Genomic DNA, 133,292 nt, shown 5'->3' with positions numbered 1-133,292 from the left:
ACTACACAGACAGGACTATAAATACACAGGTAACTTAACAGACACGGCTGGATTCGAATAAACTACTAATGACATGAGACAAGGACAGGAAACAAACCAAATATGGCACAAGAGGCAGGAACACATGACACACACACAACAGTTCCCTTACACTTTCCACCACTGCTGAAAGCTCATTTTTCTGAGGTATTAACCTCAAAAACACAATTTGTTCAGATTTATGGCTTTGATTTTCTAGCAGTTTTTGAGTTCTATGTGCCCCCTCCCCACCACACACACTTTTTTGTTTCATTTAAAAAAAAAACATTTTTCAATGATAATCTGTCAAAGGTCTTCTTTAAAATGAGACCAAACATAAGTCTGTGTACCAAAGCTTCTATTTTCTTTTTTTTTTTTGCCACGGTCATTTTTTTTCCTCTACAGACCTCAGTAAAAAGAGTAACTATTTAATTACACACAAGGGTTAAATTAGTGCAGTCAATAAGTCTGTGGATGCCATACTTATTTCACAAAAGGGAAACCTGGATGGCAGGATCTGATGATTTTACTATACAATACAATCATGAGTAATTTCTATGAGTGCAATACAATCCCTTGTGCAATCACTTCTTCTCATTTCTCATAGCATATCGAATATAATATCCATTTTACAACAATGCACCTGCTGAAATGATGCTGCCCTCCCCAGCTCCACGGTCCACAAGCACATCACATTCATGCTGCTGATTTCTGCCTATGAAGAGTGTTTGCTGAGAAGAGATTTCCAGTGGAGCAGTATTATTTCAGCAATATTAATCTGCCAAAATTATACACAGACATTTCTTGCAGTGAAGTGTGTTTGATGAGAAGATTGTGACTTAAGCTTCAAAGTGAGAAATCTCTTATGGTCACCAAAGCTGCCTTGATTTGATAAAAAGATATTTACAAAATATTCAATACTGCAAAATATAATTACAATACAAAATAAATGCTTTATATGTATTAAAATAATTAGTTTTTATATTGAAGGAGTGGATTGGTCCTCATAATAATGTTAATTATAATATTTCTTGAATAATTATTTATCAACGTTACATTTATGTATGTTAGAAAATCATTTGAATATGGCTCTCTAAGAAGCTGATCTCATTGTGAGTGTGTAGTTCACCATATTTGATCATATTCAGGGCAGAGCCCAGCAACCTTAGTACAGATAAGTGCTCTCTGCGTATGTGTGTGATGTCTATCTTTGCAGCTAGATGCAGAGAGAGAGAGAGCTCTAGGAGGAAATCGTCATTTGCCGTCACCCTGATGGATGTCCAGGGGAACAGATATACGTCTCTGGAGAGACCTACTGCGTCTGACCTCTGATCAGGTGTCTTCAAAATAATCACTAGAAGATTTGAGTTTTACGTCCATGTGTGGAGATTTTCTATGTTTATCTAGCAAGCAGAATCTTGCTTATTGACGTAATTAGTGACCTCTGTTACAGTATAACTATTGGTGTTTAGAACACGTACGCAGAGCGACCAACGGACTCCATCACGAGTGTTGAAGCTGGCTTCTGCAAACTATGTTCTTCAGGAAAGTTTTCTTTCATTTATCACAACTCCTGGTCTTTGTTCATCATACCTGGTGCTTAGGTTTTACCTGTAATTCCCCAACAATATAATATATATAATGTATTTCTGTGATCTGCAGCTGTATTTTCAGCATCATTGCTCCAGTCTTCAGTGTCACATGATCTTCAGAAATCATAATAATATACTCAAGAAACATTTCTGATTATTATCAATGTTGAAGACAGCTGAACAGCTTATTTGTGTGGAAATCGTGATACATTTGACCTCCATGATTCTTTGAACAAAATAGAAAATTGTATTTTTAAAGAATTCTAATGTAACAATGTAATAGCCTTTACTGTCATGTATTATCAATTCAATGTATCAAATACATTTTAATGTAGCTATTTAAACAAACATTTCTCAAGAAATACAGCATTTCTTGTCAGTAATGAAATGTTACTTCATTATAAGACCCATTACTCAACAGGTTTAGAGCTGACTTCACTGAGCTCAGTATATTTAGCATATAGGCCACACATGGATCCTGTGATTTGCTGCCAGTAATAGATTACAAGACTTATGGCTCATACCCAGTGGTTTTTAAAAAATAACCTTGAACATCCAGTGATGTCGTGGTGTAACTTGGGTGAAAAACACTGGTTTCAAAAAGCTTTCAAGAGTAAACACTGCGCAGAACATTTTTTAGGCTATTTATTTATTTTATTCTTATAAAAAAAGAATAAGAAAATAAAAAAATAAATTATTCAGTATTCTCAATACATTTAACAAATAACGTTTACCCACATAAAGATGCAATAACTACATAAAATAAAACAATTACGTGCAAATGAAAGGGCAACAGTCATTTTTATTATTGCATATGAAATATGAATTTATTATTGCATATGAAGATATATGAACAGCAATAGAAATACAACGTTGTGTATAAATACCATCAGTACACAAGATTACAAGTAAAATAAAAATTAGCCAGAGGAAGAAAGAAAACATAAACCAAATAAGAAAATAAAACAAATAAAATAATGAAGACGGTACAGTTTACTTGTCTATGTCAAATTTGCAGATAATATTAGAAGTCCTGAGAGCTTTTTTTGTTTTACATTTATATGCCATATTACAGTATTGTTTAAATTTGTTGACAAAATTTTAAAAATGTGGTTTACCACCCGACCACTGAAACTTCCCGATTACAAGCAGTAATTGAATAATATACGCTTTTTCCTTTTCTATCCCATAATCATCAACATATATCATTACATCAGACCCACCCAGCTGCATTAAGTTTTCTTTTAATGAAATTCTCGACATCAACCCAAAATATATTTGTATAAATACAATGAAAAAAAATAATGAAAAATTGTTTCTTTTTCATTATTACCAAAGTCAATATTCAGTTTAAAACGTTCCGATACATGTTTCACTGGATAAATTCTATATATGAAACTTACTTTACTTGGTTATTTATCAACCATTCTCCAAGCCTTACGCCAATTTAAGTCTCCAAATATTGATGACCAGAAAAATCTAGCTGGAGGATATGTAACATCATTTACAAAATTTCTAATGTATTTATTTGGTATGCTGTTTTTTTAAAATATTAATATTTCCAATAAAAATTTAATTGGATATATAATCCAGATTAGGGTTTTCATTGCAGTCATTTTTAAAGGGCCGCACCGATGTCAACAAATGACGTTATGCGTGGGCACGAGGCGGGGGGTTTAGTCGGACTTTGGCAGGAACACCTGGAGGCTCCATAAATCACAGGTGCGGCTCCTGTAATGAAGGGACTGAAAGATATTGCTTCGTTTCTGTACTTTTATATATCTAAGTGTTAAACACACGTTTTTATGAAATTTTCCTCAATCAACAGCTGTTCATTATGTGAATTAGCTCATATCTAGTTGCGTCTGTTTAGATATCCATTAGGGCATCTTAAAAAAATCTTTACAACTACGACACAGAAAAAAACGAGCATCAAAGTGTTTAATAGAAGCGTTTATATACACAGGGATTTCTGTTATGGTGTTAAAGCTGGAGGATTTGAGAATCATGTAAAAGTTTGGTCAAGGTGAGTGTTCATGACTTCGTCTTATTGGACACTTTAAGTGATTGTCAATAGTCAGCTTTATTTATATAGCACTTTTAACAATACAGATTGTGTCAAAGCACTTAACAGTATCAAATTGGAGGATAGAGTGTCAGTAATGTATAATAATAAGATTAAACACTCAATTTTCAGTTAAAGGCATTTCATTATTGAATTCAGTGATGTCATCATCTAGCTCAGTTTAGTTTAAACTGTATCTGTGAAATCAAACTGACGATAATCACTAGAAATCAAGTGTCCCCAACTGATATATTTGTTTGATATAAAAACAAACAAACAATAAATACAATGTAATATAGAGTTTCTTTCACCTTGACTCGAGGTTTCTTGTATGTTTGGTGATGTCTGTGATTCTTCAGACGTTTAACAGTATATGTGTATACGTATGACTGAGCTTGTGTTAATACATTCACATGATCCTTTTTCTCCCACACTCGAGATATGTGCCGGTAAATTATGAAGGTATTAAATCAATTTAATCATTTAATTTTGTGTCTGACTGTATTTTTTATTTTCATTCAGAGTCAGTGGACGAGATCAAGCTCCTGAGATTCACATATGCAGCTTCATCATCATGGGTGATTCACAAGGATCAAGAGATGGAGATTTTTCTCCAGGATGCAGGTACTTTAAACAAACACTGTTAAATATTGTATTACATCGCAGAAAAAGATCTCACTCGTTATAGAAACAGTGTAAAAATGTGTAGACTTATTTTGTCTGTTTTTGTTTGAAAACTAACATGAAATAATTAATAAAAAGATCGCAAAATGTCCTCAAAGTACTTTTTGATGAAAGTTGAATGTGTTTATATTAAAAATGGTTCCTATCATAAAGAATGAACACAGTAATCTAAAAGATGAACCTGAATCTGTTCTCTGTTACAGTTCAGTCCAGCAGAACAGCTCAAACCCAGAGTCTAGCTGTGTGTCGATCAAGAGTAACTGCTCTATGACTGTGCCGATATATTTGAAGACTGAAGACACACAGCCTGATCTCAGGTACTCAGAATAACAGTTCCATAAGATGTGCTTTATAGTATTATATTTTTGTTTTATTATAAGGAAAGTTTAGTTAAAAGGGTTAGTTGGTATTAGGGCTGTCGATGTTAATACGTTAAATTAAAATCCTTTAGCAAGTTCAAATAATTTAATGCAAATAACAAATAAATTGCTAAAGCACATGGAATTGTGCCATTAATTTAATTTACATCACACAGTTAGATGATCTCAGAAGCTGGGAGTTTATCATATTGTTTGATTTGATGTGTATGTTGCTGTGTTTAGTAATTCTGAATGGATCTAGTCAGTATATGCAGCCAGATCAAGTCAGGTTTAGGGTTTTTTGCCATCTCCATGTGGTCCTGATCTGTATCACAATTTGACTTGTTTAAAATATAAACAAGCTCTTAGCTGTTGCACTACACAGACACTATACTCTGTAGTGTTTCTTTTTATCGGGGGTTTGATGTATGTTATGGTATGTGGTTGTAGTATAAAGCGCACGATGAGGAATAGGAGAAAAGGAGGTTTTTAATGATCATCAACACACATTTACAAACTCAGGACTTTTAAAGAACAGGGAACAAAGGAGCAAACAAGATCATTAATACAACACATGTGAACAGGATGAACGATGATTAACTAATGACAGGAAACTAGAACAGGAAAAAACAAATAAGGGCAAAAGGGAAACTAAACAGAAACCAAACCGTGACAATGTGCATACAATAGGTTTTTGGAAATTTATGAATTATATATGCCATGATTTGGTTATTTGGACCCATACATTTATGTTGCAGCGCCCGGGGAGCAGTTGGGGGTTCGGTGTCTTGCTCAAGGGCACCTCAGTCGGGGTATTGAGGGTGGAGAGAGCGCTGGACATTCACTCCCCCCACCTACAATCCCTGCCGGCCCGAGACTCGAACCCGCAACCTTTGGATTACGAGTCCGACTCTAATCATTAGGCATATATATATATATATATATATATATATATATATATACAGTCAGGTCCATAAATATTGGGACATCGACACAATTCTAACATTTTTGGCTCTATACACCACCACAATGGATTTCAAATGAAACAAACAAGATGTGCTTTAAGTGAAATGCATACTCAATCGGATTCAGGTCAGGTGATTGATGTCATTTGGGAAACTCTAATCTGGCCTTCCTGTTTTTGAGGCTCACCAATGGTTTACATCTTGTGGTGAACCCTCTGTATTCACTCTGGTGAAGTCTTCTCTTGATTGTTGACTTTGACACACATACACCTACCTCCTGGAGAGTGTTCTTGATCTGGCCAACTGTTGTGAAGGGTGTTTTCTTCACCAGGGAAAGAATTCTTCGGTCATCCACCACAGTTGTTTTCCGTGGTCTTCCGGGTCTTTTGGTGTTGCTGAGCTCACCGGTGCGTTCCTTCTTTTTAAGAATGTTCCAAACAGTTGTTTTGGCCACGCCTAATGTTTTTGCTATCTCTCTGATGGGTTTGTTTTGTTTTTTCAGCCTAATGATGGCTTGCTTCACTGATAGTGACAGCTCTTTGGATCTCATCTTGACAGTTGACAGCAACAGATTCCAAATGCAAATAGCACACTTGAAATGAACTCTGGACCTTTTATCTGCTCATTGTAATTGGGATAATGAGGGAATAACACACACCTGGCCATGGAACAGCTGAGAAGCCAATTGTCCCATTACTTTTGGTCCCTTAACAAGTGGGAGGCACATATGCAAACTGTTGTAATTCCTACACCGTTCACCTGATTTGGATGTAAATACCCTCAAATTAAAGCTGACAGTCTGCAGTTAAAGCACATCTTGTTCGTTTCATTTGAAATCCATTGTGGTGGTGTATAGAGCCAAAAATGTTAGAATTGTGTCAATGTCCCAATATTTATGGACCTGACAGTACATACATACAGTATATAGATATATACACTCACCTAAAGGATTATTAGGAACACCATACTAATACTGTGTTTGACCCCCTTTCGCCTTCAGAACTGCCTTAATTCTACATGGCATTGATTCAACAAGGTGCTGAAAGCATTCTTTAGAAATGTTGGCATCTTCTGAGGATCTCTCCTGGACCCTCAATACCTCCACCTTGATCAAAAAGGCACGACAGCGCCTTTACTTCCTTAGGAAACTAAGGGAAGCTCACCTGTCCCCCCACATCCTGCTGAACTTTTACCGTTGCACTATTGAAAGCATACTCACAAACTGCATCACAGTGTGGTACGGCAACTGCACTGTTTCAGACCAGAAAGCCCTCCAGGTGGTAAAAACTGCCCAATACACCACTGGTGTTGTGCTACTCTCCATCAAAGACATTTACCACAAACGCTGCCTAAGGAGAGTGAAAAGTATCATTAAAGACTCCTCTCACCCCAGTCACAAACTGTTCACTCCTCTCCCATCTGGGAGACGCTATAGGAGTCCCTCAGCTTCTTTCCCTCAGCTGTCAGCCTACTGAACTCCAATCTCAGGCGCTGAACACTATACCCAAGATGGACCACCTAATGGTTATATAAAAAATAAAAAAAAATAAAAAAAAAACTGCACTGTTCAATAACCTGTCTGCACTCCTCACTCACAATGTTCTTTTATTCCTGCTGTTTTGCACATTCTGACATTTTGCACATTCCCTTGCACATTTCTACCTCCGGATGCCGTGAAGGTCATTGGCCATATACAAACATACATACCTCTCTTTATAATGCACCTTCTGTTTATATTTCCTTGCCACCTAAGTTGTATGTACAGTCATTTGCACTGAGCTAGTCTCTCCCCATCTACCTCATAACTTGCATTATATGTCATAAAAACTGAATGTATATACACATTTTTATATCTATTTATATACTTTGTTATTTGCACTTCTGGTTAGATGCTAACTGCATTTCATTGGCTCTGTACTTGTACTCTGCACAGTGACAATAAAGTTGAATCTAATCTAATCGAATAAGGCACATGGCAGATAGAGTGCAAACCAGGTAAATAAAACTAAACTGTGCAGATATATGTGTATATGTATAGAGTGTATATATATATAGTGCAAGAGGAGCTTATCAGTCTGAGGACATTGTAGAAAAATAAAAAAAAGAGATAAATAAAGTGGCATATGGTACATGGCAGAATAGATAGAGTGCAAACCAGTTAAATAAAACAAAACTGTGCAGATATATGTGTATATGTATAGAGTGTATATATATATAGTGCAAGAATGGGATGTCGTGGCCTAATGGTTAGAGAGTCGGACTCGTAATCCAAAGGTTGCGGGTTCGAGTCTCGGGCCGGCAGGGATTGTAGGTGGGGGGAGTGAATGCGCTCTCTCCACCCTCAATACCACGACCGAGGTGCCCTTGAGCAAGACACTGAACCCCCAACTGCTCCCCGGGCGCTGCAGCATAAATGGCTGCCCACTGCTCCGGGTGTGTGTTCACGGTGTGTGTGTGTTCACGGTGTGTGTGTGTTCACTGCTGTGTGTGTGCACGTTGGATGGGTTAAATGCAGAGCACGAATTCCGAGTATGGGTCACCATACTTGGCAGTATGTCACTTCACTTCACTTCACTTCACTTCAAGAAGAGCTTATCAGTCTGTTAAAGTGACAAGAGAACAGTCTTTTTATCAGACTATCCGAAGAGGTAGTTTGCAGTCAATGCTGGATGAGGTAGTGATCAGTCCAATGCTGCACAAGTGAGAGGTGCTGGTCACAGTTTTTAAGTGGGTGGGGGTGGGGGATGGAAGGGTCCTGGGGATGTGGGGAGCTGGGGGGGGGGGGGGGGGGGGGGGTCGTAGTATCAGTGTTCTGTGTTGCATGGGGTAAAAGAGGTGAGGGGGGGGGGGGGAGGACGGGAGGGAGTTCAGCTTCCTGACAGCCTGATGTATGAAGCTGTCCTTCAGTCTGCTGGTCCTCGCCTGGAGACTCCGCAGTCTCCTCCCTGATGGCAGCAGACTGAAGAAGCTGTGTGTCGGGTGGGTGGGATCACCTGCAATGCGGAGGGCTTTGCGGGTGAGATGGTGAGAGGTTAATATAACGTAAATGATGTCTCTTATTTAAATATGTAATAGAAAACCCATGAAAATGTATGTTATTTTAAAAAATCTACATCGCTTTTGGACTATGGGGGGCGCCATTATTTTATGTGTACAGTACATTCTGCATCGATGACGTCAAATGATTGCACTCGGTGAGCTACTTGCGCTTATTTCTATGGTCTTTGGCTTTTCACCGCAACACAACTCAGAAAATAAAATACTGATACGATACCACATTGTGTGGCTTTTGGTTGTCATTTTCATTCAAAGGGCAACAAGAGAAGCAATATAAGACTGCTTTCCTAGCAATAATAGGAGGAGATAAGCATGGGAAGATGCCTGTGGATGAATAAAACTTCATAAAAACCCACTTCTTTTTCTCTCCACTTTAGCCCTGATGCCTTTGAGTCTTTTAGTAGACCACAGCTACTAAAAGAGCTTACAAAAGGCTGAGACAAGAAACGCTAGATGCCATCTGTTAGGATGTAAACATGTCGACGCTAATCATGACGCGCGGCCGCTAGAGGAGTTCCTCAGCGCGGATTTCCCTCGATATCCGGGGCGTTTAGACTCCTTGTGCGGAAAAATCAATGGTACAGCATTTGGTTTAAACCTATACTTATATCCATCGCCACCTGTAAGCTCTTTCAGTAGCTGTGGTCATCATATCAGTATTTTATTATCCGAGTTGTCTATTCCAAGTTGTGTTGCGGTAAAAATAGCAACAGGTAGCGCTAGTAGCTCACCTAGTGCAACCAATTTACATCATCAGAATAATGGTGCCCCCCATAGTTCAAAATATTTTTTAAAAATCACATCGTTTTATACATAACATAAATTTTTGATGGGTTTTCTACTACAGATTTCAGTAAGAGACATAATTTACGTTATATTAAGCAATACAAGTCTTAATACCCAGGGATCCCTTTAAAAAAATTGTCAACCAGCACCTACATCACCACATGTTGTTTGGGAGGGTTTCAAGAAAAATTCTCCAAGCTCATCCAAAAACAAACTCCAGCATATTCAGTTATCAGACACGACTGGAACTTGGGGAATGGGACTGGCTTCTATGGTCAGATGAAAAAAACAAAATTAGTTTTTTAGCAGCAAACACTCAAGATGGGTTTGGTGAACACTGGGATAAAAAGTACATGAAATATATTGCTGTATTTCTGATGTTGTGGGCCTATATTTCTGCTGGAGGTCCTGGACATCTTGTTTAGACACATGGCATCATGGATTCTATCAAATATCAACAGATACAAAAATCAACAAGTGACTGACTCTGTGATTCAAGTGATCTTATAATGGGACAAGTTTGGATCTTCCAACCGGACAATAATCCAAACACAAACCTCAAAAACAACACAAAAATGGGTCACTGAGCACAAAACCAAGCTTCTGCTGGCCATTCCAGTCTTCTGACCTGGACCCTGTAGAAAATGAGTGAGGTGAACTGAAGAGAAGAAGCACCGTCATGGAGCTGTGAATCTGAAGGATCTGGAGTGATTCTGGATGAAGGAATGGTCTCTGATCTCTTGTCAGGTGATCTCTAAACTCATCAGGTATTATAGGAGAAATTTAGAGCTGTTAAACTGGCAAATGGAGGTTCCAAAAAGCATTGAATAAAAGGGTGCCGTTAATTGTGGCCAATGTGTATTAGAGAAAAACAGTTATTTCATAATGACATTTCCCCGCCATTTTAAATTCTTATTATCCAATGAAAGGTTAGATTTTTGTGAATTTTTTTAATAAAATATCAAAAGGATATACAATGCAGATTAATTTTCACAGCCTTCTTTGATCATATTTACCAAGGGTGCCAATAATTCTGACCTCGACTGTACAGCATGAAACCTATTAGAAATTTAAAAAAATCCTTATATTAACATATTGCCAGCAAACAGGAGGAGACAACACAGGTAATTCAAAGTAGCGCTAAGCTTTATTTTAGAGGCTTCAGAAGAGGAGTAAGTGATGATCACAGGTGAGATGATAAAGTTCTTAAACTGAGCTGAGACTTAGCTGAACAGTCACAGTGTTCTTCCCCCACAGTGTTAGTAGGAGATCCATAATGCTGAGCTAACGACAGAAGAAGATGGGACCGATGAACAGGTGAGTGGATCAGGTAAGGAGTCAGGTAAGTTGATGCACGACATAACAACAAGACCAGACACTGAGGTGGTGACGGGAAGGTGGCTTTATACCGTGGCTGATTGGTGCAGTAAGGTGAAGTGAATCAAAACCCTAGTGATTGTGGACGACTGGCAAGTATCAGCCTGAATTTTGTGTCAACCGAACTGCTTGTTTTAGGTGGATGTGTGCTGAGTCCCAGACCCTCTCGCTCTTCTGGAACCAATGATTCACAGGTGGAATGTCTGATGGTTCATCTAACCAGGGAAATAGGGGTGATTGGAAGCCGAATGTGCACTGGAAAGGTGTTAGGCTGGTGGTACATTGCCGTAGGGAGTTCTGTGCATACTCAGCCCAGGGCCATGGCAGTAGGAACGCAGGAATGTCCCAATTTCCTGGATCTTACGCTCAGTCTGGCCATTAGTTGGGGGATGATATCCAGATGATAAACTGACAGAAACCCAGAATCTCGCCAGATCCGGGAGATGAACTCCCCTGTCTGATACAATATCCTCGGGAGGTCCAAAGTTTCAAAAGACAGGTTGAAAGAGGAGTTTGACGGTCTTGTAGGTGGTGGTTAGTCCTTTCAGAGGTATGAGTTTGCAGGCCTTTGAGAATCTGTCTACGACCACCAGGATGCAGGTATCTGAGTTGGAAGGAGGGAGATCAGTCACAAAATCCACACCGAGGTGGGACCTGGGGCCTTATGTATAAAACTTTACGTAGATTTCATCCTAAATGTGTACGTGTGCAGAAAAGATAGATTTTGCGGATTTTTCAGATTTATAAAACCATGCGTATGCCAGAATCCCTTTATACTGTGCAAAAATCCCTTTATAAATCCCAGTCAAGGGAAGATAGTGTGTACGTGCATCTCCACCCTGTCTCCTCCCAGAAATCACCATATATGGAGCTTACAACGCCTAGTTTTACGATGCATAACCTCATCTACATATCATTTCCATGCATATTCCCATCCACGTGACAACGTTTAACACCGTATTTCAATGGTTTTAAACAATTTAAATCAAATTAAATTTCAGCAGTTTTCTGAAAAGGTGGACATCTTTTTAGCTATTTTTAGTGGAAACAGATAAGCCTATATTTCAGTGAAAATACAGTTGTCTGATTCGGTGCGTCACTGACAATGTATTTTAAAAAGGAAACGCAAATCTTAGCATTTTTTTTTCAAGTTGTATCCTTCAAATACAGTGGTATTTTTGTTGTGAAGATGCCTTGACACGCCATCAACACCTCTGTGCAGCTGCAGTTGTACAGTAAGCTTTTATTGGACCTATTTAAACCAGACAATGGACCGTTCGACCACCGAATCCAGCAGTGTCCGCCATAATATCGAAATAAGTGCACATCATTGATCATTGCTCTCACCAAAAAAAATTCTCATAACATGAGATCTGCAGTTTAGTTTAAATATCAATTAAAGCACTCCTCGCTGTCATTAAAACATTGCATGCCACAGGAAAAGTGATCAAGCACATTGACTACAAATATGTCTAAATTCATAACATTTTTGTTTAACTTCTGTGTAATGTCTTAATGTTGGATAATTTCAGTGCTTATGTCCATTAATGAGAGTGGAATATCTAATGTAAATGTGTATATATCGAATTGAAAACAGAGTTTAAACTCTTTGTTTACTTCATTACATGATGGGTAGTCGTGGCCTAATGGATAGAGAGTCAGATTTATAACCTGAAAGTCGTGAGTTCGAGTCTCAGGTCTGGCAGGGATCGTAGGTGGGGGAGTGAATAATCAACACGCACTCCACCCTCAATACCACGACTGAGGTGAGACCCTTGAGCAAGGCACCAAACCCCCAACTGCTTCCCGGGCGCCACAGCATTGGCTGCCCACTGCTCCAGGTGTATGTTCACTACTGTGTGTACACTTGAATGGGTTAAATGCAGAGCACAAATTCAGAGTATGGGTCACCCTACTTGGCCATACACCACTTCCCTTTCCTTACATTTCTCACTCCAGAAAAAAGAGTGCGTACGCACCGTCAAGAGCATCTGTATGGTGCGCACATATTTACGCCAAGTTTTATTTTTTTATAAATCCAGATACGTGCATTGAAAACAGTGTACACATATTTCTATGCCCATTTTGTGTGTACGCAGCATTTATACATGAGGTCCCAGGGCCAGCGAGGAATGGGCAGAATACCCTTGCGGTAGGTGTCGGGAAGTCTTGGAGATGACACCGACTGAGCAGCGTGAATTGGGAGACTTCCCAGGATATGTTGGGCCACCAGTAGCAATTTTGGAGGAGTGAGAGGGTTTGCTGGCTTCCTGGGTGTCCAGAGCCTGGAGCTGAATGTCCAGAAGAGTAAACCGTAGGATGGTACATAAGTCCTCCCTTCTGGACCTCCTGGGAGAACAGGTTCAGAGCGAGTGGCTTCTGTGACCTGGTCATCAAGAGACCACTGGATGGGACTCACAATCAAGGCTGGAGGGAGTATGGGTTCTGGAGGAGAGTTATTGTCGTCTGAGTGATGGATTCGGGAGAGTGCATCTGCTTTTTCGTTATGGGAGTCGGGACGGTAAGTGACTTACTGCTCGATTGCTAGTCTCTGCCGTTCTGCTGAGAGTGTTTGCTGAGATGTTTGCGATTGTAGCTCCATGTAGCTTCGCTTTTCTGCTGAAACTCTATCTTACTATCACTCTCGGTTATTTAAAGTGATAAAATATAACTTAATTCCCTCCATATTTCTGATATTATCTATCAAACTAATCTGACTAATTTGATCGTTCGCTTTTAATCTAAAACAACGAGTGTGCCATGCATTAGCATTCGTTAGCCGGTTAGCTTGTCATTCGTGTTTCTATTCGCGCCTATTATTGTTTTCTTTTTTCTCGCTCCGTTTGAACTCACGAGTTCATCAAACAACAGTGGTAAGTGAATCATTCATCAATCACGGCGAGTAATGGCTTCTCCTTCTCTTGTTATTTGCACTTCATGTCACATGTACAGTTTATCTCTCTCTGTCGGCGATGAGGGATTCACATGTGATAAATGCAGGGATATAGTTAGGCTGACAGAGAAGATTTTAGAACTAGATACATGCATCCAAACTTTAACTGAGGACTGTAAGAATGTGAGAGCTGTAGATATGGCTTTGGATGCGACTAGCTCAGGGAGTCCTGAGCATTGTTTGGTTCCGGTATTAGAGCCCGTGCAGCAGGGCAACTGGGTGACTGTTATGCGGTATAGTCACGGGTCAAAACACCTCTCTTCCGTTCCAATCAGAACATAAAACAGGTTCTCCCCACTCAGTGACACACCCACTGAGAAACCTGATGAAAGTGCTCTAGTAATTGGTGATTCTATTGTACGGAACGTGAAAATAGAGACACCAGCCACCATAATCCAATATTTACCGGGAGCCAGAGCGCCTGAAACCTTGGCAGACAGACAGACAGACAGACAGACTAAAAAATGTTTACAATACAGAGAAACAATTGATAAAACTTGGCTTACTGAATATCAGGTCCCTTTCTAAAAAAAACACTTTTTGTAAATGATTTGATCAATGATCATAACCTAGATTTGCTCTGTTTGACAAACTTGGCTAAAACCAGATGAATATATTACTTTAAATGAGTCTACCCCCCAAGATTACTGCTATAAACATGAGCCACGTCCAAAAGGTAAAGGGGGAGGTGTTGCTACAATTTATAGCAATATTCTCAGTATTTCCCAGAGGGCAGGCTTTAAGTATAACTCGTTTGAAGTTATGGTGCTGTGTATAACATTATCTAGAGAAACCCGTGTTAGTGATAAATCCCCCGTGATGTTTGTACTGGCTACTGTATACAGGCCACCAGGGCACCACTCAGACTTTATTAAAGAATTTGCTGATTTTCTATCTGAGTTAAGATAGAAACTATCTGAGTTTCTATCTATCGCTCACACTGTGCGATTTTTAATAGTCTTTTGCGATTGTTGCTTGTCACACTGTACGAACATGATCCCCATGTCAGACTGTAGGATCTCAGTTGTCTTAATGTCAGACTGTACGACAGTCAAGACGCGATAAAAATGGACGTACTAAAGAAGACTTGTCCGGAGTTTTACGTCATCAATACGTGACCCACGTTCTCTCGCTATAATGGTAGCTAGCAAACAACAGCAACGTGTAGCGTTAGTTTTATTAATTACATGCCTTGATGTTAAAAAAAAAATAAAAAAAACAAAAAGACGACGTGTGTGGAGCAAGTCATGGCTGGGCAAAAGAGGACTTTATGGACTTCCAGTTCTACAGAGCGAACTTGAGGTAATTTTGTTATTCGAGTTTAAACATCCTGCCCCTTAATAAATAAACTTTAAGTAAACTTTGTATGTACTTTGTTTTTTACAAATAATGAATGGTTTGAAGTTGTCGCACTAATTGCGTCATCAAGTTCAGTGCTCCTATTGGTTCTTGACGGTCGTCATAGGAGATGTCACACTGCAGGAAAGTGTCTGAAATCTTCTGACACTGCCAGAATTTAATCAGAGGAAAAAATTTATCGCAACGGCCATTAATCGGCTGTCGGTGAACATGTCAAACCAGCGATCTAGACAACCGATTTTAGCCTAGGATTATAGGAATCTTTTAGGATTTTAGGATTTTCAAAATTTGTCTCAGACGAACAAATCGTGGCCAAAATCGCACAGTGTGAGCAGGGCTTTAGTACTGGCTGCAGATAAAGTCTTAATTGTTGGCGATTTTAATATCCATGTCGATAATGAAAAAGATGCATTTGGATCAGCATTCATAGACATTCTCAACTCTATTGGGGTTAGACAACACGTTTCAGGACCTACTCATTGTCGAAATCATACGCTAGATTTAATACTGTCACATGGAATTGATGTTAGTGGTGTTGAAATGCTGCAGCAAAGCGATGATATCTCGGATCCTTATCTAGTCTTGTGTAAACTCCATATAGCTAAAACTTTATATTCTACTCCTTGTTACAAGTATGGTAGAATTATAAAATATGATTTCTCCTGCAGGTTTAACTGCTTTGAGTAAAGGATTGTCTTTTGTTCCCACAACCAACACATATGATGAATTCAACACCTATGTGGACCTTCAAAAGTTTTTTAGGACTTTACGTGTTAGAGAATTCTTTGGTAATAGATCTATTGTGGAAACTTTGAATACTCCCTCTAGTGTTGAAGATACTACTTTTTCTGTTCAGCCTTCCCCTTCTGAAACAATGAGAATTTCTACAAAGTTCCGAAGTAAATCATCATTTGTTCCTTTTAAGAACAGAAATGCCTCATTAGAAACTTTCTGTCGTCTTGTAGAGGGGGATGTACGGGAGGTGTTTTCTAACAAGCGTGAGTACAAAGTTTTTAATAATTTAATTAAGGACGAACAAAGTGCTCTGTTGGATCTAAGAAAAGATAAGACTATTATAGTCAAACCAGCAGATTAGGGTGGTCCCATTGTAGAAATGAACTTTGCTAGCTATGACCTAGAAGTAGAAAGACAACTAAGTGACAATGTCTTTTATAAAAAATTGAGTACTGACCCCACCGATGTTTTTAAGAACGAAATTCAGGAAATCCTTCAAGAGTTTGCAAATGCTGGTGAGATGACAAAACAGGAGTTTGATTTCATGAAGGTTGATTACCCAGTTACACCAGTCATTTATGTACTTCCCAAAATACATAAAGACCTTACTAATCCTCAAGGAACACCGATTATATCTGGAATTAGGTCTCTTACTGAGAAAATTTCAACTTTTGTGGATTTTTTTCTTAAAGCCTGTTGTATTTACATTACCCTCCTTTGTAAAAGACTCTATCGATATGATACAAATTTTAAAAACTATTTACCTGATGAAACATTGTTTGTAACATTCGATATTGAGTCTTTATACATTAATATTCCACATGGAGGGATTGAGGCAATGGAATTCTTTCTTAGTGTCACGAATCCGGTTCATGGTCTTCCGCCCCTTACAAAAAATTACTGCAGTTTTTGTTACATGTAGAAAAATGCAGTTTTTTGGACATGAAAAAAAAACTGCATTATTGCCGTTTTACTGCAATACAATTGAAGTACTATTGAAATACAACTGCTGTAGAGTTGTAGTATTACTGCAATACAGCTGAAGTATTACTACAGTTATACTGCAATAAAACTGCTGTAGTACTGCAATATACTGTATAATACAACTGAAGTACAATTCAATACTACCGAAGTGCAATACTAATAAAATGCTGTACAGTAACACTGAAAGGCAACCAGAATATTCAGAATAACAAGTTTTATTTTCACACATCTGCAATATAACCAGAGGTGGAAAGTAATGAATTACATTTACTCGCGTTATTCTTATTCTTATTATTAGTTGCATTTATATAGCGCTTTTCTAGGCACTCAAAGCGCTTTACATAGTAAGGGAGGTATCTCCTCGTCCACCACCAGGGTGCAGCATCCACCTGGATGATGTGACGGCAGCCATAGTGCACCAGAACGCCCACCACACACACCAACTTACTGGTGGAGAGGAGACAGAGTGATGAAGCCAATCAGTGTAAGGGGATGATTAGGAGGCCATGATGGTCAGAGGCCAATGGGCAAAGTTGGCCAGGATGCCGGGGTTACACCCTACTCTTTTTCGAAGGACATCCTGGGATTTTTAATGACCACAGAGAGTCAGGACCTCGGTTTAACGTCTCATCCAAAGGACGGTGCTTTTTACAGTATAGTGTCCCCATCACTATACTGGGGCGTTAGGACCCACACAGACTGCAGGGTGAGCACCCCCTGCTGGCCTCACTAACACCTCTTCCAGCAGCAACCTAGTTTTCCCAGGAGGTCTCCCATCCAGGTACTGACCAGCTCAACCCTGCTTAGCTTCAGTGGGCAACCAGTCTTGGGCTGCAGGGTGATATGGCTGCGTTACTGTAACTGAGTAGCTTTTTTGTGTACTTCTACTTTTTAAAGTAATTTTTCAAATATGTAATTTTACTTTTACTTAAGTACATTTTGTTTGAAGTATTGTACTTCGCTACATATTAAAACGCATTAATTACTGAGTAAAAAAAATAAAAATCGCTCCTTGGAAACTGCTGCAGTAAATAATGGGCAGGAGAACAAACTGGCGCTAAGATCACAAGAAAGATGCAGATGGACAGACAGGCGTTAATGGTGCAGACCCAGCTGAAAACCAAACCCCGTCGTTTTCTGCTGAAGTTGAACTCAAAGGAAATTAAGTGAACTCTTGGCCATATTTATGCTCTATTATTCAGTCTAAGCTCTGTTTGTCTAGGGAGACCAAACTAGCAGATTATAAAATCTTGACATTACCCCTTCGCAAGCATGTAGAGGTAAGCTAAATACTTGCATCGTTGCATTGGTGGTTAAAATGAAGCTTTGGCAGTTTAGCAAAAGGTTTTACACAAATTAGCCAAAAAGACAGTGGTGCACGGTGTGCGATATATATCGTCTGCGATAATATCGTAATTGTTGTTTTAACAATGTGCGATTTGACATTATCAGTATTTAGCCAAAAACCAAACAAAACACTCCTACAGAGTGTCGTGAAGTCTAGATTAGACTAGTGTGCGCGCGCATTTAGAGTGTGTTCTTTCGTGATTCAGTCTGTTAAAATGCATTTAAAATGATCACAAAACTGAAGATATAGGGGCAGAAAATGTATATTTATATCATTTCATATAGTAAATCAATATCACACGAAGAGTGTCGTTTTTCTCCAAAAATCTGCATGATTACGTATGTATATATGTATATATATATTTTAACAACAGTTCAATAAACAAGGAGTTAATTAAGAGACTTGCATTTTAGACACCATATTGCCTGTTTTTGCTCTATTTCGACAACAAAATTAATCCCAAACACAACCACAGCACTGTTTTGCGTCTCTGAGCAGCATGAGGGTGTTTCGTTCCTGAATGAATCAACTGTTTAAATGATTCGGTTCAATCGCAATGACTCACATATTAACAGTGACTTGATGACACCTACTGGCGGTTTTAATTTCACATTTTTTTTTTTTTTAATGTCTTATTATTCCAAATAACTGATTCCTTTAATTAAAAACAACTAGTTTGAGATTTATAGGCCTATCCCAGTGGTGTCAACTAAGTACCTGGAGAGCTGCAGCCCTGCAGAGTTTAGTCCCAACCCTGCTCCAACACACATACCATGTAGTTTTCAAATAAGCCTAAATGATTAGATTAGTATAGATATAACCCTAATTAAACACAGCTGATCCAGCTGATATTTATACTGTGTAGGGCTGTGGCCCTCCAGGAGCTGAGTTTGACACCCTTGGCTTATCCCATTTTTGCGTAAATTTTAAATGAGCTACTTTTTACTTTTACTTGTGTAGATTTTTAGACTGGTACTTTTACTTGTACTTAAGTAAAATTTCATTAAGGTAATGGTACTTTTACTTGAGTAGAATATTTTCGTACTCTTTCCACCTCTGAATATAACGAATTAAGGTACAAAACAACAGTGAATGTCTCAAACAGCAATGCAACAATAAATTATTTTACTTTTCTTTTAATTTAAATTAACAGGCTGAGAGTTATTTAATGTATAACTCTCAATGTATTTAATGTTTATTTACACATCACACAATCATGCACATTTATTCCCTCGTTATTCAGGCAGGTTTCATTTTTTGAACAGCTTGTCCTCATCATTCTGCTTGGTTCTTATGCCTGCCTTTATCTCAGATGTGGAAACACTAATTTGGATGTAGTCTGGAAAAACAAACAAACAAAAACTATCAGAAATTTCACGTTTCAGTTACACTTTTCACTACAGGCATATTTAGTATGCTTAAAATAAATCTTGAGTTGTGATGTCACCACGTGTTTGTGAAAAGTATTCATACTACTCCCAGTTCATTTCTTATGACATATTGGTCAGCATTAACAATGTCTTTGAACACTTCAGGTAAAAGAAGTTAAAATGTTGGTTCACCCAGAAATGAAAATTCTGTCATCAATTACTCACCCTTGCATCGTTCCAAACCCGCAAGTCTTTTGTTCATCTTCAGAACACAAATGAAGATCTTTATAACGAAATCTCAGAGCTTTCTGTTCCTCCACTGATAGTCCATGCAACTACCCCTTGCACAATAACATGCATTTCTGGAAAAAAAGCATAGACACAATCATGTTTAAATATAAGTCCTACACAATTATTTGCCCTCTTTATCATTTAGTTTTTTTGTTCAAAATTCTAACCTTAAATTGAAATAAATTAATCATTGAAAAAAATATATATAATTTACAAATATATGTAAATATACTATTAGAATACAGTATATAGAATATATGTTTTCTACAGTTATTGTGCCCCCTTCATTTAATACTTTGTGTAACCTATAACCTTCTTCACACATAAGGGCTAATGCATGGCTACACTGTAAAATAAATAAAATACCAGCAGCTGTGGTTGCCAGAATTTTACCGTGAAAAATACTGTAGAAACATTTTAGGATTTACAGAACTGTTTAAATTTAGTGAAAAAACGTATTTCATTAACTGATACCATGTTAATATACAAACCTTTCAGTTAACTTTATTTTTTAATTTTTTTCAATTAACAAACATTTTATTTGCAGAAACCGACTGCATTTAAATTGTCCAACTGCTATTTGTTTATAAACTAATATGTATAATGTTTAAGTAAAGTGAGCATAAAGGTATTGAGAACTATTTTGCTTAAATACATGAAAAAAACCTACTGATTTATGCAAAGCCATTAAAAGCATCTGTTCAAGTCTAATCTCTTGCAGATAACAGCAGCACACATACGTGATTAAAATTAGCAAAGAGATCCTCACTGCATCAATAACTACACGGTTACTGCCTTTAAATAAAACACCATACAGCATATCATCAGTATTTTTCTGTCCGTCCTTGACTTAAACACAGGCTCTACTCTCCAGCACAATGGTGACCCACAAAACACAAAAGGAAGTTGACTGCTAGGTTTTACAGTATTTTGCTGGGGTTTTTTCTTGATTTTACGGTAAAATACCGGCAGCTGTGGTTGCCAGTAATCTACTGTTTTCTTTATTTACGGTGTATTTCTGTTATAATTACGTTTGTGTATTTGTTTTCATCTCACACATTTAACCCCTTTAATCCCACAGCAAAATCCTCGGTTTTAAAGAGCACTTATATGTCCACACTACAGAGTGTACAAGTAACACTGAAGTTAATGAGAGGATGAAGTGACTAATTAAATGAGGATTGAGCTTTAGTGATGAACACCTGCTGTTAACAAGCAGAATCACCGAAGGAAAGAGAAACAAGAGCAGAGACATAAAACTTACAGCCAAAGATGAAATCAACTGAAATAAAACACATTAAATCTCTCAAGATCTCAGAAGAGGGCGCTTAAACAACTCCACAAACAGCATCACCAGCTTCTTATTACAAAACACTTTGACTTTATTTCTGTCATACGTGTACAAAACCTCTTTTAGGTGTTGTGCGTTCATTTGAAGTCACCATATTGGTGATCAGTGGCTCTTTAACCTTGACTTTTTAAAGTTAGCTTTTATTTGGTTGTTGTAATTAACTGTGTTTATTAAGTACAGTTTTTAAAGCAAGAAAAGCCAAAATAATCTATGATCAGATGAGACTGATGTTTGTGATGTCAAAACCATCATGATCTAGTCTAATTCACTGATCATACCTAAAGTTCAATCTGTTGTTAAATATGTGATGTGTTAATACTCTTAAACTGCACCGTTGATGCTACAGCAGTCAAATGTTGTGAAATGAGTCTAAGCACAACATGCACAAATAAATGTATTGAGCTCCAGCAGAACTTAAACACGCACAAACATCAACAATCAGCGTATGAATCTCCAAACTGGTGACAATCAAAAATGATTTAAAAAAAATTATAACAAATAAAAAAATCAGTTCAACTCTGAACATCACAAAACAGTTTACTGAAAAGCCACAACCAAAACAACACCAAGATAAAAGCAAATAAAGAAAATAGCAAGAACTTTCAGCTGCATTATTTGTTCATGCTGCAATGCATGCTGGGAGTTTTGTACTAGTACCCAGCATGCTTTGCAGCATGAATTGTTTTTTATTATTGATAGTAACCATTGTTGAGGTTCATGTGCTGATTCCTGATGTCTGTGTTTGTCTATTGTGCACAAAACATTTTTAAATTCCTTCATAATAGTTTGTCAGCTTATGTTGTAGAGTACTCTACAACATAACTACAATTAATTACTCTACAACATAAGCTGACAAACTATTATGAAGGAATTTAAAAATGTTTTGTGCACAATAGACAAACACAGACATCAGGAACCTCAACAATGGATATTACCATAAATAATTTAGTTCCAAATCATGCTTATTGTTTGATACTGACTGACATCAGTAAATCAGGTCATTAATTGATGATCAACAACAGTTAATCAGAACTACTTAAGAGTAATTTATCTTGGCTTTTCTTGTCATAATAAATATGCTTCATAAACACAGTTATAACAGCCAAAGAAACACTAACATTGAAGAGTCACGGGTCAAGAGCATAACTAAAGCAAACACTGGTCACCAAAATGGTGAGATCAAACAAACCATTTGAAATCAAACTTAAACCTCTTTTAATTCATAGATATATGACAGAAATGAAGTCAAACTAGTTCGTAATAAGTGGAGCTGGTGATGCTGTTTGTGGAGTTGTTGAATCATCCTCTGCTGTTTTATTTCAGTTGATTTGATTTAAGGCTGTGGCTGTATGTCAGTTATAGTCTTGTTTCTTGTTCTTTCCTTCAGTGATTGTGTTTGTTAACAGCAGGTGTTCATCAGTGTCTGAATTCACTCATATGTTCTCAATCACTCTGTCTAGTGGACTATATAGTGAACTAATGTAGGAACAAGTGAATGATGGTGTAGGGTGTGGTTTCAGACACAGTCTATGAGAGTCAACTCTGAGGCTACTTTCTCAAAAATAAAGGTTAGATCTGTTACAGTTATTCACTGTATATAGTAAGGGAACTTACTGTTAATCATTTAACAGGTTTTTACTGTGGCATTTTTACAGTCTTTTACCGTTAAAATCACGATCATTTTTTACAGTGTACATGATTTTAATGCATGGGGTGGAGGCAAAGAACCACCCGACATGAAACAGGTCGCCTCCTCCATTGAAGTCAATTTAAATAGTGTAATACACACCTGTTAAAAAGTTCAGTTAAAGCTGCCCTCAAAGAGACAGCTAACCCACAAATTAAAAAAATCTGTCATTAATTAGTCACCCTTGTGTGGTTTCACACCCATAAGACCTTCATTCCTTTCTGGAACACAAACACGTTGACTCCGTTACACTTAGAGACCCACACCAAAACAAGAATCCTAGTGCTAATTGTATTAAAACACTAGCTAAGTTGGTGCTGGCAAGTTTTTTTCAGATACAAAGATGATTTCTTTCTACAGATTAAGGGTACCACCATGGCCCCAAATTATGCAAATTTGTATGTGGGCCTCTTTGAACAGAATTTTATTTTCAATGGTCTACAAAATTCCTTTCTCCCAAACTTCGTACTTTGGCAAAGGTATATTGATATTTTTTGGTCAGGTACTGAAAATCATTTGCTACAATTTTACAGTTTCCTTAACACTAGTGATGAACACTTACATTTCACAGTTAATTATGATGATTCATGTGTTAGTTTTTTGGACATTCGCATTATTAGAGATGGTAAGAAAATAATCACAGAACTGTATAGAAAACCTACTGACCGAAACACACTTCTGCATGGAGAGCTACCATCCTACAACGTTAAAACGTAGCTTACCTATCAGTCAATTTAATCGGATATGTCAAATTTGTAGTACTGAACAATCATACGCACAACAAAGTACTGACTTGATTAACAGATTTAGGGAGAGAGGTCACAATGAAGACTGGATACAGTCTTCAGTTAGGAGATTTGAAAATGAAAATTAAGAGACATCTCTACATAAAAAAACGGTTAAAATCAGAAAACAAAACCACTGTATGCATTGTTCAATATTCTCCTATTTGTTCAGATATAAAAAAGATCATAGACAAACATTGGTATATCTTAAAATCTGACCCTCTTCTCAATTATATCTTTGACAAAACAAATAAAATCAAGTCACCTTTATTTATATAGCGCTTTTAACAATACAGATTGTGTCAAAGCACTTAACAGTATCAAATTGTGTAGCTCAGTTTAGTTAAGTAGTATCTGTGAAATCAAATTGATGATAATCACTAGAAATCAAGTGTCCCCAACTGAGCAAGCCAGAGGCAACAGCGGCAAGGAACCAAAACTCCCTCTGAGACAGAATGGAGAGAGAAAAAAAAACACTCTTGTATAAACACTCTTCTAATATACATGATCTCCTTGAAGGAAGCCTATTACATTTACACTCTAAATGCTCTTTCTCCTAAGGGTTTGAATGTAGAACTTGATTTTAACTCATGTTTCTAATTGATATTCTTTGTATTGGAAGGTGAATGTTGTTGATACAGCCTCATGTGTACCCTAATATAACTATTTTATGGCCATGCATTGTCTTTTTAGGACAAGCAATTGTAAATTACAAAAAGGATGTGGGATAGTTTGGGTGTTGTTCTGTTATGGTTTGGATATGTCCTGATATTGTGTTTGTATTCAGATTTTTTCCTCAATGTGGTTGTCTTGGTTTAACTGTGATATAGCTGCTCACATGATTGGCCTTGATTACCAACAGGTGCAATCAATTGGAACTCTACTTGAATCTTAGTACTTATTGAGCTGTTGCTTTTGCTTGTATGTGTTTGCCTGACGAATGTCTTTGGACTGAAACGTTGTTATTTTAAAAATCTTTGAATAAAGGGAATAACAGTGTGCAGATCTTTTTCCCAATTTTTTTTTTTTTTACAAATATGGCAGAACCATCGCTTCTACCACAAAAGACTGCTTTGTAACTAATCTTCCTGATTCATCTCAATTCCTCAGCATATCCAATAGCTCAGAACACCTTGATGATGTAACAGAAACTATGAACTCTCTCTTTTCTAGCACTTTAGATACAGTTGCTCCTTTACGCTTAAGGAAGATCAAAGAAAACAGTCTGACTCCGTGGTATAATGAGCACACTCGCAGCCTAAAGAGAGCAGCCCGGAAAATGGAGCGCATCTGGAGGAAAACAAAACTAGAGGTGTTTTGTATAGCTTGGCGGGAAAGTACCCTATCCTACAGAAAAACATTAAAAACTGCTAGATCTGATTACTTTTTGTCTCTTCTAGAAGAAAACAAACATAACCCTCTGTATTTATTCAATACAGTCACTAAATTAAAGTAAAATAAAGCATAAACAGGTGTTGGCATTTCCCAAGAGCACAGCAGTAATGACTGAACTACTTTACTTCCAAGATCGATGCTATATAAAATTGTAAAATTGTAACCATGCAGCCGTCAGCTACAGTATTGCATCAGATAGTGCACTATAGATCCCCTGAGGAACAATTCCACTCATTCTCTACTATAGGAGAGGAAGAATTGTATAAACTTGTTAAATGTTAGAGTCTATTCCATCTAAACTACTAAAAGAGCTGCTTCCAGAAGTCATAGATCCTCTTTTGGCTATTATTAATTCATCATTGTCATTAGCATATGTCCCCAAAACCTTCAAATTGGCTGTTATTAAGCCTCTCATTAAAAAACCCCAACTTGACCCCAAAGATCTAGTTAGTTACAGACCGATCTCAAATCTCCCTTTTCTGTCAAAGATACCAGAAAAGGTAGTGTCCTCAGAATTATATTCCTTCTTAGAGAAATATGGTATCTGTGACGAATTCCATTCAGGATTTAAACCGTATCATAGTACTGTGGCTGCTCTTATTAGTTACAAATGACCTGCTTCTATCATCTGATCATGGTTGTATCCCTTTATTAGTTCTACTGGATCTTAGCGCTGCGTTCGACACTATCGACCACAACATTCTTTTGAATAGACTAGAACACTTTGGTGGCATTAGTGGAAGTGCCTTAGCATGGTACAAATCGTACTTATCTGACCACCATCACTTCGTAGCAGTGAATGAAGAGGTATCATATCGATCACAAGTGCAGTATGGAGTACCTCAAGACTCAGTACCAGGGCCGTTATTTTTCATGATTTACATGTTACCCTTGGGAGCTATTATCAGGAAACATGGTGTCAGCTTTCACTGTTCTGCTGATGATACTCAGCTCTATATTTATTCGCACCCCGGTGAAACACACCAAATTGAGAAACTAACGGAATGCATAGTCGATATAAAAAACTGGATGATGAGTAATTTATTACTGCTAAATTCTGAAAAAAAGGAGGTGTTAATTATCAGATCTAAAAACCCCACATATAATAACCTAGAACACTATCTAACACTTGACGGCTGCTCTGTCAATTCTTCTTTATCAGTTAGGAACCTAGGTGTGCTGTTTGATAACAATCCTTCATTTGAAAGCCATGTTTCTAGCATCTGTAAAACTGTGTTTTTCCATTTCAAAAACATATCTAAATTGTGACCTATGCTCTCAACGTCAAATGCAGGAATACTAATTCATGCGTTTATGACCTCAAGTTTAGACTATTGTAATGCTTTATTGGGTGATTGTTTTGCACGCTTGGTCAACAAACTACAGTTGGTCCAAAATGCAGCAGCTTGGAGTCCTTACTAGAACCAGGAAGTATGACCATATTAGCCCAGTTCTGTCAACACTGCACTGGCTCCCTATCAAACATTGGATAGATTTTAAAATCTTGTTAATTACTTATAAAGCCCTGAATGGCTTAGCTCCTCAGTACTTGATCGAGCTCTTATTACATTATAGTCCTCCACGTCCGCTGTGTTCTCAAAACTCTGGCCGTTTGATAATATCTAGAATATCAAAAACGACTAGGGGCAGCAGATCCTTTTCCTATTTAGCACCCAAACTCTGGAACAATCTACCTGACACTGTTCAGGAGGCAGACACACTCTGTCAGTTTAAATCTAGATTAAAGAGACATTTCTTTAACCTGGCTTACACATAACACACTAATACGCTTCTATTATTAAAATCCGTTAAAGAATTGTTAGACTGCATTAATTAGATCATCCAGAACCGGGAACACTCCCTATAACACACAATGTACTCATTACATCATAAGAAGAATGGCATCTACGCTAATATTTGTCTGTTTCTTTCATATTCTGTTTCTCAGTCCATATCCAGAACAGATGGTGGATCAGCACCAAGAGATGATGTCTATCATGGGTTGCAACTGAAGGGTACTCACCGATGGGTGTGGTGGATGGACTGGACAGGCAGACATCAGATGCCATGCTGTTCTGCAGTAAAAACCAAGGCTGTTGTTAATTCTCCATTGATGCTGTGCACAAGTGAGGTGGTATGAGTCGATCTTTATTGGTTCTGGTGCTGGAGGTGTGGCAGCTGGTGAGGCGGGTGGAGGAGATGCAGCAGGTAGGTCCACGTTGCAGGCTATTCAGTGGCAGGGGTGAGATGCAAATGGCTTTCTGAAGGAAATTGTCCAGCCCCACAACATCATCGTAAATGGCCATTTGCTGACGAATGTTGCAATTGAGCCCTTGTCTGAACACAGTGCAATGCTTCATTCCAGCCACTGGTCGCCGCAAGAGTATGGAGCTGCAGTGCATAGTCACTCACAGTGAATTGGCCTTGGCGTAGCCAGAAGAGTTGATCATTGACTGACAGCTCGCTAGTTGTCTGGCCAAAAACCTCCTTGAAGTGGGATACAAAAGCAGTGAGTAGGAATCTGCTGCATTCCTCTGCCTCACAGGACGGGCCGTGCGACTGGCAAATGGCTTTTACAAGCTCAGCAAATGGGTCCGGGCTCCGCTCACCCCTTGTCTCAGTGTTGCGTTGCATGTTAGGGGTCTGGTCTTGTCAGCAAACAGAAGGAGACAACACAGATAAACCACAGTAATGCTGAGCTTTATTTTAAAGCCTTCAGAAGAGGAGTGAGTGATGATCACAGGTGAGATGATAAAATTCTTAAAGGGGACATCAGATGCCCATTTTCCACAGCTTGGTATGATTATTTAGGGTCTTCATGAAAAGTCTATAATATACTTAAAAATTTGTATCTTTGTCATTTTTAAAAATAATATTTTCTCAATCGTAGTGTAAAACAACACCCTTTACCTTGTCATAAACAGCTCTGTTCACAACGAGCCGTTTCGGTGCATGTCCCTTTAAATGCTAATGAGCTCTGCTGACACCACCCCTCTCTTCTGTGGGGTGAGCAGTTCTCTGAGACTGTAAACTTTAGCTGCATTCATCATGGAACTTGCTAACTAGCACATTATTTGGAAAGGCGATTTTGCAAAGATTCATAAAAAAACCTTATACTCTCTTCTTCTGGAGATGAAGCTGGATCACGAATGATTGGTGCAAACATAAATACATTTATGTAGATCGGGGACGCATTTGCTACAAAAACAAAAGTAATCCATTGCGTCTTCAGCGGCTCAGATGTTGTGAGTAAATGACGACTGCTATGTTAAGATAAGATAAGATAAACTTTATTGTCCCGAAGGAAATTTGGGTTGGACACATACAATGCAATATCTGCTGTTTTACACAAATAACATACTACGTACATTTAATACCTACAGCAACCCCTCTCTTCCCTCCCCATGATATACAGTGAACCACTAAACTGCACCCTACCTATTGTGCTGCACACCTATGTCTTTATATATTCGCACACACCAGATAAAGGAAAAAAAAAAATAATAATTATAATTGTTGACCTCTAGCTAACTTATCATTTAATGCTTTAATGGACAGTGGGACAAAGGAGTTCTTAAAACGATTAAGCCTACACTTAGGAACTCTGAAGCGCCTTCCCGAGGGAAGAAGTTGGTACTCAGAGTGAAGGACATGAGTGGGATCTGAAATAATTTTTTGAGCCAGTATAGAAACTGTTTCTTCAAAAAGAGCCTGAAGTGTGGGATACTGCTTAACTCCCATAATTTTCATGGCTCTCTGTATTAGCCGCGTAATCTGGGCTTTCCAATGTACACTAAGGTTGCCAAACCAGGCTGAGATGCCGTATCGCAAAATGCTCTCGATTACAGCATGATAAAAGAGAAGCAGCACTTTCTGGTTATGCCAAAGACCCTCAACCTGCGAAGAAAATACAATCGCTGTTGGACCCTAATGCAGACATTTTCAACCTGGACACTCCATGCCAGTTTATTATCAATGTGAATGCCCAGATATCTGCAAGAGTCCACCTGGGCTATATTCTGACCATTAATGACCACTGGTAAGTGGTCACCAATGGATTTGGGGTCAAACATCATCTCCACTGTTTTTTTTTGTGTTAATACTAAGAAAATGTTTATCACACCACTGAACAAAGTTCTGAACTTCCTGTTTGTAAACAGTAACATCTGATGTTTCAGATATGAGACCTAAAATAACTGTATCGTCAGAGAACTTAATCATATAATTATTAAAAGTACTACATGTACATTCATTAGTATATAATGTGAACAGGACTGGGGAACTGACACACCCCTGTGGGGCGCCAGTGCTGATAATCGTAGATTCACCCTAACCTGCTGGCTACGATTGATCAGAAATGAGTAGAACCACTTAATAATAAAGGGACTGACATTCATCCGCTGCATTGTTTTCAGAAGAATATGAGGCTGCAAGGTGTTAAAGGCCGAACTAAAATCTACAAACAATGTTCATTATTATAACCAAAAATCATAATGTATCGTCTTCCATGAAAACATATATGACAACACTAATCAGGATATAAGGACATATAATGTCATATAATACATTTCTGTATGGGGAGTCTCCAAGTGTTTTTTTTTTCTCCTTTGGATAGACACTTAAATATATCTTGAAGAAAGAAAAAAATAAAAATAAAACTTGCAGAAAATACAGTTTTGTGTGAATCACCCTTTGTTGGATATTGCAAATGATGACAAAAGGAACATGATAAACAAGATAAATGGTTTATGCTTAATTTCACACTGTTTGCAATTTATTGCAGTTAAAAAAATTTCATGTATTGACAGACATAAGTTTGAAATTATTTGAGTCGTATTTGTTCATTGACCAGTCATTCTCATTGGCCAGTCTGTTCTGTTACAGTCCAGCCCAGAAGAAGAGATCAAAACCAGAGTCCAGCTTTGTGTCTATGAAGAGTAACCAATCTATGATTCAGCCAGAAAATGTGAAAAGTGCAGACAAACAGCCTGCTCTCAGGTAAATAATAATAAAAAAAAAAACAAAAAAATGTATGCTTATAGTTTTAGATTTTTATGAAATTGTTATTATTATACTACAGTATAATGACCTGTATTTGTACCAAAAACTTCTAAGTTCAGATCCTGCAAGTTGCAGTCTATTAATTATTACCATTGCATACTTGTACTGACAAAACAATTCATAGAGCTTTGCACATTCACACACTGTAAAAGCTGTTGGTCTGTTACTCAGTTAATTATTATTCAATTGCATCTATATCAATGTTGCCTGTTTCACACATACTTCGTTTGCAGTGTGTATGCAGTCCTTGTGTGTAACGTATGCGGTGCAGAAGCAGCACAGACTCATATTGCTTTCACAATGAACAAGTTTGCAGTCTGCTCCTGATATGCGGCTGTTTACCACAAACACTACGTTTATCCATTATTTTGATTTCAAATCCAAATGTTGTTACTAAAAACTTTTCAGCTATGTGATCCTCTTTTATCACAGTACAGTATTACGATCTTTCATAGACATAGCCTATTCACCTGTAAACTCAATAAATATAAACACATTATTCAATGGATTTGACTTCTAGGTTTGTATTAAGTTGTTAAAGCAAGTGGCAACACATTTAAACACAGCATATAGCCTATATAGGCTATCACAAATATTTTAGATTAAAATTGACATTGACAGAAACACAGTCGACTCTCGTGCCTTTTTTTTTTTTTTTTTGCATTTAAATCTTTATTACAAGCAATCCTGCAGGTCTTGAAGAACTTTTCTAGGTTTATCTACCACCACAATGGTAGATAATAATGTTGCCTTGTTTATCTAAAAGTGCACTTTTCCATGTTTTAAACCTAGCCAGAAAGCCACGTGTTCACTCTGAAAGACATGTATTGTGAAATGACTACATTCATTCATGAAATGACTACATACAGTCAATCCATCTTTATTTTTAATGCAATCATTGCGCTGTCACTGTAATTCAGCGCGTCCAGCACAGCAAAAATAAAGTTGATCGCTGCAGTGCTGCAGACGCACCGCTCCTGGGCCTTCATTTATCAACATATGCAGAGATGTGTGCGTAATGAGAGCGTAATAATAGTTTCACACAAAGTGTGGGATCTACCAAATTGTTCTTATAAGTAGGAATGTGTGTAAATATCAGCACAACTCTGAGCTTGCTTACACAGAGAATCTAGTGGTAGAATGGAAGTACTACAAAAAGGAAGTGCCACCATGTGTTTCTGTGTACTTTAATTGCAAATACTCAATTAATAATTTCATAGTTCAAGTTACACATTTGCATAATTGGTGTGAAAAGCTATAAAACACATTAGAGCCATTAGAAATGTAGCAATTGTGTTATGGCTGATCTCGCTTTAATGGAAGATTCAGCAAATAATGTGCTACGCAGAGAACACAGTTTCAAAGACTGCGCCGATCTGTTTAGTGTGAGCACAAAATGGCTTCTCAGTTCGTATCGCTTTTTTTGCCATGATTTCGGTGAAGACATGCATTCATGTGATTTATAAAGGAAGGTGCTGTCATTTGTGGGATCCCATATGTGGGATTTATCAACAACTGGTGAGCATAAGAACCACGTGCGCACCTTTTAATAAATTTGGATTTTTTTTGTACTTGCACACATTCTAAATTTCATTTGTAGGACAATAAATATTAACTTTTCTACACACTGTTGATAAATGAGGGCCCTGGAACACACTGCCGGACTGCAACTGCATGCAGTCTGAATGCTCTAATCCGTTAACATGGGTGCACAAAAAAATATCCACTGCATACGCACTGCAGATAGAGCATGTGAGAAACAGTCGTGTATCTGATTCTTTACCCTCTTCATTCTGATTTAACACTTCTATCTAGTCCGGCGCCTGTCACTCAACCGCAAGACTTCAATGAAATCAAGTATCCTGGTTTCAGGTAAAATGTAGGACTTTTTTGTTGTTGCTTAATTTTAAGTGCTGCAGTGCCCATCACACATCACTCAAACATATGATTAATAATTGAAACATTTCAGAAACCTAATAATGTTCTTTGACCCATAATACAGCAAACAAATAATCAATTTTGTCATTTATAGCTATTACCTTTTCGGTAACACTTTAGAATACAGTTTCTTTCTTACTGCATAACTAATAAGTAATTATTGAAGAACTAACAGGTAATTATTCATTAACACTTAATACACTACTGTTAACTACTAAGGACGATTTGTTAGCCAATCAGTATACAATACAATTTTATGATTGTGTTAAGTAACAGTTAGCTAATCAATAACTAATGTATTCTGTCATACCTCTTGAAGAACTACTATTAATTATCTACTAATTAAGGTTCAAGAAAAATAATTATGAAGCAACTACTAATGAACAGTCATACACAATTACACTGAGTTGTGACCCTTTCACATAAATGTTATTAGCAGCAGTAGTAGTAGTATGAAAATGCAATATTAATAAATGCAATACATTTTATAGAGGTTTTGCCTGTGTAGTGAATTGTTTTGTGAGTATGTTCAGCTTCTATCAGCTTCCGATAGGAACCCCACCACCTCTCCAGTGCCATGCGATAACTTACCTTAGTTTTTATATTTTATATACAGTACTGTATGTGTGCCTCCTCAGCATATACCATATTACCATTAATTCAATTCCTGTATGTAAGGCAAGGACTGAGGGAAAGTGAAAATATAGGTAACCAATTAGTAATTAAAAAAAATTATTATCAAATAATTCTGCAGGACTTATTTTGAACCTGAAACAGTAGGCCTATTCTAAAGTGAAAATATTGGAAACCCATTAGTAATTAATAAAGAATTATTCCGCATTAATTACTTAAACAGTAAAGTGAACCTATTAGTAAATAATAATTACTACATCATTTTGACTCAAATCAAGCTAACACTTGATAAAAAAACTATAAAAGTAATCAAACTTTGTAAAACACATGGCACAAATTTTTACGATCTTTATTTCAGATGAGTTAACACAACACAAAAACTACCCAAGACTAAAAAAATAAAAAATAACCAACAGCTTCTTCCCAGTGTTTCGGTAAATAAATAAATAAACAAACCACCATTTTACAGAGATTATCTGTAGTAAGTTGGATATTTATGGCAAGATAGTGGAGTTGGGGTTCTTTTCCGAGGCAGATTCCTACAGAAATTGTGCACAAAGCAATTATTTACCATACAAGCAAAAACTTATGCACAATTATAGTAGAGTCCTTTTGGGTGTGCAGCAAACAAAATGCATATTTCATTTCCATTATAGGCTAATAAATCCAAAATGGTGCCGCTGTGTTCGGACGCCGTACAGGTGTAACGGTTGGTGGTTGTAGAAATAGGAGCGCTCGACAAAGAATAACAAAAGAGATTTTATTTAGCATCAACTCACATAAACCATTGATAACTTAAGATCCGACAAACATAAAGGCAGAACTGAGGACTTATAAAGGGAGAGGAACAAACAAGGAAACAAGGTAATTAATCGAACACAGGTGATGCATATAACTAATTAACAGAACTAGGTCAGAAACTAAAACAGGAAGAACCAAATAAGGACAAAAAGGAAACTAAACAAACAGTTCTGTTACAGATATCGCCCCCCTCCCGGAAGGTGCGTCCCGCACCGTAACAGTAACATCGGGGAGGGGGGGCGGGCGTCCTGGAGGCTGGAGCAGGACCAGGATAGGACAGGGAAGCCTCCAGGACGGATCAGGAGCCTTGGGAGACCATGGCAGGACTGGAGACTCGGGAGTCCATGGTGGATCCGGAGCCTTGGGAGGCCGTGGCAGGACTGGAGATTCGGGAGGCCATGGCGGATCTGGAGACTCGGGAGTCCATGGTGGATCCGGAGCCTTGGGAGGCCATGGCAGGACTGGAGATTCGGGAGGCCATGGCGGATCTGGAGACTCGGGAGTCCATGGTGGATCAGGGCCCTTGGGAGGCCATGATGGATCTGGGTCCTTGGACGACCATGGCGGATCGGGGTCCTCGGGCGGCCTTGGCGGATCGGGGTGCTCGGGCGGCCTCGGAGGATCGGGATCCTTTGTGGCATTGGCCTTTGGCCTGGCCACACAAACTGAGGCTATATGCCCCCCCCCCCCCCAAAATTTCTTTGGGAACGTTCCCCTCAGGCGGCCATATTGGAGGAGAGGGCTCTTGGGGGCGCTCTGGAGGAGCGGGCACATGAGGGCGCTCTGGAGGAGCGGGCACTTGAGGGCGCTCTGGAGGAGCGGGCACTTGAGGGCGCTCTGGAGGAGCGGGCACTTGAGGGCGCTCTGGAGGCGCGGAGCTGGATAGAACCAGCGGAGACGCAGGAGGGCGCTCTTGTAGCGCGGAGCTGGGCGGAACCAGCGGAGATGAAGAAGGGCTGGACGGGACCAGCTTAGACGCAGGAGGGCGCTCTTGCAGCGCGGACACTTGAGGGCGCTCTTGCAGCGCGGACACTTGAGGGCGCTCTTGCAGCGTGGACACTTGAGGGCGCTCTTGCAGCGCGGACACTTGGGGGCGCTCTTGCAGCCCCGGATTCAAAGGGGTGCTCTTGTAGCGCGGACATTAGAGGGCGCACGGGAGGTGCGGGGCTGGACGGGACCAGCGGGAACTCAGGTGGGCTGGACGGGACCAGCGGGAACTTAGGTGGGCTGGACGGGACCAGCGGGAACTCAGGTGGGCTGGACGGGACCAGCGGGAACTCAGGTGGGCTGGACGGGACCAGCGGGAACTCAGGTGGGCTGGACGGGACCAGCGGGAACCCAGGTGGGCTGGACGGGACCAGCGGGAACTCAGGTGGGTTGGCCGGGACCATCATCGCCACAAACGGCGCAACGTTCATCGCCTATTGCGGCGGTTTCCACATCGCCGTGGGCGGAACATTCTTCGCCGTGGATAAGGCTCCGGCTCGGGGTCGGAGGCTCTCCAGACACCGGATGATGGCTTCTCTCCAAGTGAGGTCGGAGGTGTCTGGGAGCTCTCGCTGCTGGTGGTGCGTGAGCCCGAGCCGGAGCAGCATCTTGAGGGTTCCCTCATTGAGTGAGCTGGCGAGGGCAAGAGGCGCAAAAGCCAACAAAAAACTCACTGGGTCCTGGATAGCGTGGGCTAAATCAAAAAACTGTGCGAGCTCGCCCATCTTCTGTGTCGGTCGGATCTTCTGTAACGGTTGGTGGTTGTAGAAATCAGAGCGCTCGACAAAGAATAACAAAAGAGATTTTATTTAGCATCAACTCACATAAACCATTGATAACTTAAGATCCGACAACCATAAAGGCAGAACTGAGGACTTATAAAGGGAGAGGAACAAACAAGGAAACAAGGTAATTAATCGAACACAGGTGATGCATATAACTAAATAACAGAACTAGGTCAGAAACTAAAACAGGAAGAACCAAATAAGGACAAAAAGGAAACTAAACAAACAGTTCTGTTACAACAGGCCGCTCTGCATAGATTTTGCTTGAATTTACTTTTTTACTTACTTTTACTTTCTCTTTTTACACATTTCACGTCGGCACTGATCACCTATAACATAGAAACACTTTTGGACATTGGGAACCGCTACACTAACCTGTTCCAGGACACTTTAGCCACGAATCCAGCATGGCCTCTGGAGATTCTTCGGAACGCAGAGATAAACAACAACCCCCCGAGGCGACGGATCAAGAAACACCGCGGGAAACGCGCTGGGATTCGAGATAGACTCAGGAAAAGGGCTCACAGTCCTCCTCTTCCGAGCATTCTGCTCGCAAATGTCCAATCCTTGGAGAATAAGATGGACATTCTTAGAGCCAAGATTAGTTTCCAACAGGACATTAGGGACTGTAACATCCTTTGTTTGTCCGAAACATGGCTTTCGTCCTTGGTCCCCGGACACTGCTGTAATGCCGAGTGATAACTTCTCTGTTTTTTGGATGGACAGAAAAGCAGAGGCCGGTAAATCCAGGGGTGAAGGAGTGTGTTTCATGATCAACAAGAAATGGTGTGACCCCAGGAATATCTCCATTCTGACGCGTTCCTGCTCGCCTCATCTGGAACATCTTTCCATTATTTGCCGCCCATTTTATCTGCCCCGGGAGTTTTCATCGATCATTGTTACTGCTGTGTACATTCCACCACAGGCAGACACCGGCTTGGCTTTGTCTAAGCTTCACGATGTGCTCAGCGGCTGCATTAACAAACATCCTGATGCTGTCTTTATCATCGCGGGAGACTTTAACATAGCCAACCTCAGGTCAGGTCATGCCGAATGTTTATCAACATGTATCCTGTCCGACTAGAGGACCAAACACACTGGATCATTGCTACACTCAGTTCAAGAATGCCTACAAAGCCCGCTCACTACCGGCTTTTAGCAAATCGGACCATGCCGCCATTTTCCTCACATCGGAATATAAACAAAGGCTCGTTCAGGAACCTCCGGTGCAGAGAGTAGTGATGCGCTGGTCCTCCCACTCAGAGGCTATGCTGCAGGCGGCTCTTGATGACGTTGATTGGGACATGTTCTGGGCGAGTTCTTCTGACGTTAGCGAGTTCACGGATGTAGCATTGAGCTTTGTAAACACGCTAACCGAGCAAGCTACAGAAACAATAATTGTAATGACCTTCTCTAATCAGAAACCGTGGGTGGACAGAACAATCCGTGCTGCGGTTAACACACGCACTGCCGCTTACAATGAGGCTCTTCTGACTGGAAATATGAGCGAGTACAAAGCATCGTGCTATGTTCTCCGATGCGCAGTAAGAGCCGCTAAACACAGATACAGAGAGAGAATTGAGTCTCATTTCCAGCTCAATGACTCTCGACGGATGTGGCAGGGACTGAGGACCATCTGTGCCTTTGGAAACAAATCCTCCGTGGAGGTGAGAGCAGATCCGTTGCTGGCCGACAAGTTAAACATCTTCTACGGCCGCTTCAATTGCAACGGCGGCGGTGCGTCTCTGCCGTCCAGCGCGTCAGGAAGCAGCAGGCAGAGCAGCGATGGTCCTGTAATCACTGTGTCGGAGGATGAGGTTCGGAGGGCGTTAAAGAAAGTGAACGTCAGGAAAGCAGCCGGACCTGATGGGATAACCGGCCGTGTTCTGAGGTCCTGCGCTGATCAGCTCGCTGGTTTGTTCACTTCTATCTTTAATGAGTCCCTTGCTACCTCTGTGGTTCCCACCTCATTCAAAAAATCCATCATTATCCCTGTGCCTAAGAACAATAAACCCTGTTGCCTGAATGACTATCGCCCAGTTGCCCTCACATCTATAGTCATGAAGGTTTTTGAGAGACTTGTAAAGAGCCACATCTGCTCCTCCATCCCTGATACTTTGGACCCTCTTCAGTTTGCCTATCACCCAAATAGATCTACGGACGATGCCATCGCTCACGTCCTCCACTCTTCCCTCACACACTTGGACAGCAACAATGGGAATTATGTAAGGCTGCTATTCATTGACTATAGCTTAGCTTTCAACACTATAGTCCCCATCTCCGAGAACCTGACTTGGACTACACACATCCAAACACAGGTTAAGAAATCCAGGCAAAGACTGTACCATCTGCGTCAGCTGAGGAAATTCAGGGGTCTCACCAGCAATCCTGAAAACTTTCTATTCAGGGACCATAGAAAGTGTATTGACTCAGTGCATCTCAGTGTGGTATGGAAACAGCTCCAATCAGGACTGCAAAGCACTACAGAGAGTTGTGCGCTTAGCTGAGCGCATCTCAGGGTCTGCTCTCCCCTCTCTGCAGGGCATCTACCTCAAACGCTGCAAAAATAGAGCTGTCAAAATAATCAAGGACTCAAATCACCCTGGTAACCGTCTATTCACTTTGCTTCCATCTGGTAAGCGCTTCCGTAGCCTGATGGCAAAAACTGAGAGACTTAGGAGGAGCTTCTTCCCCCAGGCTATCAGGCTCCTAAACTCTAACTCTGTGTCATAACAGCACTTGACTCCATGTAAATATCACCATATCAATAAGCTATTCATATTTTTTTCTCTTCCTCATATTGCTGATATTGCTGCTATTAATGTGTACAACTTTTTTACACATTTTTTGCACATTCCTCTTTAGTACTATTTAAGTCAACAACATACTGACCTGCACATATATATTTATATTTTTTATCTTATCTTATCTTTTATTTTATTTTATTCTTTTATTTTTTTCTACTTTTCTTTTTCTTAATATTTGTATACTATATAATTGCATTGTCCTTGGAGCGGACCTGACCTACATTTCACTGCTGGTTATACTCTGTATAATTGTGTATGTGACAAATAAAAAATCTTGAATCTTAATAATAGTAGTAGTGTACTGTAACAAAGTTGCTACTGAAGTATTACTTGTCCTTTTACTCAAGTAATTTTGAAAATGAATAGGCCTACTTATTTTTTATTTTTTTATTGGGGTATCTGTACTTTTACTCAAGTACTTGATTTGTGGGCCACAGCCTGATTATTATTGTGACTATTTGCATATAACTGTTCAGTAGTATTTATTTCATAGTTATTTTTCTTGAACCTTTACTAGATTATTAATAGTGGTTCTTCAGGGGGTATGACAGAATACATTAGTTATTGATTAGCTAACTGTTACTTAACACAATCATAAAATTGTATAACATACTGATTAGTTAACACATCTTCCTTAGTAGTTAACAGTAGTGAGTTAAGTGTTAATGAATAATTACCTGTTAGTTCTTCAATAATTCCTTATTAGTTATGCAGTAAGTAAGAAACTGTATTCTAAAGTGTTGCCAACTTTTCTTATTTATGTAATAACCTGGCATTTTAATCTTACAGCCATGACTCTAAACTTTCTGAAGGCCCCAAAACATTAAGATTAAATCTGAGAAAGAAGTTTGAGTGTTTGTATGAGGGAATATCAAAGCATGTAAGCCCAACACTGCTGAATGAGATCTACACAGAGCTCTACATCACAGAGAGTGAGAGTGGAGAGATCAGTAATGAGCATGAGGTGAGACAGATTGAGACACAATCCAGGAGAGCAGCAACAGAGGACACAGCCATCAAATGCAATGACATCTTTAGACCTTTACCTGGACAAGACAAAGCCATCAGAACTGTGCTGACAAAGGGAGTTGCTGGCATTGGAAAAACAGTCTCTGTGCAGAAGTTCATCCTAGACTGGGCTGAAGGGAAAGAGAATCGGGACGTCCAGCTCATATTTCCACTTCCATTCAGAGAAATCAATCTGATGAAGGACAAAACACTCAGTCTTTCAGATCTTCTTCATGTGTTTTTCCCTGAAACTAAAGAAATGGATATATCCAGTGATGAATATAAAGTGTTGTTCATCTTTGATGGTCTGGACGAGTGTCGTCTGTCTCTGGATTTTCAGAGCAATGTGAGGTTGAGTAATATATCTAAATCAGCCTCAGTGAATGTGCTGCTGATGAACCTCATTGTGGGGAATTTGCTTCCCTCTGCTCTCATCTGGATCACCTCCAGACCAGCATCAGCTGATCTCATCCCCTCTGAGTGTGTCCATCGAGTGACAGAGGTACGAGGCTTCAATGAGCCTCAGAAGGAGGAATACTTCAGGAAGAGAATCAGTGATCAGAGTCTGGCCAATGCAATCCTCTCACACCTGAAGTCATCAAGGAGCCTCTACATCATGTGCCACATACCAGTGTTCTGCTGGATCTCAGCCGCTGTTCTGGAGAAGATTTTGAGTCGAGCAGAGAGTGGAGAGATTCCCAAGACTCTCACTCAAATGTACACACACTTCCTGATCCTTCAGACCAACATCAAACGTGAGAAGGACTATGAGAAGAAGGTGACAGATGAAGACATGATCCTCAAACTGGGGAAAGTGGCTTTTCAGCAGCTTGTGAAAGGCAACCTGATCTTCTATGAGGAAGACCTGAGAGAGTGTGGCATTGATGTGAAAGAAGCATCAGTGTACTCAGGATTGTGCACTCAGATCTTCAGAGAGGAGTTTGGCTTGCATCAAGGGAAAGTATTCAGCTTTGTTCATCTGAGCATTCAGGAACATCTAGCAGCTCTATATGTGCATCTCTCCTTTATAAACCACAACATCAGTGTGTTTGACCAGATTGCCAAAAAAACAAATGTTTCACTATCTGATCTCCATCAGAGAGCTGTGGATGAGGCTTTAGGCAGTAAAAATGGGCATCTGGACCTTTTCCTTCGTTTCCTTCTGGGTCTGTCAGTGGAGTCTAATCAGAATCTCTTACAAGAACTAATGACACAGACAGGAAACACCTCTTACAACAATGAGAAAACAGTTCACTATATTAAAGAAAAGATCAATGAGAATCTCCCTCCAGATAAATACATCAATCTGTTTCACTGTCTGAATGAACTGGGTGATCTTTCACTAATGAACGAAGCTGAACCTCGTATGAATCGTGGAGGATTACGCCATGTGAAACTCTCTTCATCTCAATGGTCAGCTTTAGTTTTTGTGTTGTTGACCTCAGAGCAGACAATGCAGGAGTTTAGGCTGAAAAGCTTAACTGGAGCAGAACATGATAGGTAAGTAAACTAACACAGAGAACAATCATGTAAAACATTATGTACAAAGAGAAAAAAAGAGATCAGAGGTTTTTAAATTGTGGGACAATTTTTTTCCTGGGATACATTTACATTTAATCATTTGGCAGACGCTTTTATCCAAAGCAACTTACAATTGGGGAATACAAGAAGCGATTAATCTTGACGAGGCATTCAGACAGAGGAAGTGCTCGTAACACCAAGTCTCAGACATTGTTCAAATAAGTAAAAGCTAGCAAGGGAAGGAGAGAAAGATTTAGGGAAAGATTAAGCTTCGAGATTTGAGCCTCTCTGTGATGGTACCACAAGGCGTCGCTCACTAGCAGATCTCAAACTTCTGGAGGGGATGTAGATTCATAATAGTGAGTGGAAGTAGGAGGGTGCTGAGCCTGTGGTGGTTCTGTATGCAAGCATCAGTGTCTTGAACTTGATGCGAGCTGCCACTGGTAGCCAGTGCAAGGAGATGAAGAGAGGTGTAACATGGGCTCTTTTGGGCTCGTTGAAGACCAGTCATGCCACTGCATTCTGAATCATTTGTAGAGGTTTGATTATGTTTGATGGCAGTCCAGCCAGAAGAGCATTGCAGTAGTCCAGCCTGGAAACGACAAAGGCCTGGACAAGAAGTTTTGCAGCATGCTCTGTCAGAAAGGGCCTGATCTTTCTGATGTTGTGTAGTGCAAACCTGCAGGATCGAGCAGTCTTTGCAATGTGCTCTTTGAAGGTCAGCTGGTCATAAAAGATTACACCAAGATATTGTACATAATTTGCAGGTGCTCCTCAAATAGAAGGCTGCATATCTTGGCTGCCACGTCATCACGTGCCGCAGAAGGCCATCTCAATTTGAAGGAACCTTTGAAAGCGGCCATCGTTTCATTTAGCATTTAGCTTATTTTGAAGGGAGCATAAAGTGTATCTGAATTCACTATGAAATGTAAGACAAAAATAATGATTTCGGAGATGAAGGCATACATGTTATCTTTTGTTTTACCAATAATGTAAGCCACTGGGAGACCACAGACGCTTGTAATTTACTGTATTACTTTAAAGGGGTCATATGATGCGATTTCAAGTTTCCCTTTCTCTTTGGAGTGTTACAAGCTGTTCGTGCATAGATAAGATCCCTAAAGTTGCAAAGACAAAATTCTCAAACCCAAAGAGATATTCTTTATAAAAGTTAAGACTCGTCCACGCCCTAGTAAAACGGCTCATTTAAACACGCCCCCACATTTCTACGTTAGAGTGTGTGCAGCACATTTTAGGGAGGACTATTTCCTGAACCTGGGAGAGTAGCCTGCCAGCTTTGCTCAAAGGCTGCTTCTATAAAGTGTGGCAATTCCAGTTTTGCAAGGACAGTTTGGTGCTTCCGACTCACAGCCTGCAAGTACGTTTTCATATTTAAAGAATTTGCCACTGACGATTCAAATGCGAATCAGTGTAGAGTAGCTCTTGTTGTTTGTCGTTTCTGTGATCACAAATGCAGACATGGTAATGTTTACGCGGCACGATGCAACGCAACACCTAAAAAGACAGTATAAGTATAAGTTCAAGTTAATTTTATTTGTATAGCACATTTACAACAGCCACCAGGCTGACCAAAATGCTTTACAGAAAAGCAAGATTATACCACATACACAGAAAACCGACCAGACAAAAAATTTTAATAAAAAAATTAATAAATAAAAATACTACCCATTTAAAAATGGCCATATCACAGTAGTCAATACACTAAGGAAAACAAATAAGTTTTTAGCAGGGACTTAAAAACAGACAGAGATGGGGCCATTCTAATCTCTAAAGACAGGGTATTCCAAAGTCGAGGCCCACAAATGCACGCTCACCTCTATGCTTAAGCCTAACGTGAGGGACTACCAACAAAGCCTGGTCACAGGATCGTAGGCTTCTGGATAGAGTGTAGAGATGAAGTTCAGAGAGGTAGACAGGGGCTAGGTTGTGTAGGGATTTATATACAAAGAGGAGAATTTTAAAGTTTATTCTCTGACAAACCAGCAATCAGTGTCACCTTTATTTATATAGCGCTTTTAACAATACAGATTGTGTCAAAGCACTTAACAGTATCAAATTGGAGGATAGAGTGTCAGTAATGTATAATAATAAGATTTAACACTCAATTTTCAGTTAAAGGCATTTCATTATTGAATTCAGAAATGTCATTGTCTAGCTCAGTTTAGTTTAAATAGTATCTGTGAAATCAAATTAACGCTAATCGCTAGAAATTAAGTGTCCCCAACTGAGCAAACCAGAGGCGACAGCGGCAAGGAACCAAAACTCCCTCTGTGACAGAATGGAGAAAAAACCTTGGGAGAAACCAGGCTCAGTCGGGGGGGCAGTTCTCCTCTGGCCAGGATATTATTGTTTATTTATTGTTTACTTATTGTTTTAATTAAAATGTTAAATGTATTATATTTCTATTTTTATATTGTTGCAATTTCTAACAATAGTAGTATTATGTGTAAGTGTAAGGATCTAAGAACTGGAGTGATGTGCTCCTGTTTACGACACTTTAAAAGAAGTCTGGCCGCAGCATTTTGAACATGAAGTCAAGTTTGAAGTCATTATAACCAGTAATTATGTCCCCACTGGATACAACAAATGCCTCGTTTGTAATGGATTTTATTGTTTTAGTCTTGTCGTGCCAGGACACACCATCACAATACGGTAAGGGGCATAACATTTCCATCACACGCTTGAGGTATTCGGCCAATTTCAATGCACTGGATAGCTGGCCAATCAGCGCACGCCTCACTTCTCACGTGTTTCAGAAAGACGGAGCATAAAGGAGCAACAATAATGTGCAGTATGTGGAAAACAATGTGAAATAATGAAAGAAATAATGTTCTTTTTAGCAACATCATATGACCCCTTTAAAGAAAAAGGCATTTAATATAAAGATTTGTGGTTGTACTTTATTTTACAGTACATGTACTTATGTGCACTTACAGCGTACTTACCTAAGAAAGTACTGGTTAATATAAAGTAACTACATGGGTTAAGGTTAGGTTTAGGGGTAGGTTCTAGGTTATCTACAATAGTTATTACCCAGTCGTGGTATTAACTATAATAAATGCATAGTATGTACATGGGGAACAGGACTGTAAATTAAAGTGCTATCAGATCTCATTATGGGAGCGAATCTGCTATTGTTCTGTGAGTCACGCTTGAAAATGCCATGGTTGACATAATGATAAGCATACTCCAGGCAGGACCACTTTGGCAAGTTACTTTGAGTTATGGAACACAAGTTATCTTTGGTGGTATGGTTCCCTATGGGGATTCCTGCTCCATAATTATTTGAACACACAAGAGCTGTAGCATTAACTCCCCAGAATCATCAGCTGGAATGATATGCAAATGACTAAGACATATAAGTAATATCTTTAAAAGCAAAACAGTGGTAACATGTAGACGTTGCAGTGAATCCTGGGACTGCTATGCTGTTCCTTGCTATGAGAATGAATGTCTCTCAGCAGTGAGATCCATGACCGCTAGGATTTGAAAGCCTGAAATCTGAACAAAATGAAGACAACAGCCAGAAGGTGCACAGTAATATGCTTGATACTTATAAGTGAGGGAGGGTTGCGAGCAGTTTGAGCATACTTCCAAAGCAGTAATTCCACGTAGTGTATACCCCCGGTCTAATAGAAGAATGGTAGTGGTTGGAGCGATTTGTCAGCTGACCGCAGCACTATGTCTATGTGGCCTGACTGAACTATCGCTATGCTCGATAATGAGGAACAAAAAGTTGACCTCTCACATTCAACTTTTTTTAAGTTAACTCATCTAGTCCACTTCAGTTAAACAGGTAGTCTTTTTAACATAAAGCTTCTTGTCAAGGCAGCTAAAGCATGTTTAGCATTTAGCAATGAAAGCAACTACAATTCATGTTTGGAGATTTAAAAATAAATAAAAATAAAAAAAATGTGAAAAAGGGATTGTTACTACTTGTATTGCTTAACTTTCTTTAGTTCAAAAACGACCTGTTGCTCGTTTATTAACAAAAGTGTTTATTTTGACTTTAACTGGAGCAAATTCATTGAGTTAAAAAAATTGGCCCAAGTTGTTTATTTTTAGTTGCCTTGACAATAATTTTTAAGTTAAAAAGACTACTTTGTACTCAGATTAACAAAAGTATTTAAGTTGATTTTAACTGTAGCAAACTGTTTGCGTTAACTTTAAATTAGACTGTAATAGGTTGCCTTATTTATTTAAAGTTAGCACAACTTTTTTTTAAGGATGGACATCTGGTTTGTTAAAATAGATCTCTTGAGTGTTGTAATTTAAATGCAGACTAATAGACCTGCCACAGCAACACTGGCATGAAGAAGAAAACAAAAAACAAATCTGTTCTGGCTAAACGTTTAGCAGCCTCTACAGTTAGAATAAAAAATAAACACTTTTTCACTTGTTGCTTTTAAAGCAGTGTATTTTTTATTTAAATTATTTGTGGGTATTTAAGGAATGTATTTAATGTATTATTAAAGTATTGGTTTAATGTATTATTAATGTATTATGTTTTATTATTGTTATTATTATTAATTTGTAGCTTTATTAGCATTAATAATTAACTTGATTTCTTTTTTATTTTCAAATAGTGATGCATTTGTCACCCAGAAAGCACAAAATACAGCAGATGAAGTTCTTCAGAAACTGCTGCCTGTGGTTACAGCAACTAGATCAGCTGAGTAAGTAACACTGAGAACAATCATCACTGTTAAAATATAACATTTCTTACTTAAAAATTATATACTAATGGCTTAAAAAATGATGAGTGTCACACTTCATCTTTTAAACTCTCTCCCTTTCTGACCTGCTAGGCTTCTGTTTTAAGAGCATTGTTGTAAATGTGTTTCTGTTCATTTTTACGAACTGAGACATGATTAAAATGACTTTCTGGGTAATGTTTTAACCAATGTTTTAGCTGATATAAATATATGTTCTCTGCTGTGAGTTGAAGCAATTGATTGATCCTAATATTCATTCAAGATTGTTTCACGCTTTTGAAGAAACATCATATTATCGTGTTACAATGGATTCTATCAGATTTCAGCAGAAAATCAATGAAAATGTCATTGAATCAGTGTTATAAGGGCGGTTCAACCGGGTATACGGCACTTTGTTCAATAGATTGCTTAAAGAGGTCATGAACTGAGAAACCAAAATTCCCTTGATCTTTTGACATATAAAAGGTCATTGTACTATAAAACAACCTGTAAGTTTCAGAACTCAAAACTTTCTTGTTAGTCTAAAAACAGCTTATTCTGAAGCCAGTCTGCCAAAACCACAGGTTGTGGAATGTACGTACTCTTACAAGAACCATGAACCGTGCCTTATACACAGAGGCACTATCATGTTAGAATAGAAAATGGTCCTGCCCTAACTGTTGCTACAATAGAATATCATTATATGTTTTAACATTAAGATTTGTACTCACAGAACTTACTAAAGTAGTCAAACATGTTCATTAGAAGGGGTGACCCAATACTTTTGGCAATATAGTGTATAATAGTGTGGATAAGCACCGCCTCTGCAGAGGAAGATCAATGCCTGCTTGTACATTGCTCCCTGTTTACCCCCATCCACCGTTTCATGCATGTAGTGTAAAAAACGAGAGAGGTGAACGCAGGCCTACGCAGAAACCAAATGATAAAGATGGCTCCGAAAACAACAAGATTCTGTGCAGTGCCGACTTGTGGAACAACAGTCTCTGCATTGCCTTCCTTCTGATCCCAGTGTTAGGAGAGAGTGGATTAACTTTATTTTTTGAGCATGCCATCGTGATGCAGCTGTGTCTGCAGAGCGCTGTCGCCTGGTGGGATAATCCGTGTCTCCCATCCAGGACCTGTAATGCTCCACAGGGGAGTTCCTATCATGGCGAACCCTGTTTGGAATTCTACCAGCACCATTGGCAGTCAGACATGGCAGAGTGCCAGATTCCAGGTCTAGTACTCCTGTGCATGCACCAGGTCAGCCCCTGTGCTAGGCTAGGTGCATGTGTGCTACAGTTGCCCCTATGGGTGTTCCCACATGTGTATTCTTCCATGGTCCTGCTTCCCTCACGGTGAGCCCTTGTCTGTCCCTGGCAGAGTTGCTCTGCCGTCTCTGCTCAGTAGTGATTTCACCCATGTTAGGCTGACTCTACCACTGAGACTTTCCATATGTAGCACTATCCTGATTGGTCGGTCCATGTGTGTAATTTCCACATTACAGGGTACGTTTTGACAGTGTTTTCCAAAAATCTCACTGTTGTTGTTGTTCGTTCATCGTTTTCGAGAAGGATCTTGACATCTAACTAGTTGTAGGCTGTCCATGGTGTGTCCGCAGGTGGCTGATAAGGCCAATACAGGCACGGAATGTTCTGCCACATGTCGGGCAGATATGTGTGGACACCATTTTTGCAGCTCTGGCTTTACGGAGTGCTCGTTTCTCTTGTGCTATGATTGTCCTTCTAGCTTTAAATGTCTGGCAGCCTTGGTGGATCAGCGTACGCCATGTCGATCGGTCTTGTGCCAGGATTTCCCAGGAGGTGCTGTCGATATCTAGGGACTTAAGAGAGGCTTTCAGCATGTCTTTATATCGCTTTTTTTGTTCCCCGTGCGATCGCTTTCCAGAAGGACTGGAACAGCTGAGTGAGTTTTTCGACAAGCACTGCCCCACCAGCCTTATAGACTTTCGCTGGGATCGCTTCAGATCCTGGGGCCTTGCCACTGGACAGCTGGCTGATAGCCTGTGAGGTTTCAGTCTCTGATGGTGGAACGTTCAGGGTGTGGTTGATATCCGCCTGAGGCATTCTATCAATCACCTCATTATTGATGGAAGATGGGTGGTTCAATATGGATTGAAAGTGCTCAGCCCAACGCTGTAGAATCAGAATCTTCTCAGTAATGAGAGTTGCACCATCTAAGTCCAGTATAGGGGGGCTCCCTGAGGGCTGAGGAGTTTGGCATCGTTTCTATCACCAAACTTCTGGATTTCATCTGCTTTGGCACTCAACTAGGAGTCCTGCATCTTGTGAGGCTTGCTCTGTACAGTCCTGTGAATGTTATTGAAAGCATTTTTCTTAGTTGTTGACGACGGGTCATTCTGATGAGCACGGTGAAGGTGGTGCTTTTCAGCAAGTAGGGCCTTGATCTCTTTTCATCAAACCAGTCCTGCTGTTTCCTGTGTGAGGGTCCAAGAACCTTTAGTGCAAAAGAGTGCATAATATATCCCAGAAGCGTCCCCAGTCCTGCTCAGCAGATCCCTCTAATTGAAGCTCTGAAAGATGGTAGTCAAGATCTTCTGCTAGTGAAGCTGCTGTATTGGGGTTCCTCAATTTGCTGACATTGATCTTTTTCATCACAGTTTTTTTTCCCTGCGGACGTCTCTTTGGCTTGATGTGAAGGCTTAATTTGGAGATGATGAGTCTATGGTCAGTCCAGCAGTCAGGACTCAGCATGGCCTTAGTCACCCTTACATCCTGTCTGTTTTTCCTCCGCAAAATGACATAATCAATATGATGCCAGTGCTTGGAGCGTGGGTGCATCCAGGATGTCCTTTTGCTAGTGGGCAGGCGGAAGATGTATTAGTGATAATCAGATCATGAGCCGCACATGTCTTCAAAAGTAGTAGGCCATTGCTGTTACATTTGCCAATTCCATTTTTTCCAATGACGCCATCCCAGGCTGAGTAATCGGACCCTACTCTCACGTTGAAGTCGCCAAGTCGAATTAGCCTGTCAGTGCACTTCACGGATGAGAGTAGGGCATCAAGATCTTCATAAAACTTGTCCTTTACTTCATCCAAATTCGTCATTGTGGGTGTGTAGGCACTGATCAGTGTGGCTTGCTTTCCACTCGGTAGTGGGAGATGCAGTGTCATGAGTCGGTCGTTCACGCCCTTAGGAAGTTTGCGGACAAGATAATTCTTAACCACAAAACCAACTCCAGATTCACAACGTTCGTCATTGCTGCGTTCACACCAGAAGAATGTATAACCGCCTCCTGTTTCTGCAAGCTGACCTTCATTGGCTAGACGAGTTTCACACAGGGCCGTAATATCGGCTGTTCTTCTTTCTGGTCGATCTGCTGAGGGGTTGTCCTGAAGCGTGTGTACATTCCATGTGCCAATAGTGTCACCTTGCATTTTGTTTGAAGTTTTGTTATGAGATGGGATCCCTCCAGCCGCGATAAGTTGGCCAGGGTTCTATGAAAGCAAACAATGTTTAGGGCACCTTTTCTAGCCCCTTCCTCTTACTATGGAGGTGAGCAGTGCAGTCCTAAAGAGGACTGCTCAGTCACTCAGGTAGACGCCAAATCCAGCTGTTGCTTCGGGCAGCGAGAAGACGACCATTAGACCTGAGCCGCCTGTGTGCAGGACCGTGGCTACAGCTCCCAGTGAATCCACACCTGCTGCTTCATCGCTCGCCTATCACCACAGGACTTTGAGGTTTACGGGAGTAAGGAGTACGGGAGTGTCAAGATTTCAAGACTGGCACCTGGACTGGATTAAAGTGAGGGAGAGGTGCATGTAGTAAGCCTCACTCTCTCTTCCCAGATTCTATCTTGCTCCAATGACAGGACATAAGTCGAGACAGTTGTAGATGGGCTGGGCGCAGTGGTTGACCAGGGCATCTTTCGTGTCTTGCCATACTCTTAGCATACCACGTCGATTGCAGAGACCGCCTTCATGACTGTTGGTCCTATTTTAGTAGGCCTCATCCGCTCAATCCGCTGGAGTCAGTCTTTACATGCTCGGGACAGACAGGTCCCTGTCTCACCGAAGGTCTATTACCCCAAGGCTACCCTCAACCAGGTTTGGCCAGCCTGTCGAAGCTGTTGCCCGGAGTGTGGCCGCTGTGCATGCTACAGCTACTAGGAGCCACAGGTGAGAGCTGAGTGACAAGTGGGGACCAAAGGTGGGAGAGCTGCCCTGAAAGGACACGATATGCCCCCACACCAGAGGTGCTACCCCTCCCTGAACACCCCATCTCACTGTACAGAACAGCGGACACCGTTGGCTGACACCATTTTGGTAGAGATCCCAATTCATCAGTCATTCTGATGTAACGTTGAACGTGACTGTCTCAGTTACATATGTAACCCTCGTTCCCTGAAGGAGGGAATGGAGATGTTACCTCCCATTGCCACAATTGCTGTACTACCACTGAATGGCCAGGACACACTGTCTCAGCTCCTCAGCGAAAAACTGAATGTGCGATTGCATTGGCTCGTTTTGTTACACTCGAAGGTGATAGGGCTCTCAGGCGAGGTCCCAATTCGTCAGTCGTTCTGATGTAACATCTACATTCCCTCCTTCAGGGAACAAGGTTTACATACATGTTATACAGTGTTCTGCCTTGGTTTCTACTGGGCTTTTGGAAGTCAGTGTTAACACAACCCATTATTTTTAAATTGACTCAAGATACTTATCCAGATGATGAAGGATGTTTTGAATGTCCCAAAAATATGAAAAAACTCATTTTCGACCAAAAACGAAGTTACAGTCTTTTGCCTTTGCATGGCAGAAAATCAAACGCTTATTGTTGCCACTCGAATGAATCTTTAAATTGTGTGGCAGTGAAATATTCAAAAAATTATAAAAGCACATATTTCAATATATATTTGTACCAATTTTCAGGAATGGTTGTTGAATAAAAAAATAACTTAAAACGCTTGAAAATTTGAACCGGGACACCAAGATATTTTATTTATTTTGCATATCATGGTGATTTAAAAGCAAAGTAAAAGTAAAAAAAAAAAAAAAAAAAAAAAGCGTCACCATGTTATAATTAGAATAAATTAAATGTTGATCAGCATAACAAACAAGTAGCCTTTTAGATTATTTTATTCCTTGAGGTAGCCCTATCTCACAAAAAGGTTGATTTATATTTATGATGCTTTTTGGAAATGTGCCCTGTATGTTTTGATCTGAGAGAGTGAAGAGTTGTGTCATTGTTCCCTACAGGCTGAGTAATTGTGGTGTCACAGATGAAGGTTGTGCTGCTCTGGCTTTAGCTCTGAGATCAAACTCTTCACACCTGAGAGAAATGGATCTATCTGAGAATAAACTAGATTCAGGAGTGAAGCTGCTCTCTGCTGTACTGGAGATTCCTCACTGTAAACTGGAGATTTTGAGGTAATATCATCTCTCTGATAGTCACATGATCTGATGCTCAGAGAGACATATTTTTAAATTGTTGATAGTCAGACTATAAGTAGACTAATTTAAAAAAAAGCATATTTTCTCAGTGGCTATGTTTACATGCATCCAAATAATCTGTTAGTATTGACAGCTCAATTGAACTGAAAAGACTGCATGTAAAAATCTTAATCGATCAGATTGAGCTTGATCAAAAGGAAATTTTGATTGGATTGAAAGGGGTGGTATATTCCTTTTCTAATACGATTGAGAGTGCATGTAAACACTTAATTGGACTGAAAACCATATCTGTAAGGACTGGGCCTGGCCAAAACAACAAACAAAAAAGTTTCTAATTGCTAAGAGGGAAACTAAACGTCATATACATGTAAAAGAAAATAAATAAACAACGTAGGCTTCCCTCTACTCCCTAACTAACAAAAAACAAGGATACATATTTAGTATTTAAAAAGAAAATGGCACCCTCACCCTACAGCTTCCAATAAAACTAAAATAATTAACATGATAGACAGATACAAGACATTCAAATACCTAACAACAGTCAAACAAAATATTCTTATACTTGAATGAGAACGCTACAACACTCTTTAATCACCAGCGCATATGGATCCACAATGTGTGCACACCTACTGTAATTCATTGAGACAATATGCAGGTTTTTAGACTCAACAGCTTTATATAAGTCTGGTGCAGGGGAGAAGTGAACCTCTCTGAAGCAGTCTTCTTTCATCCCTCTTATAAGTTTTGTCCCAATTCATAGACAGCATTCTTTGAAGGACTTAGACTGTCAAGGCCACGCCTTTTGAAGGCTGTGAAGGTCAGACCGAGGCTTGTTAAATGTTATGGTCTAGCTGATGGGAGGATTGTGCTTGTCGCTGACAACTGTGACAGCTTTTGTTGACGATCGGCAGTAATGTTTGTTCTGGACTTTTTTTTAAAGTTATATTCAACTGTTTGAAAACAAAACAGGATATTTTCTAAATATTTTCACCTTGGTCCATTTATGTACATAGTAAAAAGGTATAAACTATTTATTAAATTGCTTCTTAGTAAGAATCAGTGGTTCTCAATGCCAGTCCTTGGGACTTAACACACCTGATTCAGATCATCAGCTTGTTAGGAGAGAGCTCCATTAAATGAACAGATCAGATGCTGCTAATTATGCTACTAAATATTCTTTCACATGCTATCAGAAATTTCCAATTTCCCACTTATGAAGTTGTGATTACGAGCTTGTAGTATTCACATGATTTGTTGTCGGAAATAGTCAAATGTAGCATCTCATTGGTTGACAATTCATCTCGCTAGATAGTCAGCTTGCTGAAAATTCTGGAATTTCATTCAAATACATGCTTATTTCAGTGTTTAAAAAACATTCAATATGCTTCAAATGTTCGTTCATGTATAGCCTATAAATACACTACTTTAGCGACAAGATAACGTGAAGTAGTTGTTGTAAGAATTGCATTGACAGAAGCAATGGTTGTCACCGCCACCATGCTTAAAGTTTATGGCCCACCCAACACAAAAACTCTGTATCAAAATTATTTCCGAATTTCCCAGTGTTAAATATAACTTGAGAAGCATTCACATCTAATTTCCGATTAGGAAACTCGTATTTACGATAATTCCGATAGCATGTTAAGGCAGCATTAACTGCAATGCATGCAATGTGAGAGAGAGGAAAAGCACATGGCAAAAACACACCCACAAAGGGTAAAATACACACCCCAAACCATACATGCATATTATACATCCTCAGGATGTAACAACATGATCACATGATTATCAGCTACATTATATCATACAGAGATACTTTATTAGTAATCTTTAAAATATAGTAGTCAACATTTGAAGTGGATCAAAATTCTTCATCAACACTTCAAATGTTGACTACTGTATATATGGGCTACTGAGAGAGTGAAGAGTGTGTCATTGTTCTCTACAGGTTGAGCAAGTGTGATGTCAGCGATGAAGGTTGTGCTACTCTGGCTTCAGCTCTGAGATCAAACCCCTCACACCTGAGAGAACTGGATCTGTCTGACAATAATCTAGGAAACTCAGGAGTGAAGCTGTTCTCTGCTGTACTGGAGAATCCTCTATGTAAACTGGAGAATTTGAGGTAAGATCATCTCGATATTCACATGATCTGGTGCGAATTAAAAGTGTTACAGTGTATTTATTTTTAATTAATTATTTTTCTTTATTGTTTTTATATTTTATAAAACATTAAAGAAAATCCTGGCATCCTGAGACATTTAGATGTAATGAAATTACATATTTCAAAATGTTTAATTTGATTTCATACATGTGGAATCATGGTTTGGGAAAAATCTATCTAGTAAAACGTGTACAAGTTATGCAAAGACAACTAATGCAAGTAATACAATATGCCTTACTCATCAGAAATGATCTCCTCTGACTCAAGCCACGTGTCACATCGCGTTCTTCTTCTGAAGTAAATTCTGGCTTCTTCTTCTAAGCGCGTCTTCTTCCAGAAACGAAAAGTAGCCAAGATGAATTTGATGAATCTTCATGCTTTGTTTACGGAGGTGATGATTATCTTATGAATAGTGTGCACTGCTCATGGAAGAAAGATGACGGAGCCCGAGAGAGCAGAGAGTGCACCCTGTTTGTTTTAATTTTACAAAAGTATATAATTTTGGTGTTACTATGACTATACACAAATCAAGGGTCAACTGCAAAGTTGACCCTTTGCAGTTTCAAATAATACCTTACTTTTATCTGTACAATCAAAAATGACTGAGTATTTTAAGTTCCCTTTCACAGTTATCAAGACAAAAATGTGACAAACCGCACCAGTACAGTCTTCGACCCCAGAGGGTTAATTCCCATTTATATTGATCTGATTCATCTTTTCTCAGTGTCTGTTCCCATCTATAACTCATGATTAGATGAATATCAGCTACTTTATATCATACAGAGATGCTTTACTAAGCCCGATTCGGACGGTAATTGTTTCTCATATGAACATCTGTAAAAATTAATTTACATATCACCTCAGTGATAAAACTCATGGATTCGGATGGCGATTTATTCACAGTGGAGGAGCGAGTTCTGTGCTGCTCACATGGCCAGTCACATGATTGTCTGCTGTAAATAAAATGAATTTTATTTACAAATTTATTCTTATTGTGTAAAATGTATTTAAAAATACTTATGTAAAATATATTCTTATTATTCCAAGCATAGCCTATTCTATAATATACACTGAACAAAATTATAAATGCAACACTTTTGTTTTTGCCCCCATTTTTCATGAGCTGAACTCAAAGACATTCTCTATGTACACAAAAGGCCTATTTATCTCAAATATTGTTCACAAATCTGTCTAGATTTGTGTTAGTGAGCACTTCTCCTTTTCCAAGATAATCCATCCACCTCACAGGTGTGGCATATCAAGATGCTGATTAGGCAGCGTGATTATTGCACAGGTGTGCTTTAGGCTGGCCACAATAAAAGGCCATTCTAAAATGTGCAGTTTTATCACACAGCAAATTCCACAGATGTCGCAAGTTTTGATCATCGTAACTAACTTGAATGGGCAAATGTTAGCCCTACAATAATATGTTAGCAGCATTTATGTACATGATTGTGTTTTTGAGAAAGCAACGTTTATGCGTGGTTAGTGAAAAACTACAATTTTGAAGTCACTGAAGTAAGACCATAAAACACATACAGAACAATTGTTCACAAGAACTTTGAGAACTGGATGTGGTTTTTTGGCTACAAATGCATGTAAGAGAGAATGTGAGAACCTTAAAAAAAATGGGGTTTTAAAATGATTTGTTTTATTTACAACACAGTATAATCAAAGCATACATAATGAAGGTCAAAAGACACATTATTGTGCACACTGATCTAACCACAGAGATGTGAACAGACTTTGAGTGATTCCTGCAACAGATTCTGTTCAACAAGTGAAACAAGTAAATCATACCTGATATATACAGGATTCAAGAAGAAAAAAAATTATCAATAGTCAATGATCTTGTTTTACCATAGAATATCAGTGTAATAGAACTTCTGATGTTGGTGCAGCTGTCTCAGAGGAAAACAGTTTGAAGAGACTGAAAGTCAGCAGGATTCATCATCTGTGGTGCAGGTATCTGATTCAATAAAATACAAACAACCAAAAAAAAAAGAAAAGAAAAAACATTTGTGAGCATGTTTCTATCAGGAGCATCTGTATTTATATATATATATAGGTTTTGTAGCCATAGACTCAAACATGCTTTGTATTATCGTAAAAAAAAAAGAAAAAAAAAATATTTTTGAGAAACTAATAATTATCGTTTAGCACGTTATTAAAATCTATTTTTGAACAGAGTAGGATATTAATAATAAATATGTTCTAAACATACTTAGACTCGTAGCATTCATCAGGTTTCAGTGTACACTCATTTTACTTCTATTGTTTTATAAAGAGCATGAAAACATCATAGCGCCGTGAGAAATTTAAATACAATGAATTGCCCATCATATTCAAAATGTTTTACTGGATTTCAAACATTTTAGTCAGGAATTATAGTTTGGGAAAAACCCAACTATGATTTTGTAGTCATATAGCCATCCTGAACATCATGTATGATTTTATAGTATAGAAGATAGGATTCTGCAGTCATAGACTCACACATGCTTTGTACTATAAAAGGATGTACTTTGGATGTATCTATGTGAACAGATTACTACTAATAAACATGGTCTAAACATTCTTAGATGCGTAGCATTCATCGTGTTGTAGTTTGGGAACAACCCAACTAGTAATGTGTTCAAATTTATGTCACAATAACACGTTAACTAATGCAAAAAAAGAAACATTGCTTACTCATCAGATCGATCTTCTCTACTAGATGAAATATTGTTCTTCTTTTGAGGGAAATCCAGCGCGTCTTCTGTTTCTCTCTATTGTTCCCCTTCCAGAAACGAACAGTAGAGAGTTCTCAGTCTTTGTTTATGTTGGGCGTCTCCACACGCACGCGGCTCACGTGGTTATTTACTTGTGAATGGCGCGTGCCGCGAGGGGGCGGGATTGCATTAGAGATAATGAGTTAGAAGGGAAAGACTGATCCTCGTGTTGGTTTCATACGGATTACTTCATCACAGCATATTTGTTTTCGATATGACTCATTTAAAAGTAGACACTTCAAGCTTTCTATAGATATAAATCCCATGTCTGTGTGTTCAGAATTCGCAGAGTTACAGTTCTAAAAGTAGTTTGCGGAGACGGATAAGGCAGAGAGCGCACCCTGTTTGTTTTCCTTATTCTTCAAAAGCACAAAGTTTAGTTGTTATTATGAGTGTATACAAATAAAAGTAGACCCCATACAGATTCGAATGATGTATTGCTCTTATCTGAACGATCAAAAAAATGGCAGAGTAATTCAAGCTCATTTCTACCTTATCAGGAAAATCTGCCACAAAACGCGTATACGCGTTTGTCGACCCCAGGGGGTTAAATTACCACATGACCTTGGTGTTTGTCAAAAAACAGTAGGTAATTCAGCCAGGGATTTTTATGGGGGTGGTGAGAGAAAAACACCGACATCCTGGATACGGATGGCAAATAAATTGACTACCCCCTGTAAATGGTGAAAATCACTTGCGTCCCCATGAGAAACAATTACCGTCCGAATAGGGGTTTAGTAATCTTTATAGCACTTAGGCTACAGAGAGACTAAATAGTGTGTCCTTGTTCTCTACAGGTTGAGTAATTGTGGTGTCAGAGATGGAGGTTGTACTGCTCTGGCTTCAGCTCTGAGATCAAACCCCTCACACCTGAGAAAACTGGATCTGTCTGGGAATAAACTTAGAGATTCAGGAGTGAAGCTGCTCTCTGCTGTACTAGAGAATCCTCACTGTAAACTTGAGAATTTGAGGTAAGATCATCTCTCTGATAGTCACATGATCTCAGCTCAGAGAGACATATTTTTCAATAGTTTATAGGGAGACCAAATCAGAGTCCTTGGGGTTGTATTTAACCCTGTGGGGTCTGAGGGTGTATTTGGGCCCTGGGAAAGTTTTGGCATGCCCTGATATTTGCGCTTTTTTTCAGTTCATATTAATTGTTAAAATCTGATTATACTGTATTCAGCAAGAACTGTGTAACAATAATATGTGAGCAGCATATATGTACAAGTTTGTATTTCTGAGAATATAACGTTTATGCGTGGTTAGTGAAATAATACAATTTCAAAAAGTCACCAAGATAAGGCCATAAAACTCATACAGAACATTTGTTCACCAGACCTTTGAGAACTGGATGTGGTAGACTAATTATTTGGCTATAAAATGATGTGAAAAGCAATCTGCCCACTCAATCACAGAAAACAACGTATTGATTTATCTTTTGTGAGACATGTTTTGTGTTAGAAAGGCTGTATGCGAGGGAGTGAAAATGGCCATGAATATTTAGTGATTCACACCTGAGAGACAAAGGGCATAATGGCCATCAGTGATTAATGTGACTATGAGGCAGGTAAGAAAGAGTGTGAATAGATAAAAATAATGGGGTTTTTGATTATTTGCATTATATTTACAACACGGTATAATCAACATATACATAATGAAGGTCAAAGACACATTAACCATACTATGTTTCCTGCTTCTTTCAATGAATTCAAGAAAAAAAAAAACATCATCAGTAGTCATGGAGCTTATATTACCTTATGCATGTAGAAGTTCAGCCCAGTGTAGTTGAAAATCTGATGTTGGTACAGCACTCCCAGACAGTGAGCAATTTGATATCAGATGCAACTATATTATTACATTAGTAATCACTAATATTGCCCAGTCATGACAAAAAACATAATTTTGTATTCATAGATGCACACATGCTTTGTATGTATTATCATACAGTACAAAAATTACATATTATATCTGAGAAACTGAATTATTATTGTTAAATGTCTACATTTGAGCAGATATTTGCAAACAGAGTATTTCACAGTAAACACTGGTCTAAACATTCTTAAATTGTTCCATTCATCATGTTACAGTGCAAACACTGCTTGTCTGTCTTGCCTGTCTTACTTCATATAAACTTACTTTTATATTGTATTATTTTATAGTATATAAAGTATAAAAACATCCTTACGTCGTACAACATTTAGGTGCAGTGAAAGGTTGCCTATCATATTTCATATATCAATGTTACACTCAATTTCAAACATTTTAGTCTTGAATTATAGTTTGGGAAAAGACCAACTAGTAAAATGTTGAGACGTTCATGTCACTATAACACTAATGTAAGTAAGGATTAATTACTTACTCGTCAGAAATGATCTCCTCCGCACATTGCATCATATTCTTCTTCTAAGGTAAGCACAAGGCTTATTTCTCACAGCACGTCTTCTTCCAAAACCTAGATGAATTTGATGATCTTCACACTTTGTTTACGGAGATGATCTGGGCGTTTACAGGTTTGTGCATCTCACGTTGATGATTATTGTATGAATAGTGCGCCCTGCTAACTCTACCCTTACTGCAATTAATATCATTCACCCTCTTCCTCTTCTGCCAGCCTCCTCTTCCAATCTTGAGGTAATTAGTTTATTATTTTTATTGTCATTATTTGTGTCATTATTTTTTCTACTATTGTTATATCTATTATATTTTCTAGGTATACTTTATTTATGCATTCTTTCATTTATTTGTTAAATAATTGTTATTGTTGTTGTTATTATTATTATTTACTGTTCTTACTATTGTTATATCTATTATACTTTCATAGAAACTCTTAGGTTGATATGCTTTCACCCCCACACCTGCTGTATACGGGGACTCTCCATTAGGGCTGTAGTATTCAAGTCTGGTCTCGGACTCGAGTCTGGACTCCAGACGCTTTTCTATCGTCTCGGACTTGTCTTGGACTCGTTGGTATGTGGATTCGGACTTGTCTCGGACTTGGTCATTGGACTCGCCAAATGTTCTAGTTGGTCTCAACTGAGTCCAGCTATATATGCTTTTTTTCTCTTTCAAAGCAAAACCATTAATCTGGCTCGCTTGTTCGGAGAATGGGTAATGTAATTGGTTTAATTTACAATCCATCTAGAATGGGCATTGCCATTGGTCGCCTGGTAAATGCACAGCTGCGTCATATGCCTGGCTCCAAGTGTGCGCGCTGCGCGGAGGCATAATTCATTTTTATTTTGGCCACAGACACAATCAGAATCAGAATCAGAATCAGAATGAGCTTTATTGGCCAAGTATGTTTACACATACAAGGAATTTGTTATAGTGACAGAAGCTCCACAGTGCAACAGAAAGACAGTAACAGGACAGGACACAGGTAATGAAACAAAATAACAGGAAATAGCCAATAACCAATGTACAAAGCAGCAAAAAAAATTAAAAATAAAAAAAATACACAATATATAATATATAATATAGGCGACTATGTATGTACAGGTCAAGTATGTGCAAATTAGAAATGAGAAAATAAAAATAAAATAAGTGAGTGTGGTGAATGGATAATGTATTAGTTGTGTGTTCCACGTTTATTTATTGAGTGTTCATGAGATGTATTGACTGAGGGAAGAAACTGTTCCTGTGTCTGGTCGTTCTGGTGCTCAGAACTCTGTAGCGTCGACCAGATGGTAACAGTTCAAAGAGGTTGTGTGCTGGATGTGAGGGGTCCAGAGTGATTTTACCAGCCTTTTTGCTCACTCTGGATAAGTACAGTTCTTGGAGAGTGGGGAGGGTTGTACCAATGATTCGCTCAGCAGTCCGGACTACCCTCCGTAGTCTTCTGAGGTCAGATTTGGTAGCTGAGCTGAACCAGACAGTTATTGAGGTGCAGAGGATGGATTCAATGATGGCAGAGTAGAACTGTTTCAGTAAGTCCTGTGGCAGGTTGTACTTCCTCAGCTGGCGAAGAAAGTACATCTGCTGGGCCTTCCTGACAATGGAGTCAATGTGAATATCCCACTTCAGGTCCTGAGAGATGGTGGTGCCCAGGAATCTGAATGACTCCACTGCAGTCACAGTGCTGTTCGTGGTGGTGAGTGGGGGGAGAGCAGGAGGGTTTCTCCTGAAGTCCACGATCATCTCCACAGTTTTGGGCGTGTTAAGCTCCAGGTTGTTGAGACTGCACCAGACAGCCAGCTCCTTAACCTCCTGTCTGTAAGCAGACTCGTCACCGTCCTGGATGAGGCCGATCAGTGTGGTGTCGTCTGCGAACTTCAGGAGCTTGACAGAGGGGTCTTTAGATGTGCAGTCGTTGGTGTAGAGGGAGAAGAGCAGTGGGGAGAGTACGCAGCCCTGAGGAGCTCCAGTGCTGATGGTTCGAGTGCTGGATGTGAATTTACCAAGCTTTACTAACTGCTGTCTGTCTGTCAGGAAGCTGTTGATCCACTGGCAGACGGAGGTGGGGACGGAGAGCTGAGTTAGTTTATTTTGAAGGGTTTCCGGGATAATGGTGTTAAAAGCAGAGCTGAAGTCCACAAACAGGATCCTCACATAAGTCCCTGGTCTGTCCAGATGCTGCAGGATGAAGTGCAGTCCCATGTTGACTGCATCATTCACAGACATGTTTGCTCTGTAGGCAAACTGCAGGGGGTCCAGTAAGGGTCCAGTGATGTCCTTCAGATGAGCCAGAACCAGTCTTTCGCATGATTTCATGGCTACAGACGTTAGGGCCACAGGTCTGTAGTCATTAAGTCCAGTAATTTTGTGTTTCTTTGGGACGGGGATGATGGTGGAGCGTTTGAAGCATGAGGGGACTTCACACAGCTCCAGTGATCTATTGAAGATCTGTGTGAAGATGGGGGCCAGCTGCTCAGCACAGATTTTTAGGCAGGCTGGTGACACACCATCTGGACCAGGTGCTTTCCTTCTTTTGTTCTTCCTGAAGACCTGGCACACATCATCTTCGCTGATTTGAATTGTAGGTGTGGGGGAGAGAGGGGTTGCTGGAGGTGTGAATGGTTGTGTGGAGGGTTGTTCTGGGCGGGTGTGGGGTGATCGTTCAAAACGACAAAAGAACTCGTTTAAGTCGTCTGCCAGGTGTTGATTCTCCAGAGTGCTGGGGGGTGGTGTTTTGTAACTGGTGATGTCCTTCAATCCTAACCACACTGAAGCCGGAGCACTGGAAGAGAATTTGTTCCTGAGCTTGTCAGAATAATTCCTCTTTGCCACTCTGATTTCCTTTTCCAGTGTGTATTTGGCCTGTTTGTACAATACTTTATCCCCCTTTCTGTGAGCATCTTCTTTGGCCTGACGGAGCTGTCTGAGTTTGGCAGTGAACCATGGTTTGTCATTGTTGTAGAATAGATGAGTCCTGGTAGGAATGCACATGTCCTCACAGAAACTGATATAAGATGTTACAGTCTCTGTGAGCTCGTCCAGGTCATTTGCCGCAGCTTCAAAAACAGTCCAATCAGTCAGGTCGAAACAGGCTTGTAAATCCCGCTCTGTTTCGTTAGTCCATCTTTTAACAGATCTTAATACAGGCTTCGCAGACTTAAGTTTCTGCCTGTAGGATGGAATAAGATGAACCAAACAGTGATCAGAGAGTCCTAAAGCTGCTCGTGGAACCGAGTGATATGCGTCCTTTATTGTTGTGTAACAGTGATCCAATATATTACTGTCTCTGGTGGGACATGTGATGTGCTGTCTGTATTTTGGCAGTTCACGGGAGAGATTTGCTTTATTAAAGTCCCCGAGAATGATTAAAACAGAGTCCGGGTGTTGTTGTTCACTCTCTGTGATCAGATCAGTGAGTTTCTGTAGAGCTGTGCTCACGTGCGCTTGCGGTGGAATGTAAACACTCACGAGAATGAACGAGCAGAACTCCCGCGGCGAATAGAACGGCTTGCAGTTAATGAAGAGCGTTTCTAGATCTGAACAGCACATCTTCTTTAACACAGTTACATCTGTACACCACCTCTCATTGATGTAAAAGCATGTCCCGCCGCCACGCGATTTCCCCGTTGATTCTGTGTCCCGATCTGCTCTGATCAGCTGGTAATTAGGCAGATGAATCGTGCTGTCCGGTATGTCGCCATTCAACCAGGTTTCCGTGAAACATAGAGCAGCAGAGTTAGAAAAGTCCTTGTTTGTCCGGGAGAGCAGAAGGAGTTCGTCCGTTTTGTTGGGTAGAGAGAGGAGATTCGCCAGATGGATGCTAGGTAACGCCGTTCTAAATCCGCGCTGACGAAGTTTCACGAGCGCGCCGGCTCTCTTTCCCCGTCTGCGCCTCCTGTAGTGTTTGACCAGAGCTACGGCTCCGCCAACTACAATGTCCAGCAAAACGTCCGAAAAATCAAAAACCGGTAGAAGATTTTGTGGTGTGTTCTGCCGAATGTTCAGCAGACCATCCCTGGTAAAGCTGATCTTATTTGAAAAACAAAAAACAGGAAAAACAAACAAAAACAATACAAACACCGAGGAGCAACGCACAATAGCTGCCATCAGCGGCGCCAATGTCGGTGAGTTGCATAATGCAGTTTGGTTTTACAAAGTTCGTTGGAGTTTTCCCTCTCTTCCAACTCACTTTTCTTCGCTTTTTTAAATAGCTAAGTGCCTGTGCGCATTTTACTTTCACTTTCAATAGCGCAATTCCGTGTCAATTGCTTATCCAGGACTTTTATTAACAAAACAAATAAAAATATACCATTACCATGCTATAAGCCTAATATAAAATAAAAAACTTACAAAATGTTTAAATGTAAACCCTGAAAATCAGCAAACGCTATGGAACCTAATTAATAAGAAACTGTCACGACCGTCAAAAGATCAGGAAGCAGTAGCGAGGGAAACGAGTGCTTTATTAAAAGCCAGACAGAAATACAGGTGGAAACACAGGATGATGGTGAGTGACGCAGGAACCTTGATGGACACATAGATGACCGAAGTGATTAGAGAGTCCGTGAGAGCTGAGTGATCCGGAACAGCGAACGCCAACAGGAACGGGAAACAGGTGACCACACGGGAAGACATGAACAACGATCTGGCAACGGATAGAAGAACTGGTGAGTATACAGGTCCTTCTAAAAAAATTAGCATATTGTGATAAAGTTCATTATTTTCTGTAATGTACTGATAAACATTAGACTTTCATATATTTTAGATTCATTACACACAACTGAAGTAGTTCAAGCCTTTTATTGTTTTAATATTCATGATTTTGGTATACAGCTCATGAAAACCCAAAATTCCTATCTCAAAAAATTAGCATATCATGCAAAGGTTCTCTAAACGAGCTATTAACCTAATCATCTGAATCAACTAATTAACTCTAAACACCTGCAAAAGATTCCTGAGGCTTTTAAAAACTCCCAGCCTGGTTCATTACTCAAAACCGCAATCATGGGTAAGACTGCCGACCTGACTGCTGTCTAGAAGGCCATCATTGACACCCTCAAGCAAGAGGGTAAGACACAGAAAGTTCCCAGAGTGCTGTATCAAGGCACCTCAGTGGGAAGTCTGTGGGAAGGAAAAAGTGTGGCAGAAAACGCAGCACAACGAGAAGAGGTGACCGGACCCGGAGGAAGATTGTGGAGTAGAAACATCCAGAGCCACCGTGTACAGGCGTGTGCAGGAAATGGGCTACAGGTGCCGCATTCCCCAGGTCAAGCCGCTTTTGAACCAGAAACAGCGGCAGAAGCGCCTGACCTGGGCTACAGAGAAGCAGCACTGGACTGTTGCTCAGTGGTTCAAAGTACTTTTTTCGGATGAAAGCAAATTTTGCATGTCATTCGGAAATCAAGGTGCCAGAGTCTAGAGGAAGACTGGGGAGAGGGAAATGCCAAAATGCCTGAAGTCCAGTGTCAAGTACCCACAGTCAGTGATGGTCTGGGGTGCCATGTCAGCTGCTGGTGTTGGTCCACTGTGTTTTATCAAGGGCAGGGTCAATGCAGCTAGCTATCAGGAGATTTTGGAGCACTTCATGCTTCCATCTGCTGAAAAGTTTTATGGAGATGAAGATTTCATTTTTCAGCACGACCTGGCACCTGCTCACAGTGCCAAAACCACTGGTAAATGTTTTACTGACCATGGTATTACTGTGCTCAATTGGCCTGCCAACTCTCCTAACCTGAACCCAATAGAGAATCTGTGGGATATTGTGAAGAGAAAGTTGAGAGACGCAAGACCCAACACTCTGGATGAGCTTAAGGCCGCTATCGAAGCATCCTGGGCCTCCATAACACCTCAGCAGTGCCACAGGCTGATTGCCTCCATGCCACGCCGCATTGAAGCAGTCATTTCTGCAAAAGGATTCCCGACCAAGTATTGAGTGCATAACTGAACATAATTATTTGAAGGTTGACTTTTTTTGTATTAAAAACACTTTTCTTTTATTGGTCGGATGAAATATGCTAATTTTTTGAGATAGGAATTTTGGGTTTTCATGAGCTATATGCCAAAATCATCAATATTAAAACAATAAAAGGCTTGAACTGCTTCAGTTGTGTGTAATGAATCTAAAATATATGAAAGTCTAATGTTTATCAGTACATTACAGAAAATAATGAACTTTATCACAATATGCTAATTTTTCGAGAAGGACCTGTATGTAGCTGAGATGATGAGCTGCAGCAGGTGCTGCAAACGAGACACAGCCGAGACAAATCAGCGGTGATGGGCAGGTCACGCCCACACGCACCTACACACAAACATGACAACACTGACACGAGACGAGGAGAAAGCAATGGATTAATGGACAGTACCCCTCCCCCTAGGAGCGCCTCCTAGCGCTCCCAGGTTCGCTTACCTGTCGATTGTAATCATCGATGAGAGAGTGATCCAGTATGTCTCTCGCAGGCACCCAACTTCTCTCCTCCGGACCGTAACCATCCCAGTCCACCAAGTACTGAAATCCGCGTCCCCTCCGTCTAGAGTCCAGAATACGGTTGACCGAAAATGTGGGTTCCCCGTCTACGAGTCGCGGCGGGGGGGGAACCGGGGCTGGCGGATTAATGGGGGAGTGAAACACGGGTTTAATTTTGGATACGTGAAAGACGGAATGAATCCTCCTGTACACCGGAGGGAGGTTGAGGCGGACTGCCACCGGACTAATGATCTTGGTGACAGTGAACGGGCCAATGAATTTGGGAGCAAGTTTATTAGAAACGGAGCAGAGAGGAATGTTCTTGGTAGAAAGCCACACTTTTTGACCAACGACGTAAACGGGAGGCTTAGACTGGTGGCGATCGGCTTTAGCCTTGGTGCACGCCCTCACTTGGAGTAGAGTCTCACGGGCTCCAAGTGCGGTGACACCTCTGGACAAAGGCGTGAGCGGAGGGGACCGCGACTTCGGATTCCGTACTGGGAAAAATGGGTGGCTGGTAACCTAAACTACATTCAAACGGAGATAGGCCCGTGGACGACACTGGTAATGCATTGTGGGCGTACTCCACCATTGACAGTTGTTGGCTCCAGGAGGAAGGATTCATGGAGACCAAACATCGCAACACCCTTTCCAAATCTTGGTTGGCTCTCTCGGTTTGGCCATTGCTCTGCGGATGAAACCCTGAGGACAGACTGACAGTCGCTCCCAGCAACTTACAGAATTCTTGCCAAAATTTGGACACAAACTGGGGTCCCCTGTCGGAAACCACGTCTATCGGGAGGCCATGTAAGCGAAAGACGTGGTTTACGACGGTCAACGCTGTCTCCTTGGCTGAGGGTAATTTGGCCAAGGGAATGAAATGGGCCGCCTTCGAGAACCGGTCCACCACGGTCAAAACGACCGTGTTGCCCTGGGAGGGCGGGAGGGCGGTAATAAAATCTAGCGCAATATGGGACCAGGGTCTCGAAGGGACAGGCAGCGGTTGAAGTAGCCCATCTGGGGGTCGATTGGAAGTCTTACCAGTGGCACAAACCGAGCAAAACAAAACTGCAAATGTCGCGAGCCATAAGTGGCCACCAGAATCGTTGCTTGACCAAAAAATTGGTCCCGAGCCACGTTGGAACAATGTCCCCACTGAATAACGCTGGACCGTAATCCCTCCGGCACGAATAACCGATTCGGTGGGCACCCGGACGGAGGCGTTACCCCTTCTAAGGCCGTTCTGACCTTCGATTCGATCTCCCATGTGAGTGTGGAGACAAAAAGGTTCTCGGGTAAAATGCACTCGGGAGTGGACGGGCGTTCGGAACGATCAAAAATACGCGATAAAGAGTCGGGTTTGATGTTCTTAGAACCCGGGCGGTACGAGAGGGAAAAATCAAAACGACCGAAAAAAAGTGCCCACCGAGCCTGCCTGGAGTTCAATCTTTTGGCAGTTCTGATATATTCCAGATTCTTGTGGTCGGTCCAGACGATAAAAGGTACCCCTGACTCTTCTAACCAGTGACGCCATTCCTCCAACGCTAACTTGACTGCCAACAACTCCCTGTTACCAATGTCGTAATTATGTTCGGCAGGTGATAAGCGATGGGAAAAAAACGCGCAGGGATGCATCTTGTCGTCTGCGGAAGAACGCTGGAAAAGCACTGCGCCTACCCCCACCTCCGATGCGTCGACCTCCACCACAAACTGACGTGAGGAATCAGGGGCTATGAGGATAGGGGCTGAAACAAAGCGGCCCTTCAGTTTGGTAAACACAGCCTCGGCTGTGTTAGACCACCTGAACGTAGTTCTGGGGGAGGTCAAGGCAGTCAGAGGCGCGGCTAGTTGGCTGAAATTGCGAATAAAACGCCGGTAGAAATTGGCAAACCCCAGAAACCTCTGTAGGGCCTTACGGGAATCTGGACTTGGCCAATCCACCACAGCCTTAACCTTTTCAGGATCCATGCGCACTCCCTCAGACGAGACAATGTACCCTAGAAAAGGAACGGACTGTGCATGAAAAGCGCATTTCTCCGCCTTGACAAAAAGCCCATTCTCTAGCAACCTCTGAAGCACTCGCCGGACGTGCTGCACATGTTCCTGGAGAGAAGAAGAAAAAATCAATATGTCATCCAGGTAGACATATATGAATTGATCGACCATATCTCGCAGCACGTCATTGACGAGTGCTTGGAAGACCGCCGGGGAGTTGGAAAGCCCGAAGGGCATGACCAAATATTCAAAGTGCCCCCTGGGGGTGTTAAAGGCAGTCTTCCACTCATCCCCCTTCCTTATGCGAACCAAATGATAGGCATTACGTAAATCCAGTTTTGTGAAAATAGACGCTCCCTGCAACCTCTCGAAGGCTGAAGACATCAACGGCAAAGGATAAGTATTCTTTACCGTGATGTTATTCAACCCCCGGTAGTCAATACAAGGACGCAGAGACCCGTCCTTCTTCCCCACAAAAAAGAATCCCGCCCCCGCTGGAGAAGAGGAAGGGCGGATGAACTTGGATGCTAGAGAATCAGAAATATATTTCTCCATAGACTCCCTCTCTGGTACAGAAAGCGAATATAACTTGCCTTTCGGCGGAGACGTACCTGGCAGTAAATCTATAGCACAGTCGTAAGGACGATGCGGAGGAAGAGAAGCTGCTCGAGACTTACTGAACACTTCCCTCAGGTCCTGGTACTCTGTGGGCACGTTAGACAAATCCACCGCTTCCTCCTGAAAAACAGAAACAGAAATCGACGGACAGGCAGACATAAGACAGGACTCATAACAATTAGTGCTCCAAGCTATAATGGATCTCTGCTGCCAGTCTATTCTCGGATTGTGACGGATGAGCCAGGGGTGACCGAGGACAACAGGTGCGAGGGGGGAGTCCATGATCAAAAATGAGATGGTTTCGGTGTGATTGCCTGACGTGATGAGGGTGACGGGTCCAGAGGTAAACGAAATGGTGGTTAATGCATGGCCGTTGAGGGCGTGAACGGAGATTTACATTTACATTTATTCATTTAGCTGACGCTTTTATCCAAAGCGACTTACAATTGCTATATATGTCAGAGGTCACACGCCTCTGGAGCAACTAGGGATTAAGTGTCTTGCTCAGGGACACATTGGTGTCTCACAGTGGATTCGAACCCAGGTCTCTCACATCAAAGGCATGTGTCTTATCCACTGCGCCATCACCACCCTTGTGAGATCTTGTGAGCGAGTGGTTTGATGGGGATCTGGAGTTCAAGTGCAAAAGTATGGTCCAAGAAATTACCCTCCGCCCCAGAGTCCAGTAGTGCCTGACACAATTATACAGAGTATAACCAGCAGTGAAATGTAGGTCAGGTCCGCTCCAAGGACAGTGCAATTATATAGAATACAAATATTAAGAAGGAGAAAAGTACAAAACATAAAATAAAATAAAAGAATAAAATAAAATAAAATAAAATAAATGATAAGATAAGATAAAAAAATATAAATGTGCAAGTCAGTATGTTGTTGACTTAAATAGTAATAAGAGGAATGTGCAAAAATAATGTGCAAAAAGTTGTACAGGGTATTTGAATAGCAGCAATATGAGGTTAGAGAAAAATTATGAATTTCTTATTGATGTATGATATTTACATGGAGAAAAATTACGAATAGCTTATTGATATAATGATATTTACATGGAGGGAAGTGATGTTATGACACAGAGTTAGAGTTTAGGAGCCTGATGGCCTGGGGGAAGAAGCTCCTCCTAAGTCTCTCAGTTTTTGCCATCAGGCTACGGAAGCGCTTACCAGATGGAAGCAAAGTGAATAGATGGTTACCAGGGTGATTTGAGTCCTTGATTATTTTGACAGCTCTACTTTTGCAGCGTTTGAGGTAGATGTCCTGCAGAGAGGGGAGAGCAGACCCTGAGATGCGCTCAGCTAAGCGCACAACTCTCTGTAGTGCTTTGCAGTCCTGATTGGAGCTGTTTCCATACCACACTGAGATGCACTGAGTCAATACACTTTCTATGGTCCCTGAATAGAAAGTTTTCAGGATTGCTGGTGAGACCCTGAATTTCCTCAGCTGTTGCAGATGGTACAGTCTTTGCCTGGCTTTCTTAACCTGTGTTTGGATGTGTGTAGTCCAAGTCAGGTTCTCGGAGATGTTTACACCGAGGTACTTGAAGCTACTCACCCTCTCCACAGGGGTCCCACTGATCATAAGAGGAGTGTAGGGCTGCTGCTGTCTCTTCCTAAAGTCCACGATCAGCTCTTTAGTTTTGCTCACATTCAGAGAGAGACAGTTGTCCTGGCACCACATATATATATATATATATATATATATATATATATATCCCCCTATCCCTGGGGATATATATATATATATATATATATATATATATATATATATATATATATATATATAATATAGCACCTATATTATATGGCCTAAGGCAAACAGCAAACAAATGCATGCGTGGCCACACACACAGACCCACAGAGCTGAAGACATTTATATGCTACACAGCCTTGCTTGGGAGGGTTAAATTGTACTATGGTTTCTTTAGGACAGGGATCTCGAAACTTTGTCCTGGAGGGCTGGTGTCCTGCAGAGTTCAACTCCAACCCTTATCAAACACACCTGAAACAGCTAATCTAAGCGTACTAGAAACTTTCAGACAGGTGTGTTGAGGAAAGTTGGAGCTAAACTCTTCAGGACAACGGCCCTCCAGGACTGAGTTTGGACACCCTGCTTTAGAACAAGTAACAAGTTCAAGAATGGGAACATGTTGATTTTTTTTTTTTAACACTTATGTTGCTTGTTATTTTTAATATTTTCCATTGGCAGCTCAGAATGTGGTTGTTACACTATAATAAAAATACTGAAAATGTGAAGTTGCACGTCAGATTATGTGACTTTAGTGAAACTGCTAAACCTAAAGTAAATAAAATAGCCTAATTTGATCCTACAGTGTTGCTGCACATGCTTTTAGATCATTACAAATAATAATGCAAAATTATTATCTTAAAATAGAAGATATGCTGTCTTTCATATCACATAAATTATCAATAGTTAAGTATGTGGTTTTGAAGAAGATGCTTTTTTTTCTTTCTCTGTTTTGACTGTCTCATTTGGACTTGGACTTGACTTGGACTCGAACCTCTATGGACTCGGTCTTGACTCGGACTCAATAGTTCTGGTCTTGGACTTGTCTTGGACTCGACAAAGGTGGACTTGACTACAGCCCTACTCTCCATAGGTGTAATGGTTTTTATACTGTACAAACTGTATTTTCTATCAACCTACACCTAAACCTACCCCTTACAGAAAACTTTGTGCATTTTTAGATATAAAAATAAAGCAGTTTCTGTGTTATGATTGGGCCTGAATCCTAAATGAAATTCTTCATTGATATCTTTTATTTATTTATTTATTTTGCAGGAAGGAGCACAATTTTCTAAAATTTTAGACAATGATTTGAAATGGTTCTGTAATTTACCACTTCACTAAGATTTAGTTGTGGTTTCTTAATGTTACAGAGGAGGCTCCCATACCGCCTCCTTCGCACCACCAGTGGGAACCATCACCTGAATATTAGCCCATTGCCATTCGGACTCCATTTCCCATCTTCCCTCATACCTGGGACTGACCACTCATCCACACCTGCACCTCATTTACACACACATATAAACCACATACACACACAGACTCTCTGCAAAGTCTTGATTTGCCCTGGCTGTCATTTCTGAGCGTTATACCCGTGCTTGCTTTCTTGAACCTGACCTTGGACTGTTTCTTGATTCTCTGATTGTTCTCTGCCTGCCTTGACTCAGATTGTTTCACCTGGACTGTGTTTGTTAGCTGCCTGCCCTGATCTCCCGCCTGGTTACTCGACTCTGTCTCTGTCTTGCCTCTGCTGTTCTGCCTTGCCGGTATCGGACCCTGTATTGCCTGACTATATTAAATAAAGCTGCAAATGGATCAAAACCCTTCTGATGTGTCACAACAGAAGGGGTTTGGGACATGACCTAGAAATAACGACAAGTTAATAATATTCAGAAGCAATTGTTCTGCTATAGGTAACAACTCTTTCAGTTATTTAGTGGGTACAGGATCTAATAAACATGTTGTTGGTTTAGATGCGTTGATAAGCTTATTTAGGTCTTCCTGTCCTATAGTTGTAAAGCACTGCAATTTTTCTTTGAGTGCAATTATTGAAACTGAATTAGATACTTTAGATTCTACATTTGTTATTGTATTTCTGATACTAGCTATTTTATCAGTGAAGAAATTCATAAAGTCATTATTACTAAACTGTGAGGGAATATTTTGTTCGAGTGATGTCTGATTATTTGTTAATCTACCCACTGTGCTAAATAAAAACCTTGGATTGTTTTTGGTTATTTTCTATGAGTTTGCAGATCTGCTTGGCCCTAACAGCTTTTAGAGCCTGTCTATAGCTGGGCATACTGTTTTTACATGCAAACTTCCAAGTTAGTTTTCTCAGTTTTCGCTCAAGATTACGAGTTTCTTTCTTGAGAGAATGGGTATTACTGTTGTACCATGGCACAGTTTTTATAGTTAATATTAGTAATACGCAGCATGCATGATACAAGTGGTCAGTAAAAAAAATGGAACAAACTTAGCTGAATGTTGATGAAGATGAAGATAATAATGATCACCAATGATGTCCGTTTATGTGACAAAGTTCCAGGTGAACAATGGTGTTGATGGCAGTCAAAGGAAACAATAATTGTAATCCAAAATGGTGATATCCACAAAACCTCCCTGAAGCACACATACATCTCCACACAATTTCTTTTTTTATGATCATAAAGAGTCTATCATTAATAACACATTAATAAAACTCCTGTCTGATTGCTTTCCATCATCTGTGGAGGTGAAGATGACAACTACCATGATTCCACACTCATTCATCAAGCTATGCCTACGTTGTTTTGAATAAGTGACTTCTTAGCTGAGAAACTTATATACTGGGCCTTTAGTTCACATTTATATTGATCAAATTATTTTTTTTTCCAGTGTCTGCCTCCATCTAAAACACTGTTAATGTGAACGTGGTTAAATTAATATTCGCAACATTAAACCAAACAGAGATGCTTTATTAGTAATCCTTAAAATACATAGGCTACAGAGAGACTAAAGAGTGTGTCATTATTCTCTACAGGTTGAGTAAGTGTGGTTTCACAGATGAAGGTTGTGCTGCTCTGGCTTCAGCTCTGAGATCAAACCCCTCACACCTGGGAGAACTGGATCTAAATGGGAATAAACTAGAAGACTCAGGAGTGAAGCTGCTCTTTGCTGTACTGGAAAATTCTTACTGTAACCTGGAGGGACTGTGGTAAGATCATACGTGACTCTAACCTGAAACTGAGTCACTGTAAATTTACAATTTTAAGATCAAAAGTAAACTTCAGGGAAAATTATTATTTCATTCATTACAAGCATAACTATTGAAACAACATGGTCAATTTATCCTTTCTCAATGTAAAATCACGTCTTCTCGTGATATAAGTAAATTAATATACTTTCTCCTGCTGCTGTGAGTTGATCATGTGAGTGTTCTGTAAATGATTGAACACATAAGCTGCTCCTCATTAAGGTGATACTGCAGTTCACATAGACGCTAAAAACACTTTTAATCATGATCAATATTTAACAGTCTTTACTTTAAACAAACTCAGTCTCAGCACAGTCATGATTAATCCTTTTAGGAGAAAACTGGATTTTTTTCCAACCTATATTGTGTCAGTGTCACAGATTATGACATGGCGTGAAACACTATAGTACAGCGATGACACAGTGTCATAAATATTAGTGAGATTGTGTGTTCTTATCCAATGAGAAGACATCTTCTCTTAATTATCTAGGAAAGGCATTAAAACATGGGTCGCAAGTGTTTGTGTCCATGGTGTAAGTTTGAGGGTGTTGCATGGCTTTCTCCTTGATGCTGTCAGAGCTAGACTCTCGGGTGGTCGGTTGGTTAGTCATTACTACAAACACAAATTATTTGTGTGTAGCAACCATTTTTGTGATGAGAACTACGAGAACTTCTATAATCTATGTCACTGTCCACCTTTATTTTCAGTGTCATGAAGGTACTTAGATTTGTTATTTACATAACCGGTTTTTAAGACATTTGTATGACATTTTTTTTTCTCCAATATATGCCTTTATAGTGTATGTACCCTAGTAAAGTAATATATTTAAAATAGTTATTTCATACTAAGTATAGTTCAAATCTATTAACATATTTATTGACATATCACTTAACTCTTTCCCCGCCATTGACGAGATATCTCGTCAGTTAAGAGACAACGCTTTCCCGCCATAGACAAGTTTTTACAGCAATCCGTTTTCTAGTTATATTACGGTAAGGAAAGCCCTAGTGCATGTCCTGAATGAGTTATGGGACTGGGTCTTACGGGTCCGAATACATTTACATTTAGTCATTTGGCAGACGCTTTTATCCAAAGCGACTTACAATTGGGGAATACAAGAAGCGATTCATCTTGAAGAGGCAAACAGACAGAGGAAGTGCTCGTAACACCAAGTCTCAGTCATTGTTCAAATAAGTATCAAGAGAAGGAGGGAAGGAGAGAAGGATAGAGGGAAAGATTAAGGTTTTTTTTTTTTTTTTTTTTTTTGAGTTTAGGATGAAGTCAAGTAGTGCCGAAAAAGATGAGTTTTCAGTTGTTGCTTGAAGATTGACAGGGATCCGGCATTCCGGATAGGGGTGGGAAGATTATTCCACCAGCCAGGAATGGTGAACGAGAATGTTGTGATGGTATATACACAGAAATATCTGTGATGGTACCACAACGCGTCGCTCACTAGCATATCTCAAACTTCTGGAGAATACAAGACAATCGGCATAAATGGGAGGAGATCAGAGAACATGTAAATCATATATGTAGATCATATATATGTAGATCATGTTTTGCCCATTTTGAATCTGATCGGGACGAGGTAGTCAGTGAGAGAGATGCCGACACAGAAACATCTCTAGTTGTGTATTGATCGATAACTCGTCAATCTGAATGTGTGTGTGTATGTGTGCGTGATGATCTATATATAGGTATGTGTGTGTGTATATATATATAGATCATCACGCACACGCAAATATACATACATACATACATACATACATACATATATATATATATATATATATATATATATATATATATATATATATATATATATATATATGCATATATATAGATTATCACGCATACACACACACACATCAAAATTTCACTATCAATCTAATTTGACTAATTTGATCGTTCGCTTTTAATCAAAAATGTGCCACGCGTTAGCATTTGTTAGCCGGTTAGCCTATTATTGTTTTCTTTTTTCTCGCTCCGTTTCATCTCTCTCTCGCTCCGTTTGAACTCATGAGTTCATCAAACAACAGTGGTAAGTAAATCATTCATCTATCACAGTGAGTAATGGCTTCTCCTTCTCTTGTTATTTGCACTTCATGTCACATGTACAGTTTATCTCTCTCTGTCGGCGATGAGGTATTAACATGTGATAAATGCAGGGATATAGTTAGGCTGACAGAGAAGATTTTACAACTAGAGACACGCATCCAAATTTTGCGTCTCTCTAGTTGTTTTAACTGAGGACAGTAAGAATGTGAGGGCTGTAGATACGGCTTTGGATGCGACTAGTTCAGCGAATCATTTATATTGTACATTTTTCGGTTCCGGTAGAGCCCGTCCAGCAGGGCAACTGCGGGACTGTGATGCAGTATAGTCGCGAGTCAAAACACTGCTCTTCCGTTATGATCAGAACATCAAACAGGTTCTCCCCACTCAGTGACGTACACACTGAGAAACCTGATGAAAGTGCTCTAGTAATTGGTGATTCTATTGTACGGAACGTAAAAATAGAGACACCAGCCAACACAGTCCAATGTTTACCGGGAGCCAGAGCACCTGTGCAAATATGATCATATCACTCCCATCCTTAAATCGCTCCATTGGCTCCCTGGCTCATACAGGATTGAGTATAAGGTGTCCTGCCTCACCCACCAGTGTATTCATGGTGAGGTGCCCCCCTACCTCAAAGAACGTCTCTCTCCACAATGCTCTACACGTACCCTCTGCTCTGTTTCAGCACATCTCCTGAAACCCCCTAGGACCAAGCTCTGTACTATGGGAGATCGGGCCTTCTGCTCAGCCGCTCCCAGTCTGTGGAATGCTCTCCCGGACCATCTGAGGTCACCACAGTCGGTGGATGCTTTTAAATGTGGCCTTAAAACCCACCTTTTTAGCAGTGCTTTTGCTTGATTTTTTTTTTTTTTTTGTAGCACTTTGGGATTTTGTTGAAATATAAAGTGTTACAAATAAAAATAATTTTTATTATTATTATTATTATTAATCCACTGTGTCTTGAGGAGTAAATGACTACTGCTATGTTCATTATTACATCCAACAACAAAACGCCTCAATCGCTTAGGAGACATTCGTGTCAACATCTGCAACGGCGTCAAAACAATGGCGGACTGATTACAGATCACTCAGGGCGGGTCTAAGGTAAAGCGCTTGTGTCAAGTCAAGTCACCTTTATTTATATAACGCTTTTAACAATACAGATTGTGTCAAAGCACTTAACAGTATCAAATTGGAGGATAGAGTGTCAGTAATGTATAATAATAAGATTAAACACTCAATTGTCAGTTAAAGGCATTTCATTATTGAATTCAGTGATGTCATTGTCTAGCTCATTTTAGTTTAAATAGTATCTGTGAAATCAAACTGACAATAATCGCTAGTGTCAACAAACTATCGTGGGAGGGGCCTGGGTATTTGTGACGTCACACTGGCAGGAATCTGAGAACGGCTTGATTTTTAGAAAGGGGTTTGGATTTATCAAGATTTTTTTTTAAAACACTGGGTGGATTTTTATCATTATAGGGTGGTTGTGTACACACACTGCCAACACACATTTCAGTTCAAACAACATGCAAAAGTGAATGGGTATACTTTAAGTATACCCATTTAGTATATAAACTGCAGGGTATTTTTAAGTACATAAATATGTAAACGTATTTGTAGAATGCTTAGCATGAAATAAATGTATTTCAAATACATTTTAGTATATTTATTTTTCACTAAGGTATGCAAACATTTAGACTTATAAATGGGGAAAAAAATATTATATTTAATTTATTTCATAGGAATTAAGCTTCACCAGCTATAAAAATCCTTTAGTTCAAGTCGGCATGTGCCACTGACAGATGACAGTTGCTCATGCTACTTTTTCTCCCCTTCTTCTCACAGCCATCCACACCCATTTAAGTTGATTTTTCAGAATGACTGTAAGGTAGACTTAAGCTGAAAGATTCTGTTACAATTTTTCTGTATTTTTATGTGATATACAGTTTTAACCCACTGACATATTGAATTGCACATATTGCACAAATTATGAACATACAAGGTAAAATCTATTTTCCTTCTTCAATTTGACTGCAGGTGTTATGAATATGTTTTGTGCTCTGTGACACAGACCAAAATCCATCTAGCATCATGATTTGAGCTTATGTTACTGGTTTCTCTTTGATAATAAAGTCTCAGTTGATTTGAGGGAGTTACGAGTGTCCTTGTTCTCTACAGGTTGTTGGATTGTGGTGTCACAGATGAAGGTTGTGCTGCTATGGCTTCAGCTCTGAGATCAAATCCCTCACACCTGAAAAAACTGGATCTGTCATATAACAATCTTGGAGACACAGGAGTAAAGCTTCTCTCTGCTGGATTGGAGTTTCCTCACTGTAAACTGGAGGAATTGAGGTAAGATCATCTCTCTGATAGTCACATGATCTCAGCTCAGAGAGACATATGTTTAAATAGTTTATAGGGAGACCAAATCAGAGTCCTTGGGGTTGTATTTAACCCTGTGGGGTTTGAGGGTGTATTTGGGCCCTGGGAAAGTTTTGGCATGCCCTAAAGAAGTGATTAAAGGTGACCTATTATACCCCTTTTTACAAGATGTAAAATAAGTCTCTGATATCCTTAGATTGTGTATGTGAAGTTTTAGCTCAAAATACCCAGCAGATAAGTTTTTGTAGCTTGTTAAAACTGCCGCTTTTAGGGTATGAGCCAAAACGCACCATTTTTGTGTTTGTCCCTTTGAATGCAAATAAGCTGGCGCTCCCAGCGCCCTTTTCAGTAGAGTGCGGAGCTTCAAGAGCCAGCAAAAACAAAACAGGACAATCTCACGCACTGAAAATGTCAGAAACTCTCAGTAGTGGTGTTCAGCCTTATATGTTCAAACAGAATCTGTTTAAAAGCCAGTCAGTCATCTGATTGTACTTTGCACAATAAATCCGTGTTTATGAATTACACAGACAGGGAGCATGGTGCAATAAAAATAACGACATAGCTGGTCTCAAGGTGCCATTGCGTGCTATCACAAACTTTATAATTCCCACTTGTGATTATAAGTTTGACAAATTCAAGCAGTTGACTTCACATTGCTTTCATTTGCAATTTTTAACTACCACATTCCTATTCATTTACATTTAGTCATTCAGCAGATGCTTTTATCCAAAGCGAATTACAAATAGCGTTGTAACAGTATGAGATTTTCACTGTATGATAATCGTCTCAGAAAATATCACGGTTTCACGGTATATATTAATTAATTATATTAATTAATTAATTCTTATCAGTAACAATGACTCTTAAAAGAATAAGAACAGGTTATTTGAGTGAACAAATTCTTTATTACAACAAACTTGAAACCATTTTAATGAAAGTATTGAAGTTTCCCTTCTGAAACAAAAAATAATTTTTTTTTATTTCATTTTAAAAAACAATTTAAAAAAAAGCTATACACACTGTGTATATCTATATCATACTTTAACATTTTAGTTAATGTTTTAAAATATTATCAAATTAAAATTTAAAAACTTTTATTTTTGGGAAAGTGCTGCACAACAGAGGTATACTAAGTTAAAACATGGACATCTGCGGTCTGTAATCTAAAGTGAAACCTTGTTACGCTCTTGTTACGTGTAGTTACTGTGTAAGTGTAACATTAAACAATTTTAATTATGCTACAATAGATGTGTAGTGCCTAGTAGACTAGGACACACACACAAATAATTTCAAGACAGCACCTTAGCAGGAGTTAAGACTTCCAATCCCAGCATCTGCATTTGACTGGCTGGCTGATTCCCTGCCCTAAATATCCTTATCTCAGGAGACCTCTAAAACCCAGGATAAATTTGAGGGAACATCTGAAATGGATTTAGAACAGAACCTTCAATGTTGTTCCTGACCGGTTTACCATAAATAAAAGTCGCATAAACAACAATACAAAGCACGTGGCATCTGGAAAGGCTCCAGCACAGACCCTCCCTGATATCTCCTGATCGTTTAACGCAGTAATTCAATGATGGTATCAACAAAGATGATGGTTTTACAACAGACGTCTGAGCTAAGAAAATCACCAGATCTCCATCCAGAGTGACATTCCCATGACCTCCCGTTTCTCCCCAGCAGAGAAACGCGCCTTTTCTTCTTATTGGGAGAACAAAGAAGATCGGACCTTTTATAAGTGTTCCCAAAAGTACAAATAATAATCGCTGCTGCTATTAAAGCAATATACTCAAAAGCAATATATACAATATATTTACAATATATATTCAGGTTGTATTTTATGAAATTAAATTAAGCTTGCTGTGTTATTGGAATCTATGTTATTGTTGTAATCTCTTGATGTCTAATTTTTCCCGGTCACTATTGTTTAGTTTCACATGCTTAGTGTGATTATTTAGAATTTAGGATCGTTTAATCTATGCCTTAACCGCGTAATAGATCAAATTGATATATGTACTTTGGGTATGCAAAATACTTGGTGTTTGATTTTGAATGAAAGCTAGTTGCGTCAGCAATAATTTGGTGTGGATGAAAGTTGACTTTTCTCAGCAAAGGATTTACGCACGGAAAACTGAGCCATGCGGGGAGGGGCTCCGCCCTATAGAAACACTTGTGATTGGATCAAACAGAAAAAGGGGCAGACTGAAATCAGCCCAATAAAGACAGACACCCAACTTCGGTGTGCTGTTGCTTGCTGCTTGCTCGCACGCTGTTTGAAACTTCCGCTCCTCATCTGATCGCGCTGTTAAGCGCTCTCAGCCATACACCATTTGGCGAGGATCCACACATGCCTTCAAAGTTCTGACCAAAGAAACTTTAACACCTGAGGCCGAAAGAACTCTAAACAGACTTCCTAAGAGCGTCATCACGTCACAGAGAAACCAACCAATTGCAAGAGGGCATCCCCAGTGACATCACGCAACGACGACTTCAGCAGCCAATCCGCACCAGAGGTTCCCTCAACCAGGAAAGGAACGAAACAACTCAGAGCAAGTAATCAAATAATTCTCCATAATTTTGCTGGAAACTGGTTGCATTCATCTTTAAGAGTAAAGATAGTAAAGTTCCTTGCTTGTGACTCCCTCAGGTTGAAGTTAGAGCATTCTTGAAAACGAGCATAAGAACCTTAACCCTCTGGGGCCTGAGGGTGTTTTGGGGGCCTGGAGAAATTTTCGACATGCCCTGACATTTGTGCTTTTTTCAGTTGCTTATAAAAATATAAATGGCTAAAGTCTAATAACACTGTAAACAGCACAAACTGGGCTACAATAATATGTTAGCAGCATTTATGTACATGATTGTGTTTTTGGTTGTGATTGTGTGTTTAGTGAAAAACTAAAATTTTGAAGTCACTGAAATAAGACCATAAAACACATACAGAACAATTGTTCACAAGACTTTTGAGAACTGGATCTTGTAGCCTAGAATTTTTGCTTCAAAATTATGTGAAAATCATCTTATTTGCTCACAGAAAACAATACATTGATTTCAATTTTTAAAGACATGTTTTGTGATTGAAAGCCAATATGCGAGGGAGTGGTAATGGCCTTGAATAATAAGTGATTTTCACCTGAGAGACAAAGGGCCTAAAGCTGCTAGTGGCCCATCAGTGCGACTGTGACTTTAAGGCAGGTAAGAGAGAATGTGAGGAGATTGAAAAAATGGGTTTTTAAAATTATTTGTATTTTATTTACAACACAGTATAATCAAAACATACATAATGAAGGTCAAAAGACACATTATTGTGCACACTTATCTAACCACAGAGATGTGAACAGACTTTGAGTCATTCCTGCAACAGATTCTGTTCAACAAGTGAAACAAATAAATCATACCTGATATTTGCATGTGTTATGTAAGTGTTTCTGCTACTTTCCATGGATTCAAGAAGAAAAAAACATTATCAGGATCTTGTTTTACCATAGAATATCAGTGTAGTTGAACTTCTGATATTGGTGCAGAGGTCAAAAAACAGTTGGAAGAGACTGAAAGTCAGCAGGATTCATCATCTGCATGTTTATATCAGGAGCATCTATATATATATATATATATACACGCACTGCTGCTTACAATGAGGCTCTTCTGACCGGGAATATGAGCGAGTACAAAGCATCGTGCTATGCTCTCCGCGCAGTAAGAGCCGCTAAACACAGATACAGAGAGAGAATTGAGTCTCATTTCCAGCTCAATGACTCTCGACGGATGTGGCAGGGACTGAGGACCATCTGTGCCTTTGGAAAAAAATCCTCCGCGGAGGTGAGAGCAGATCCGTTGCTGGCCGACTAGTTAAACACCTTCTTCGGCTGCTTCGATGGCAACGGAGGCGGCGCGTCTCTGCTGCCCAGCGCGTCAAGAAGCAGCAGGCAGAGCAGCGACGATCCTGTAATCACTGTGTCGGAGGATGAGGTTCGGAGGGCGCTAAAGAAAGTGAACGTCAGGAAAGCAGCCGGACCTGATGGGATAACGGGCCGTGTTCTGAGGTCATGCGCCGATCAGCTCGCTGGTTTGTTCACTTCCATCTTTAATGAGTCCTTTGCTACCTCTGTGGTTCCCACCGCATTTAAAAAATCTGTCATTATCCCTGTGCCAAAGAACAATAAACCCTCTTGCCTGAATGACTATCGCCCAGTTGCCCTCACATCTATAGTCATGAAGGTTTTTGAGAGACTTGTAAAGAGCCACATCTGCTCCTCCATCCCTGATACTTTGGACCCTCTTCAGTTTGCCTATCGCCCAAACAGATCTACGGACGATGCCATCTCTCACGTCCTCCACTCTTCCCTCACACACTTGGACAGCAACAATGGGAATTATGTAAGGCTGCTATTCATTGACTATAGCTCAGCTTTCAACACTATAGTCCCCATCAAGCTGGCATCTAAACTCACAGACCTCGGCCTAAACTCCTCACTCTGTGACTGGATTCAAGACTTCCTCACCGGCAGACCTCAAGTTGTGAAAGTTGGCCAGTTCACCTCAAACTCCATCACCCTCAACGTAGGAGCCCCACAGGGCTGTGACCTGAGTCCCCTGCTCTACTCTCTCTACACGCATGACTGCGTGTCCTCTCACAGCTCCACATCTATTATCAAATTCGCTGATGATACTGTGGTTCTGGGCCTCATCTCCAACAATGATGAGACCGCATACTTGGATGAGGTAGAGAGACTCACATCTTGGTGCCAGGACAACTGTCTCTCTCTGAATGTGAGCAAAACTAAAGAGCTGATCATGGACTTTAGGAAGAGACAGCAGCAGCCCTACACTCCTCTTATGATCAGTGGGACCCCTGTGGAGAGGGTGAGTAACTTCAAGTACCTCGGTGTAAACATCTCAGAGAACCTGACTTGGACTACACACATCCAAACACAGGTTAAGAAAGCCAGGCAAAGACTGTACCATTTGCGACAGCTGAGGAAATTCAGGGTCTCACCAGCAATCCTGAAAACTTTCTATTCAGGGACCATAGAAAGTGTATTGACTCAGTGCATCTCAGTGTGGTATGGAAACAGCTCCAATCAGGACTGCAAAGCACTACAGAGAGTTGTGCGCTTAGCTGAGCGCATCTCAGGGTCTGCTCTCCCCTCTCTGCAGGACATCTACCTCAAACGCTGCAAAAGTAGAGCTGTTAAAATCTTCAAGGACTCTAATCACCCTGGTAACCGTCTATTCACTTTGGTTCCATCTGGTAAGCGCTTCCGTAGCCTGATGGCAAAAACTGAGAGACTTAGGAGGAGCTTCTTCCCCCAGGCCATCAGGCTCCTAAATTCTAACTCTGTGTCATAACATCACATGACTCCATGTAAATATCACCATATCAATAGCTATTCATAATTTTTCTCTACCTCATATTGCTGCTATTTAAATACCCTGGACAACTTTTTGCACATTCCTCTTATTACTATTTAAGTCAACAACATACTGACCTGTACTGACCTGCACATTTATATTTATATATATTTTTATCTTTTATTTTATCTTATTCTCTCATTTTTTTCTACTTTTATTTTCTTAATATTTGTATACTTTATATATTTTATTTTTGAGAAACTAATTATTATTGTTTAATAATAAACATGGTCTAAACTTTCTTAGATGCGTAGCATTCATCGTGTTGTAGTTTGGGAAAAACCCAACTAGTAATGTGTTCAAGTTTATGTCACAATAACACGCTAACTAATGTAGAAAATAAACATTACTTACTCATCAGATCAATCTTCTCTAATTGATGAACACTTGTTCTTATTTTGAGGGAAATCCAGCCTTTACTCAGCGCGTCTTCTTCCAGAAACGAACAGTAGCTGCGATGAACTCTTCACTCCTGACTCTTAGTTTATGTTGGGCGTCTCCATGCGCGCGCGGATCACGTGGTGATTTACATGTGAAGGCGAGGGGGCGGGATCACATTAAAAATAATGAGTTAGACTGGACAGACTGAACATCGTGGTGGTTTCATATGGATTACTTCATCACAGAATATTTGTTTTCAATATGACTTACTTCATCCGAAAGTAGACACTTCAAGCTTTCTATAGATATAACTCTCATGTCTGTGTGTCAAGTATTTGCTGAGTTACACTTCATTTTAGTGACGCATTTCTGAAAACAGATCGCAGAGACGGAGAAGACAGAGAGCGCACCCTGTTTGTTTTCTTTATTCTTCAAAAGCACAAAGTTTAGTTGTTATTATGGGTGTATACAAATAAAAGTAGACCCCTTACAGATTTGAATGGTGTATTGCTCTTATCTGAACGATCAAAAATGGCAGAGTAATTCTCATCAGGAAAATCTGCCACAAAATGCGGATACGCGTTTGTCGGCCCCAGAGGGTTAAACTCTCTTCAAATCAAAACAATTCATTGCCTGCAGCGTGTATGTTTGTTTGTGTGTGTACGTATTCTGATTTGTGTTATTTTAGCTTGTAGTTTTGTAGAGTAGCAAATAGACTTTGATTTATTATGAAATCTTGTGTCTGGTGCTATGTGATGTTCAAGTCTTAAACTATTTGCCAAAGATCGCGTTACCTATGCTCATGAATTTTGATAAAGTACTATTTGGTTTGTTTTATCGTTGGCCACAAATAAGATAAACAAAATTGTTAAAGATATACTGAATTTAATGATTCGCTGTTTTAAAATGTTATCAAATGAAAATTTAAAAACTTTTATTTTTGGGAAAGTGCTTCACAACAGAGGTATACTAAGTTAAAACATGGACAAACATGATATTCCTTAAAAATAATGGTTAAATAAATTTATTATTATAAAGAATATTATTATTGTTGTTATTATAACTTTGAAGTACATTGTACAATGCTAATATATTTGTCATAATTTCAAGTTAAATCTTTTATTTTGACGGGTTGTAATAATAATAATAATAATAATAATTTTTATTTATATAGCGCCTTTCCAACACCCAAGGTCACTTTACAAGTCATGCTTAAGGAACAGAAACAAATAAACATCAATACCAGAAGACAGAACATACAAGAGCTAAGAGTAATGTACAGAGATCACTGACAAGGTAAGATTAGAGATACATAGAGAGTGTAGATAAACGTCCATAACAGGGTACAATTCACAGACTATGAACTGAAGAGAAATACTCTGAGAAAAAATGTGTTTTTAAGAGGTTTTTAAAGGAAAGAAGAGAGGATGCTTGACGGATGTTTTGGGGAAGATCATTCCACAATCTGGGAGCAACAACACTGAAAGCCCTAGCTCCCATAGTCACCAGACGAAACTTAGGGGTGACTAGCAATCCCTCACTAGAAGATGTAGCGGACCTTTGAGTTTCAGATTGTATTTGACAATGGTTTTCTCAAATAAAACAAGGAAATGTTTTAAGTTTTCTCTCAGAGCAGCTCTGCTGATGTTCATGTTTATGTAGACACTGAAAACACCATTAGCGTCATGCATACTTCAGTATGTAGTAGATAAAACCGCGTCACTCAGAGACACGCAGAAACAAGCAAATTATTTATATAGCAGTCTCTTTGCTCTTTAATATTCACAAACACATATCATACCTACTTTTGATGGTAACGATTTAGATTACAGCCTGCAATGTACCGCATAATTAAACAGAATTTACAGCGTACCTATTTGTAACTATAGAGTACCTCCACAGTACCTGCTCATAGGTATAAGGGAACAATATGCAACGTTTGGGGAATAAGGGGGTAATAACTTGCGAAATTATAAAGCATTTATACTGTAAGTATTTTATAACTAAAGGGTACCTATTCTGAAATTATATGTATGTAGAGTCCGCGATTTTTCACATCAGCATAACTTAAAGCTGAACGTACATGTAGGTAAACAGAAACAATTGGGGAATAAGGGGGTAATGACTTGGAAAATTAAAAGTATTTATATTTTTAGTATTTCATAAGTAATGCGTACCTTTTCTAAGATTATGTGGTATGCATGACGTACTGTGTTTGGCAACAATATTATGATTTAGAACAAGTTGCCTTATTGTAATAACATAAAATATATGATGCAGTATATTTTACTCTACTGTTATGTGTGGTGCTGAGGAAGGCACACAATGAGGAAGAAATATCAAAGTTCAAACATTTAATAACAATCCAAGGAGTTTTAGAATTAGGCTGCACGAACACATAGACATCAACAATAACCGACAAACTCAAAGGACAGGAACTAATATAGTGCAGATAATGAGGGCTCGACAGGTGAACACAATGACTAATTAAACAGAATGGGGAAAACTAGGTCACAGGGGAAAACACAGACATGTAACAACTACATGCTGGGTACTTATTGTATTATTACAACATATATCTTACGTGACATTGATACAAATAGTAGGCCTATAATATAGTATAAATTAGTAATTATAGCAAAGTTAAAACCACCATAATCGAGATTATTATTTTGTAATGAGTTTCTGCTATGATTTGGTTCAAAAATGTATATGAAAATTTACCTGATAAAATAGCATTGCATATGGTCATCTCAGCAGCGAATCATGTCCGTTGAGGTGCAGTAGTGGAAAACTACCTGTTTCCAGCTGCTCCCAGGATATAACATATAAATATACCATCATAATAGACATGTACATTTACCGAATTGATGTTATTTTGATAGCTGTAGTGCTGTTGGTGCACTTGAGTTTTTCCTTTCAGCTGTGGGCAGGAGTCGACAATTTTCTGGAGATCCTTTGCATATGCTTGCAAAGTTGTCCCTGCAGTATATGAGGGAGCAGAAAAGTCCTCCCCCTCTGATGTAGTTTTCACCTGTGATCACAATTAGAGAAAAATACATTGCAAAAAAAAACTGTTAATACATGTCAAGTTTGCATAATGTAAAGAAGTGTTGCACAAAACTTATATTTAACCAAAATATATAAAATAAGGACTTCTGTGAGGACTCTGTGTCACAGCAATGTTTCCAGGAAAATTTGTAACATGGTAAAGCAATAAATAATCAAATAACAAAGGACTACAAAAGTACACAGGTAACTGGAAAATAAAAACAAGAACTTAATAGTATAACAAAATAGAGAATATGTGACAGTTAGTAGTGAACTCCATTCTGATGGGCTACAACTCACCTTAACCCCTGGGTGTTACGAATCCTGGCCATGCACTTCAGTTTACTCACCACCAGAGGTCACCCGCTCACCACAAGGACTTTTACACTACACAGCACACTGGACTCAATTTCCCACAATCCATTGCACTGACGACTTGCACAGCTGTTCACTATTTCGCCCACACCTGATCACCATTTCACAATCACCATCACTCTATTTAAGCCTGGGACTTGCTCTTGCTCACCGCCGAGTATTGTTAGCCTAGTCTGCATACCAAGCGTTTTCCTGTTTTCTAGTCAGTTTTCCTGTGTTTTGATTCCTGCCCGTGTTCCTGGATTATTCTCTCTGCCTTGCCCTGTTTGGATATTGTACGCCGATCGTTGACCACGCCTGTTTACTGACCACTCTTCTGTCTTGCCCTCAACATACCTGTTTGCTGGTTATTCAACCCTGCCTGTCTTGACCATGTTTCATAATAAAGCTTTGCAAATGGATCCGCACGTCTCACGTCTCGTCAACCCTGTAACAGAATACTCGGCCAAAAGAGGATCCAGTGGCTTTTCTAACGGACTCTGGTCAGGTATGGACGCGTTCAATCAATTACTTGACCTGCGTCAGGGAAATCTTTCCATTGAGGAGTACGTAACACAGTTCTGTCTGTTGTCCAACAAGGTCCCTTTTGATGAGGTTGCTTTAAAGGATATTTTCCGCTTTGGATTAAACAAACCCGTAAAATCATGGTTACTTGAGGGGAAGTTTAATTGTAATTTAAAGGATTATATGGACTACGCTTTGCTGTGTGCTGGCTCTCCCTTCACTGTGGGTATTGCGGAAGACAAAAGCAACACCACGTCTGTGACTGAGAGGGTAGACGTGCCAGAATGCGCTCATGTAAAGACGGCGAGAGCAGCTCCCATTCACAAAATGGCGGCCACGACAACACCACAGAGCGTCATTGCTGCCAGTAAAGAGCCAAGTCAAGCCACAGCCCACGTTAAGGAGCCAAGTCAAGCCACAGCCCACGTTAAGGAGCCAAGTCAAGCCACAGCCCACGTTAAGGAGCCAAGTCAAGCCACAGCCCACGTTAAGGAGCCAAGTCAAGCCACAGTTGATCGTCACGAGTCAAGCCAAGCCACAGTTGATCGTCACGAGTCAAGCCAAGCCACAGTTGATCGTCACGAGTCAAGCCAAGCCACAGTTGATCGTCACGAGTCAAGCCAAGCCACAGTTGATCGTCACGAGTCAAGCCAAGCCACAGTTGATCGTCACGTCGTCGCTGTCAAGCCAGAGCCTGCTCACGTCGTCGCTGTCAAGCCAGAGCCTGCTCACGTCGCCGCTGTCAAGCCAGAGCCTGCTCACATCGCCGCTGTCAAGCCAGAGCCTGCTCACGTCGCCGCTGTCAAGCCAGAGCCTGCTCACGTCGCCGCTGTCAAGCCAGAGCCTGCTCACGTCGCCGCTGTCAAGCCAGAGCCTGCTCACGTCTCAGTGCTCCAGCCAGAGTCACACCACGTCTCAGTGCTCCAGCCAGAGTCACACCACGTCTCAGTGCTCCAGCCAGAGTCACACCACGTCTCAGTGCTCCAGCCAGAGTCACACCACGTCTCAGTGCTCCAGCCAGAGTCTCTTCACGCCTCCACCGAACTGCCAGAGGCTGTTACCACAGATTCAAGGTCAGTCCTACGAGTTCTGATATCCAGTGTGATGGACCCACCACTGACGTCGGTGCGAGTAGCTGGCATTCCCAGGGCCTCAACCCTGGCTGTTACAGAGACTGTTCCCCTGACCTCAGTGCTTCCCGTTATGGCGGTCGCCAATTTGAGTGTGTGGGCTGCACACTGTGCTCCTGAGGCCTCTCCTGTCCACGAGTCTGTTCCTGAGGTCTCTCCTGTTCACGAGTCTGCTCCAGTGCCTCCAGAGGTGGCGGCTTCTGCTGCAGAACCTCCCGAAGTGGTGGCACCTACTCCCGAATCCCGAGAATCCAGTTCTCATGTCACGGCCACGGAGGCCGTTCCTGACCTCATGGTCTGCCCTGTCACGGCCATGGAGGCCGTTCCAGACCTCATGGTCTGCCCTGTCACGGCCACGGAGACCGTTCCTGAACTCACTGTCTGCCCTGTCACGGTCATGGAGGCCATTCCCGAACTCACTGTCTGCCCTGTCACGGCCATGGAGACCGTTCCTGAACTCTCGCCCTGTCCTGTCATGGCTAAAGAGGCCGTCTGTGAGCTCACGCCCTGTCCTGTCACGGCTAAAGAGGCCGTCTGTGAGCTCACGCCCTGTCCTGTCACGGCTAAAGAGGCCGTCTGTAACTCCTTGCCCTGCCCTGTCACGGCTAATGAGGCCGTCTGTAACTCCTTGCCCTGCCCTGTCACGGCCAAAGAGGCCGCCTGTGAACTCACGCCCTGTCCTGTCACGGCCAAAGAGGCCGTCTGTAACTCCTCGTCCTGCCCAGTCACGGCTATGGAGGCCGTCTGCGAATCCTCGTCCTGCCCAGTCACGGCTATTGAGGCCATCTGCATATCCTCCTCCTGTCCTGCCACAGCCATAGAGACCGTTTACGAGCTCTCGACCTGCCCGGTCCCAGCTCCTGAGACCATGAGGACTCTCTCTGTGTTGTCTGTCTCTGTTCTCCCTGTGGTGTCTGTCTCTGCTCTCCCCAGATCCCTGATCCTGCCCTGGCTTCCTGGCCAGTCCACTCTACCGTGGAGATTCTCTACCCAGTCTACGCCACACTGGTGGGCTCCGGCTTTGTCTGCTCAGCGGTGGTGGTCAGCTGTCTGGTTCTGGGGGTCTCCTACTTCGCCCAGGTGCACTCTGGTCCCGTCCTGCCCTGCAACAAGGACTCTCTCTGTGTTGTCTGTCCCTGCTCTCTCTGTGTTTTCTGTTCTTGTTCTCCCCAGATCCCAGCCTCTGTCATGGGTTCCTGCCCTGTCTGCCTCCCTGTGGTGGTCCTCTGCCCTGCCATGGTGGTCTTCTGCTCGGGTCTGGTGGTTGTCTGCCCCGCCGTGGTGGTCTGGGTCTGGTGGTCATCTGCTCCGCCGTGGCGGTCCTCTGCTCCGGTCTGGTGGGCTCTGGTCTCACCTGTTCCGCCCTGGTGGGCTCTGGTCTCGCTTGTTCCGCCTGCTCCGCCCTGGTGGGCTCCTGTTCCGCCTGCTCCGCCCTGGTGGGCTCCTGTGCCATCTGGCTCCACTCCGGTTTCCTGCCCTGCCGGCTCTGCCTCGATCCCTGGCCTCTGCACTTCCGCAGGGATCTGGCCCTCCATCCCTCCCCCTGTTCCGCCTCCGCTCCACCGCCCTCCTTGATTGTATCGGAGCGTCTAGAAGCCGCTCCTTGGGGGGGGGGCTATGTTACGAATCCTGGCCATGCACTTCAGTTTACTCACCACCAGAGGTCACCCGCTCACCACATGGACTTTTACACTACACAGCACACTGGACTCAATTTCCTACAATCCATTGCACTGACGACTTGCACAGCTGTTCACTATTTCGCCCACACCTGATCACCATTTCCCAATCACCATCACTCTATTTAAGCCTGGGACTTGCTCTTGCTCACCGCCGAGTATTGTTAGCCTAGTCTGCATACCAAGCGTTTTCCTGTTTTCTAGTCAGTTTTCCTGTGTTTTGATTCCTGCCCGTGTTCCTGGATTATTCTCTCTGCCTTGCCCTGTTTGGATATTGTACGCCGATCGTCGACCACGCCTGTTTACTGACCACTCTTCTGTCTTGCCCTCAACATACCTGTTTGCTGGTTATTCGACCCTGCCTGTCTTGACCATGTTTCATAATAAAGCTTTGCAAATGGATCCGCACGTCTCACGTCTCGTCAACCCTGTAACACTGGGTATACCCTGTACCTTACGAAAAAAAAATTAACTATATTTATACCATAGTTAAAAAAAAGAAACATTGTTACTATGGTTAAACCATGGGTACCACAAAACAGTCATGATTGTGCTACAAAACCTGTGGTTAAAACCTCTTGAACTCTGTTGCATATTTTAACATTTTTGAATCTTAAAAAAAGTGCCCTACCCACAAACATTAGAGAACATTTATAAAAAATTTGTCTCTATGTACAGAAAATCCGGTCCCACTTTATATTAACTGGCCTTAAATACTATGTACTTGCATCAAAAAATAAGTACAATGTACTTATTGTGTTTATATTGTTTTGCAAATCACTTTTTCTGGTATTGAGGTGGGATAGAGGGGAGGTTAGATACAGGTTTGGTGGTGTGGGTAGGTTTAAGGGTGGTTTAAGGAGTAAGGGATGGTTCGACAGTGTAATTATAAATGCAAATATAGCTGCAAGCAGCAATTACTGGGGTTCAAGCAGTTAAGGCATTTAAGCACATAAGGAAAAATATTTTGTGTTAACATGGCTGTAACCACCTAAATCAATGATTAAAAATAAAATTTTGGGCAAATGCAGGTAATTTACCAAAGAAATATGATGATTTTTAACATTTAGGATTGTTATAGCGCCACCTATGGTTCGATCTCCATGAAACTATGCATGCTTGTTAAAAGTCATCAGTCACATGTTTTCACCAAGTTTCGAGTTTTCCTTTAGGTTTTATAGGCTTTTGGGTATATGTGGCCACGCCCCCTTTTTTAAATGAGCCAATTGTAGCTAACCAAAGGACAAAATTCAATATGTTTTCGATAATTATTTATCTAGAGAGTCCAGTGAATTGTTCTGTAGTGGTTTGATCACGATTGAGCAAAAAACCTAGGACTAGTTCACAAAAGTAGGTTTTCAACATATTTATGAATATTTAAAGAACTATTTGATTGAAAGCATTAGTCCCAGAGGCAAAATTGCTTGGAATTAAGAGATTTATCATATGATATGAATATCTAGTGTTTGTGTGAATATATGAACATGTTCTACAATTTGATGACATGAAGGCCGCTATCAAAGCAACCTGGGCTTCCATACCACTTCAGCAGTGCCACAAACTGATCACCTCCATGCCACGCCGAATTGAGGCAGTAATTAAAGCAAAAGGAGCCCCTACCAAGTATTGAGTACATATACAGCAAATGAACATACTTTCCAGAAGGCCAACAATTCACTAAAAATGTTTTTTTTATTGGTCTTATGAAGTATTCTAATTTGCTGAGGGTGAATTGGTGGGTTTTTGTTAAATGTGAGCCTAAGTCATCACTGTAATGTTTGCTCACTGGCTAAACTATATAGTAGATGTAATAACTGGAACAGACACGGAGCTTTCTCAACTACATGCTTTTTATTACTCTTGCTCACTGTAATCTCCCGGGATCCGAGACTTGCCCGAGGGTTACGGTGCCACCTTCAGGACATAAGGTAAGTCAAGATGTTACATCTCCCTTTTCAAGAGAAAAAATAAAATAAAATAAAATAACATTACTTAAACACACAACATTAATTCTGCGAACATAACAATTTTGCTGAATGCACATATAAACGGTCTGACAAATACAGTCTGTGGTCGTTAATGTCATTGCTGTAATGTAAACAAGTACAAGAAGCAGTTAAATGACATACGAATGTTTGCCAATAAGTCCTTAGTTTAAGTCAGAAATAATGTTTTCCTTTCCCATATGATTCAAGTACTTAAAGGTGAACTAGTTGTGCAAAAAAAAACAGAACAGGCAGTTAAACTGATTTAAGAGGTAGAGGGTAAGTAACAGGTGTTAAAACACGAAAACACCTTTCTCCTGTTTCCTTTTTTCTTTTCTTTTTTTTTTTTTTTTAGGGCAGCGATCCGCCTACACCCTTTACATTATAGGTCAAGGATTTGTCTTGGCCTGGAGATGCGGCCAAACCTTGTTGTGTAATTGGGTTTTTGTTGGTTTGTTGGTTGCGGATGGTCCACAGGTTCGGGGTGTGGTGGCTGTGTGTTACTGTTGTGTGTGTCTGCATGCTGTCTGTCTTTGGTGTCTTGAGCATCTCTGCTGTCACGGAGGTGCCAACGGTTGCGCCGTAGAGTCTGTCCATCTTCTGTCTGGATTTGGTAGCTCCTGTGTGTGTGTGCATGTTGTGTTACCGTTGCAGGTCTCCAGGAGCCATCTTCCTGACGGAAACGAATGAGAGTGCCAGCAGGTAGGTGAGGCAACGGCTTGGTGCCTCTGTTGAAATATGCTTGTTGGCGGTGTTGGCATGCCTTTCGTCTGTCTTGGACAACTCTTTGAGGTGCTACCTGTGGCTGCAGATGCCTACTGGTCGCTGGGAGTATGGAATGCAGTCGTCGGCTCATCAGAAGCTGGGCCGGTGATCGAAGGTTGTCAACTGGAGTGTTCCTGTACTCCAGCAGAGCGAGGTAGGGGTCTGTATTTCCGGCTTTTGCCTTGTCCAGGATGCGTTTTGCTGTCTGGACAGTCTTTTCAGCAAGGCCGTTGCTCTGTGGGTAACGCGGACTTGTGGTGGTGTGGGTGAAGTCCCACGCGTTTGCGAAACGGCGGAATTCCTCAGAGCTGTAGCATGGTCCGTTGTCGCTGATGACTGTCTCTGCGATGCCGTGACGAGCGAATGCGGACTTGAATTTGGCGATTACTGAGAGTGAGGTGGTATTTGTGAGCTGCTCCATTTCAAAGAATCTACTGTAGTAGTCTACAATGATGATGAAGTTTTGAGTGTTCCATGTGAAGAGGTCTGTGCCTACCACTTGCCATGGTCTCTCGGGTATGTCATGGGACCACAGTGGTTCTTTGAGGTTGGCTTCCCGTCGCTCCTGGCATATACTGCACTGTTCTACTGTTGCTTCTATTTGTTTGCCCATCCCGGGCCAGAACAGGAGGTCTCGTGCTCTATGTTTGCTTTTCTCCATGCCCATGTGTCCTGCGTGTACACGCTGGATCATGTCTCCTCTGAGGCTCAGGGGAACTATGATTTTCTCACCTTTGAAAAGTATCCCTTCCATCTCGGAGATCTCATCTCGGTGGTTCCAATATTCTTGGATGCTGGGTGGGCATTTCCTCCTTTCGTCTGGCCATCCGTTCTGTGTGGCTCTTCTGAGTGCGGTGAGCTGTGCATCCTGTGCTGTTGCGTCCTTGATCTCCAGTAGCTTCCTGTCACTCACTGGAACAGTGCTTATGAGTGTATGTACCTGTGCTTCCATGCTCTCCATAAGGCTGCTGTCTTGGTGCTCAATGGATTTTCGGGACAATGTATCGGCCACTGGGATGTCCTTTCCAGGCCGGTGGATGATTTGTATGTTGTATTTCTGGAGCTGTAGTATCATCCTTTGTAGCCGCGGTGGTGTTGCAGCCAGCGGTTTTCGGAGGATAGCTTCCAGAGGTTTGTGGTCGGATTCTACAATCACTCTCCGGCCGTACATGTATTCGTGGAAACGCTTACATCCGAATAAAACTGCATACAGTTCCTTCTCTATCTGAGCGTAATTCAATTCGGTGCTGTTAAGTGACTTGGAAGCGTAGGCAATGGGTTTTTCGTCCTGGAGCATGACAGCGCCGAGGCCACATTTTGAGGCGTCTACTTGGAGTCTCAGTTCTTTTTGTGGGTCGAAGTATGCGAGCACAGGGTGGTCTGTTATTATTTTTTTCGTCTGCGTGAATGCTTTGTCATGGTTTTTGTCCCATAAAAACTCACTGTCCTGCTTCAGCAGTTGACGTAGTGGTGCGTTTATCTCGGAGAGGCGTGGTGCGAATCTGGCCAGGTAGTTAATCATCCCGAGAATGGTTTCTAACTCTCTTCTGTTTGTGGGTGGCTGCATGTCTTGTATCGCTTTCACCTTCGCTGGGTCTGGCTTGACACCTTCTCGCGAGAGCGTGTGGCCAAAGAACCAAAGATTTAAACTACTTCAGCCTGTGTGCACTGAATTTATTTAATACACGAGTTTCACAATTTGAGTTGAATTACTGAAATAAATGAACTTTTCCATGACATTCTAATTTATTGAGATGCACCTGTATAAATGCTTTATAATTCTGCAGGTTATTACCCCCTCATTCTCCAAATGTTGCATATTGTTCCCTTATACCTATGAGTAGGTACTGTGGAAGTTTCTATAGTTACAAATAGGTACACTGTAAAATCTGTTTAATTATGCGGTACATTGCGGGCTGTAATCTAAAGGTCTTTCCACCCTGAGCGCGAAAAAGTGAAATGAATTTCGCACATGATGACGTGCTGGAATAAAACAACAGCTTCCTATGGAAGCTTCCACACAGGCCGCGAACATTCGCACACCGAAAATGCAAATGTTTTTTTTTTTTATCCAGTCCGACGAATCTTTTGAGTTTCACAAAGCGAAAACACGGGCAGTCCAATAAGATTTGAGCATTACATCACATGACCAGAGCAACTGCTGTTACCTAAAAGGTGGACGCGGTGGCTCTAAAAGCTCAGAAGAGCACGAGCATAAAAACACCATAGTAGAAGACTTTTTCCGCAAGAGAGAACAGTAATTGCAGAGTTCTTGTTATTGTTGGTATTTAAGAACAGACTATTCTCACATATTATTTATACAGAATAACATATTAATTCTCCATGGAATCATGTGATCTGACGAGCACCGGCCATTATCTTCCACGAGCGCGAGTGTTTATGAGTCAGCTCGTTCATCTAGACCTGTCAATCATGTAATCATATCTCTTGCCCTTCTGTATATAAAAAGAGAGAAATATTTTTCTACACATGAAATATGAAAGCAAATAGACCTATAATTGTGAAGATAGGTTTTCTGTATATGTTTTTATGCAGTTCATGGTATTTATTTTAACAATAATGGATGTTTATGACACATGAGATCAGTCCATTATAAAACATGCAATGAGTGCATGTCTTACAAGTTATTACAAGCACTCGATGATGATATAAAGTGGGTTTTGAGCAAAAACGTTAATAATTACATACATTTTCAATGTAGCGTGATGCTAATTGCACCTCTAATTATTTCAGATGTATTCTTGTAAGCATTATGCATACAAGTTGTTTATTTTAATTTAATGCTGTATATTGAGCAGTGGATGATGTTAACCACACGAGATACATACGCTACATGAAGAAAAAATACATTGTTGGTCGGCGCCACCTAGCGTGCAGGCGTGAATTAGCAGAAGGCAAACATTCGCGGGTGATTCGCCTCGCCTTTTCGCATCGCACTCAGTGTGGAAAGGCCTTAAAGCGTTACCCTTTTGATTTATCCATCCATCAGATTGCGCGTTTTATGTGACATCCTCGTCCAATCCAAGTCCAAGTCAATTTTTGTGAGAATTAAGCAAGTCAAGTCAAGTCACTGCTTTATGTCAAGCAATTCAAGTCAAATCGTAGCTTGGATCAAGCAAGTCACTGTCTAGTTATACAAATGTTTGATGATTTAACTGAATTTGTGTATTAAAATAAGTTAAAACTACAGTAGGTATGGACTATGAGAGTTTTATTTGCAACAACAACAAAAAAATTGCAATATGCATTTCTATTCAAAAGGTGTCCACATACAGCTGAGTTGTTAAAAAATATTAAAATATAAAGTGTGATTTAATATTTGTGAGTAAATGTGCATGTGCATGTGTATGTGTGATAAGTGTATTGTTTGCATGTGCATGGTTGTGTTAACAAGTTTGTGCTTGCAAGTTAGAATTTTTATGTTTGTTTTTTTTTTTGTTATTTGTGTATGCATGGTTGGGTTCGCAATGTGAGTTCTTATGTGCATCCCCATAAACTATCCATAGGCTTTTCACTCAAAGTCTAACACTAAAGACCAATTAATAGACAATCTGCCATCCTGATCTGGTACTCTTCACATATTTGCTCAAACTCTTTACAAATCCTCTTTCTTGTATGAGAACCTTTGAAGCAGTTGCATACAAGCAACTGTGATTTTACATTATGTTTTATTAACAAAGTTCGGGAGGACCATGCCCAGATAATTAACTTGGCAAATTCATCATCAGCAATCACACAGTCTATCCAATCAGCTGTAGAGAGAACCTCTATAAATAGCCAAACCATCTCACCTTCATTCTTTCTACAGTCTTTCAGCATTGGTGATCCCAATCACTGCGATGTCAGAAATCAAACTGTTCACAAATGACAACCCCCTCAACGCCCAGGGTCCTCCAGCATCTCCCGATGTTGCACCTGCCCCCGTCAGGGTGCCACAATCGAGCCTGCAGCTCCACCGCGGGGTCGCCAGCCTTCCCGTAATACCTCTCACTCCTCGAGAGAACGATAAAACGATTCTGGTTGCTTCCGCCCTCCTAGACAACCCAAACTGTTCCAAACGCGAGCTGTCGTCTTATCCTCAGTCACCTAAACTTTGCGATGCGCATCATCCCACAGGGCCACCCTTTCATCTCGCACCTCCTCTCCCTTGTGTCCTCTGTGCACGTGCTCGAGGATCGCATATCCCTATCTAGCTTGTGCTTCAACGAGCTCAGTTTATGGATAACCTTCCTCAAACAATGGAACGGCCTATCCTTTTATAACAGCATGGTTTCTCGCCCCGTCGACATCCAATTATTCACCGACGCAGCCCCCTCCCGCAGTTTTGGGGGATTTTACCAAGGTCGCTGGATTACATCTACGTGGCCCCCCCAGCTGTCAGATTTGCCACAGTCTCTCTCATCCTCAGCACTGTTCGAGTTATATCCTGTAGTCACCGCAGCAGCCCTGTGGGGGAAAGAGTGGTCCACCACCAGCATCGTAGTGCATTGTGATAACGAAGCGGCCATGCATTGGATAAATAAAGGCCGGTCTCATTCCCCCGCATTAATACCTTTCTTAAGACGCCTCATATGGATTTCAGCTTGTGACCAATTCATTTTAAATGCAAAACATGTCCCCAGATCCAAAAATCGAATAGGTGATCTCTCTCCCATTTTGCTTTCCAGAAATTCAGGCTGGTGTCACCAGATGCGGATCCACTCCCAACGCCAGTACCTCCCTATTCAGAGATGATATTTCTGTAAACCATCCACTGAAACCTCTCCTCGAAGCCTCCCTCAATTCTATTCTACAAGCCATCTCCCCCAGGACCCTCCAATCCGATTTACCCTCTTGGAATGGTTTAAAAACTTTCACCATGCTTACAACCTGCCCCGATTTTTCCCTGCTCACCATCACCTCATTCATCTCCCATCTCAACACCAACAAAAGCCTCAGTTTTACCTTCAGCATTTATTTAGATAGGACAGTAGGTCAACAGGAAGCAAAGTGGGTGAGAGAAATGGGGCACTTGAACTCGGGACACCCGAAGCGCAACGGCATTTCATGTCAGCTCTGCCCACAAGGCCATACGCACCGACCGTAACGCGATTTCTACCGAGGGAACCCCTACAACCCTGGGATGTGATTTCTATTGAATGCACCTCTGCCCCCCCCCCCCCCCCCCCCCCCCAATGAGGTCTATGCACACCGCTGCCACCCATAGACCCACCCCTTGAAGAAATCAGGACAGAAGTGGTTGAAAGTTGACAAAAGGGATGGATTAAAACACCAGGTGTAAACGGAAATGTTTCTCCCTCGTCTACTTGTGATCTGATCAACGAAAACACATCTTAATACAGGGTGTAAACAGGGCCTTTGAGAGTCACATGATCTAAAATCCATACTTTACTGGAGGGAATATAGTAAATGTATGTAGAAAAATATATTTAGGGTGATTCTTGCATCAGTGTGTTTCTACGAGAGCTACTGATATAATATAAATTATTCTTAATCACTAGAATTTAATGTCAGAGTTTCAGTATCTGAATATTGTGTTTAAGGAAACTGACTTTATTATCTTTAAATTGATTTTAGTTCTCATAGTCTCTCTCACCTTATCACTAGTGTTGCTTTCGTCAACGAAAATTGTGACTAAATATCGTCGTCAACAAACCTTTATCACGTGACGAAAACGAGACGAGACGCAAATATATAATGCAATATTGTTGACGAATAAAAACAAGACTAAATGTGTTTTGCAAAATAAAAAATATGCTAAAATGTCTCCTTCATTTCCGTTGACTAAAACAAGATGAAACGAAATGTTATAACGTTATTTCGTCTCGTTTAGTCGCGTTATTATTATTATTATTTTGCAGTAGTTCTGTTTCCTGTGTCTCTTCTGGAGCTGCATCAGGTTGCACTGCGCAGATGCAGGCGGCGTCTCTTCCTCAAGCCCCACTCGCGCCATTATTTAGAAGACGAAAACAAATATGTTAACATGTTTGGTTGGTAAAATAAATGTTGTAAATTCAAATCAGAGCGTCTTCCTTGTCTGGCATGGATGTATTCTTAAGTCTATAAGGTAACAATAATATAATAAGATAACCTTGTTTGAAATGGGTTTGGCTAAAAGAAAATGTTGGTTTCGTCTATACTACTAGCGCAGTGGTGGGCCGTCAGGGGAAGCAGGGCCTTCTCTGCTGGCCCTATAAAAAATTTTATTGTGTGAAAAATGTTTTATTGATTATTTAGGTATCATTTTCATTTGTGTAATGTCCACTAAATTGCCTATGATTAGTTTAGTTGAGGTTGAACTGGAATATCCTACATAAAAAAAGTCTGAGGCCAGCACTACAGATAGTGCTACCCTTTTGTTGAAAGACTTCACATCTGATTTGTTACAAGCATTAGTGACAGAATCATCAGCCAATCAAATTTTGACTTTCAATGACAGCCCGCCCTCTGGGTCCAGCTACGTGCCCAGTGCTACCCCCAGCGTTAGACCGCTTCTTTAATCAGGGATTTCTAAGGTACGAACATGAAAGTAAACGAAAAGAAAATGACAGCTGCAGTCATCGGCGCCTCACCAGATCTTGTTGCCGATCTACTAAAATTGTCTTTTTCAAGGCGCTCTTTTGCAGACAAAAGAGAATAACTGAGAAAGGAAGACTTACACCCAAAGTGAATTCACTAACAAAGGCCAGCAAAGGTTTTATGCGCCATTTCAACGATTGCAACTATGAGTGCTATCAGTGGCTGACAGCTAGCACCGAGCACAAGTTATTTTGTTGGCTGTGTTTACTTTTAAATCAGAGTAAAGTGGCATGGAATGACAGATCCATGGACTTTATTTACAAGTGACAGTTGAGTGCTTTATTATTTGATGAGTATTGTATCATGCACACTGTTATGGAGGTGTAGGTGGTGTGTTGATAATACTGTGGTGTGGTGGGTGGATGTCCAGCATTTGTACAGTTTTGCTGCTTTGGGTGCGTCGTCATTTTAGAGTGACATGAATGTGCATAGTGACCCATGTATTGGTGGATTACTTTTACTGATCATGTAGGGAAATTTACTCTGCATTTAACCCACCTCAATCTAGCCTACTATTAAAATAGTTGATCAGCCATCATTGTTTGTTGAGAGTCTGTGTGCAGCATAATATGTGCATTATATGCATATAGCTGCGTTAGCTATAACAGAGATGTGTAAGATGTTTACAGTTGAAGTTGAGCTTTATTGTCATTCCGCTACATGTGGGGACATACAATGGAATGAAATGTCGTGTCTCGCAGGACCACGGTTCTACATAAATACAGACATACAACAATGAAGTAAAAAACACCTATACACAACTAACCTTGCTTACTGAAGGCCCTACGGTATGCCACTGCTACTAGGTACTTATACTATATTGACTGGGTTAAATAGAATTACTAAAAAGAGACTAAAATGCCATTTTCATTGACTAAAACTAGACTAAATGTCATCAGTTTTCATCGACTAAAACTAGACGAAAATAGTCATGGATAATTCTGACTAAAATAAGACTAAAATGCTCAGACTTTTAGTTGACTGAAACTTGACTAGACTAAAAAGAGTATGAACGTGACTAAAACTAATAAAAACTAAAATGACAGCTTCACACAAAAACTAGACTAAAACTAAAATTAAAACTGGCCGCCAGAAACAACACTACTCATCACACTGTTAGTTTGAATGTGATCAAGAGAAAGTCCTTGTTTGATCTGAGAGAGTGAAGAGTGTGTCATTGTTCTCTACAGGTTGTATGACTGTGGCGTCACAGATGAAGGTTGTGCTGCTCTGGCTTCAGCTCTGAGATCAAACCCCTCACACCTGAGAGAACTGAATCTGTCTGGGAATAAACTAGAAGACTCAAGAGTGCTCTCTGATCTGAAGGATGATCCACATTATAAACTGGAGACACTATGGTAACAATGGTTTTTAACACTTTTCATTTTAAGTTCAAATGTCTGTTTTACTCACTAGAAATAAAAGGAAATTGTATCAGGTTCAGACACACCATGTGTTTGTGAATATTTTGTCTGAGATCCTCAGATAATGATTCTTAAATTAAGCTTCAGTTAGGTCTCTGAATTTTACACTGTTTAATATTAGTTTAATTCTGCTCATACTGTTGTGACAATAATATTAATGTTATTTTCAGATTTTGCCCTTTAAATGTCTCTATGCGTGTTACGAGATAACACGATTTTTATGAGAAAAATCATAATTGTCGATTATTCCCTTGAAATTGTAATTGTGATTATTTATGATCGTCACAATTTACACTGAACGATGTATATATCTTTGTTTGAAGCAACTGCATGCCATATTTTTAGATGAAAATAAACAAGCTGAAAACCTTCTATAGTATTAAGCCTCGATTGTGAACTATTCTGTATATTGGATTGGTTTCTTTAAATAAAAAAATAAAAATATGCATGGTATTATAATGCTATACTAAAACTAAAATTAAAACAATGCAAAAACCCTTAAGATGACTTGTAGAAAGAAAAGAACACATCTAAAGCACACAGAATAAAATAAGTGGATTTTGAATGATTAATTGCTGCTTTGAACGATTAATTTAATGATTAATTGTGGCATCCGTAATTGTGATTAGAAATTTGATTAATTGTGCAGCCCTAATGCGTGTGATAATCTGAGATTTGGATTGTTTGATATTAACTGGTATTAAATTCGTAGTGGAATGTAATGTTCATTTTTGCTGGTTCTGTGTCAGCTTTCTGTTGTGGGAAAGTGACCTTTCATGTCTTTTTGATTTTGTGACTTTGACTTTGAGCATCAGATAGAAGCTATAATATCATGATTGATAATTAATTAATATACCTTACCTAGTTAGTGCTAAGTTTTCTTATGAAAAGATGTGAGCGACATAATGTCTCGTACTGTTTGTGTGTTTTATTTTAGGACTTATCTTAGATGACATGATGGTGAATATGGATCCACTACAGAGACTGAAGATACAGCGACTTCACTGTTATAAATTGAAGGATCCTTAGATCCTCACGTGCAAATTGTGTGTGTTGTGTTTCTATTTTTTTATGTTTTTTAATTCATTTATAATCATTAGTCATTCATATGATTTGTTATTTGATTATTTTTGTTATTTGATTAGTATTTTTATTGTTTATTCATTTATTATCTTTATTCATTATGTTTCTATATTTCATATTTCTTATAAATTTTCCTTGCTTATGCATTTTCATTGTTGTTCAATCTCATGCTTGTGGGGTTTCGTGAACTGTTTTGTCTGTATGAATAGAGATATATAAGGGGGAATGTTTATGGAAGCCCAAGGTTTATGGGATGTTGCTGTGAAGCAGTTTTGGTATAAGAGTACATGTTGAATTTGTGCTGGTCAGACGAAGTCTGAACATTTAAACATACGCAACTAAGATTGTTGAATAAACTCTGTTACTTTTTACCATCACTTCGTCTCCTGCTTCTGCTCTTCTCTGGCTTTCCTCAGTCAACTTCTTGACTGACAGAAGACTGTTAAACACTCATTTTGGGTATCAACAGCTCTGCTGACTAGTTGTTCTGTTACTGGTTGAACTGATATTTTCTGACGGGATCTGGCATCTGGGGCTGGATCCTAAATATTATCTGGCGTGGGGACCCGATCTCACATTTTGGCGTTGTCTACAGGATGGGATAACGCTGCTGTTATCTCCATAAGAGTGGAGTCAAGATTGTTTCTCGCACGACCAGATTTGCATTTACATTTATGCATTTAGCAGACGCTTTTATCCAAAGCGACTTACATTGCATTCATGTTACAGTTTTTACATTTTATCAGCGCTTGCTTTCCCTGGGAAACGAACCCATGACCTTGGTGTTGCTAGTGCCATGCTCTACTATTTGAGCTACAGATGGTGGAATGTCCCAGACCACTGGGCATCTGACTCCGGGCCACGAGTGAGGACGGGGGGAGACTCTAGCAAGCATCTTCTCCTGTCTTAACTACTGCAAGCAGAGTGAGTGTGTTCTGTCTTGACATTTCATGAAAATTCATTACGTACTGTGGGAGTAGCTTGGCTACTGGGTCAGATTATATAATTTCTTCAGTTATGGAGGTGTCAGAAGTTAAACTAGATGATGTAATTGAAACGCTGACAGAACAACTGAAAGAGCACTTTAAGATCAAAGAAGCAGAACAAGAAATAGTTGCTAAATATAAAATCAAGATTCAAGATTTTTATTCGTCACATACACAATTATACAGAGTATAACCAGCAGTGAAATGTAAGTCAGGTCCGATCCAAGGACAGTGCAATTATATAGAATACAAATATTAAGAAAAAGAAAAGTAGAAAAAAAAATAAAAAGAATAAAATAAAAGATAAAAAAATATAAATATATATGTGCAGGTCAGTATGTTGTTGACATAAATAGTAATATAACAGGAATGTGCAAAAGAATGTGCAAAAAAGTTGTACAGGGTATTTGAATAGCAGCATATGAGGTAGATAAAATTATGAATAGCTTATTGATATAGTGGATGTTAACATGGAGTCAAATGATGTTATGACACAGAGTTAGAGTTTAGGAGCCTGATGGCCTGGGGGAAGAAGCTCCTCCTAAGTCTCTCAGTTTTTGCCATCAGGCTACGGAAGCGCTTACCAGATGGAAGCAAAGTGAATAGATGGTTACCAGGGTGATTAGAGTCCTTGATTATTTTGACAGCTCTATTTTTGCAGCGTTTGAGGTAGATGTCCTGCAGAGAGGGGAGAGCAGACCCTGAGATGCACTCAGCTAAGCGCACAACTCTCTGTAGTGCTTTGCAGTCCTGATTGGAGCTGTTTCCATACCACACTGAGATGCACCGAGTCAATACACTTTCTATGGTCCCTGAATAGAAAGTTTTCAGGATTGCTGGTGAGACCCTGAATTTCCTCAGCTATCGCAGATGTTACAGTCTTTGCCTGGCTTTCTTAACCTGTGTTTGGATGTGTGTAGTCCAAGTCAGGTTCTCAGAGATGTTTACACCGAGGTACTTGAAGCTACTCACCCTCTCCACAGGGGTCCCACTGATCATGAGAGGAGTGTAGGGCTGCTGCTGTCTCTTCCTAAAGTCCATGATCAACTCTTTAGTTTTGCTCACATTCAGAGAGAGACAGTTGTCCTGGCACCATGATGTGAGTCTCTACCTCATCCAAGTATGTGGTCTCATCATTGTTGGAGATGAGGCCCAGAACCACAGTATCATCAGCGAATTTGATAATAGATGTGGAGCTGTGAGAGGACACGCAGTCATGCATGTAGAGAGAGTTGAGCAGGGGACTCAGGACACAGCCCTGTGGGGCTCCTACGTTGAGGGTGACGGAGTTTGAGGTGAACTGGCCAACTTTCACCACTTGAGGTCTGCCGGTGAGGAAGTCTTGAATCCAGTCACAGAGTGAGGAGTTTAGGCCGAGGTCTGTGAGTTTAGAAGCCAGCTTGATGGGGACTATAGTGTTGAAAGCTGAGCTATAGTCAATGAATAGCAGCCTTACATAATTCCCATTGTTGCTGTCCAAGTGTGTGAGGGAAGAGTGGAGGACTTGAGAGATGGCATCGTCCGTAGATCTGTTTGGGCGATAGGCAAACTGAAGAGGGTCCAAAGTATCAGGGATGGAGGAGCAGATGTGGCTCTTAACAAGTCTCTCAAAAACCTTCATGACTATAGATGTTAGGGCAACTGGGCGATAGTCATTCAGGCAAGAGGGTTTATTATTCTTAGGCAAAGGGATTATTACGGATTTTTTAAATGAGGTGGGAACCACGGAGGTAGCAAGGGACTCATTAAAGATAGACGTGAACAAACCAGCTAGCTGATCAGTGCAGGACCTCAGAACACGGCCGGTAATCCCATCAGGTCCGGCTGCTTTCCTGACATTCACTTTCTTTAGTGCCCTCTGAACCTCATCCTCTGACACGGTGATTACAGGATCATCGCTGCTCTGCTGCTGCTTCCTGACACGCTGCCGCCGTTGCAATCGAAGCGGCCGTAGAAGATGTTTAACTCGTCGGCCAGCAACGGATCTGCTCTCACCTCCGCGGAAGATTCGTTTCCGAAGGCACAGATGGTCCTCAGTCCCTGCCACATCCGTCGAGAGTCATTGAGCTGGAAATGAAACTCAATTCTCTCTCTGTATCTGTGTTTAGCGGCTCTTACTCTTACGGAGAGCATAGCATGATGCTTTGTACTCACTCATATTCCCGGTCAGAAGAGCCTCATTGTAAGCGGCAGTGCGTGTGTTAACCACAGCACGGATTGTTCTGTCCACCCACGGTTTCTAGTTGGAGAATGTCCTTATCGTTATTGTTTCTGTAGCTTGCTCGGTTAGCGTGTTTACAAAGCTTAATGCTACATCCGTGAACTCGCTGACGTCAGAAGAACTCGCCTGGAACATGTCCCAGTCGACGTCATCAAGAGCCACCTGCAGCATAGCTTCTGAGTGGGAGGACCAGCGCGTCACTACTCTCTGCACCGGGGGATCCTGAACGAGACTTTGTTTGTATTCCGGTGTGAGAAAAATGGCGGCATGGTACGATTTACCAAAAGCAGGAAGTGAGCAGGCTTTGTAGGCATTCTTGAACTAAGTGTAGCAATGATCCAGTGTGTTTGGTCCTCTAGTTGGACAGGATACATGTTGGTGAAAGTTCGGCATGACCCATCTGAGGTTAGCTTTGTTAAAGTCTCCCGCGATGATAAAGGCAGCGTCAGGATGTTTGTTAATGCAGCCGCTGAGCACATCATGAAGTTTAGACAAAGCCAAGCCGGTGTCCGCCTGTGGTGGAATGTACACAGCAGTAACAATGATCGATGAAAACTCCCAGGGCAGATAAAATGGGCGGCAGATAATGGAAAGATGTTCCAGATGAGGCGAGCAGGAACGCGACAGAATGGAGATATTCCTGGGATCACACCATTTCTTGTTAATCACGAAACACACTCCTCCACCCCTGGATTTACCGGCCTCTGCTGTTCTGTCCGTCCGAAAAACAGAGAAGTTATCACTTGGCATTACAGCAGTGTCCGGGACCATGGACGAAAGCCACGTTTCTGACAAACAAAGGATGTTACAGTCCCTTATGTCCCGTTGGAAACTAATCCTGGCTCTAAGATCGTCCATCTTATTCTCCAAGGATTGGACATTTGCGAGCAGAATGCTCGGAAGGGGAGGACAGTGAGCCATTTTCCTGAGTCTATCTCGAATCCCAGCACGTTTCCCGTGGTGTTTCTTGATCCTTCGCCTCGGGGACGTGAGATGTGTAAAAAGAGAAAGTAAAAGTAAGTTAAAAAAGTTGATAAAAACACAATCTTAGCGGAGCGACCTGGACGGTGTCCAGCGCCGCCATCTTGGAAGGTGCAAAGGGGTGGTCTTTGGGAACCTAAAGACATGAAAAAATCATGGGGTAAAATTCAAAGAATGAAAACCAGACAATCAAGGCAAATCCCTTGGATTTTTTGCCACTTTGTCTAAATATAGAAAATGGGAAATGAAACAGTAATTAGATAATCATAACAGAGACAAAGAGGTCATGGAGAGAAAGCTGAAGGGGTTACAAGTTAGGTGTCAGGAATTAAAAACTCAGCTTGAAAATGAACAGAAAACTAAAACAGCTATTGTCCAAATTACACAAGAGATTGATCAGAAGCAATTTTCTTTTAGTTTTACCAAAATTGCCTGCATGTGATACTGGTAGTGACACTGACGTGACCACAGATTCAGATTCTGACACAGACACCGATGATTGTGAAAGGGCAACAGCAAAGCTTAGACCATTGAGAGATAACGTCAAGAAGGGGAAAAAGCGGACTGAGGTTTATCTTCAGAAAACAAAAGAATGGAATGTGCTAATGGATCATGAGGTGTGCAGTGTTGTGCAGTACAAATATTCACCCCTGACTTCTAAAGAAGTGTATGAGTGGTCAAAGGAGGTAGGAAATGTCAGAAAAGATCCAAGATCAGCTTTAGCTCGATTGGAAGCTCTGAAAGAAATTGTTTCTCTGTCAGTCAGAAATGGGTTCAGCATAGTCTCAGTCAATCTGTCATCAGCAGACAGGAGAGATTTACAAGAAGCTCTTGGTGACGCTTAAATGGTGAATGTCTGACTGATGACAGAGCTGAGAAAGAAGGATGGAAGAAACTTAAGGCTTGGTGCAGGAGAGCACAACAGCAAAAAGTAGATTGGAATGAAATCACAAGATGTAAACAAAAGACAGATGAAAGATGTGGAGGATTTCACTGAACGATTGTGTGAGACCATTTAACTTTACTCTGGCTTGGATGTGGGCTGTGAACCATCAAGTTTTATCAAGATCCCGGGAAAAGGAGGGCCTTTCCTATCAGTTTGACTGAATGGGTTAATTCCTGACATTAGGAAAGGAGTGTGTAACAGGAAGGAGGGCTTAGGCTTCCCTACTGACACAAATCTAACTGCTAATTACTAATTTGCCTGTTTAAGTGTCAGAGTTTAATTCATTTGAGTAGGTACAGTACATAAAACATGAAAAATATGGATTGTGGACTGTATATAAAACCAATAAAGACATAATCATAAAAAATAAGCCTTGTGCATTATAGGGAATAATATTCTGAATACTTTACAGTTGGTTTGATATCTTTATCTCCAACGGTGTCAGAGTTTAATTCATTTGAGTAGGTAGAGTACATAAAACATGAAAAATATGGATTGTGGAGTGTATATAAAAACAATAAAGACATAATCTGAAAAAACAAGCCTTGTGCATTATAGGGAATAATATTCTGAATATTTTACAGTAGTTTTGATATCTTTATCTCCAACGGTGTCAGTTTAATTCATTTGAGTAGGTAGAGTACATAAAACATGAGAAATATGGATTGTGGAGTGTATATAAAAACAATAAAGCCATAATCATAAAAAATAAGCCTTGTGCATTATAGGGAATAATATTCTGAATATTTTACAGTAGTTTTGATATCTATATCTCCAACGGTGTCAGAGTTTAATTCATTTGAGTAGGTAGAGTACATAAAAGGATTGTGGATTGTATATAAAAACAATAAAGCCATAATATGAAAAACCAAGCCTTGTTCATTATAGGGAATAATATTTAGATATTTTTAACAGTTGGTAAGATACCTTCAAATCAGATGGTATTGTTGTTTAATGTATTTGTATTATTGCATACATTAAAAGTTGTAAAATTATTATAAAATGCATAACATGCTAATTCCAAAAACAGAGCCTTGTGCAATAACAGGGATGTTTTTCAGAACATTTTAGTATTGGTTTTACGGTATAATGTAATGTAGTTAAATTGTTTAATTAATTTATATGGTTAATTTTTCATAATTTTTTTTCTAAAAAGTAAGCCTTGTGCAACGTAAAGGACAAATATTTATGTCTATCTGAGTTAGTTACGGCTTGAAACATAACAGGTGTTAAGAGTTTAACTGAAATGAAACCGAATGTCTAATGAATGTCAAACGTAAAACTAACTTTACCGCCGTCAGTGTCTCTGATAAGCACGTAATTTTAAGCTGGTGCACCACTAGTGTGTCTTTGTTTTCATTTTGCACAAGCTGCAACAGCTCCGTGCAACAGAAACACTCGGTTTTGCGAAACCTTTACGATTAATTAACCGTGACGTTTTAAAGCGCGGTTAATCGCGGAAGCGGTTAATCGCTGCCTAATTTACATACAATAAATTATAGTGCTCGTGTAAAGTGCTGAGTCATTTTCTCACACCAAACTTTATTTTTGTATTCTTTTTCAGGAGGTCCTACAAGTCATCGACCTGTAAACAATGCAGAGAAAAATTGTGAAAAAAAATAATTGGGTTAATAATGTATATATTACATATTAAATAATATCAAATAAAATAAATGCTTTACATTCTTGTTGGAGAGATTTTTCATTTCTCGAGCAATTCTCCTGTCAAATTCCTCAACTTCACTAAAAGAAAAGATAAATGCTGTTGTAACACAAAAATCCAACAGTTTTTGTACAAACAAAAATTGAAAACATACCTTGAGTAATAAATGGGGCCCTGGAGGAACACCTCTTCAGCCTCCTGCCAAGACAAGCCCTGCAGCTCGCAAAGGCCATGAATGATGGCCTGTACAAATAAACCAATTAATAAAATAAAACATGCACACACTGCAGAACATAAACATGCTCATGTTCAAACATGTTTTGGGCTTACCTCTGGGAGGAGACATCCACAAATGAACTCCACCTCATCATTGTAGGTCAGCTGCGTTTGGGTTTTATTAAGAACTCCTTTCATGTAGTTATAAAGGATTGTCAGGGACTGCTCGTTGTCAATGTAGATGTGGCGTTCGGGCTCAGAAACAAGGACACCAAATAAACATACCAACTACGCCACCCTGGGGGCTTATTACCAGGGAATCGCCCTAAACAAATTAGGAGCACACAAGGCTCACAGGCTCGTATTGGTTGGAGTCAGGCATGAGACATGGGTGAAGAATACAAACAATAAAATCACTTTATTGATTAAAATGATACAAACAAAGTCATCAGAAAAAGGATGTTCAAAATTGGACACTCCTGGCAACGGAAATTGGGAACGGCAGCCGTATTACTCCACCTAAGGGGCCTCCCTATTCTCCTAAAAGAAAAGAAACAAAGAAAACCACAAACACACGTGTACTCACACTGCACTCCGTCAAACACCTCCAAGTGGCACAGCAATCACTCCAAAATACCACCACCAAGATGAGGAGGGCTGCCGCCCTTAGTTTCCTTGCCGCCCAGGCCTACAATAAAGAACACACAGACTCATACACCACAAAATGAAAAAACCAAAAAAGGAGAAAACAAGAAATACACAAAAACAATTATTTGACCCAAATGCACAATGTTCATCTCAAACCAATATGATAACAAGCACTCTCATCCCAGAAAGATACATTCCAGATGATCGTCACCTCACAACATTGTTGAATAGTACACATTCACCACTTAAATCCAGGGTACTCTTATGAGAACAATTGGATAACCGGGTATCCTAGACAGCATCAAGAAAATACAGACCAGGTGGTTGTTTAACTCGTACCGGGCCACAAAGACCGCACTTGAGCCAAAAAGACAGAATTGAACAAACCAAACATTCACATAATAATAAATAAACAAAAAACAAAAAGAAAACTTAAATCAAAACAATAAACAGTGATGACTAAGAATAATGAGCATCAAAAGCCACTTTAAATACAGCTCCTTCCATTCTGAGTACCCAATATCAAATCCCGGGCAATGAAAACATCCACACCAGTTCTCATAGAATGACAGAGAAAAATTAACGTTAATGGTGCCGTTAAAGTCGGAGATGTCGCAGTGACGCTAGTCAGTAAGGCTACACAGCAGCGAAGCACGTAGTAATTGGGGTCGCTCAACAGTCGTATATTCATGAAATCAAGCCAAACGGCAGCACGTAGTAATTTCGTAGTCGCTCAGCAGTTTATGTTGAACCGGACTTCTGATTAAAGCGTCCAGTGAACGACAATGATGACGAAACAACCCACCATAACCTTAAACAGGCATATGAAACACACCTGGATTAAAACAAAGAGAAAACTCACCAAGCGGGCTTGAGTCGGACTGAGGCATTAAATATGAAAGGTTGAAAACATACCTGGACAGCCCGTCATTAAAGAACCACGAAACTCATCCGCTTTTCCGGAAGTTCACACAACAGCGAGCGCCGCCAAGTGTACGCCGATTAGTTCCCCTGTCCACTACAACAAAGAAGTCCATATCACCCGGTGCCACAGGAATCATTTGCAACAGAGTCGCTAACCGGCAGCTCTTACCTCTCCAGCTCTGGCACACCGCGCCGGAACAACAACAATGACATGACGTCACGTGTCATGCCCTCACAGGTAACATACACCAACCACATTTATAGTCCTCATAACTAGCACTAAATCACCATCCAGCCGGGCGTTAATAGGCGGGGCGAGTGCCTACTGCTACATAGACAGGCACTTGAAAACGGGGTTTTAGTGGAAACCTTTGACCTTTTGCCACTGAGTATATCCTTTGGGCCATAGAAGGGAATTATATTTCATATGTAAATGCACAAGTCATTAATTACATTTGGCAAATAATAGTTAAATTGTCACTTGACTATATTTAAGTTGACCATAATCAGAGTCTGGAGGAGTAATTTAAAGTGGAACCATCATTACCACCAAATGCTGCTCTGCTGATTTTGATGTGAGAATTAAGTCCACTAATCTTTTTTCACTCCTGTCCCGATCTTGAACTGCTTGGACATGTGCCGGAAGATTGGATGTGGTTCTTCTTTCCACCCTAAAAAGGGGCAGTCTTTCCCTCCAATACACTTCTTGCCTCCTCAGTCTAGAAAGCTGCGCCCATAGCTTTCAAGCAAGACAAAATCCATAATAATTAGTCACAGGTAAGAGAGCTATTAAGGATGTTTTGTTACTCGTGTTCCAAGTTGTTGTATTGACACAATATCAAATTGAAATTTGACAGATTTAAAAGATCAAAATTTTCACCACCATTGGCGGATGATGGCATATCCATCTGAAAGAAAGACTGTTTAGTCTAACAGTTAACCAACATGTTTTGTTAATACATGATGCTGGCTGTGCTTGCAACAACCATGCACCTTTTTGAAAGAAATGTTGCTTAGAGTAAAGCAAGATAAAATACACCACCACCTGAGTTACATTTTTAGCTATGATAAATAAAAGCACCATCCTGACAAGAACAACAGCCTGGTAAAAGAAAGGTTACATAAATAAAACAAAAATACCTCCTGGAATTGAAACCCAATGCCACACACCATTGAGAGGGTGTAGTGGAAAGAGAGAAGACACAGTCATTTACAATGTTTACAAATCTTTAAATCAATTAACTGAACAATTTTAAATCTTACCATGAGCACAAAAACACCACAATCATTCCCTCTTGTCTGACGTGGCAAAGCCTAAAATCAGTAAAGCAAACCATTTTATTTTAGAATAATGTACAAAAAATGTAACTGTTGTAAAAGCCAAATAATGACAATTAAGTTGATTCCTCACCGGAAAATCATATCCAGTCTTTTCAGTCCATGTTCCATGATCAACTTGGTAAGCAATTTGCCTGTAGACAAAACATATTATTAGTAATATTGACAATAACAGCTCACCTCAACTCTAGAACACCATGCATAAAAAAGGCTAGATGAACATAGCCAGAAGTGCAAGAAACGGCTATAGGAACATAGCCAAAAGTGACAGCACTATAACACGGTTAGGAAATGAATAGAAATGGCTATAGGAACGTAGCCACATATCAGATAAAGGCTGAAACATGTCTTAGTTTATTGATAGACCTAAAAATGTATTCCTCATCTCCAAATCCTGATTCATGCTCTGCGTACAGAGAGTCTAAAAACACCATCTCTCTTCGAAGCAGCATCATTATCTACGATGTTATTTCATTTGAACCTTATTGCTTCTTCCAAGATTTTTCAGTGTTTAATTTTAGAAACACACACATTGCAATAGCAATCAACATATGCACCAGACATTTCAATATTTCCTTACACAGGCAACGAAGTGGTCTGGTCCATTAGTATTTGTCCATGCTGGAAAGACTAACAGGTCTTTCAAGTCTGCATCTTCCTAGAATTGATCAGGACAGCTATGTGCTTTAATTTACTTTTTACCTCCCACACAGTAAATACAGTACATACACTCACCGGTAATCCAGTAACAATGTTGTTAGGAGTTCTTTTCCATACAGGGACAACATAAAAGTCCTCAATGTATATGTCCTTGCTCTACAGGAATGAAAAGAAACTGTTGACAATGACATGAACATTTTCACACAGTTTAGAACAATGTTTTTTTTCTAAATTTGGATCAAGTTAAAACATAATCTATATAAATATTATAACCTGTTGAATGTTACATTTTATGGTACCTACAATTTGCCGAGCCATTTCACCAATTAGCTCCACGCAGACGTTTCTAATCTGCAATAAATACTCTGATAAGTCTATGTGTTTAATTAGAAACAATTATAATAAAAAAACAGACTGCTTACATGGGAGTCCATGTCCCTCAACAATCCAAGGCTCCAAAATTCTTCTCGGATAAAGGCACACTTGCCCCTCCTTCACAATTATTTCACTGCCAGGGCGATTTCGGTCCAGCACATAATCAAGCTGTAATAATAATAACAATAAATATGTGTGTGTGTGTGTGTGTGTGTGTGAGTGTGTGTATAATGTAAATTTTTCACCAGTTTCTCTTGTAATGGATGTCAGTCCCTCTCCCAAGGCTTGTAGAATCAAAAAAATGCAGAAGAGTGGTCGGTTCACAAGCTGTTTTTTCTGTAATTGGAACTGATGACTGAGGAGATGTGACTGATGTTATGGCTGGTGATGCAGCGGTCGTTTGTGCAGTCATAATATTTTCTGGCAGTGCTGTCAGTGGTCCTGAAAGTACATTAAACCACCAAAATGAGAAAATATCACATCATAACCAGAGAACAGAAACTTGACATTTAGTAACTGGACCATGCATTTGTCCATGCATTTCTCTGTGGAGAACGGATTTTCTATAAAATACAAATATACACATAAGAACAGTTAAGGATATAGTGCTGTATTTGTTACACAAATGTGAGTAAGGGAAAGATTACCTAACACAACCTGGCTGTGGACATTCATGTGAATGTTTGTGTTGAATTCCTTTTTTATGTCATGAAGACGTTTCTCATTTTTTCTGACATTGTAATGGTGGATGATGTTTCGCATGAGGAAAACGTGTGGATGGCAATGCCATGTTCATAAAGTAGTTATTTTTCTTTAGCTTTGAAAAAAGCTGTTCTGCAGCCTGACTGTTAACTCTGCCAGCTAGCTGAGGCACAAGACGAAGCTTCCTCAGGGAATCACGAGGGTCTTTTGTGTTGTCTTCGTGAAAGCGGTCATACAGAACATAGTGTTCTGCAGAACCAGTTATTGGATGACCATCTGGATCTGGACTTTGCTTTTTTGCAGTGAGCCACGGCAGTGTAACCTGTAGGTTTCCTGATTTTGCTTTTGTAATATTTTCAGGGGTTGGTTCGAGTAACCTTCCTTCAAAAGGTGTGAAAGTTATGGGTTGCCTCAGGTTTGTGTGGGTGGACAGTCCACGGGCTAAGTCGTATATTACAATATTAGGCAGATGCTTCCAAGACAGAAGCATATCTGCAAAATCCCGTGGACTTTCTGCTCGCAGATTACATTTTATACTGTACACTATGCCACAAGGGCACATGATGACAGCCCAACCTCCTGGAACAGACAAACATACAACAAAGATAAGCAAATTGTTAAAAACACTTTTTCTAATCCCATGAATGACATTGGGCCGTACAATGATCATAGGTTATGACGGAGGGCAGTGGCGTTGAGCTTAAGAACGGAGATGTTGAGAAACTGAACTGGGGCTGAAAAACTTTAAAGATGCAGCGCTTCAGAGTAAGGGGCGTCTCTGCTCTGAGCAAATCACAGCGCTCTCCCTTCTCACTCACTTTTCCTCCACTTTCCCCGCGGTGTGAGAAGAATGTTTTCTTTATTCGCTATGTTGTGCCCTGTCCTGACCTGTGGTCCCCCGGACCTCACCCCTTCACCCTGCCCCTACTACATCCAATCTATTCAACTTTGGGAAAGCCCTCTGAGGCGACTTTGTTGTAATATTGGGCTATACAAATAAAAACTGAAAGCTATCATCAGTGTGCCCTACATTACATCATATTTCATGTTATTTTTTATTCATATTTCATTTATAATCATTTTATGGATTTTTTTAGACAATGAGAACACCCATTATACCATGATTTTCATACTGCACATTTGTTTGCCATAATTTTGTCCAAGACAAAGAGCAATGATATAAACACTGCTTTTGGATGAACCCACAAAGTGGCATGGATGTAGCAACAGCAAAAGAGAACAAAGTGTGGTGAGAAGAGGGGGGAGGCGGGAAAAGAAGACAGGTCTTCGCTTCTGCTGCTAAAAGAGGCTGCATACTGGAATGGCTTTCAAAAGATCAGCAGCTGCCTCTACCCAATGAGTTTCATATTGTATACACACTGACATGTGACGCAATAATGTCTTTATAGCAGCCTATTATTTAACGAATGTGTTAATATTAATGCATGGACTGATTCATTAGCAGATGATGATTAGGATTAGCAGTTGATTAGGCTTGCACTTGCATCACATCCAATGCACCTCCCCCACACGGAGGCCACTACACACCCCAGTGTCAGACCAGGCCGCCTCCAACACCCCCCAGAGCTGTACACCACCAGTCACACCCCAACCAGTGCCAAGTGGAAAATAGGGCCCATTATGGCTATGTGACTTTACACATTTCTGAATTATTCATAATATTTCAATGTGCAACATTGAGGCTTACCTGAAGCAGCCCAAATCTTTTCAAAAACCTTGTCATAGGCCTCCCTTGACCTCATCTTCTCTGAAAGTCGCAGGAGTAGATCTGTGCGAGAGCCTTTGGCATCTAAACCACTGGGACGGTTCCCGTTATTGACTCTTCGGCACTGATTGGCGGTTCAATCTCTGACTCATGTTAATCGGCAGTTTATTGAGTGCACCTGCCGGTGTGGTTTAGACGCCCTTTAAAAGAGAGTACCATCAGAGATATGGCAGCTCGGTTTTGGACTTGGACTTTGGGTTGTGTTTGGTTTAATTTGATTTGATTTGATTTATGTTGTTAGAGCATTTTGACATCGCTACAACAGCACATTACATTAACATTCAGACACCCTGCTTTACATACTGATGATGCTGATGTTTTCAGAAATATTGTTATTTTTGTTGTGTTTTGTTTATTATAATGTTTTATTATAATGTTTTATTTTGAGTTTAATAAAGCCTTTCTTTATGGAGCTTTGTTTTCGTGCGTCCCTCCTTTTTGTTGCTACCCTTTGAGCCAGGGGTCGTAACAAATTGGGGGCTCGTCCTCGCTTAGTTTTGTAGTTGGGAAGCATGTGTATTAGTTTATACCTAAGACCGTTTAAGTCGTCGTGTGAAATCACCAGTTGGTAAGTACATATGTGCAATATTGTTTTGAACGTGAGTTTCCCTGTTAGGAACAGCGGCATGTTTCCTTTTGAGACTTGTCGAGGTTGTTGTTTTGTGTAGTGTTGCGGTGAACGTGGGTAGTAGTATTTATCTCGGGGGCACATCCGTGGTGTTGAGCGCGTCGCTGGTTTTGCCGGTTGCGTTTTCACCCAGCGGGCTATAGTGCATAAGTACCCCCACAAGTAATCGCATGAAGACTAGGGTTGAGTTAGATAGAATATTGGGTAGGTAGATAGAGGGATCTCTCGTTATTGGTTTGCACTGTGTGCGTTAAATTGTTTTGTGGTGAATTTTCATGGCGGATATTGATCTGTTTATTAGTTCACCTTCCCATTAATTTTTGGAAGGGTGTTCTAAAGAACAATTGTTAGAGATCGCTGAATATTATAAAATATATAATATATAATATATATATAGCAGGTGTATCTAATTTGCAAACGACTTTGTCTTTTGACCAGCAAAAAGAACTATTACTTTTGCAGATGGAGCATGAGAAATTAAAACAGCATTCTGAAGGAAGTAAGTTGGAGTTGGAAAGAACAAGATTTGAAGTAGAAGCCCTAAAATTGAAGCTTGCGAGAGAGGGTAAGCTATCTAATCATGATGAGGAACCAGGTATGTCTTTTTCGCTTACTTCAAACTTAAAACTTGTTCCGAAGTTTAATGAAGAAGACCCTGATGTTTTCTTTACCATGTTTGAACGTATGGCAGAAATGAGGGGCTGGTCAAATGAAAATTGTGTTGCTTTACTACAATGTGTTTTAACTGGAAAAGCACAAGTAGTTTTCTCTTCAATGTCGGTTGATGACTATGGGGATTATGATAAAGTAAAATCTGTAATTTTAAAGGCATATGAGTGCGTACCAGAAGCATATAGACAACGTTTTCGTTTGCAGGAAAAAGAGGAAGTACAAACACATCTAGAATTTGTCAGAGACTTGAGAAGAAATTTCAATCGTTGGTGTACAGCACTAGAGATTAAGACATTGGAAGATTTAACTAATTTGATGGTATTAGAACAATTTAAAAACACTGTTCCGAATCGTCTAGCTATATATATATATTAATGAGCATAATGTTGAAACTCCTGAGGAAGGGCGATGTTGGCCGATGATTTTGTGCTAATGCATAAATCCACCTATGTTGATGCTCATCTTCGTGATGTTCAGTCTGCTTGCTTTGTAAAGTCGCCATCTAAAAATGACCGTGTGTTCACGGGGAAATTTGACCCAAGTAAGATATGCAATTACTGCCGGGAGAAAGGACATTGGAAATTGGATTGTTCAGTTCTTAGGAATAAATCCAAAAACTCTGTTTCACGTTCACCTGTAAAGTCAGCTGCTTTAGTGGCACCAGCTCTGTCTGAACGAATAGGAAGGATTGAAAACCAGAAACCCGATGTTGAATTTTTGTCTTCTTATTCTCCTTTCATTACAGAGGGTAGTGTGTCTTTAGTAGGAGAAAAGGAAGTTTCAGTTAAAATATTAAGGGATACTGGATCGATGGATTCGTTCATATTGGAGTAATAATAATAATAACTTTATTTTTATATAGCGCCTTTAAACAGTTTCTCAAAGCGCTTCACATAATAAAACAAATAAAAGTACAACACACAAAAGACAACTAATTAAAAACAGACTAAGATATCATTTAAAATCAAAACAGTCAAGAAAAAGCTAACCTAAAAAAATGAGTTTTTAAATAAGACTTAAAAATGCTTAAATTCTGAGCATCTCTAATTTGTAGAGGGAGTACATTCCAAAGCCTGGGAGCATAGGAAGAAAAAGCCCTGTCCCCTACAGAGCGCATCCGTGTCTGAGGAACTACCAATAAACCAGCTTGTGAAGATCGTAAATGACGCTTAGGTGTATATAAAGTTAAAAGAGCAGACATATATTGAGGGGCCAGACCATGCAGTGCCTTATATGTGAGCATAAGAATTTTAAAATCAACTCTAAACCTGACCGGGAGCCAATGCAAAGACTTGAGAATTGGTGTAATATGTTCATTTTTTCTGGCACCAGTCAGGATCCTAGCAGCAGAGTTTTGCACATATTGCAATTTATTAAGTGTGGTTTTAGGAACCCCAGCAAGAAGTGCATTACAGTAGTCAATGCGAGAAAAAACTAGGGTGTTTATAAGCCTTTCAGTCACAGGAAGGGATAGCATAGAACGGAGTCTCGCAATATTTCTGAGATGAAAAAAAGAGTTTTTGACAATATACTGCACGTGATAGTCAAAAGATAAACTCGAGTCAAATATTACTCCTAAATTTTTTAATTTAGGCTGTGACTCCAAAACAGAACCATCGATGTTTAAAATTATTGAACCAGTTTTACGAAGCTGATAAGAAGTGCCAATAAGCAGGACCTCAGTCTTATCATTGTTTAGACAGAGGAAATTTTCAGACATCCATATTTTTATCTCAGAAATACAATGTGTTAAGAAAGGTACGTCCAAATTTTGAGTGTCGTCTGCATAAAAATGATAATTAAGCCCAAGTGATCTTAAAAGCAGACCGAGTGGAAATATGTAAATGCTAAAAAGTAAAGGGCCTAAAATTGAACCTTGAGGAACACCCGTGCGGACAGAGCCCATCTCAGACCTTGAACCATTCATATAAACAAACTGTTGACGATCAGTGAGGTAAGATCTAAACCAAGTTAAAACAGTCTCAGAAACACCAAAGACAGTTTACAGACGTTTAAGTAAAACAATATGATTAACAGTATCGAAGGCGGCACTAAGATCAAGAAGAATAATAATAGAGAGAGAGCCAGAATCTGAGGCTATTAGCAGATCATTAGTGACCTTGACCAAAGCTGTCTCAGTACTATGAAATTTTCGGAAGCCAGACTGAAGGGGTTCAAAAAGATTATTTACTATGAGATGATTGTGGAGCTGCAAAGCAACAACACGTTCTAAAACTTTAGCAAGAAATGGAAGGTTTGATATAGGACGGTAATTATTCAAGTTATCCAAGTCAGCATTATGCCTCTTTGGAACAGGTGTTAAAGCAGCAGTTTTCAATGCTGCTGGTACAACACCAGTACACAGAGAATCATTAACAATGCTGAGAACAGCTGGGCACAAAGAGTCAAAACAAGACTTAAATAAGCTTGTAGGGAGGGGATCAAGAACGCAAGTGGTAGCTTTCATACCTGATACCTCCCTAATAAGCAACTCAGAGTCAATTTGAGAAAAAGTTGTGAACAATGTGCCATGAAAGCAAGACGAGGAAACTGTAGAAGATGGAACAGGTACAACTTGGATAAGTTTGTAAACGTTGTCAATTTTGGAACTGAAAAAATTAAGAAAATCATTACACAACTTATTTGATACAGGTAGAGAAATACCATCATTAACTTTGAGAAGTCTGTTAATAGTATGGAAAAGATGCCTGGGATTACTTTGATTATTATCTATAATCTGAGAAAAATAAACAGATCTGGCAGACTCAATTTCAGTTCTATATTCCCCCAAGTGGTCTTTCCAAGCTTGATAAAATACATTCAGACCTGAGACACGCCACCTGCGCTCCAATTTACGACAAGCAACTTTCTTAGAGCGCAGGTCGTCATTATACCAAGGGGCGGAACGAGCAAAAGAAACACAGCGAGACTTGAGGGGAGCAAAATAATCCAAATTAGAAGCAAGAACAGTATTCAACTGCAGGATCTTATCTTCAAGAACAGCTGATGGAAAAACACTAAGAGAGGAAACAACAGTGTCAGCAAAATCAGATGAGTTAATTGATTTCCATTTACGGAAATTAACAGTGTGTGATAAAGTAGTACAAGAGAGAGACATATCCAGATTAAAAAAGATTGCAAAGTGATCAGAAAGACCAATGTCCACAGAAGACAGCTGTGAAACAATTTCATCAGTTGTAATCACAAGGTCTAATGTGTGACCTGTGTTGTGTGTCGGGCCGCTAACAAGCTGTTTAAGATTAAAACAGTCCAACAAAAATAGAAAATTCTTTGTCAACATACAGTCATTTTGGTCAATGTGAATGTTAAAATCCCCCAAAATAAGGATGTTCTTGAATTTAAAACACAGTATGGACAACAAATCAGCAAACTCAGACATAAAAGCTTCATTTGGCTTTGGTGGTCGATAAACAGTAGCAATGGTAATTGCTTTAGGGGCAGAAATGCTCAGAACAAGGCATTCAAATGATGTGAAGTGTGGTACGCGCACAGCGCCGATGTTGAATTGCAGATTATGAACCACAATAATTCCCCCACCTCTACCAGTAAGGCGCGGGAGGTCAAACAGTCCATACCCCTCAGGAGTAATCTGGTTAAAGAGGAGGCCATCATTTTGTTTATGCCATGTTTCAGTTAAAAACAAAAGGTCCAGTTTTCGATCTGCTATGATGTCCGACAGAAGCAGAGCTTTGTTGTTTACTGAGCACGCATTAAACAGCGCGACATTTACACGGCTCTGGCGCACCACAGAAGGTAACTTCGAACGAACAAGTGAAGATAAGTTGCTGAGGACCGCACCAGTATAAGACGCTCGTTTAGTCTGTCGCCGACTCACAGGAACGCAGATGTTGTTAGATGTGGAAAGGCAATAACTGCGTCCTACACTCCGATGTAAGTACCGTCTTTGTCTCAACAAGCCAGCATTACGACAGAGTTCATAAGCGTCTTTTTGTAAACGGTAGTTCTGTTTTAAGTTGAGCAGCTGTTTTGCAGTATACCTTAAAGCCATGCTCTGTGAGTCCAGGACTTCAACAATCCCAATGCTGCGAAAATTCCCAATAAGACCACAGGGAAAACTCCTCCGATTTGGCTCCAAAGTCCTCCAGAGAACGGAGGCAGATAAAAACAATAATCCAAGGAATATGGAGTAGTCCCGCAACATTGCGAAATGCCGCAGATTTGAAAACTGCGTTAATATAAAAACACAAAACAAACGGTATAAGGAGCGGCAGCCAAAAACGCGCCAGCGTTCCCAATCAAACCGGAAATGACCAATCAAAGTGTCTGTGACACTTTGATCAAAGTCTGAATTTAAAACACTTTGAATCTGAAATTCAAAGTCTGTTCTGCCGTTTTCTTCACAATCATATACTGGGGAAAACGTGTTAATTAGGGGAATTGGACTGAATGTTTTGTCTGTGCCTTTTCATAAGGTAAGCCTTCAATCTGAGTTGGTTCAAGGTGAAGTGGTAATGAGGGTGCGTCCTGCTTTGCCAATTGAAGGAGTTCATATTATTTTAGGAAACGGACTTGTAGGTGAGCGTGTATGGGCTGACAGTTCAGTGTTTCCTATAGTTACGGCTAATAATGAAAAGGAATCTAGTCACGATGCCACTTGTGTAGTGACTCCTGCAATGAAGCAGCGAGAGGATGAATTGATTAAGCAAAAGGAAATTCAATTTAAAGCTTGTGTGGCAACCCGGAGGTGCATTTGAAGGATAATTTACCAACTACGCCACTCAGGGAGTTACACCCAGAGAATTTAGTGCCTCTAAAAGGACACGCAAGTTCGTTCACCAATAATCGCTCAGAGACATGGGTAACAATACAAAACAGTTGACTTTATTAAGTTACACAATCACTTTAAAACAATCATTAAAATATATAAGGCCTCAGTCAAGCACAGCTCATCACAAGGGTTCGACTCCAAAAAGGTCACAGGGACACCGGCCAACTGGGGCTTACCAGCAGGGTCAGGCTATCAGAGATTAGGCTGCCTATAGCAGAAAACTCATTCCTTTCACCAGTGCCTGCAAACACACACACACTCACACCATACTCCACGGATGGACACGGCACACTGTGAACAACACACCACCACCACTTAGAAGGGAATAGAGCCGGCCTCCCTGCCTTTGGCACCCAGATCCTGCAACCCAAGAACAGCACAATCTTTAAGAGTCACTAAAAAGCACACAGAATAATTAAAGCGCTGAATTGCCCTATGACGATTTAAATTAAACAAAAACCCAAAATAAGAATTAACAAAACTGGAAAAGAAATGTACAAGGCCTATTTGCCCTCAAATTACAAGTCATAGATTAAACAAAATACAAACTAAAAAAATACAGTTGCATTTAATAGGATCAATCAAATAAGCCACACAAAATAATGCACTGCAAACCAAACCCAAAAGAAGGGTAAAGCTCTTTGCAACATAAAAAAATAACCAAATAATAAAAAAACTAACTATAATAGAATATGCACAGACAAAGAGTATCACTTCTATTCAAATGTAACTAAAGACGACTTAAACAAAAAGAAAGAAAATAGAAAATGTAAAGCAAAATCAACACAAAACAAAACAACAATGTTATCTGTGGGCAGGACGTGAAACGCGCCCAACTAGCAGTCGCAGCAGCAGTGTGAGATCTGCAGGAGAAACGAATCCGTTGATTTAAGCCATACGAGAGGGAATGGCGATCAAGCAATCAGCTTACGCTCTCCAACGTTTTAGGGAGAGAGTTTGCGTTCTATCTGCGCAGTCGCGTGTTCCGAATACACCATAATACATAATACATAATAATGCTAACCTTTGAGCCAGGGGTCGTAACAACCACACTCTTGACACAGTCTTCTTATCACTTCCATCTATCACATAAAGTACATGTGTGAAACTAAATGCCAACACTGACAAATAATACAAAATTAGCAAGAAATATTTTACTTTCTGTTTTGAAAGTTTGTCTTTTAAGCGATCTTTAGAGACAGTTATTTCTGTCCAGTCTGCAGTTTTAGCTTTGTGCACTTTCTCAAATTCAGTGTTGAGAACAACATTCGCTCTGCGCGTCTTACTCCCAATCCAGGGTGCCCAAAAGTTGTAACTAGGTGGAACACAAAATGGGTTGTTTGTTTGGCCTTTGGGGAAGTCGTGGCCTAATGGTTAGAGAGTCGGACTTGTAATCCGAAGGTTGCGGGTTCGAGTCTCCGGCCGGCAGGAATTGTAGGTGGGGGGAGTGAATGTCCAGCGCTCTCTCCACCCTCAATACCACGACTGAGGTGCCCTTGAGCAAGACACCGAACCCCCAACTGCTCCCCGGGCGCCGCAGCATAAATGCTGCCCACTGCTCCGGGTGTGTGTTCACGGTGTGTGTGTGTGTTCACTGCTGTGTGTGTGTGTGTTCACTGCTGTGTGTGTGCACGTTGGATGGGTTAAATGCAGAGCACGAATTCAGAGTATGGGTCACCATACTTGTCTGAATGTCACTTCACTTCACTTCACTTCACTTCACTTCACATGTTAGTACATCAAAGAATTTAGATTGTACCCCTGAAAACACTTATGAAATTAAATAATGGTGACATGCTATTTCTGGTATATTCAATTTCCTTACTTGAAAAAAATCCTCGAGCAATCCGTTCTTCTGTCAGTGCCTTCCAAAACAGATCTAAATCCACCTCTCCATTAAAATCTTGTGGAGGTTGTGAAAGATCACTCACTAAAGAAAATAAATACATACTATAAACCGAAGACTTACCACTCTGCAACTTATACCCATAAAAGAAATTTACCGGACAGATGAAAGGATGCCTTCTTGTGGAGGTCCATTATGACCACAGGCAGATGGTCACCACAAGACACACATGAATACTGATATTCATGGTCAGTTAGGGCCTCAAAGTGGAGATAGCCATGGAGAACAGTATCTGCTGAGGGGAACTATACACCTGTAGTCACCTCCAGTACTCCACTACTCTGCTGACCGCTGTATGCACCTATGATAAAGAAACCACACTTAATCAGTACATCTTATTTAAATCAATACTATGAAGAAATCCTATTGTTGGAAAAAATGTATAACGATTACCTGCAACAGGTTTCTTATGGTGAGGCAGAGAGAGAGTTCAAGGAGGACATGGTCATTGAAATGATGTAAAGCGTACCCCAATCATCCCACAGAGAGGACAGAATTTGCTGTAGGTTGAAATATCTGCAGATACAGAATGTAAAAAAATAAAAACAGAAAATGGTTTAGTATTTATTCACAATTAAAATAAAATAAAAGCTGTAACAATGATCCACCTTGGACAATTCCTGTAGTTGTAAGAATTTTTGCTTTACGTGTAATGCAGACAGGATCACTGAGCAATGTGTGGTCTGAGCAGTGGTAGCACATAGTCTCATCAGGGATGAGGTGTTGTGGAGATTCCTTACAGACTGAATAAAGCCTCAAATGATTGGGAATAATAGATGGTAGCTTTTTATTCATTAGGATATATTCTACCATGCGCTTTACTTTAGAAACATCCTTTGGAGGGTAAGTCTCACTTTCATCACTTTCCTCCATCGCTGTTGCCTGAAATTCTTCAGTGCTTTCAGAGCTCCGAACCTTTCGGAAGAGTTCAGGGTGCACTTGAAAGAGATGCCATTTCACAATGTATTTATGGGTGCATGACCTCGGGGTTTTTGCACAGGGACAGTGCCATAAATTCTTCTTGGTGTCATATGACACCATGACTCTGCCCAGTCTACTATAATATGATATATTAGGCTCATAGACCGATATGAATCTTTTTGATAGTGGGACTCCAATCTTGGATTCAACTGACAGTGGTGCATTTTCTTCTTGGGCTAGTTTTTGACGATTGACACACTGTTTTATTTTGTCCTGCCCAAACCACTTGCTTTTAACCATTTCTTTTAAACTTTCTTCTGTGAGTGAAGGTGAGGTTAAAAAGGTTTTGAAGTATGAAACTGACCGGAGATGAACACACTGGTATGACAGCAGTCCACATCTCCAAGCCAACTCCATATTAGTCTGGCACTCATTTAATTTACATGAAACACGATGTTGTTCCCCCCCATATTTTGATTTGCACATGGAGTGGAGTAAAAGCTCCATGAATACTTTTTCGGACCATATAGACTCCATTCTGGGGGTCTATGCACTCACTGTCAAGATGGGATGAGGAAGTAATGTCCGTCATTTTTGGGGAGTGTTTGCGTTCTATATGTCTTTTTACATTTTTATGGTGGCATATCAAATCACATTTGAGACATTTCTTTAGTTGCTTTATTTTTTTTCGACCATTTTTGTTGAAGGCTCTAGAAATGCCAGAAGTGGTGGGCAGAGTCGTGGCAGCGGAAGGAGGAACATGAATGGTGGGCAGAGTCGTGGCAGCGGAAGGAGGAACATGAATGGAGGGCAGAGTCAAGGCAGCGGAGGGAGGAACATGAATGGTGGGCAGAGTCGTGGCAGCGGAAGGAGGAACATGAATGGAGGGCAGAGTCAAGGCAGCGGAGGGAGGAACATGAATGGTGGGCAGAGTCGTGGCAGAGGAAGGAGGAACATGAATGGAGGGCAGAGTCGTGGCAGCGGAGGGAGGAACATGAATGGTGGGCAGAGTCGTGGCAGAGGAAGGAGGAACATGAATGGAGGGCAGAGTCAAGGCAGCGGAGGGAGGAACATGAATGGTGGGCAGAGTCGTGGCAGCGGAAGGAGGAACATGCATGGAGGGCAGAGTCGTGGCAGCGGAGGGAGGAACATGAATGGTGGGCAGAGTCGTGGCAGAGGAAGGAGGAACATGAATGGAGGGCAGAGTCAAGGCAGCAGAAGGAGGAACATGAATGGAGGGCAGAGTCGTGGCAGCGGAAGGAGGAACATGAGTGGTGGCGGAGGGAGGAACATGAATGGTGGGCAGAGTCGTGGCAGCGGAAGGAGGAACATGAATGGAGGGCAGAGTCGTGGCAGCGGAAGGAGGAACATGAGTGGTGGCGGAGGGAGGAACATGAATGGTGGGCAGAGTCGTGGCAGCGGAAGGAGGAACATGAATGGTGGGCAGAGTCGTGGCAGCGGAAGGAGGAACATGAATGGTGGGCAGAGTCGTGGCAGCAGAAGGAGGAACATGAATGGAGGGCAGAGTCAAGGCAGCGGAAGGAGGAACATGAATGGAGGGCAGAGTCGTGGCAGCGGAAGGAGGAACGTGAATGGTGGGCAGAGTCGTGGCAGCGGAGGGAGGAACATGAATGGTGGGCAGAGTCGTGGCAGAGGAAGGAGGAACATGAATGGAGGGCAGAGTCAAGGCAGCAGAAGGAGGAACATGAATGGTGGGCAGAGTCGTGGCAGAGGAAAGAGGAACTTGAATGGTGGGCAGAGTCGTGGCAGCGGAGGGAGGAACATGAATGGTGGGCAGAGTCGTGGCAGAGGAAGGAGGAACTTGAATGGTGGGCAGAGTCGTGGCAGCGGAGGGAGGAACATGAATGGTGGGCAGAGTCGTGGCAGCGGAAGGAGGAACATGAATGGAGGGCAGAGTCGTGGCAGCGGAAGGAGGAACATGAGTGGTGGCGGAGGGAGGAACATGAATGGTGGGCAGAGTCGTGGCAGCGGAAGGAGGAACATGAATGGTGGGCAGAGTCGTGGCAGCGGAAGGAGGAACATGAATGGAGGGCAGAGTCAAGGCAGCGGAGGGAGGAACATGAATGGTGGGCAGAGTCGTGGCAGCGGAAGGAGGAACGTGAATGGTGGGCAGAGTTGTGGCAGCGGAGGGAGGAACGTGAATGGTGGGCAGAGTCGTGGCAGCGGAAGGAGGAACATGAATGGAGGGCAGAGTCAAGGCAGCGGAAGGAGGAACATGAATGGAGGGCAGAGTCGTGGCAGCGGAAGGAGGAACGTGAATGGTGGGCAGAGTTGTGGCAGCGGAGGGAGGAACGTGAATGGTGGGCAGAGTCGTGGCAGCGGAGGGAGGAACATGAATGGTGGGCAGAGTCGTGGCAGCGGAAGGAGGAACGTGAATGGTGGGCAGAGTTGTGGCAGCGGAGGGAGGAACGTGAATGGTGGGCAGAGTCGTGGCAGCGGAAGGAGGAACATGAATGGAGGGCAGAGTCAAGGCAGCGGAAGGAGGAACATGAATGGAGGGCAGAGTCGTGGCAGCGGAAGGAGGAACGTGAATGGTGGGCAGAGTTGTGGCAGCGGAGGGAGGAACGTGAATGGTGGGCAGAGTCGTGGCAGCGGAGGGAGGAACATGAATGGTGGGCAGAGTCGTGGCAGCGGAAGGAGGAACATGAATGGAGGGCAGAGTCGTGGCAGCGGAAGGAGGAACATGAGTGGTGGGCAGAGTCGTGGCAGCGGAGGGAGGAACATGAATGGTGGGCAGAGTCGTGGCAGCGGAGGGAGGAACATGAATGGTGGGCAGAGTCGTGGCAGAGGAAGGAGGAACATGAATGGTGGGCAGAGTCGTGGCAGCGGAAGGAGGAACATGAATGGAGGGCAGAGTCGTGGCAGCGGAAGGAGGAACATGAGTGGTGGCGGAGGGAGGAACATGAATGGTGGGCAGAGTCGTGGCAGCGGAAGGAGGAACATGAATGGTGGGCAGAGTCGTGGCAGCGGAAGGAGGAACATGAATGGAGGGCAGAGTCAAGGCAGCGGAAGGAGGAACATGAATGGAGGGCAGAGTCGTGGCAGCGGAAGGAGGAACGTGAATGGTGGGCAGAGTTGTGGCAGCGGAAGGAGGAACGTGAATGGTGGGCAGAGTCGTGGCAGCGGAAGGAGGAACGTGAATGGTGGGCAGAGTCGTGGCAGCGGAAGGAGGAACATGAATGGAGGGCAGAGTCAAGGCAGCGGAAGGAGGAACATGAATGGAGGGCAGAGTCGTGGCAGCGGAAGGAGGAACGTGAATGGTGGGCAGAGTTGTGGCAGCGGAAGGAGGAACGTGAATGGTGGGCAGAGTCGTGGCAGCGGAAGGAGGAACGTGAATGGTGGGCAGAGTCGTGGCAGCGGAGGGAGGAACGTGAATGGTGGGCAGAGTCGTGGCAGCGGAAGGAGGAACATGAATGGTGGGCAGAGTCGTGGCAGCGGAAGGAGGAACATGAATGGTGGGCAGAGTAGTGGCAGTGGAAGGAGGAACATGAATGGTGGGCAGAGTCGTGGCAGCGGAAGGAGGAACATGAATGGTGGGCAGAGTCATGGAAGAAATTGTGGTGGCTTTAGTGTGAGGGGTTGGTGGCTGGTATTTTTGTTTGCAGAGTGCTATATGTTTAATAAAATCAGGTTTTCTTAAAATTGTTTATTTGCAGTAGAGGCAGTGATCATGTGGGTGACTTCTGCAGAGGCGTCCAGATCTGTGTATTGTATAAATTGCACTTTAAGTTTGTCTTACAATTTTTCACTATAATAAGACGTACACTTGCAAATATTACCTTCATGCTGGACCGATCTATTGAAATGTGCCTGCAGATGCGTTCACACTTTTGCCAACCGTGCTGGTTGGAAAACTGAGGCATCACAAAATGTTTAGTGGAAATGACTGCAGCATTTGGTGCACTGTATTAGTTCTGAGACCCCCTTTTTGAACTGTAATATCCATCTGGGAAAAAATACACAAGCTGCATGCAAATTATTTAGACAACCCAACAGAGCTCATATTGTCAATTCTACACAGATTACCTGATATTTTGATGAAAATAAACTCAAGGCCGCATTTTATTCCAAAGATCTTATTTGTAATAATTAGAGAACTTATTTCTAATTGTTACACTGTTATTGTGTTACTGTTATTGTCTGTGGTAGCACTTGAGATTTGTAAAGTACAATAAAAAGAATGCGCAATATTATTTTTCTTACACACTCTACTACTACTAATAGTATATGTAGTAGTAATATTAGTATGAAATAATAGTAGTTAATACAGTAATATGTACAGTAGACCTACATAGTACTAAAATATGTTACAAATAATAATTTTACAATATATTATACATTTTATTTTAACATTTTTTATATTGTTAGAAAACATATTAAGTATCCCAGAATGGTACAATAACACAGAAAATGAGAGCAAGCTGTAAATATTATAAAATAATGCTATCTTTCGACACTAATTTTGATCAAATCAAACACTGACTAAACTAGCAATAATAGGTTATGCACCATGTGTTTGAAAATAACTGGGGAGAAAAAAATTCACGGCTTATTTTGTTGAACTAAACATCTAAACTATCATTAAATACTAAAATAGGCTATTCGTGTGTTGGTGTAATAAGATGTCACATTGATTTATGCCATAAAACCTGTTAATTTTCAGGAATCGCTTTAATAAAATGAATAACCTTACTCACGTGTCCGATGTTGCTACTTGCTAGCAGTTTTATAATGTTGGAAATTATTACGGTACACACCGCTACAAAACAAATGTTCATCCAAACAAGCTAGTGCTTTTGTTTTGTCTTCTGATGAACACCTGTAATGCTTTTTTTCTAAGGCATGTTTATAAAAATCAATTAAATGTCCTAATTGAACTATGGCTTAATCCTGGCTTAGTGTAAGCCCTGTCTGTGAAACCGAGCCTAAGACTTTGAATGTTAAAGTGCAAATTAACACCTGACCGCTGTTGTAAGTTTGCAACTGTTGTTCAAAACCACAGAAAGGTAAAAACATGCAGGCAGACAATGGTATGATGTAAGCAACAGCTACAACAAACAAAACTGATAATGGGTGTGTTAGATTTATAGTGTGTGAATAATCAAGTTTGACAATAACCAGTCATATTGGCGGCACCGAGGGGCCCCCAAATAACATTCTGCTTAGGGCCCCATAAAGGCTTGGGCCGGCCCTGCTTCCTATCTACAGGCCCAGCTGTTCTCAGATCATTATAACTGTGATGTTCAACATAACAACAAGCTTTAAAACACTTTTTTTCTTACTGCTGAAAATGAAGATTATTTACTGTGGAATCAGTTTTCTCTCCGGTCCATCACCAGTGTAAACCCCATCGTTAACACATCTACATCGCTCCTCAACATAGACTCCAACATCCAGACTTTTACTAGTGGTTATTTTAGGAAAAATGTTAGATGGAGGAGGGCGTTTTACCCCACTCTGCCCTAAATTGAAATAGTAATTTTCTGTAATCTATAATCCAGATGAATGAGTCTTGAATCTGCTCACTCAGGAGAGACTGGCGCAGTGATTGTATTGATTGCGTCATTAGCCCCGCCCCCGCCGCGTTTATAAGAGCGCTGCCGCGGAGCTCCGCCTCTCCGTCCTCAGACCAGCTCCAGCTCATCCGTGACTGTCTGCCCGTGTGTAAGTCTGTAAGTGTTCGTGCTTCTCAGAGCTTCTCGGCGCGCAGACTAGCGCTTTCTCGTTTGAACACGCCTGCTGTAAATTACGCTACTTGTGTGGTCGAGCAACAGCCTTGGTTTTAACAAGCGAACACTTATTTTCTGCGTTTCTGCCGTTTTCACACACACACACACACACACACACACACACACACACAGAGCACGGGTTACAGACTCACGCGGCGGAATCCTGTAAAATCGTCGCGTGCAGCAGCTGATAGCACGTGTGGCGAACATGGCTGCCGCGGCTCTTCCGGTCTCGCGGCTCGTGTTGTTTGGTGAATATAGTCACAGATGCAGGAGTGTTTGTTAGCACCAGCAAACCAACCTCTCCACCAGAAACCGTGTTATACCAGAACATCTGCTCGCGCGTGCACACCATCTGCAGGCTGATATCTTAGAAACGATACTGCTAAAACCGGAAGTTAATTAAATCTACCTATTTGTGTTAGTAACGTCTACATTTACCCAATCCTTACAACAATGCAAAAATAGTCATTGTTGTACAGTGACAAATTTCTCTATATCGATGTGCGCATGCCCAGTAGTTTTCGCTGTATCCTGCTAACCATCTTTGACCGAGCGAGTGTTTCCGGAATGGGCGTCACGTGACGCGTCAGGACAGTGACGTCACACGGGGACTCTGAAGCTGCACGTGCTTGCCTTACATGCTTCACGTCTCCTGTTCTGAATGAGCCGCTGTAAGACTTTAGGAGTCAGTGTTTTGGACTCGTTTATGATCAGAAGTGCCCCATTATGCATGCATAATTAAGTTATTGGTGTTTAGATTACACGATAAGCAGTGTCTGGCATTAGAGACTGAGAACTGTTTAACACGTTCTGGATAGATTTGATTAGTATCAGCTCAAGCTTTTAAACCTGATCACATCGGTATAATCCAGTATATTTCCAGTGTTGGAATATGAGAACACAAACTTCAGTACACCTGTAAATATTAAGCATATCTCATGTAACCCAGTTTTGTGGTTGAATGTGTCGTAGCATGTTTAAGAAAAATAATGAGGCCAGATTTATTTTGAGCTCTTTTCTGCTGTTTGTGCAGGTCCGTCTTCATTGCTCTTCAAGGCAGCTTTATTTATATAGCACTTTTAACAATACAGATTGTGTCAAAGCACTTAACAGTATCAGATTGGAGGATAGAGTGTCAGTAATGTATAACAATAAGATTAAACACTCAATTTTCAGTTAAAGGCATTTCATTGTTGTATTCAGTGATGTCATCATCTAGCTCAGTTTAGTTTAAACTGTATCTGTGAAATCAAATTGAAGATAATCACTAGAAATCAAGTGAAAATGGGCAGAAAGCCTGTGTTTGTATGCATGAGCGGTGACCTCATTATCTTGAAGATTAATATTGATTCAGATTAATCTATTGATGACAGTTTTCTGAGTAGTTATTAATCTCCAATGCTGTCAACTCAATGTAAGTATGATCTTGTAATTGTGGAAACATCTCATGACCCTTCGTGAACAGCTGGCAGTGAGATCGGTCTTTAGTGGTTTTCTGCAAGGCCGGTGTCGTTCCTCTGACTGCGTTTGGCCCCCCGTGGCTTCATCTGTGCTGAAGATGTCCTTCAAATGCTCTTTTGTGTAACCAGTGTCATGTAATGTTCTTGTGTGTCTCAGAACTATGGCTGCCAAAACAGAGCGCACCTTCATTGCCATCAAGCCGGACGGCGTCCAGAGAGGCCTGATCGGAGACATCATCAAGCGCTTCGAGCAGAAGGGCTTCAGGCTCGTGGCCTTGAAGTTTCTCCAGGTGCGTTGACCTCTGACCTGGAAGATTACTGCATCGCTTCATATTCCGCTTGATCTCCTCCTGCCATCAGCCCTGTGTTTATTCACAGACCTGCTGAACTGTAATCTGTAGCACTAGATCAGGATGTACGTTATGGATTCATTTAAACTACAGGAGTCAACATTTGAAGTGGATCAAACTTTAAAGTTATCCTAAGACAAGAACATGTTTTAGGACAGCTTAGATGAATGGTTCTGATTCTCTTCAAATGTTGACTACTGTATTTACTGTTAAAGATTGTAAATAGCGTGCATAATTGCTGCATTTAAATTTATTTTATGTAATATTTACTCAACTGAATTAGAAACCTGAAATTATTAAATATAATTATCAACTTCTCTTTAAAAATACTTTAGATGCCATTTATTATTAAATGCCTATTATAGTGTTAAAGAACCTTGACATTGTAAACAGTAATTATCAGTGTACTGTAACTTATTTTCTTCCAAATAAATAAAAGTCCAGGTTGGCTTTAGCAGCACGTAAAAATCAGATCATGTGAAGTTGTTCTCCTATGAGAAGAACACGTGGTTTTATGGCTTTCAAAGTTCAAGGAATTGAATATTTATTAGGTAATCAAAGACTTCTCTGCCATACTTCAGCTTGTATCTTTGTGAAACATTAATAAATCTCATGTTGTGTAAAGCAGAAGGTGCTGACTGGACTGTAGATCTCGCTGTAGTGCTCGTTTAGTGCTGGCTGCTTTGCTAAAGCACAAGGGTTTCAGTGTAAGCGTAAGTGGGAGTATGGAGGGCAGGCAGACACTGTTTTATTGCATTACTTGTGTACTCTTCCGGGGGGTGGTGAGTTCTGCTGGAGTGGTGCAGGGGGTTAACTGTTTGCCGTGGTTTGACAGGCGCCTGAGGACCTGCTGAAGCAGCATTACATCGACCTGAAGGACCGGCCGTTCTACCCAGGACTGGTGAAGTACATGGGCTCCGGGCCGGTGGCTGCGATGGTAAGAGCTGTTCTCCGCTGAGCTGAACACTGAAGCCTGCGCCTTGAGTCTCTTACAGACAGAAGTGCTCTCTCTCGTAGGTGTGGGAGGGTCTGAATGTTGTGAAGACAGGAAGAGTGATGCTGGGAGAGACCAACCCTGCGGACTCCAAACCCGGCACCATCAGGGGCGACTTCTGCATTGAAGTGGGCAGGTGAGTCTGAGCCCGCATGAGTGAGATAACCAGGTAGTGTTCGGTTTCGCTTGCACCAACCCTGTGGGATGTTCATCGCCATAATAGCTGTTTTTGTCATTCCGATCATTGACCGGTCTCAGAAAAATGATTTATCGTGATGGGGAGTGTCCGTTGTGGACATAATGAAAATAAATAGTGGGGGTGGTGATGGCGCAGTGGATAAGACACATGCCTTTGGTGTGAGAGACCCGGGTTCGAATCCACTGTGAGACACCAATGTGTCCCTGAGCAAGACACTTAACCCCTAATTGCTCCAGAGGCGTGCGACCTCTGACATATATAGCAATTGTAAGTCGCTTTGGATAAAAGCGTCAGCTAAATGAGTAAATGTAAATAGTCTTAGCAAAATTAATTGACAAAAATGACATGAACATGTCGAACAAAGTGAATGTATGGCTACAAACAAACACTGCTAGATTGATGCATCAGTGTTGTTGGAAAAGGACAGCTGTGTGAAGAGAACTGCTGGAGTTTACTGGAGTTCATCTCTTCAGCTTCTGTGAGATTAATCCTGGAAATACTACATAAACGTAGCATTACAGCTTGTGTCTGCACGAAACTCAGCTGAAGCTATCTGCATCCTTTTATGATGTATTCAGAGAGGGTTTCTCCCGCTGTGGATGAGCTCTTCTCATAGCAGCACGCTGAAATATTGGCAAGTAAAGCAAAAACAGTCCAACTTTGTTACAGTCCTGATCTCATTATAATGCTATGTATGAGGCAGACTGGCGCTGCACAATGCACTTAACTGTTTCATGAGCAAAGTCGTTCCAGGATCACTGTGGCCTTTCAAATCCAGTTTCACTTTATTTCTCCGGTCTGAATGACAATGTCTAGCGCTAACAAATCAGACTTCAGATGTCACCCAAAGTGGCACAAGAACCAATCAGAAAAAAAAAAAAATTTTTGAAGTCAGGGTAATCATCGTTTTCATGATTGCTCGTCCATGTACTCGTGGCACCTCCATTAGGCCTGCAGTGTGATCTATGAAGATAAGAGAAGGCAATAGCCAGATGACTGACTTTCCTTATCTTTTTCTCCAGGAACATCATCCATGGCAGTGACTCTGTGGACAGTGCAAATAAAGAGATCAACTTGTGGTTCAAGCCTGAGGAGCTGGTGTCTTACAAGAGCTGTGCACAAGACTGGATCTATGAGTGAACTGCAGACTAACTGCCAAAACCTGAATCGATGCCTTTCTTCCCAGACTAGTTATCAGTAATGGACCCAAGTTTCTTTGTGTGATCCTGTCTTTTCTGAAGCACTTGTTCAAATAAATCGTGACGTCTCACTTATGTTTTGGAG

General features: G+C 40.7%; 2 protein-coding genes across 3 annotated transcripts; both read left to right on the top strand.

Moving 5' to 3' along the window:
• Positions 1 to 27,297: 27,297 nt before the first annotated feature.
• On the top strand, positions 27,298 to 107,594 carry LOC306885295 (NLR family CARD domain-containing protein 3-like; the record flags this gene model as incomplete). The annotated part of the gene is made up of 12 exons (XM_079441729.1): positions 27,298 to 27,369; positions 29,010 to 29,200; positions 30,046 to 30,159; positions 38,963 to 40,681; positions 50,660 to 50,830; positions 52,803 to 52,976; positions 56,581 to 56,754; positions 71,818 to 71,991; positions 76,277 to 76,450; positions 99,553 to 99,720; positions 105,509 to 105,743; positions 107,568 to 107,594. 12 exons carry the CDS (start codon positions 27,298 to 27,300, stop codon positions 107,592 to 107,594), a joined length of 3,393 nt encoding a protein of 1,130 aa, XP_079297855.1.
• A 21,252-nt stretch (positions 107,595 to 128,846) lies between these two features.
• On the top strand, positions 128,847 to 133,282 carry LOC306885360 (nucleoside diphosphate kinase B-like). Of its 2 annotated transcripts, none has more exons than XM_079441818.1 (5): positions 128,847 to 128,945; positions 130,623 to 130,755; positions 131,651 to 131,752; positions 131,833 to 131,945; positions 133,031 to 133,282. In XM_079441818.1, exons 2-5 carry the CDS (start codon positions 130,627 to 130,629, stop codon positions 133,146 to 133,148), a joined length of 462 nt encoding a protein of 153 aa, XP_079297944.1. In that variant the 5' UTR covers positions 128,847 to 128,945; positions 130,623 to 130,626; the 3' UTR covers positions 133,149 to 133,282. The 2 variants fall into 2 exon arrangements, with proteins under 2 accessions (XP_079297944.1, XP_079297945.1); XM_079441819.1 differs by having other exon boundaries at positions 128,853 to 128,937.
• The last annotated feature ends 10 nt before the right edge of the window (positions 133,283 to 133,292 follow it).

This window comes from Barbus barbus (genome assembly GCF_936440315.1).
Source record: "Barbus barbus genome assembly, chromosome: 19".
NCBI lineage: Eukaryota > Metazoa > Chordata > Actinopteri > Cypriniformes > Cyprinidae > Barbus > Barbus barbus.
This window is presented reverse-complemented; position numbering and strand designations above follow the sequence as displayed.

Coding starts and splice junctions, on each gene's coding strand:
- LOC306885360 (XM_079441818.1), top strand. CDS start 130,627: ATGGCTGCCAAAACAGAGCGCACCTTCATTGCCATCAAGCCGGACGGC. Junction 131,753..131,832: donor CCGGGCCGGTGGCTGCGATG/GTAAGAGCTGTT, acceptor TCTCTCTCGTAG/GTGTGGGAGGGTCTGAATGT. Junction 131,946..133,030: donor TTCTGCATTGAAGTGGGCAG/GTGAGTCTGAGC, acceptor CTTTTTCTCCAG/GAACATCATCCATGGCAGTG.